General features: G+C 39.8%; 6 protein-coding genes and 1 long non-coding RNA gene across 11 annotated transcripts; 5 read left to right on the forward strand and 2 right to left on the reverse strand.

Annotated features, from left to right (window-relative positions):
- Window positions 1-8,259: 8,259 nt before the first annotated feature.
- LOC134621356 (rho guanine nucleotide exchange factor 7-like) lies at window positions 8,260-28,276 on the reverse strand. Of its 2 annotated transcripts, XM_063467815.1 has the most exons (22): window positions 27,820-28,276; window positions 26,053-26,136; window positions 22,622-22,706; window positions 22,367-22,491; window positions 21,973-22,177; window positions 20,178-20,269; window positions 18,932-19,026; window positions 18,306-18,401; window positions 17,392-17,514; window positions 17,149-17,287; window positions 16,913-16,972; window positions 16,488-16,634; window positions 16,106-16,192; window positions 15,889-15,967; window positions 14,534-14,664; window positions 14,197-14,418; window positions 13,935-14,028; window positions 13,264-13,353; window positions 12,694-12,852; window positions 11,369-11,465; window positions 11,021-11,075; window positions 8,260-10,391 (listed from the first exon to the last, which is right to left on the reverse strand). In XM_063467815.1, exons 1-22 carry the CDS (start codon window positions 27,982-27,984, stop codon window positions 10,269-10,271), a joined length of 2,553 nt encoding a protein of 850 aa, XP_063323885.1. In that variant the 5' UTR covers window positions 27,985-28,276; the 3' UTR covers window positions 8,260-10,268. The 2 variants fall into 2 exon arrangements, with proteins under 2 accessions (XP_063323885.1, XP_063323886.1); XM_063467816.1 differs by lacking the exon at window positions 12,694-12,852.
- A 7,946-nt stretch (window positions 28,277-36,222) lies between these two features.
- On the forward strand, window positions 36,223-55,945 carry LOC134621354 (protein-tyrosine kinase 2-beta-like). The gene is made up of 30 exons (XM_063467812.1): window positions 36,223-36,606; window positions 36,703-37,034; window positions 37,448-37,626; window positions 38,178-38,265; window positions 38,338-38,417; window positions 38,506-38,568; window positions 38,985-39,039; window positions 39,134-39,274; window positions 39,438-39,509; window positions 39,705-39,806; window positions 40,136-40,250; window positions 41,293-41,332; window positions 41,597-41,628; window positions 41,729-41,776; window positions 44,405-44,499; window positions 44,650-44,731; window positions 46,227-46,327; window positions 46,416-46,531; window positions 46,771-46,871; window positions 48,022-48,111; window positions 50,885-51,089; window positions 51,190-51,295; window positions 52,269-52,316; window positions 52,819-52,938; window positions 53,107-53,139; window positions 53,975-53,999; window positions 54,310-54,344; window positions 54,474-54,608; window positions 55,116-55,196; window positions 55,468-55,945. The coding sequence occupies exons 2-30, from the start codon at window positions 36,831-36,833 to the stop codon at window positions 55,714-55,716; spliced, it is 2,841 nt and encodes a 946-aa protein (XP_063323882.1). The 5' UTR covers window positions 36,223-36,606; window positions 36,703-36,830; the 3' UTR covers window positions 55,717-55,945.
- A 5,409-nt stretch (window positions 55,946-61,354) lies between these two features.
- Window positions 61,355-65,139, forward strand: LOC134621397 (inosine-uridine preferring nucleoside hydrolase-like). The gene is made up of 7 exons (XM_063467873.1): window positions 61,355-61,564; window positions 61,674-61,853; window positions 62,325-62,436; window positions 62,536-62,672; window positions 62,831-62,908; window positions 64,793-64,909; window positions 64,987-65,139. The coding sequence occupies exons 1-7, from the start codon at window positions 61,385-61,387 to the stop codon at window positions 65,137-65,139; spliced, it is 957 nt and encodes a 318-aa protein (XP_063323943.1). The 5' UTR covers window positions 61,355-61,384.
- Window positions 65,140-69,591: 4,452 nt separating this feature from the next.
- Window positions 69,592-72,574, forward strand: LOC134621374 (inosine-uridine preferring nucleoside hydrolase-like). The gene is made up of 8 exons (XM_063467844.1): window positions 69,592-69,659; window positions 69,936-70,126; window positions 70,236-70,415; window positions 70,955-71,066; window positions 71,163-71,299; window positions 71,483-71,560; window positions 72,109-72,225; window positions 72,303-72,574. Exons 2-8 carry the CDS (start codon window positions 69,947-69,949, stop codon window positions 72,453-72,455), a joined length of 957 nt encoding a protein of 318 aa, XP_063323914.1. The 5' UTR covers window positions 69,592-69,659; window positions 69,936-69,946; the 3' UTR covers window positions 72,456-72,574.
- A 4,942-nt stretch (window positions 72,575-77,516) lies between these two features.
- Window positions 77,517-83,958, forward strand: LOC134621361 (uncharacterized). Of its 2 annotated transcripts, XM_063467824.1 has the most exons (14): window positions 77,517-77,808; window positions 78,533-78,687; window positions 79,228-79,441; window positions 79,584-79,659; window positions 80,225-80,475; window positions 80,944-81,000; window positions 81,177-81,250; window positions 81,604-81,704; window positions 81,849-82,052; window positions 82,213-82,299; window positions 82,503-82,756; window positions 82,910-83,038; window positions 83,121-83,261; window positions 83,760-83,956. In XM_063467824.1, exons 2-14 carry the CDS (start codon window positions 78,680-78,682, stop codon window positions 83,802-83,804), a joined length of 1,641 nt encoding a protein of 546 aa, XP_063323894.1. In that variant the 5' UTR covers window positions 77,517-77,808; window positions 78,533-78,679; the 3' UTR covers window positions 83,805-83,956. The 2 variants fall into 2 exon arrangements, with proteins under 2 accessions (XP_063323894.1, XP_063323895.1); XM_063467825.1 differs by having other exon boundaries at window positions 77,517-78,687; window positions 81,852-82,052; window positions 83,760-83,958.
- Window positions 83,959-84,034: 76 nt separating this feature from the next.
- LOC135932316 (uncharacterized) lies at window positions 84,035-84,833 on the forward strand. The gene is made up of 2 exons (XR_010573414.1): window positions 84,035-84,165; window positions 84,237-84,833. It is a non-coding gene; the product is annotated as an uncharacterized LOC135932316 (long non-coding RNA).
- An 8,944-nt stretch (window positions 84,834-93,777) lies between these two features.
- On the reverse strand, window positions 93,778-120,896 carry LOC134621363 (voltage-dependent L-type calcium channel subunit beta-4-like). Of its 3 annotated transcripts, XM_063467829.1 has the most exons (14): window positions 120,703-120,896; window positions 119,128-119,211; window positions 109,509-109,679; window positions 109,230-109,352; window positions 109,003-109,130; window positions 105,101-105,177; window positions 104,601-104,620; window positions 102,788-102,868; window positions 101,710-101,768; window positions 101,376-101,485; window positions 101,118-101,269; window positions 100,103-100,198; window positions 99,610-99,795; window positions 93,778-98,544 (listed from the first exon to the last, which is right to left on the reverse strand). In XM_063467829.1, exons 1-14 carry the CDS (start codon window positions 120,763-120,765, stop codon window positions 98,281-98,283), a joined length of 1,614 nt encoding a protein of 537 aa, XP_063323899.1. In that variant the 5' UTR covers window positions 120,766-120,896; the 3' UTR covers window positions 93,778-98,280. The 3 variants fall into 3 exon arrangements, with proteins under 3 accessions (XP_063323899.1, XP_063323900.1, XP_063323901.1); XM_063467830.2 differs by lacking the exon at window positions 105,101-105,177 and having other exon boundaries at window positions 104,601-104,619; window positions 120,703-120,830; XM_063467831.1 differs by lacking the exons at window positions 119,128-119,211; window positions 120,703-120,896 and adding an exon at window positions 114,650-115,098.
- Window positions 120,897-121,896: the final 1,000 nt, after the last annotated feature.

Raw genomic sequence — 121,896 nt, forward strand, 5'->3', positions numbered from 1 at the left:
GCAACAATACAGTTTCAGTTTTTAAAATGTAATATTGTTTAAACTTAGATGCAAACAGCAAGCATGAACCTGGGTATTCCACTGAACTGCATCTTCCTCGTGAAGAACTACCACACAGAGATTGAGACGGAGAACGATGTGGATTCACTGATACTGAGTGTACTGAAAAAGATCATTGACTATGGAGAGGACTACCTGAACGACCAGAACGACCTGTAATCAATGTGTAAGGGGGATAGAAAATGAAAATTCTATACAAAAAAGTCACACAAAAAGTGAATTTCATCAGAAATTTTATCGTACTGATTTTTGTCTTGTTCTTATTTTCTTTAACTTTCTTTCTTTTGCAAATTAAATCCAAATAACCTTCACAGAAAATCAATACATCTACTTTTTGTTCTTTACTGTATAATCAAAATATTAACTGCAGGAAGAATGACAGATATATGCATGTAACCTGTTGTCTGCTGTGTAACTCAAATAAATCATTGTAAGACTGTCCTCTGTGAATCAGTGCATTAATACAGTGAATCCTAATTTTGCTGAGAAAAGATCAAAAGCTAAAAAGACACACATGCACAGATGGAGGGTGAATGGAGGTGTGCTGATTTTGGTGGTGGTGACTGTGATCTGTTGAGTTGATTTCTTGTTTTCTGAACTGTAATTACATCTGCATCTTCTGCATCTTAAGGACAAAGGTCAGTTTTTTGACGATGCCAATGTTCACATTTTGGACAGAGAAGACAGATGGTTCAAAAGAAGAGTGAAAGAAGCCATCTATGTCCACTGTGAACGACCATCTTTGAACAGAGGCGGTGGCTTACGACACCAACTGTCTGCCATTTATAATCCAGTTCTGAGATCCCTTCCCAGACACCTTAACGCTCACCATCCTGGGCCTTTTGACCTCAATAAATCACATGATAGGGTGGAGCTTGGTTTCACTTTGGGTTCACCTGAAACCTTGGCTGATTGTGACCCACACCCATTTTCACACCTTGGCTCATGTGATTAGGTAGAGGATCATTAGGGGGTCTATGGGCTTAATATCTGGGACCTTTACAAATGTTGACATATTACACGTGACTAACATAAACGCGACAGTTGTGTCACAAATAAACATCCAACTTTTCTAACAACATATAAAATACAAATTGCACATTGCCGCATTAACTTGAAGGGGTTAATGAAAACACATCTTGCAGTGCACACTCTTTAACCACAGCTGGAAAACTTCACTGCATGCGTCTACAAATCTCTACCACCAACTGAGAAAGGAAAGCATGCTGCCTTCTATCGAGTGTGGCATGTAACTGAAAATATCATCAACCCTAAACTACAGACTGGTTGTTTCGGGTTGACGGTTGGTTGGTTCCGCCCTGGAAACATTTTGTAGAACCTTTAAATGTATGTTTTAAACCCAACAATGTAGACATTAAATCAGATTTATTAAAAATAAAGTATTTTAACATATTTATTGCAACTTAAAACCATGAAATTACCTTAAATTGCATAACTGCTGCTGATGGCAGCCACAGAATGCAATGTAAACACTGTCTCCAGATGGAAACCAGAGGAGTGATGTTAGTGTGGTCTTTCTCCTCTGTCTTGTGGAGGACAAACTAATTTTAACTGGCACAAATAATTTGTGAGGCATCTTATTGTGACACCCGACTGTTCTCTCATTGTAGTTATACTAGCATTTTTAAATGGTTGTACCAAAAAAAAAGCCAGATGGAGTGGCTGCATTTTTAGTAAACAAGTAAGATATTTACCAACCTGTCTGTGCTGGATTATTTCCTGGATTATTTCTCTTTTGTTGCAGTATCTCTGATCATCTCTCCCGGCCACCTCCAGTTTTCCTTGTCGCTGTGTCCCCGCACTTGGATCTCATTTCCTGATATCTAGCTTTAGCGTAAATGCCATAGCATCTTGCCCTAGAACCATAGCTCTGTCTCATGGTCTGTGATAGTGTAAATAATCACAGCATCTTGTTCTTGTATGATAATCTATTTTCACAGAGTGACTACCATACTGTTTAGCCCTCGTCTCACTGTAATTAAATATTGCCCCCGTGTATACCCCCCGCCTTAGTGTTTCACCCTCAACTGTATATAGTCACTGTTCCACCTTCACCAAGCATTGTATTCACAATTGAAAACGATGTGCGGAAGTTCTAGTAATCCTTGACCTCCCGCTTTGCTATCAGGCTGGTGGTTAACAGACGTCTCCGAAAACATCGGAGCACGTTTAGAAATGTATGATATCTTGATAAACTGAGCAGATATTTGAAGTTTACACAGCTACATTCTCACCTGAAAATATCTTAAAAGTTTATTTTGTGACCCAGAAAGAGTAATATTTTAAAGTTTTTATTGCCGCGTTTGAGTTTTGGACGAAATGCATTCTGGGATATTTAGCTGTACCAAGTCCACACAAGTCACCACCGATGCATGCTCGATAAAACGGGTGAAGCGAGAACACATCCGGGAATTTTTCGCGTTCTCGGCTTGATGCGTACTTCGGATTGGAACAGTACTTGGTCTCCGACTGTATCACGAGTACACGAGAACGCGAGTACGCACAAGTACGCATATTGAGACAGGGCCCAAGAGTCAACTCTGCTACTGAGGATAAATTCATCTGAGTCACCAGCCTCAGAAATGAAAAGCTAACAGCACCTCAAATTTGAGCTCAGATAAATGCCACACAGAGTTTCAGTAGCTGACTGTTGCGACCCAAGATCATGTGGGTCATATGTGTGCTTGTGTGTGACTCCTTCCACCAGAAGATGGCTGAGGGTTTTTTTTCTCTCTTCTCTCTCTCAGGTGTGGACATGGATGTCTCTTAATGGAGACCAGTGCCAGCTGAGTGGTGTGAACCACAGAAGAGCTGGCATCTTCTGTGGATCGATTCTTCCGGTAGACGTACTGGTGTGGGTCACTGATGGTGGCTTTGATGTGGGCCATAATCAGCCTCTCAAAGCATTTTGTGACGATTGCGTGAGGGCTAATGATAGTCATTTAGACCTGTCACAGCAGAGCTCTTGGGGACTGGGATGATGGTGGCGGTCTTCATACAGGTGGGGAAAGCTGCCTGGATGAGGGAGGAGTTTAAAATGTCTGTCAGGACCTCAGAGAGCTGATCAGTGCAGTTCCTCAAAACCCGCCCGGGGATGTTATCTGGTCCAGCAGCGTTTCGGGGGTTAATCCTCTTGAGGGTCCTCTTCAATTCAGCTACTGTCACACTGAGGGTTAGGGTCCTCAAAGTGGGCGTAGAACTGGTTGAGAGCCTCAGGCAGAGAAGGGTCCCTGGGGCATTGTGTATCCCTGGTTTTGTAGTACGTATGTACTTGATACCCCTCCACATACGTGGTGGATCCTGGGAAGAAAAATTACCCCGAATCTTCCGTGCGTATGTGGCTTTGGCTCTCTTGACACCTGCAGTCAGTTCTCTTCTAGCTCCTGAATTTCTGTGCATCACCAGACCTGAAGGCGGCGTCCCTGGCTTTCAGCAGGGCACGGACATAGATGTAACATTGTGTAGATAGATTTAGGAAATAAGTGCTTAAATTTTTAAAACATGTTTAGTGGCATCTTGCGTCAGTACAGAATGTGACTTAATTGGGTGAGTAGGTGGGTTGGTTGTTTTGTTGCAGTCAAGACTTACTATAGCATTAGCTAATTAGCATTAGCATGTTACATATTGGCTAACTAATAGCAGAACCAATAACTCAGGGGAAAATAAAGAAAAACTAATAATCAGTTTAAAGGTGTAATTTTGCCCTGAGATTTATGTTAAAAAGTCAGATTTTTCCTCGTGTGGCTGGATGTACTGAGCGGTGCAATCTGTGATATTTTATGGAATAAATTAATCTCTCTTTTCATAAGCACACAGGTCACATTAGTGAGGCTGTGGCAATGTCTTTATGCTAAAAACATTATATGCTGTCCCATTCAATGCCTAGAATATATCCAGTATTCACTGTTTTAGTACTACTGCACTTCTGTTTGTTACAGGGACATAGTATGGCCTAAAGTCCCCCCAAACTTAACAAATATAAAAGGTTTAATTTGTCTCAAGTAGTTTCACATTTGAGAAAAACATCGAGGGAACAGTTTACCCTGCCCGGGATAGGGTTACCGGGGCCCCGCCCTGGAGCCAGGCCCGGGGAAGATGCCCGAGGGCGAGCGTCTGGTGGCCGGGCTTTAGTCCATGGGGCCCGGCCGGGCACAGCCCGAAAAGGGGACATGGGCCCATCCTCCCTTAGGCCCACCACCCGCAGGAGGTACCGTAGGGGTCAGGTGCATTGTGTGCCAGGCGGTGGCCAGGAGCGGAGGCCCTGGAGGACCGGCTACCAAGACTGGCAATTGGGACATGGAATGTCACCTCTCTGGTGGGGAAGGAGCCTGAGTTAGTGTGTGAGGTTGAGAGGTACCGGGTAGATATAGTCGGGCTCACCTCTATGCATGGCTTGGGCTCTGGAACCAGTCTCCTGGAGAGAGGCTGGACTCTGTCTCAGTCTGGAGTTGCCCCTGGTGAGAGGCGGCGGGCTGGGTATTCTAATATCCCCTCGGCTTGCTGCCGGTACGCTGGGGTTCTACCCGGTGGATGAGAGGGTTTGTTCCCTGCGCCTTAGGGTCGGGGAACGGGTCCTGACTGTCATCTGCGCTTATGCGCCGAGTGGCAGTTCAGAGTACCCAGCCCTCTTAGAGTCCCTGGGTGGGGTGCTGGAAGGTGCTCCACCTGGAGACTCTGTTGTCCTACTGGGAGACTTCAATGCTCACGTGGGTAACGACAGCGAGACCTAGAGGGGCGTGATTGGGAGGAACAGCCTCCCTGATCTGAACCCGAGCGGTGTTTTGTTATTGAACTTCTGTGCAAATCACAGTTTGGCCATAACGAACACCTTGTTCGAACATAAGAGTGTCCATAAGTGCACGTGGCACCAGGACGCTCTAGGCCACAGGTCGATGATCGATTTTGTAATCGTATCACCAGATCTGCGACCATATGTTCTGGACACTCTGGTAAAGAGAGGGGCTCAGCTGTCAACTGATCACCACCTGGTGGTGAGTTGGATCAGGTGGCGGGGGAGGACGCTGGACAGACCCGGTGCACCTAAACGTGTAGTGAGGGTGTGCTGGGAACGCCTAGCAGAGGTCCCAGTCCGCGAGATCTTCAAAGCACACCTCCGGCAGAGCTTCAACAGCATTCCGAGGGAGACTGGGGACATTGAGTCCAAATGGACCATGTTCAGCATCTCCATTGCCGAAGCTGCTGCATTGAGCTCTGGCTGCAAGGTGGTTGGTGCCTGTTGTGGTGGTAATCCCCGTACCAAATGGTGGACACCAGAGGTGAAGGGAGCCACCAGGCTGAAAAAGGAGTCCTATCGGGCTTGGTTAGCCTGTGGGACTTCGGAGGCAGCTGACAGGCACCGACAGGCCAAGCGGAATGCGGCTCGGGCAGTGGCTGAAGCAAAAACTCGGGTGTGGGAGGAGTTCGGAGAGCCCATGGAAAAAGACTTTTGGACTGCCTCAAAGAGATTCTGGCAAACCGTCAGGCGTCTCAGGAGGGGAAAGCGGTGCTCTACCTGCACTATGTATAGTGCTGGCGGAGTGCTGCTGAGTTCGACTGAGAAAATTGTCGGGCGGTGGAAGGAATACTTCAAGGACCTCCTTAATCCCACTGACACGTCTTCCGAGGAGGAAGCAGAGTCTGGGGATGAGGGGGATGACCCGCCAATTTCCGGGGGCGAGGTCACTGAGGCAGTTAAACAACTCCTTGGTGGCAGAGCCCCTGGTGTGGATGAGGTCCGCCCCGAGTTCCTGAAGGCTCTGGATGTTGTAGGGCTGTCCTGGTTCACACACCTCTACAATGTTGCGTGGAGATCAGGGGCAGTACCCCTGGACTGGCAGACCGGGGTGGTGGTCCCCATCTTTAAGAAGGGGGACTGGAGGGTGTGTTCCAACTACAGGAGGATCACACTCCTCAGCCTCCCTGGGAAAGTCTATGCCAGGGTGCTGGGAAGGAGAGTGCGTCTGCTAGTCGAACCTCAGATACAGGAGGAACATGCGGTTTTCGTCCTGGTCGCAGAACACTGGACCAGCTCTTTATCCTCTCAAGGATACTTGAGGGTGCATGGGAGTTTGCCCAACCAGTCTACATGTGTTTTGTGGACTTGGAGAAGGCATTCGACCGTGTCCCTCAGGGTGTCCTGTGGGAGGTGCTGTGGGAGTATGGGGTGTCTGGCCCATTGCCACGGGCCATTCGATCCCTGTACAACCGTTGCAAGAGCTTGGTTCGCATTGCCGGCAATAAGTCGGACTCGTACCGGTGGGTGATGGGCTCCGCCAGTGCTGCCCTTTGTCACCGATTCTGTTCATAATTTTTATCGACAGGATTTCTAGGCGCAGCCAAGTGGCAGAGGGCTTTCACATCGGTGGCCACAGAATCTCATCTCTGCTTTTTGCGGATGATGTGGTTCTGTTGGCTTCATCGGGCGATGGCCTCCAACTCGCACTGGAATGGTTCGCAGCCGAGTGTGAAGCAGCGGAAATGAGGATCAGCACCTCCAAATCTGAGGCCATGGTTCTCAGCCGAAAAAGGGTCGGGGATGAGTTCCTGCCCAAAGTGGAGGACTTCAAGTATCTCGGGGTCTTGTTCGCGAGTGATGGGAGAAGGGAGCCAGAGATCGACAGACGGATTGGTGCTGCGGCCTCAGTGATGCGGATGCTGCACCGGTCCGTCGTGGTGAAGAGGAAGCTGAGTGTAAAAGCGAAGCTCTCAATTTACCGGTCGATCTACGTCCCTACCCTCACCTATGGCCACGAGCTGTGCGTAGTGACTGAAAGAACGAGATCGCGGATACAAGCGGCGGAAATGAGCTTCCTCCGAAGGGTGGCTGGCCTCTCCCTTAGAGATAGGGTGAGAAGTTCAGCCATCCGGGAAGGGCTCAGAGTAGAGCCGCTGCTCCTCTACATCGAAAGTAGCCAGCTGAGGTGGTTCGGGCATCTGACAAGGATGCCTCCGGGGCGTCTCCTGGGTGAGGTGTTCCGGGCATGTCCCACCGGGAGGAGGCCCCGGGGCAGACCCAGGACACGCTGGAGAAATTATAACTTTTGGCTGGCCTGGGAACGCCTTGGTGTTGCCCAGATAAGCTGGAGGAGGTGGCTGGGGAGAGGGAGGTCTGGGCTTCTCTGCTTAGGCTGCTGCCCCCGCGACCCGGCCCCAGATAAAGCGGAAGAAGATGGATGGATGGATGGATGGAGTTTCACATTTATGTTCTAGGTTTTTGAAGATCTTATTATAAAATGATGCTATATTTATAATTTCATTTAAATCATCTTTCCTTTTTGATCATCTGTCCCTTACTGTAGTATAATTGTGTATAACTGTGTTAGGAGGATGTCACAGCATGCCCAGCATGGGGCTCCTAAAAAACATAAAACTGTTCAAGATGCATGATTAAACCAAAGAAACATTAATGTGGTGCTGGCCTTACACAGGAAGGCATTCATTAAAATGTGAACAGCAGAAAAACATCAGTGCACATGTAACCCGGTCAGATTACATATTGTTATAATTACACAAAATGTGTTCTTTATACCTGACTGTTAGGACCTTCAAGCCTGTAGTTATATTCATTATCAGTTAGAGCCCCTCCTCATTGTTCTTCTTCTTTGGTGTACCCCTTTGGCTTCTCCCCTTTTCTACAATTCCCCTGTGGGAGAGGTGGGTGTCATTTCTTTCCAACACTGTAAAACACACATATAATTCATATTTAGCCACCCTGATGTTTCTGATTGCGATTTTAGTTCAATTATTGTCATCATTATGCCTGTTTTTTGTTACATGCTATAAATGTGTAGTATGTGTGTGCCACATATGTGTTCTAGGGAATGTGAATGCTAGCATGAATAGATAATTCTTGCTAAATTGGAAGTTGTGGTGGATTGAGCTAACCATCTTCCCCACTGTTTGTATTTGGTCATAGGAGCTGGAGTGGGCAAGCTATTTACTTGGAGGTCTTTCTTTCTTTTACCTTTTATTGTCAGGTATGTCGGATTTTGTGTTGTTGTTTTTTTTAATCTTATGTCAAATATGTTGCGTGTAAATTCATACTTTATGTTTAATGTAAAAATAAATGCAGTCTGCCCTTTTCTACAATTCCCCTGTGGGAGAGGAGCTGGAGTGGGCAAGCTATTTACTTGGAGGTCTTTCTTTCTTTTACCTTTTATTGTCAGGATCAGACACAACGCAGAATCACACCGGTTACACACAACAGGCAAAGAAACACTTGAAGCATTAAATCAACGATATAACTTATTATGGGCAGAGATATTAACTGACTGGAGACTGAGATCCACGGTTGGTTCAATATTTTATTCACTCAGAGAAATGGGTGAAATAAATAGAGGGGGGGGGGGGGGGTAATCGTCTTCACTGCTATAACATCTGAACACACAATGCATTTACATCAATCACGTTCAGTTAAATACATTAGCTAGCGCCAGAAAATGGCATACTGTATTACATAGCTTACATTAATGTGGTTCTGGTTTCAGTAATATGTCATTTGTAAGTGAAGTTTTAAAGATAAAAGCTTTAACAAAAGATTTTTTCTCCCAATGGCACGAGAAAAGTGTAGCTTTTCTATACAAATCATCTTTAGCATGATCGATGAGGTCAAGTAGAAAATAACGAGTGTTACAAATCAAAGCCAGAGTAAAAACATAACATCAAATATATATATATAAAAAAAACATTGTACAATAAGTTGCGTACTAACATCATAAAAAAGATTTTTCCAGTGTTGTATTGCTTTTCCTTTGGTATTGATAAAGAAGGAGTGCAGATCCGTCACTCTGAGTGTTTCGTTTACCTCTGAAAAAATTAAGTTAGAACTGCATAAAAACGAGTGTGGGAGCTTTTCTGAACATTGTTTTAGTGTACCGGCGCTTATGTGGAATAAAATATAAACCTAATTGTTTTCTTAGTGTTCATATTATTATATGGTTTCTGTTAATATTTTGAATTACATTGGGGGTTTTTTACGGTTAGAGTTAGACTATTTCCTACACTCTGGACTGTTCACTGACATTTTTATTACTTTTATTTTACAGTGTACATATGATAAATAATGTGTTGCCACAAGTTAAGATGTGTTTTTAAAGGTAACTTATAGGTTTTATTATTTTGACAACCATAAGATTGATCAGGAGCAAAGTTTAGAAAATTGCGAATTTGCAAATGCTGTTTCTTTACTTCAATGCTATCATCTCAATTTTTGCTTTTATTTTATCATTACAAAAAAAATGAGTAACCCTGCATTACAATTTCAAATCAATTTTTTTGAGATATTGCTTTGGATGTGAAATTTGAAATGGATGTGAATCTGGAACTCCCTGATGGTCAACTTAATTCCTGAGAAACCTTTTGACATTAACTACTGTTGATCTTTTTCAGCAACTACGCATTTCTATGATTTCTTGTTTATTATTTGAGAAGTTTAAGCACAATCGTCTAAACCCAGAGGTGGATAAACTGACACAGTAGGTCCAAGCAAATATCAGTAAGGCTACGCACTTATATGGATCCATAAATAAGTCATTTTTGTATTAACACAACACTAAAAATGCAATCTAATCCTGTAAAACCTGTGAGGTCTCTTATAAGTGCTGGTAGACTTAGATTGCATTTAAAAAGTTTGTAGTTTTTTTAAGTTCAGAAATCAGTGAACCAAAGTGATTATATTAAAATCAGAAAATGAGAAATAAAATGTGGAGTGTGGGAATAAAATTCAAGTTTCAAGGAAGAGTTTCGTCCACACGGCTCAAATATTTGTGAAATATATACGCCCATGTAGAGCTAGTGTTCATGCCCAAGGCCAGTCAATAAAATACTTTCCTAGCAATTGTGAAATGTTGCACTAAAAAGGAATGAGAGAGAAGTACACAAGTACATGAAAAAAAAAAAGTCTTGATTCTCGTGTCAGTGTTTCAAAGATGGCTAATCAGCTCGCCTGCAGGCTAGTATGGCTTCACAGCTTTAAGGTCAGTTGGGACAGCTTTGCTAACAGCTGGCAGGTGTTTTACATTGGTCCACAGTTTGGCACACAGGTCACTGTGAAGGTCAAAGCTAGTGGAAATGGAGACATGCTGCAGCGGAATTAACTATAAGCAGCTTGTTGTCCACACACGTTCAATGATTTCCAAGTCATTAAAAAGTCAGGAACTAATCTCATCCTTCAGTGTCAGACACAAATCTCAGAGGTTTGTTTCGTCCCAGGTCGGGTCGTTCATGTTCTTCAGAACTCTCCTCACAATCCTCTCCAGCTCTTTCCTTGCCCGCTGTTCCTCCTCTAGCGTCCTCTTCATCCTCTTGTTGTCCTGGAGGAAGGGTGAAAGGATAAGGAGAAAAAAATCGATGAAAATAAGTCAAAAGAGAGACGATAGATATCAAATTCATCGCCAAAAATAAAGTGAACCTGCAAAGGCAGAAACGGGCAGAGAAAAGGTCAGTTCAAAGCCACCACAGTGATCTAGGTCATAAATAACATTGATGCACAGAAAAGGCTTCTTTCAGCTGCTCCGTTACACCAATATGGAACTTTTGTCTTGAAACCAAAGTAAAAAACCCATGACACTGCGCTGTGCTCCAAACTAAGTATATTTTTACTCATTCAGGACCTGATCTCCATTTAGAAACAGCCTCCATACCTACTTTGTAGCTACTACAAAAATACTCCAAAGTATTAATGATCTGCAGTAATACTGTCAGTAGAACCAAAACACTAATTTCCTTTATTTGTATCAGGATAAAGGATGTGCCAGTACAGCATGTGTCCTTAATTAAACATGTAGGCATGCATTCAAACACACTGACAGCAACTTCTTGGAGACCATCTGTGTTCTTGGACCTAATTTTGAACCTTTTATGTAAAACACGAGAAATAAACGGTTACAGTAAGAAGATCTTGGCAGCAAAGATCTTGTTTCTAAAAGAACTGGAGACAAACCTGTTTGAGTTCCTGGACTTCGTCTCTGAGGCTGTACACAGTGTCCACCAGACTCCTGCAGGCACAGAAAACAGTTCTTGTTTATTTAGCGTCACCAGCACTGACTGAATATGCACAGTTTCACATGTTTAAGTCTCTGCATGAGTGTTGATGTAGGATTTATATACTTTGAGACTCTGTTTAGTATCCTCCACTTTCATTAAGCATATTTATGCCTTCGATTTTTAAAACGTTTCTTTTTATTTATTGCCATAATAACTGCATGCCCACAGGGATGACAAAGGCAGTATCAGTTTTCTGTGTGTAAGTATTATAGCAAACATTAAAAAAAACATCTTTGTCTCTCACCTCTCCTCTACTACAGTCTGTCCATTGCTCCTTGTTTCCTCCACTATAATCTTCTCCTCTTCTGGGAACAACACCTGGACGTCCTTCCTACTGGAGCCTGATTCAACATCGACAACAGTCAGGTTATTATAAAAAATATAACCTGTGTGACAAATGCACAAACCTCTTATCATTTCAACTTGTAAACATACAGCTCAAAGAAGAATATCAGAGGCTTTAACAGGTGATGCCTTACAAACTACAAGCAAGCAAATGATATAATTTTTTTCAAAATTTAAAACAAATATCCTCATATGTGGCTCTCATTTTTCTTAGGAAACAAAATTCAGGTAAAAAAAAATAATCTGGTGATTCCTTGTTTTTACATTCATCGGGTCCTAATATGCCCAAATATCAAAGAGAAATTAAAAATGCATGCCATAGAAGAGTTCAGGTCTTGGGAGGTTAAACCTGCAGTGAAAGGCAATCTGTATGGTTGTCATGAAAGTATCACCAGTTATTATGTTACTGTACTTGTCCACATGCTTGTTTTGTTTGTATGCATTTCAAACAGCAATAAACACACTTTACTATCAGGTATATTAGCAGACTGCTGTATGCTAATGAGAATACACACTGGGTAATACACAGAGATAACTACTACGTACATATTATACAGCACAGACACACAGTACACAGGTATACGTACAGCAAGGGGAAGGTTTGAATCACTACACCAGTATATAAAATGCTTTGAAGAAATATTTGCCCCCTTCCTGATTTCTTAGTGTTGTCCATATTTGTCACATTTACATATTTCTGATTATCAAACAAATTGTAATATTAGACACAGATAATGAAAGTAAACACAAAAAATCTAAACTTAAATCTGATTGAGATACTTTGCCATGACCTTGAAGAGGCAGTACATGCTTGAAAACCCTCCAGTGTGGCTGAATTAACATAAATCTGCAAAGAACAGTGGGCCAAGATTCCTCCACACTGATGTAAAAGACTAATTTCCAGTTATCACAAATGCTGGATTGTAGTCCTTGCTACCAAGAGGGGAAACAACCAGTTTTTACAGGGCAATTAGTTTTGGACACAGGGTCAAGAAGGGTTTGGATAAAAAAAATTTTACCATTTAAAAACTGCATTTTGTAGCTACTCGGATTATCTTTGTCTAAAATGTGTTTTATGATATGAAACATGTAAGTGTGACAAATATGCAGAAACTTGGAAATTGGGAAGTGGGCAAATACTTTTCCACAACACTGTACATATCGATCACTATGTAAACCAGCTGCTTCAGCATCATGTCGGGGTTTGCAACATCGATATCTTACGAGAAAATGAGGCAGTCCTGTAACTATGGGCAGTCCAGATACTGTCATAATCCGAGTCCTCTGATTGGTCAGAACATGGAGGGTTGCCAGGCAAGCCAGCCACTGTGAGGCTGTTGTCAGCGAGTACGTGGTTGTGCATGAGGTCAGTTCCTTGCCAGGCTTTACAGAACCAGCAATGGACGGCATTTGAAAAACCAAATTGAATGTTTGGGGGATGAAGGAAGGAATATAAACCAAAGTGAAAGTGTAACCAATAATTTATATCCAAAACCAGAAAACCAGGTTGTATGGGATAAAAAATATAAACATAGTTATGACAAAATTAACAAAATACATGGATGATGTTAATAAAACCCAATAGCACAATGTGTATGTTAACAGTTAATACAATAATTGGAGCATGAGGAAAACAGAGGAAGTGAGGTAAGACATAAAAGGAGAAGAGAGAAAAAACTGTTAGAGCCAAAAGCAGAAAACAAACAATGGTTTCCAATAAGACATACAGCAACTATGTAGTTCTATGCATGATGCGTTTACAAATGTTGCGCTGATGGATGTGTGCGTACTCACTGGAGTTAAGAGTCTGTCGTGTCTTGGCACTGGTACAATAAGCCTCAATGACTTTGAGTATCTGAGCATCCTCCTCTAGAGCTGCTGTACCTGAGAGACAAGACCAGGGGCTGATGAGACTGCACCTACACGCCCTCTGGTGGACATTTCTTCACTGTACAGCTTTCTAAAAGATTCAATAAACGCTGACTCCAACTTCAACCACATATCAAAGTTAAAGTGATCACCAAAGAAAATCTACACAGTTTGGATTTCAGCAGATGTGAGGACTATGCATTGTTATTATTAAAAACTGGGTTTCTGCTAATGAAATGAATATACTGGTTTACTGTCTTAGAGAGAACTCCTTCCATTCATAAAATCTGATAGAAATGTACTTAATGGGCTGTCACAATGGACGAGTTACTTTCTTGAGTCTAAGACACTTCAAAAACTATTCCAGTTTTATTCAGTGTTACACTGCTGTCCAGCTGGAAGTTTAGCAAAATGCACCTTTTTCATGAGTTGTGACTCTGACAGATTAAAGTTTATAGTACTTCAACATTATCTAATAGAAGCAACTGAAGAAATTTAGATTCCCTACTAATATTATTATTAGTTATGTTGCTATGAAGTAATAGAAGTCCCCATGGCAACATTTTATAGTTGAAAGTTCAAGTTTCTGTTCTTACTTTTTCTGACAGTGAAGTCCTCTTCTGATGGTTTCCTCTCTGGCTTCCTCTTTGGGAGGAGCTTCTTCACATTCTTAGGACTCTTACTCATGTCCTTCAAAAAAAGATAAAAAATAAAATTCAGATTTCACTTTTTCAGTCAAGTCTTGGATTATATCACGCAATACAACAGAAGTGAATGAATTTAGAAAAATATTTGCAAAAAAAGGACATACACACCAAAAACAATATATATTCTGTAATAAACCATAAAATCGGGCACCTCCTTGTAGCAGAGAGAAGCAGAGGGCCGGAGTGGAGGAGCAGGGCGAAGGCAGCTTAAGCTCCAGGGTTTGGGGGTACTCGGTGGCTCCAGGGGTCCCCACATAGGGCTGCTGATTCCCATCCCATGCAAGGAGACATGGGGAAGGGTGTGGTAAGTGTTCACACTGCTTCCTCCACGAGACTCCGAGTTTCTAGAGGGAGTGACAGGGTGAGAGGGCAGCTGGGAGGAGGTGGGTGAAGTGGAAAAAGAGGAGGAACCAGAGGAGAGGAAATTAGAGTGAAGTGACGTGGATGAGCTGTAATTCATTTATTTTGTAGAAAATGTGCCGACTTACTGTGTGACAGACAGACAGAGTCTTGTGTGTGGATGCAGCTGGAGCGTGGGTGTGTTTAGTGAGAAGGTCCAGCCATTCCTGCAGATCGTGCTGACTGTTACATGCTACCTGGATGCGCTCACCCTGGCTGCCTGCACAATGACCCACACAAAGTGAAAGATGTTAATATTGCAGACAAGCACACACATCATACAAATACAAAAGAAACCTGACCTTCCTCTCCCCAGTCAGTCATTCTTATATTTTCCAAATTATGCTGAATGTGCTACTACTTGTGTTTTGTATGACAGCCCTTACTTTTTATCCATAAGCAAAACTGACTATTTTTTACTATATACAGATCAGTTCAAGTCAAGGCTTTGTGCAGGCCAGTCCGTAACATTCACTTTGGGCTTCTGGCGGGAGGCACGTTGGATGACAAAGCGAAGAACCAGACCCAGTTTTGCTTTCTTGAGGGTTTCTTTCAGAATCTTCACAAATCCGTCGTTCTTCATGATTCCTTCCATATTGACGAGATTCTCAGAAGCAGATGCACTGACGCATTCTCACAGTATAATACTCCCACCACTGTTTGGCCTTTGGGTTATACACCTCTTCCTGCTTTCTCCAAACATAAGCAACGTCTCTGCCCTAGAGCCCTAGTTTTGTCTCATCTGACCAAAGGACGCAGTTCCAGTGTGAACGACTGTGTGACGACTTCTCCAGGTCATCTTTAGCATACTTCAGTCTAGCTTGAAGCTGTCTTTTCTGCAGAAGTGGGTTTTTTTCTTGGACTGCAAACCTGCAGCCAACTCCTGTGCAGGATTCTAACAATTACAATACCAGACTTGGCTAAGTCATTCACAGGTGTCCTGATAGTTGTTCTGGATAGCTCTCTCAGTAGTTTTATTTCCATAGTCTTTTGAATAATATTGCTTCACAAAAAAGCAGAAGTGTAGTTAAAACATAATAAAAAAAATTCCAAATTTTCTGAATTTTTAAAAATATTTTGTGAAAATAGTTTGTATACATGTTATATTTTTATATATGTCCTCAAAAAAGCAAATTATACTTGAGGAGTAAACTGCAACAGTAATCACTTTATGCTTTTCGCATGTCCTGCAAGGAGTGTATCTTCTGGGTTGTTATTATTAATGAATTTATGTAAAAACAATCCCTGAATCTCAAGAGTTTTGGTGAAAATGCCCGGACTCCCAGTGTTCCCGCCTAATGTAAATGTGAGATCATCAGGAGCAAACTGTCTGTGAAACCCCATATTTGAAACAGGCCATGAGTGTAAAGATGCTGAAATCAAGTGAGATTCTATAAAAGAGCTAAGCAGAAATGTCTTGTAGTAAATGAAGAAAGGGGCTGACCAGATATTTCAAAAGCATTCTTCAAGTTTTCTCCATCCTCTATCCTGGAAATAAGCATTCCTGATAATGGTATCCGCCCCTGCAGACACAAGCAGAAACAGTGTTCATCAGTGCACCAGATAAGCTAGTAATGTTTGACACCTCAAAGAAATACATGCATGTTAGTGACAGGAACATTACTGTGGAAATTACAGAGATCAAATCAAGTGTGCCATACCTGATAGATGAATCCACTCATTCTCAGGCTGGCAGAGACCATGAGCAGAGTGTGATGGAAGAGAAGGAGGTAGCATTCATTTGACTCCTGAAAAATAGGATGTTTTATTGGATTATTGCAGGGTTTTACCTTGCACTATAAAAGTGCCAAGTGCTGTATAAATAAAAATGAATTGAACTGGGAACTGAACGGTGTTCATTGTGGGAGTGAATATAAATTTCTGGTACATTCACACGGCACAGTTTGTGTAAACGCTAAGTTTAACAAGTATGCTCAGGTTTTTCTGGCTGATCAGAAGCTGGCCTGTGAGTATGCCTTTCATTTCAGAAAGACAACAACAGGTTCTGTGTGTTGTTAAGCTCTTGCAGGTCGTGATAAGTACCTGACAGTTCTGTGAGCGAACTGCGGCCTGGGACATGTGAAGGACAGGGCCAAGAGTTCGGATATCATCTCCCTCCCAGTTTCTGATCGGCTCTGTTAAAATCTGCAACACCAGTTCCTTCTTCTTCCTGATTTCCTTACACTGAGCCTGAGGACACAGAAACACAGAATAGGCATTCAAAAGCTCAGTGACATCATTTCTGATTGATACAGTGAAACAGTGGTTAAATGTACAAAAAACAGGTCATAAAATTGCACTCAAACTCAAAAAATGTAACATAAGACGCCATAAGTCGCCTCTTATGGGTTACTTTCTGCAGGTTAAGTAGTTTGATACACTTTGTACCCCTCATTTCTGGACTACATTAGCATGCACATTACGTTTGACTAGCTTAATGTTTAAGGACTGATGAGCATGTGTCTTACAGAGAGGTTTTTAAAGGCTGTCATAGAAGCCTGTAGATCAGCTCTGTCAGGGTGTTGGTCCTAAAAGACACAGACAAGATTCAAGATTCAAGCAGATGAAAACAAATAAGCTTTTTCCCTCTTGTCAACATTCTCTGCCCCAGTTATCATCATTCGATAAAATGATTCAATTAAATTTTGCAGGACTGGAGTATACTAGCAGAGATGCAGAAAGACAAGGAGCGATTCAAGCTTACTTCCATATGTCTGTCCAGTTCTTTCAGCAGGGTTGGGTATCTATCCAGTCTGATGAAGGGTTTACTTAGGCTAGTGGTCAGTGCCAAGATCCCAGGGGGGGGTGCTCCTTTTGACTCCATGTACTCTTTCAGCTCCTCACTGTGATACATATACACAGACAAAATATACAAAATACAGCACATGAGCTTACTCTTTCGGGATAGAAAGTTTTTTTTCTGTGGATTAAAATGATCAGACGGTACCTGTGTTGTGTCAGTACATTGACAGCAGAAGGGTGATTAGAGCAGTAGGTCAAATAGATTTTCTTCATCTGGGGGATCAAGCCCAGGAAGAACCCTCCAATCCTCTGCTGGCTCTCAGGAAGTCTACACACACAAATGACATGACAGTGCCAGTCTGGATAAAAGCAGAATCCTAGTATATTTGTTGCACATAAAGATAAAAGTTTCATTCTGTGGTAATTATGGGTGTTAGCCAGCCTTCAGCCTCATGATTAACATAAAACAGAAGTGAAAACTGATGGGAACACAACATTTCAAGACCAAACTTTAAAACTATAATGTCTTCTGTTAAAGAGATCATTTAGTGACACACAACCAATCGTCAGCTCTACAAATGAAACACAGGCTCAGCTGCTGTTGTTCATCAGGTTTAAGATTTTTATTACCAAAAAAAAAATCATCATCATCATCGTGTACTTGTCCAAACTGGAAAAACAGGTTGTATGACTTCATATGACCAACAGATGTCGCTGTTGTTACAACAATCGCCAACATGAAGCTCCATTTAGGACAGCTGCTGGTCTGAGTAATCTTAGTGCAACAGGATGTAAACATGGGAAGTTCATCTGAGTATTGTGCATGTTTTAGAAAGGCTATAGAGAAGTTATATGATAGCCAAAGTTCAGAAAAACATATACTACATACACAGATTTAATTCCAGCACAAAAGTGAAATTAACAACCTGTAAATACAGCAGTCAAACTTTATTCAGTAAAGCAAGCAAGGTTCAGAGAAGAAAGAAATGTCTGTCACTAACAAACTGACCAGTCAGTCCAAACTCCATCCAGTCTATCTCCAGTCTATCACAGGTCATCAGTCAAAACTCAAAAATATTACATGCACAGTAAAGACTAAGAAAATAAATATATACTGACTTGGTGTGCTCTTCCAAAGACTGAACCAGCATTTGCTGAAAGGTTGAAATGTCTTCCAGGTTTGCCTGAATGTGACCGATGTCAACACTGCTGAGTCTGCAGAAGAGAAGAGAGGAGAGAGCAGAGCATTAACTCTGATGGTGTGTCAGAAAATATCTAACACACAAGTGTGACACACCACACTGTATATCTGGAAACTTACTACAGATGTAGTAAGTTTCCAGATATACAGATAACCTGTCAGATCGATCCAACTATTTCATGAATTATATACAGCCAAGTACTGTTAAAACCTGCATTGTAATTTCAAACATTTATACCCTATAAGGATAATACAGAAAAAGTATATTAAGGAAAATGTATTCAAGGTAAAGGCACTGTACTTTAAAGTACATGTCTGATGTGGATCTACCTGAAATATATAATAACAGTATGCCTGGCTCCAGAATGTACAGGGACAGCAAATAATATATTCTGTCATATGTCTGTGTAAATATTAGATATATGTGTATACATATTCAATTTAGATTTACGACAGTGTAATAGATATGCCTGTCTGCGTTTCCTCCCCCTCTAAAATCTGACTCTGTTGAATAAAACAACGAAAGGTGTAAAAATAACTCTACCTGTCTGTGGGATGAAGTGGGCGAAGGTATGAACCCAAGAGACTCTGCAACTCCCTTGAATATTCAGTCTCTGCTTCCAGGATGTTCTGTAGGACCTGATAAAGCCATCACACACACACACACACACACACAAAATTTTCCATTATTTATGTTAAGTGATACTATTAAAATATAAAAGGAAAGAGTGAAAAAGTCCCAGGCCATTCAGTTTCCTATCACTGTAAACTTCTATCTTCAGGTTTTGGATAATTGTACAGCATTAAATGAGTTTATATTGGAGGCGCATTGGTCACAAACTAACAGAGAAAGTCATTGAAGCCTTCGGGAACTGTAGTGCTGTCCTGGCTCGATTAGCTTTCCAAGGGTCTGACTCCGCAGGCTAACTGGCTAATCTCGCCATGACATCAGAAACCTCACAGTAATGAGGTTAATGAATTGCACGGTGACAGATAAGACAGCGCTGTGTATCCCCTCAGGCCAGGAGCCAGTATATGTTTACCAGCATTTTAAGCAACTGTAAATTATATTTTTGTATATATTATTTTATATATTATATTTTTTTATTTAAAAATGATCTATAAGAGGAGATGGAGACGATGCCAGTGTGCAACCAATCATGAAAAAGCACACAAACAGATGAAAAGCATGCATCTTCTACTTTAAAAGCTTCTGTTCTAAGGCTTTGGGGGATTCTTTTATGAGAAAAAACACAATAACTTTTATCTATGTCTTCATGTTTTTGAATTTCTTTTTTAGGAACAGCTTTGACTTCAGGCACGTCTGTGTGTGTGTGTGTGTGTGTGTGTGTGTGTGTGTGTGTGTGTGTGTGTGTGTGTGTGTGTGACACACTCAGGTAAACCACCCAATGATGGATGGTCTTGTGAGGTTTTGCAGCTTGTTGCATTATTGAAACACTCACAAACACTCACGCAAGCATCAGCAGTAGCCAACCCTGAGGCAAGGCTGCCCCAGAAAGCAGTGGAATGGAAGAAATAACCTACATTACATCTGCGCCACTCACACACACACGCACACACATGCACGTACACACAAGGATGACACACGTAGGGGTGCTATGCAAGCTCCACAATTACATGCTACACAATCATTAAATAGATGTGTGGAAAAGAACAGATTGCAACAGTCCACAAAAGCCCACACACTTAAGAAATCCATCCATTGGCACAATGTAGGTGAGCAAACACACACACACACACATAGAATTTCTTAAGATTGTGATACTTACCACATTGTAATAGGTCTTGTTGATGATAGTGGTATCAAAGCCTTTGGGCGGACTTTTGAGCGTCCCGGACTTTGGCTTATCTAACGTTTTGTCTAAAAAAAAACAACAAAAGAAAATAAAATTGAGAAAGAGGGTCACTGGCTTTAAAATACAGATAAAAACAAAATACAAGCTACATACAAATTTTGTCAAATAAAAATAAAAGTGATGTGCTCATATAACAACACATTCTTAAGTCACTGTGTGTTTTATTTTACCAACTTAACTCCCTACAGTTTTCTTTCTAAGAAGAAGTTCAACGACCGAAAAGTAACAGTTCTGATCGCTCACACAGCAACTAAAGTAATAAATCTTCCTTTCACTGTGGCGCACTGATACTGAACGTCTCATCTAGAAAAAAAAGATCAACAGTGGCTGCACAAGAGCACCCAGAAAAATTATCTCCCTCAGAAAATGTCACATAGAAACAAATTTTTTGGGATGAAAGCTCTAACATTCTCCAACTGCAGGACAATGTTGTGGCTGATCCAGTATGTAGGTCAACCAGTGACTGAATGCTATAACTCATTGACTCGACAATGTCATGTCATTTCACTGTCCCGGCCACTGTTATTACAGCCCTGGGTGGCCCATAACAGAAACCTTCTCATATCCTTCTCTTCACTATTTGTAGACACTGCAAAGTAAGGCAAGACGCGCGACAACACCACAAAAGTATGTTCCAGATAATAGTCGCCTTAATGCACTTTTTAAACTCACCCGACAGACAACAGAAACTAAAGAGCAACCTAAGGAAGCTATGAAAGACACTTTTCCTAGATCTTGGTTCATTGCTCTCAAAAAGAATGCTTTATGTCATCGCTGTTGACTCTACAAACAGCCACAGCAATCACAAGTATAAGCCTGCTATCTCACACATCAAACAACTCCCACTGGACATTTGGATTTACTGCCATTCCTCAGAGTGCCGTTATCACGGTTGATGTTTTCTGCTGTGAGGTTAAAGTCAGGAAGTTTCTTTTTATACAGCAGCTCTGGAACTTCCTTTCTTTGTGTTATTGCAAAGCTTTCTTCCTTCTGTCCTGCCTTTCCTCCCCCAAAAGCAACAAAACTAACCAACAAATTTAACCTAAGATGTCAAAATTCAAAGAAACACCATGTTAGTATTAAAATAAAGGCAGAAAAAGCTCATATATGTTGATTATTGTTGAATTCCAGGGTGAAGAAACCTAACTATGCAACTATGTTAAAGAACGGCGAGGAAAGAGGGGAATTTCTGAACAAAACAAACCCAAAAAGAAATATGACATATGAAATAAATCTCAATTACAGTACGTGCCAAGGATATCTTGTCCAGTCCTTGAGAAATCATTCAACTAAAAGAGGTCAGGAAGTTATAATCAGTAAGAACAGACATGCAGGAAGTCTGCTTGTGTGTATCTGGGTGTGTGTCTGTGCTGTTGCTTTGGGGAAAAAACCCTCACTTTAAATTGATATTGGCAAAGTGTTTTTTTTCCATTCCAATGTTTATTTTACTGCATTTTAAAACTTGAAACTGTCATATAATATTAATGGCTCATATCGTGCATGATGGAAGCAAAATGTTCAAAATATTTTATAAGCAAGCTGCTCTAAATCTGCTGACAGGCTTGAAGATGGGAATATGTCAAGTCAGAGATCTTAACACGAGGCCTATGTGCAGAAAGGTATCAAACTGTCCTCTGTGACCAAAGCAATAAGGAGTTATTTCTCCTCAGTGGTGCACAACATCTGAAGCAGTAATAGTTTAACCCACCATTTCCTTTCAGCTCCCGTACATAGTTACTGGGGAACCACCCAGTCTTGTCCTTCAGCGTGCCTTCCCACCAGCCCCCCTCCTCCTGCCTGGTCACAATAATGAGGTCACCCTTGGAGAAAGACAGTTCATCCTCATTGGTCTGCTGGAAGGGGAAGCGTGCCCTGACCAACAGCTGGCCACACCCACTGCCCTCTGACATGTCCTGCGAACGAGAGGAGCGGAAAACAACGTGAAACTAGAAAGCTGTTATTTATTAGTCGTGTTCAGGCAGGCACCATCTTCAGGGGACTTTAGAGGATTAAACTGCGTTTTCACAACACAATAATATTTCTAACCCTGTTGCTGTTTGTCTGCTGTTATTACCATTCTTATCTTTGACATGGTTACTCACCAGGCTGCGGTACTGAGGCTGCAGCAGTTTCAAGGAGCGACTCTGAGTGTTCAGAGAGTCAAAGGACTTGATCCTTGAGGTTGAGGAGTGTGCCACACATACGGTGTCCCCAGAAACACTCAAATCTGCAAATGCATGATGCAATTGAATACATCTTAAATTCATGTTGTGAGCCAAACAGGAACATGCTCCAAAAAAGTCCAAATGTTTGCAGAGATAGAGCAAATACTGCTCTCACACACACAGCGATCTTACCTTCAGTAGCTTTGTTGAGGGCAACCAAGGAGTTTAGCACCTTAGAGAAGTTCAGTCCCTGCAGCAGGTCATTGACCTCGAAAGGCTTCAAGGAGAGAAAACCAAATAAAGAATATGAAGGGAATTTTAGAACAGCAAGAAATGATAGAGAGGTTTGACGTAAAGGGGGAAAAATGTACACACATTCATAATAAATTCATAGAGCATGACATCAAGAATCACACAAACTGCCTTCCTGAAATAGCTGTGCATGTATCTCACATAGAAATGTGGAAGCAAATAAAAGGGGTTTGAAAAACAAAGGGCAACAAAAAACAAGACTACATAAGAAAATATCTTCTTCCTATTTGGTTCACTTGAATAATTGTAAATGTACAAAATGAAGAAGTATGTCCGCCTAAAAAATTAAGAAACACAAGTAGTTAGTGGGGGGCTTACATCCCTACTCCAACTACAGTCTGGACCAGGATTACTTAAAGTCTGAGCACCCCCCCATTAATCTCCACATTACACACACATGCACACACAGACACACAAAACCATAATCAACATACTTGTGAGGCTCCTAATCTTGTGTACACCACACACACTGAATGACTTCTAAATTCCCAAGCCGTGAAGGTGGGGCGATACTGAAGCATAAAAGTCAGCTTTGGAAAATAGAGCTATTTAAAAAGAAAGAACATCTGTAATCCTCATTCTCTGTTTCTGCGCAGACTGAGTCGCTTTGATCTAATAAATATAACCACACTGTCCTTTTATGTCGCCTTTCTCGGAAAGTGCTCTGGTTTGATTTATGCATACAAGCTTGACTGGTAGTCAAGAGCAGCGTGGACCCAAAAGTTAATGCACACGTTCACCTCTCCTACTGGCACTGGCCCAAGATACAAAATGAGACTTAGCGACAGTGCTACAGCTGCATGTGAGCACATTTTAGCCGTTTAATGCAGGCCCCTGATCAATCTGACATCTGACACAAAAAAAGCACTTTAACTAATGAAGGAAAATGCATTTGACACTGATGTCCTACGTGTTACATTTGGCAGTTATCGACAAATGTTCTTACTTCTGTCAAGCATGCAATATGCTTGTCTTACACTTTGCCCTGTAGATTTTCTCGCCTGCAGCTGTAGACGAGCACCTACTGTCACAACTCACTTACAACAAACACCTGTCATAGGTCAAACAGCTTACCTGATTATAGCCAGCACTTGATCTACTGTTGCAGCGAAGGCACTCAAAATGCACAGGATCACTGTCCCACCCTGGTCAGGTTTAATTAACAGCAGACGCCAATCTATGATCACGACTGTTTTTTGGGGGTTTTTATTAATTGTGCAGCTCTTCTTAATCACGTTCAGTGTTCGTCCACGCACAAGCCGGCACTTATTGCCCGCTCTCTAATCCTCTTGTGCTGGACACACACAGTCTGGCTCACCCTCTTCTTGTCCCGAGGACTGTCTGAGAGAATTACAATGCTGATGTCACTCAGACTGCTAGTAATGGAGACCTTGGCTTCCAGCAACATGGCTGGCATGCCTCTAATCAAGCTGATTGGAAAACCCACTGGCTCGGGCTGCCTAGCGTGCAGCATTACATCAGCCCACTCTTTTACTCTCGTTCATTTCATCTTTTCATGCTCCTTCCATTCCTCTTCTAAAAGCCCACAGTTGTTTTCCAAGTCCTGAGTGAAACCACGCTACACGTCTAGAACCTTGACTCTTGTGTTGCGTAATCTACTCTTCTCAATTATGACCCCATGGCTTTTTCCACGGCTAAGATCAATAGTGTGTACGTGGGTGTGTGTGTGTCACATCATACACTATTTACTAGCTTTCTCTTCACACTCACTGTGAGCCAGGATATAACCTGGCTCCTGGGCCTGCCGTTGTGCAAACACAGACACAAGCACACACCCTAATATGCGATTCTGAACACTGAGAGCGGTATGGATATTTTTAGCACAGCATTTTATAACAAATTCAATATCCAGCTTCATACTTAACCCTTTCTGTGCCAAACAACTGCTTATTCATTCCCAAATATTAAGGGCAGTAGTTGAAACAGCATTCAGATCAGCAGAAAAGTCTGCTCCACCTCCAACAACACACACCCTTTGACTTAAAGCACGCCCCAAATGAGAACTATGGTAATGATCAAGTCACACATTAACTATCTGTGTTTTATCTCTTATTCCAAATGGGATGACCCACAACTCAATGGTATCGACTAGCAACGCACCAATATAACCGACAGACATTGATGTCATTCTCTGTCATTATAAAGGATATTAACCTGTGGTGATGGCCTGTGTTTAGCTGTTGTGTCCCATGTGGAAGCAAAGAATAAACAAGGGATAAGAAAAATGACAAATAAATTAAAAAAAACATAAAAATGGATCACTCCTAGCATCAGCTATTGTTATTTTAGACCCTAGTATGGGCCCAGAATTTCACATTTGGTGCATCCTTAGTCTGGACTATAGTCATCCTGAAAACAAACATACCCAATTATTGATCTGTTGTGCAGTCTGAATACTGCTGCCAAGTCAGAAATGAAAAGAGAGCGTCCACGCTTATCTCTGCTTCTTGTTTCCATAACTACAAATGGTCTACAGGCAGCAACAGCCATACAAGCCTGTGGGCTCGAAACATCTTTGAGACAGACTGAAAATCAACTCATTTTGGCCTACTTTTACTGGCTCTGCTCCTCACAGTCAACACCACAGCTGGTGGTTTTCAGCATGGGTAAAGGAGTGTATCATATGAGGATACGCCCACCTTGTCTAAATAAAAGCAAAACTGTGCAACTTTCATATAAAGCACCACGCATGTAGGCGTTTGCTAAAGACTTTATCAATGACTAACTAGAAAAAACTATAACTTTCGAGTTTATTTTTATGAAAAATCATTCCCAAGTTTGCCTGGACCACATGAACATCACATAAACAGCACACCTGATGATATAAAGCCTCATATTTACAGATTATTATACAGTAATAATGCTTAAAAGTGTGCCAAAGGTATTCAGGTTTACAGCCTGAATACCCCAAAATGGCTCATATAGGTATGTACAAAGCTTTAGTAAGCATTAATAAAGCTGAAAAGGGCTTCCATTAGGATCTATTTCTTATGAGGTCACCTTCTTCCAGTGTTTTTCAGTGTTTATAAATATGTAATTAACGAATTGAATTAAAACAAGTGGACACAATTGTGTCGTTGTGCTTTAATGCTTCCTCGAGGAGAAATAGCCACAGCTATTCACTCATTAACGACACACTTTCAGCTCGTGAGTACTGTCTCGTGCCATTAGCAGCTACTATAACAAATGCATTTTTTAAGTAAAAAAAAAAAAGGGAGTCCATTCAAACAATTAAACTGCACCCGAGGCTTCCCGCTGTTAATGAGCACATTACGGATGCATTAACTCACCTCCACACCGAAAGCCCCGCAGCCTTTAACAAACTCGGTTATGTTCCTCTGACACTCGCTGTCGCCCCTCGGCTCCTGGAAAAACTGCACACGAAGAAAAAAACACAACAACACCAAATTAGCCCAAATTGTCAACTCATAATAGACACAGAAGAGTTCCTGAAGGTGTCTGAGGTTTCGTCCGCTTGAAAACAATCTTATTCCAGCCGTTTGCTGCCTATGCACTTGCTGCTGCTTTCCAGGATCAAGCCAGCTCAGGTAATCAGTCAAACTTCCGGGTTTAATTTTCAGAGTAAAAGCATTGTTTTCATACCTTTAAATGCTTGCTTTCGTTAAACAATAATAAAAAGTAGCCAACAAATACACAGAGCTTGTACTATAATGTAATTTTTCAGCTAGTTCATCGGGTTTTAATGTTATCATCATACACTACTTATAACAAAATGTGCTTAACAGAAATTAAAAAAAACAACATATATCGTCTAACTTAAAATAAGCGCATAGTCTTCACCGAAGACAACTAGCTATGAGCTATCCTCCTAAATAAGAAAAAAATTAATTCTAACGAGCAACAAGCCGTAGATAATGACATGGTTCGTGCCTTTATTTTGATAGGAAGACTCCCTCCCTGTGCGCAGGTTACTTTGAAACAGGTTTAAGATCTCCCAGGGAAGTTGGATAAGTAGGATATGACGTTGACTGGTTCATGGTCCACTGTGTGTGTGTGTGTGTGTGTGTGTGTGTGTGTGTGTGTATGTGTGTACGGGTTCGTACTATCCTGGTGGGGACCAAAATCTGACTTTTACTATCCTGGTGGGGACTTTCTGCACCGTGGGGACCAAAATCCAGGTCCCCTCGGGGTTGAAAGCAATTTTCACACTCAAAATGCGGTTTTACTGTCAGGGTTACAATTAGGTTATGGTTAGGTTTAGGGTAAGGGTTAGGGTTAGGCATTCATTTTTAATGGTTAGGGTTAGGGTAAGGGGCTAGGGAAAGCATTATGTCAATGGGATGTCCCCACGAGGATAGCAAACCAGACATGTGTGTGTGTGTGTGTGTGTGTGTGTGTGTGTGTAATGAGCTGATAAGCCTGTACATTAAAGCAGTAAGCTTCCTAAACTCTAGAACTGGCTCTGATGACCTGTGAAGCAAAACACATGTAGTGTCATAGTTGAATAATGACGATCTAAGTAGCGTGCATTAAGTAGAATTAGCAGTTAGAAGTATTTCTGCTGGTATTAGGTGCGTTTCAGTAAAATATTATATTTTCAATGCAGAAGTGGGGTCACATTTACATATAACTTCACAAACTGCCTCCTGCTTTTTTTTTCCCCCATAGACATGAATATTTTTTTTAAATTGTGAAATGAAAGTAACACTTTAGGGGGGGTGAAAGAAGCCTGTACTGCAGTGGTGAGTATCAAATTCTCGTATTTTCAAGTAGCAAGAACTGATTTTAGATTTTCCTTACAATCAACTCAAAATAAAAATGTAAGAGAAAAAAATCTTATATTCGCGATTAATTCTGCAAAGTGATTGGGCTGGGTTTTTTTGTTTTTTAAGATTGTTATTTTTAAACCCTACACATCCAGGGATATTTAATTCCGCAGGATGAAGCTTAATTGGTCTCATTTAATATTTATCATGAAGATCTAGAAGCAAACACTTTTAACACAGTTTTCCTTTCTTTTGCTTCCCCATATTATATCGATTTCACTGGGTTATTATTAGTCAGTTATACCTCTTTCTCCCCTTGCATCTACTTACTTTGTCCACCGTCCCGGGTCTGAGTCGCTCCAGCAGCCTGCACAGCACCGCTCCATCCTGCAGGGACGCCTGGAGGAAAGCCTCTGGATCCGAGATGCTTTTCTTGGGAGACTCCAGGACTCCGAGCGTTATGAGCCACGTTACCGTCTGTTCGGCTGAATTCATGTTTGACTTTCAGATGTCATAAAAAACAACAAAAGCAGCGGCGGGGGTAGCAGCAGCACTCTCCCCTGTTAGTGTCTGCGCTAACCTACTTGTGGTTTGTCCAAAATCAGACGGCGGCGTCAGCCCCGCCTTGTTTTGAACACTACAATCAGCGCGCACTGGCTGGCTCCTCTGCGCTGTTTTTTCCTGCTATGGAAAAAATAAGGTGGAAGTAAGAAATACCGCTTTTCCTTCCTCTAACAGCCCCTCATTGTCTGCGCTCTGGCTCTCCCTCAGCGGATGTTGGCATCACCTTTGCTCATACACAACTGTAGCAGCGGCATTATTGTCAAACCAGATGCTCCAAGAAGCAACTTCCTTTAATGGTTTACAAATTAAAACTCTAACGCAACAACAACAAAATGAATCTGATACAAAGTAACTACAGGGCCAGTATTGCTTATACCGATACTGATTCTATATAGATGAATATATAAAAGCAGCTTATTTAGGGGAGCTCAGTGTTTCATAACTTATTAGAGGAATCAATTCTGGAGGGAGAGCTGGACTCTTTGCACTTAGGGTCAGTATCTGTTGTTTAAAAATTCTATAGGTAATAAAAAAAATACAATTGACAGTCAACACAAAAGAATTCAGATATTTTTTTAGAATGCATGTTTGATTTATACTTTTTTATTTACAAAATTTAATTTACTGTCGATATTTGGCAACAAGACACAGGCTGAGCTGGCTGACATAAGATAAGATAAGATAAGATAAGATAACCTTTATTAGTCCCACACGTGGGAAATTTGTTTTGTCACAGCAGGAAGTGGACAGTGCAAAAGTTATGAAGCAAAAATTAGAATAAAATAAAATAAGAATAAATACAGTATACAACTGTACAGAATAGAATAAAATAAAATACTATATACAGTAGAATAAAATAGAATAAAATATGCAATAAGATAAAAATAGAATACAAGTGCTATATACAACTCAGTAAAAATACAACGATGCCAGAAAAGATTATTGCACATTAGTGTTATTGCACATGTGTGAATGTGTGTGTTGATCAGTTGGAGTCTTTGTTGTGCAGTCTGACAGCAGTGGGGAGGAAAGACCTGCGAAATCTCTCCGTCCCACACCGTGGGTGCCGCAGTCTCCCGCTGAAGGAGCTGCTCAGTGCTGTCACATAATAGTGCGCATGTGGTATTGCTAAAGCAGCATTTCTGTATAGTACCACTGAAAATTCAGCTTTAGAGGATACAGTAAAGTGTCAAGTCTGTTGTTTAATTAGAGAAAGCACTAAGACAGAATGAGGCCATGGTCCTCAGCTGGAAAAGGGTGGAGTGCCCACTCAGGGCACGAGACCCTGCCCCAAGTGGAGGAGTTTAAGTATCTCGGGGTCTTGTTCACGAGTGATGAGAGAAGGGAGCGGGAGATCGACAGACGGATTGGTGCAGCAGCTGCAGTGATGCGGACGCTGTACCAGTCTGTTGTGGTGAAGAGAGAGCTCTCAATTTACCGGTCGAGCTACGCCCCTACCCTCACCTATGGTCACGAGCTGTGCGTAGTGACCGAAAGAACGAGATCGCGAATACAAGCGGCCGAAATGAACTTCCTCCGAAGGGTGGCTGGCCTCTCCCTTAGAGATAGGGTGAGAAGTTTGGCCATTCCTCCACATCGAAAGGAGCCAGTTGAGGTGGTTCGGGCATCTGACAAGGATGCCCCCTGGGCGCCTCCTGGGCGAGGTGTTCCGGGCATGTCCCACCAGGAGGAGGCCCCGGGGCAGACCCAGGACACACTGGAGGGATTATATCTCTCGGCTGGCCTGGGAACGCCTTGGTGTTCCCCCAGACAAGCTGGAGGAGGTAGCTGGGGAGAGGGAGGTCTGGGCTTCTCTGCTTAGGCTGCTGCCCCCGCGACCTGGCACCGGATAAGCGGAAGAAAATGGATGGATGGACTAAGACAGAATACATAAAGGAGGTTTTGGGTGTAAATTTACTTTATATTTTCTTTATATTTACACCCAAAAAGATGTCATAAATGCTGTCATGTGGAATGGCATAAATGACTGCATTTATGTCACTCCACATAAATGACATCATTTATGTTGTCATTTTTTAGTAAACAAATCAAAAAGTGGAAATAAATTAATTTTAATCACTGATGTTAAGGGCCAAGCTGTCTTAATTTACCTGCTAGACAGTAAATTTTCAATTATTTTTTTTTCTTGGTGTACCCTTTATTTTGAAGGTAAACTCTCCTGACTTCCGTTTTAACCTTTACCCTCCTCCAGTGTTTTGACAGCTGCACGTCACAGGACCGTCCCATTGATGACTAACAGGCTAATTAAAGCACACAGAGCAGATTCCCCTCGTTGTGGACAGATACGTGCAGATGTGGTGATTTATCCACGCGGTAACGTACTCATAAAATTTTGTGTCTTCATTGTATGGCCTTAAATGACTAACTGACTTTCACAGCGACAATTTTGTAAGAGGCTTTACTGTCATCAGTTAGCAGTTAAGGAAATGCACTTAATGCTCATCAGTCAGTAATGAACCATAACTCGACTGGGAAAACCCTTTCATATTAACTGCGCTAAACTGGACTCTGTCGCCTCCTGCCGGACAGCATGGTTCATGGGTTATTTCTGATTCCTAACTGCTGTCTGTTTATAAATAAATAATAGAATCTAAATTCCTGCAATAACAGCAGCTACACGGTGGCTTTAAAACACAATGGCATAGGAAAATGTAATTATATTGTCACATAGCTATCAGACTCTTTGCAGGAATTATGCATGAATTAATGAGTATCTTGTAAAACTCAAACAGAAAGCTGTCAAACCTTTGACACCTAATCGTGCTAAACTGTTTGCATTTGTATTTAAAGTTTAAAGGTTTAACAATAGCTTCATTTTCAACCTCAGTGCCTCCTCATTACAAATGACCCCATGTTGCAAACCAGGAAGGACCGCTGTGTGCAAATCCTATTCTTTTTTTTTTTTTTTCTTTTTTTTTTTATTCTACTTTATTCTATTCTCCTATTCTACTTTAAGCCCAGAGAGGCAATTAGATAAGATAGATTATATATAAAATTAGATATACAGAAGAAAATTGATTGATAGCATAATTAAGTAACAAGTGTTCACTTATATTTGCTCTTTAGATTCATTATGAACACAATACAAATTACTACAGGAAAAATCCATATAGAAATGTTGCATATGCATAGCAACTCCATGAAATTTTCAGGAGACTCACCTCCAAACAGCACTAATAAACACCTAACTCCTAAACTTTTGGTAAATATGATCCCAAACATAATGTTAGACAAAGTGAAAGCTGCTTTCAACCTGGGTCACACATACACATTACAAACGCCAAACGTACACGGCTCATAACAATTAAAGGAACATTTGCACAAGGTACGCAGTAGTTTGTATGACCCCCACGTGCTTGTATGCATCCCTGCTAACATCAGAGCCTGCTCTTAATGAGGTGACTGATGGTTTCCTGGACGATTGGACGGAAACATAATGTCCCAGAGGTGTTCTATTGGATTTAGTTAAGTCCCTACATGGATATGCCCCCCCCCCCCCAAGACCATCACTGACATACCACCAAACTGGTCATGCTGAATGATGTTACAGACAGCGTAACGTTCTCCACAGCTTCTTCAGATCCTTTCACGTCTGTCACATGTGCTCAGGGTGAATCTGCTCTCGTCTGTGAAAATCACAGGGCACCAGTGGTGGTCCTTCCAGTTCTGGTATTCGATGGCAAGTCCCAGTCAGGCTCCACAGTGCTGGGCTGGGAGCACAAAGCCCACTAGAGAACGTCAGGCCCTCAGGCCACACTCATGAAGTCTGATTGTTTGGTCAGAGACATTCACACCAACGTCCTGCTGGAGGTCATTTTGTAGCTCTGGCAGTGCTCGTCCTGTTCCTCCTTGCACATAGGAGCAGATACCGGTCCTGCTGATGGGTTCATGACCTTGTACGGCCCTGGTTAGCTCTCCCACAGTAACTGTCTCCTGGAAACTCCTCTATTTTCATGAGACTATTCTTGGAGACATAGCAAACCTTGTGGCAATGGTACATATTGATGTGCCATCCTAGAGGAGTTGGACTACCTGTGCAACCTCTGTTGGGACCAGGTAAATGGTAAATGACTGGTTCTTACAGCGCTTTTCTCTTTTAACTGAGCACTCAAAAGGCTTTATATAACATGCTTCACTCACCCATTCATACAAGCACTTTTTTTTATGCTTAAGTGTTCAGAGAGGAACTTGAGGTTAGTATCTTGGCCAAGGATATTTGACATGCAGGCTGGAACAGCCAGGGCTAAAACCTGTAGATGACCTGCTCTACCACATCGCCTCATGCTACCAGTAGTGGCACTGGCCTTAGTCAGATAAAAAAAACTAGTGAAAAAACAGTCAGAAAAGATGTGGAGGGAAAAAATATCAGTAAAACCATTCTTGTTTTGAGGGTTGTCTCATTGTTGCCCTTCTAGTGCACCTCTTGTTAGTTTCATTAACACCAAAGCCAGATTAATATCCCACAAGTTTATCTGACTTGATGCTGTACTTTCAGTTTTTTTGAGCAGTGTGCATCTCTGCGTTTTCATCTGCAAAAACAGCATCTTGTAGTTTAATGATCGATAACTAATTGTTTCTAATAAAGTGTAAAATGTTCACTGACTGCACCTCTAGAAAAGTGTGACACAAATGCACTGATGTTAGACTTCAAAGCCAACCGGGCTGGGTCATGTTGGGTGTGAAAAAGAAAATCGATAGATCATGCTAAACAGGATGTCACACTAAGAATTTGTAAATTCCAAAAGCTTTAAGTCGCTTCAATGTGTGAAGTCTTTCTGCCGCTGCCAGTAGCTGATGATATTTACAACTCGCATGTCTTCGATTCATTTGAATTTTATTTTGTTGCTGCACAAGCCTTCATTTCATCTGTAATTATGAGTTTCACCCAGGGTCTGAGCAGAATGACACTAGCTACCATCCTCCATAAAGTAAACCCCAGAGCTCAGTGACCAGCCAGGCCAGAGCTGATAGTCAGCATGCTGACTTACTGCTTCTGAGTCTGCAGAGGAGAGAACACCGGCACAGATGCTGAGCATGACACACCCAGTCTGAAAAAAAGTAACAGAATCTTCCATCCCCCTATTTTTATACACTTTGATGTGAGTGTTATAAATTAAGTTCAAATAAATAATTTAAACATTTAGATTATGTAAATTACTCCATATTGTGAGACTATTCAGTGCATGATGTTCTTAAAGCTGCTGGCCTACAGTCAAATTCCACTTGGCATATTACTTTGGCTTGGCTGCTGTACAGATAGAAGGTATTTCTACTGATTAAGTAATTAACAGACTAAAGAAGAAAAATCAAAATAAACAAGTAGGGAAACAAATGCAAGTTGAATAGTTGGAATAACATAAAAATCACCTGATAAAGGTTAACCTGGTACAACATGGCGAGCTTCATCACCAACAAAACGCCAAGTGATATCTTTTGGAAGATGTTGTCTACATCCACAGATCCATCTCTCCAATCGGTTGGGTGTGATTTCCAGGTTGTTGTGCAGTTCACTGTGGAGATGATTTCACATTAAAAAACTGTAGAACTAGCACCGCCTACTCTGCCTTTAAGCTGATTGGCTGTCTCTGGCAAACAGAAGGCTTAAACAGCAGGTGGGTGGGGCTTCTGTGCTTGAGATGACCATATTGAGTGTATCTGCTATCTAAGATATCACTCAGAATCAAGAGCAAATACAAATGTCAGCAGTGCTTAGTCTGTTGCAGTCTGGGCCTACTTAAGACACTGCTTGGCGTTATAGTAATTTCACCATGCCAAATTTCTTAAGTGTTCCCAAGGTATCACTCAAACTTATCACTTTATTATTTATTACCTCATATATGCTCTGTCCAACTCTGCTTGGATAAGCAGCTGCTTGTTGTGTTTGTAACACTGCCAAAAGGGAAGTTGGTAAATAAACTATGCAAAGTCAACACTCATAACACGTTATCTTTTTTCAGCTGCTGTAAATGCAGATACCAATAGATAGGCAAATAGTTAATGTCAACCAGTCAACATCTTTAAATTGGCCAGGCTCTGCTCAAAACATCAATGGGTGTGTTTTCCAGTGGAAGCCACTGCAACTTGCTCAGAGGAGATGAGGAGGGCAGGAAGTCAAAGTAAAGGACTAAAAGGTTCCTGAGGTGATTAAAGGACAGAGCAAAACTGCTTTGAGATGCAAAATCACAACATCACACACAAGGAATACTCACATACTGAACCTATTAATTGAAATGTGTGTAATATGAGCATCCAGTATATAAATGACAGAGAGTGTGTATAGAAGTGTTCGCTTAAAAATATGTTTAAGAAAACAGGATGAAAAGAACTTCTTATGCAAAATTATTCATTTTATAATCACATAGATCACATTACTTTACCGATCTTTGATAATATGAAATAATCAACAATAGATTTACAATATTTTTCTTCAAAATATAGTGGAGAAGAAGTAGAAAGTAGTATAACATAGAAATACTTCAAGAAGTATTATAAGACAATGTCAGACAAATGTACATTTTCTTGTGTACTTTGTGTACTTTGTGTTGGCGTCTGCTAGAAAATGCAAAAAGGTTACACTCGTACTTGCATGTACATATTCCATATGCATATGTGATCCAACCCACACACATCCATATACTCATTTAGAGAACCACCTAATTCTTTCTCAAAGTCAACAGAGGTAAAACAAAACCACTGAGGTAGAACCCGAAACCAGGAGGCTAAAGAATTTTCCATCATGGCCACCACAGGGTACGCCTTGCCTCTAAACACATTTGCAAACTGTCCAGTTGCAGCTTTAAATAAATGCCCTATTTAGGACAAACATTTTTGTTATGTAAAACAAGAGAACACCATAGATAAGCTGAACCTCTTATAACAGGATGAGATATACAAAATTGTCAGATGTACTTTTGGTCAATTAAGGTGGACAGCTCTCGGTCTATTCCACAATAAGTTAGAAGTTCAATAAAAACCTATGCTAAAATGCTAATCTACAGCAGGTTCAGATATGCTGACACTAAACATGCAGTTAAAGCTTAATCACTGCACACAGAAATGATGACCTTTTAAGACACCATCGTGGTTATCCTAGTTTTTTTGGTCCCTAAAGTCAAGCTGGTGATTAAAGCAGTTTAAAGGGATCTATTCTGTTTATTCTAACTCTGATTCTATTACAGTAGCTTTGAATGATTCATAGTTAAAAAAGAAAATCCTTATTTATCTTACACTGGCCCTTTTTGTAGCCCCATAGTACAGCTGGGGCTGTGAGCACTTCTACATACAGGGCTGTGCAAAAGTCTTGAGCTATATTTCATTTCTTTATATTTTGCAGAAAAATCAAAACTTGGTGCCGCTATTTATTAAAATATGTGAAAACATATATGGAAGTACAATGTATAAGGCAAAAAGACTGTTTGTACAACCACTTTTATTCTTCAGCATAGCCTAATCTGACATTTCTTTAAGTAGTCTTCAGGATTAGTTATCCAGGCTTCTTGAAGGACATTCCAAGCTCATCTTTGGATGTTGGCTGCTTATCTTCTGTTCTCTATCAAGATAATCCCACATTGCTTCAATGTTGAGTCACAGACTCTGAGGAGGCCAATCCACGACTGATAGTGTTCCACTCTGTGCTTTGCTGTGTGCTTCTTTGTCAGGTCTTTGTCTGACTTTTTCCTGTTTCTTAAGGACACGACTTTCAGATACTGTTGATCTGCTAAATAGAGTATTTATGCCTGCCATTTCTTCTTTTGTCCTCCACTTGTCCAGTTTCCTCACATTTTTCAAGGATACACTGCACACCATGCTAAGATATGTTGGGATCATCTTTTTTGTATCTTTGTATCTTTTCATATACTCAACCAAAGAAATGGGAGGAAGTTATGTGTTTTTGTGACAGGCTGTCACCAGAAAAGTTCCTAAAAAAACAACTGAAAGTGGTTCTTTTGGTGATTTATCCCTTGAGATAGATGCTTTTTCTATTTTTAGCTTGCTTAACAAGGGGGGGGGGGGGGGGGGGGGGAATTGGTAGCCATATCTACATATGTGTCTAGATTTAAAATTCATGCTTTACTTGAAGTTGTTCCTTTTACATATCGCCTGTTTAGTAATGAGGCCACACTTTCCAATTTCACCTGCGCGGTACTTTTGCTGACTTTTTGAAGAGGAAGCAAATGTCCCGTGGGCTATGCCACTTTTGCACAGCAGTGACTTGCGGTTGTGGACTGTGCCATTGTATGTAAGATGGGGGGTGACACAGCGGTTTCATCAGTCCTGTCAGTTTTTCTGTAGCTGCTCTTCAACTTCCTCATTTGCTCGTCAGTGCTGTTTCCTCTTTCGCGTACTGATATGATTCTTGTTCAGCGGACAACTTCTTATAGGTCTTCTCTTTTAATCTCCTGAAGAACACAAACAACACAAAACTTTGCTTTACAAAGTAATAGGTGTGCGCTCTGTCGCCGGGTTTGAATAGTCTTCGTTTTTCAAAGACCGCATGAACATTGAGCCGTACGTGAAGCTTGTGCAAGACTGGTGAGTACAGAGGCATCGCAGCAGAATTTAAGCCATTTACTGACACATAAAAGCTCTTTAAGTCTAACAACACGGTGATCTCTTACATGTCCCCAGCTTCAATGCGCCCCTACCTGTTTTCTGTGTGAGGGAGAAAGAAGCAGCAGACTGAAAACTTGGACAGTCATGGATGTCTAAGTGCAGTAGCTGTTTGTGTGTCTGTGTGTGTGTCGAGTGAGTGCGTGATGTCGGGAGACACCAGCACCCTGTCCTGGAGGAGCATGTCTCTGACCAGCCAGTCAGATTCCTCGGACCTGTCTCCAACAGCGGGTGTCCACAGGGATGCCTTCTCCCACGTGAAGATCATCAAAGTGTGTTTCCTCAGCAACAGCCCCAACCTGGGCAAGAACTTCAAACTCATCCGCTGTGAGGAGGGCTGGACTGTCAAGGTAAACCCTTTTTTTACTCTTACTTCATACTTTCATCTACTCTAAAACTATAAAGCTTTACTCTGCTGTGCTTATCAGATAGACTGAAATGCTTTAATAATGTTCTGCCGCCCTGCTTTCAGCTACTCTTCTCTAACTTTTCCTGACTTTATTGGCATCACTGCACTCAGATGTATTCTTCATACCTTCTTCTAGGACACCAAAACAAGGAAGTCTGTTTTGGATTTCTGATAACAGGATGCACACACTGATAAACAAGCCTTTCGCTGGCATTTAGCCTTCACTTGAGTTCTCTAAACCTTCGTCAGAATGGAATTTATTCGCATGGCGCAGCACGCGTTGTAAAGTTGATTCCAAACTTGTACTGGAAAGCTAAAATTCAATGTACTTCTCTGTAATTATTTCAATCCCAGAATCTGATCAGCACGGTGCTGTCCAGCGGCTGCGTTGGTCCAGAGATAAAACACACCCAATGCTACGGCCTCCTTCTCAAACACCTCAAATCCTCAGAGATACACTGGCTGCACCCTGATCTCACTGTGGCTGAGCTCACCCACCGCTATGAGCAGCAGCACCTAGAAGCTGAGTGGAGGTTGGTAAACCTGTCACATCGCTGAATATTTTGTTTTGACTGGTTTTGACTGGACAGTACACTCAAAAACACAAAAAAGGATTCTTCGGCAAACATGAAGCGATATTTTTGAGGAAAATGCAGCTGAAATGTATCAAATCAAAGCTTTATTTATTCATATGATTAATCATTAAAGAAATGTGCTTGGTATGTACAATCTTAAAATACACTAAAGATACTTTTTTTTAGAATTTTTTTTGGACAGCTTAGAGAGACAGGAAAGTGGGGAGAGAGAGAGGGGAAGATGAGTGGCAAAAGTCCGCAGCTCAGACTTGAAGGCAGGCCTCTCCAGCCATACGGCATTTGGTCGCCTGTGCACACACTGAGCTAAGCATCCCACACTGAAAATATTCAAATAAAGTGTACTCTATCTATCTAAATCTAACAAAAGTATCGATACTAAGCCAGGAATCTGATATCTCACAAATAACTAGCTGACATTATTGCTATTTGTGATATCTCAAAAATAATATAAAGTTTATGACCATGAAGTGTGATCTTTATTTGTTCAGATATGACTTGAGGATCAGATACATCCCATCAGACTTTATGGAAAAATTCCAAGATGACAGAACCACCATGCTCTACTTTTACCAGCAGGTCAGTAAAATTGTCAGTGTTTTTGCACCTTCGTCTTTGCGGTTTAATTTAGGTTTACACGTTTACCCTCAGGTACGAAGTGATTATATGCAGCAGTATGCCTCAAAAGTAAGCGATGGAATGGCTCTACAGCTTGGCTGTCTGGAAATCAGGTAACATCTCATGGACAAAAGAAAAACTGGGCAATAATTGTGCATACTTTCATGGAAAACTGATGAATGGTACTGTTACTACTTACAGGAGGTTCTGCAAAGACATGAATCCAAACGGATTGGAGAAAAAGTCAAACTTTGAATTTCTGGAGTAAGTTTAGCATGCATAACCTTCCTACTTCTCATGCTACTGCCTGTTTACCTTTTACCTCAGGCCTTTCATGCCTTTGTGGTACAAGCGTTTGTACCACTTTATTGTTTTTGTTAGTTTTTTTTTTTTTTTTTTCAAAAATAGGCCTGCGCCACCTATTTAACCAGCATTTCTCAGAAATAGAAAGCCATACTATTTCTGAGAACTGATATGTGGATATGTGGTGAAAGGTGGATGAAAAGGAAGAGTAAAAATGACCAGATGCAGTCTCCGGTTAACACAAAAAGCTACATAAAGTGCATATTTCTAAAAGTGAAAGTTTCACATTACATATTGTTCTAAACTAGAGAGATGCGGGGTTGCATCAAGTTTTTGTTTCATTATAGCTGTCTGACTTCCCTTTATTCCTCCATTAGGAAGGAGATAGGACTTGACCTCTTCTTTCCCAAAGAGCTCATTAACAGCATGAAGGTATGGAGCCAGAACATTTCAATACAATTTCTGCCTAAAGTTACAGGATGAAATAAAATGTGCCTGATTGTCGCCGTCTGCATCTGTGTATCAGCCCAAGCAGCTGCGTCGCATGATCCAGCAGACGTTTCAGGGCTACTCGACTCTGAATCAGGACCAGTGCATGGCGAAGTTCTTCACCACTCTGTCTCAGTGCTGGTGCTTCACGCAGGAAAGCTTCGCCTGCCAACTAGTGGTGAGTATTTGATGTGTTCACTGGTTGTCACGTATCCTGACACTGAATAACACAAGTGATTATTGAATTCTAACATGCTTGCTTTGTTTGAAGATAAAACGCAATGCAGTGCTTTATATATTTATGTTTTTCATTTCTTTGCTTGTGCTTTGTGTCTCTGTAGCAAGGCTGGAGCTTAACAATAGACTTAGTTATTGACCCTGATGGGATTAGTCAGCACACTGAGAACTCAACGGTGAGTTTGAACTTTCTCTTACTTATATTAATTTTTGTTTGATCTCTTAAAACAAATCTGTCATGGTGTGTGTGTGTAGGTGTATATATATCTATATCTCTCTCTATATATATATCTATATATAGATATATATATATGTGTGTGTGTGTGTGTGTGTATACATATATATTGTCTAAATCTTTTAAATCTTTTCAGCCCATCTGTTTGGCCAAGTTCTCTCAGGTCCGCAGCATCTCCTGTACTGCAGAGAGTGATGGGCGAGCTCTGCTCAATGCGCACATTGAGGGAGCCAAACAGGTAGCACTGAACTTCCTGATTTGTTTAACTGCCTTATTTTGTTTCATTTCTACCTTTTTCATCAGTTCCCTGGAGGTGTTAAATCGTCAAAGACTTCCAGGGAAGTAATGAAAAAGAACTGATGAAATTTTGAAGTACAGTAGGTATCATTGTCCCCATCACCGGGGGAGAGTGATAGGGTTTATGATCTGGATTTTTATTTTATTTTAATCACACTGCTTTTACAAACAGTAGTTGTGTTGTAGAAGTTGCATTGACTTTATCTTAATGCACCCAGTGTTTTTTAGTTCTTAGTGCAGATTAAATATTATGTATCTTCCACCCTCCAGCCGCTGTCAGTGAACACTTGCTCCCTGGCAGTAGCAGAAAACATGGCTGACCTGATTGATGGCTACTGCCGACTGGAAGGCGCTGAACGTTCACTTATTGTCAGCCCCAACAAAGGTAAAAGTAATGTCCATCCATGCAAAAAGTAAGGGTCTTGAGATTAAAAAACAAGCGTGTCCTGGCCAGAAAAAGAGCTGTATAATGGAGTTGCATAAACTGGTATCACATGCATACTGGAGATTTTACGATATATTCATGCAGAGTGTGATTTTGAGAAACTTTATGGTGTCATTGTGACATTGTAGAGCGTGATATTGAAAAATAAAATGTGAGTTTTACAGCTCCACGCCCTCTCATATAACATATTATGTCTTGAAAGGTCAACTTTGACCTTGGGCACTAACAATGAAGGTCAAGGTCAAACACTTACCCAACCTACATACTCATCCCCCCCAAGGCCTAATATATTGTTGTAAAGTTTGAAGACAATCTATAAGAAGCTGTGTGTAACATAAACTTCTGAATGAGTTTCACATTTGGTGTGACTTTGCCCCGATTTTGACCAAAATTAAATCAGCTCAAGCTGTTTATGCTATCTACCATCACACAAAATTTGAACATGATATCTTGAAAACTGTGAATGCTAGATTTCTAACAAACAGACAGACAAACAAACCAGCAGAACCAGTTACATAGTCCAACTGTAAACCAATTGCAGGGTGAAGATAACTGCATCCAAGTCATTTAAATCACCTAAAATAAATTAAGAAAGACTATTTCCTTAAGTTTTAGTTGATTCTGCAGCTCATTCCAGGGGGAAGGAATGCCTATCATATATTGATAGGTCGGGTATAGTTTGGACAGAGTGCCAGTCTATTGCACTCTTTTTTTTTCTTTTTTCTTTTTTTTTTACGTGATAACATGTGACATTTCCATGTAACCCACTCATCCTGCTTTTATCCTGGCACTTACTTTTGGCCTCTTGGCTCTCACTTTCCAGGAATTTCATTTTACATTTGACATTGAAAAATAAAATTAATCCATGTTTTTCCCACTTATTGCAGTAAGGTTTAGTATAACAGCGCATGAAACTGTGGAAAGAACCTTTAATTGTCTAATACTACCACCTATGCCTTAACCAGATATCTGACTCTTACAGGGAGAGATACGCGAATGAAACTTCCTGACATCCCAAAATGGTGAGCGTGATGAGTCATATTGGAAAGTTGTGGGTTTTTTTTAAATGTTATTAAAGGTGACACATTGTTTTTCCTCGGTGGGGATAATTTAGTAGAAGCATAACGTATGTGGGTGTAGTTTATTTTAAGATCTTCCTCCTCTGTGTTCATTTTTTCATATGTCTACCGCTCACAGCTGATATGTGACAGATGTTTGCTGAAACGTTCGCTTGTATACAAAATGTTACAGAAACAAAGAAACATTTTTCTCTCTTTTTCTTCCAGTGGTGGTTCCAGTGCTCCCAGTAAAGGTTTCAGTAAGTACTGATCCAGCCTCTAGAATTTTACTTTTAACTTTAAAAGCAATGTATGTATGTATACTAATAATGTGTTTTTCTTTTATTCGTTTAACTTTAGATTCTGATATTTATTCTGAAATCCCTGAAGACGGAGCTGACATTAGTGGTGAGTAGTATTTTACTTTAAATCAAAATTGATCCTCACACAGATTGTATTGCTACTAATGAGCCAAAACCATCTGTCAGGTAAGATGTTTGTGTTATTGTGATGGTCAGTTGTGGGGATTTTGTTGTATAATCCCCTTCCAGCTGCTCTCTTCCTTATTGAGAAAGAATGAAAATGTTAAAACATTGTTACAAAACAGCAAACTAAGAAAAGCTGGAGTATTCAAAGTGAGTAAGTGGAAAGTTAAAAATGTACACTTAAAAACTTCCCCGGGTTTAACCAAAATTATACAGTACTGTGCAAAAGTCTTGAGCCGCCCTCATTTGTGTATATTTTGCTTCCAAAAAGACTGAATCTAGTCTTGTTTTTTTTTAATGTCACCTTGAGCTTCCTGAAAGTCTTTCAATGTTTTTACTTGGACATTGACTGCTTTTTCACTCATTTCCAGTCCAGTTCTATAACTTGACAATTTTAAGAGTGTTTGGGGTTTTTTTTTTTTTTTTGCTTCTTTGTTGTTAAGGTACTTCACACTTATGAATCATACAAACATAAAAAGGCACCTAACTCAAGGGATGAGCCAGTGTTCTGTTTTCACATAATAACTTGGCAAAGAACCAATTTATTTAGTTGAATCTATAAAAAAAATGATTTAGATAACACAGTTTGGCAGACATACAAATAATATTTTTGCACCAGTGAGGTGATCCCCAAAGAGCTGTAAGCTGAAAGTTTGGGATATCGCAACATTGTGTGCAGTGTGTCCTTAAAAAATCTGAGGAAACTGGGGTTGATCGATGTTTTCGCTGAAGCCTCATCAGAAATAGTCTTGGTTCAATGGCCAGCTGGTGTCAACAAATTTTGATCCACTATGAAATACTATCTGAAAAGCAACTGGTCGACAACTGCTTCATTTTTCAGCATGTCAGTGATCTCAAACACACTGCCAATGCAGTTAAAGAACACCGGGGTAGAAACCCAACATTATCAGTCACATATTGGCCTCCCCAGACCTCGGACCTCAACATTATTGAAGCAGTGTGGGATCATGTTGACAGAGAACAGAACAAAAGGCAGAAACATCCAAAGAAAAGCTTTGAATGTCCTTCAACAAGCCTGGAGAACTATTCCTGAAGACTACTTAAAGACATGACAAGAAAGCTGCCTTTAGACTATGATGAAGAATAAAGGTGGTCATACCAAATATTGACTTTGTTGGAATTGTACAAACTCTGTTTTTGACCTATACAGTATTTTTATATAGGTGCGCAGATGTTTCAATAAATAGCTGCACCTATTTTCCTGGTGGTATATTTTTGGCCAGACTTTTGCATAGTACTGTATATTTATTTTGGTTTACACCTACACAGGAAGTTTATTAGATGACAGCTGCAGTGAGGAGTTTACACCTTCTGAGGTACTTGTAGTGGCGTGTATGCGGTACCTTTGGTGCAGGCTCTCTGTGGCTGGTGTCAAATACGTTCGAGTTGTAACGTGGTCTGTTTCACCTCTCATCCATGTCCAGTTCCACCTCCATCCTCCGGATGTCACTATTAAACACAGATATCAAGGATTCATATATTTATAGAAGTGCATTGATCGATAAATATTTTAGGGCATTTAGATCTTATATACTTGTTTTCTTGGTGCACTACTAAAAACAAAGGTAGCTTTTCCTTTTTTTCTTTTACACTTGCTTGCTATGTTCCTTTAAATATCCAGGAGATGTGGGTAAGTAACAAAAAGTGTTGGGTTGGAGAAAATTTAGCAATAAAACTAAGGTTATTATTATTAATATTTACATCAAATTATATGCATGAGCTGTTATCACCATCAAAAGAAATAAACACCTAGAAACTGGACACCATACAAATAGAAAATACAAATACAAAAGCCGAATATCAAATAAATTCAAGAATTTAAATCAACAGAGAAGAATACAGGGCAATCCAATTTTGAAATCTGTGTTTTGTGAGCTAAACGAACTTCCCAGGACCCGTGTAATGGTTCCACTTCATTGGCTAAATTGGGCAACCTAAGGCTGTCATTGGAAGAAGCCAACAAAGAGAAACAATGCTAATAACAATACTAACAGTAGCAGACCTTGGTAAACCCCTCCTTACACTCCTGCCTTCCTCCCTCAGTGTATAAGTACAGTGATGGAGGTGGGGATTGTCACTTACTGGAGAACATGATGCATACGACGAACTAGTAGGTGATAACAGGTGATAACAGGAAGGTGGGAAGAGTAAGGAGTTAGTTCTTTCCAGTAGGTTACGCTGATGATGTGACAGTTCAACACATATCTGCACCCAAAAAAAAAGATAAATAAATACATAAAAATGTGTGAACGTGAGCCTATAAAGGAGTATCACTTTGAATGACTCGGAAAATGAACATACTGCTGCAAAGTGTGACACAGAGGATGTAAATGTGTCCCAGTAACATGTAAGGGAAGGAAGTACAAATAGTGGCAAACCACACATCCTGATGTGTGTAGGCTTTTCTTTTTGTTTTTTTGTTTTGTTGTCTTGTCTTGTTTGAAATGAACAGCTTTACATTTATAGCATATCACCTACCTTTTAAAAGAGGGAAACGTGGAGTTTTCTCAACCTGTGTCTTTGTGTGCAGAAAGGCACAAGATCTCCAGGGAGGATTTCGTTGTGGGACGGATCCTGGGCGAGGGGTTCTTTGGAGAGGTTCACGATGGAGTTTATAAAAGCCCAGTGAGTCCATCTGCTGTGTTGACTAACTAGCCTCATGCTAAGGCTCAGACATGCTTGATAAGAACATCCCACAAATATCCATCAAACTCAAAGCTGAAAATATGAAAAATGTTTGCAAATGTAAACCAATGTGCGTGTGTGTGTTTGCAGACAGGGGAGAGGATCCGAGTGGCCATCAAAACATGTAAGGACTGTTCGGCTGATGTAAAGGAGAAGTTTCTCAGTGAAGCCGGTGAGTGCATTGCAGCTGCAGTGATTATTTCCTTTTCTTTTCACTATACATGTCAGCCAGCGTGTGCAGGGGTTTGTGACGCAACTGCAGCACGCAGGAATTTATAACAAAAAAAGCACTTGAGGGGCAAGTGGGGTCTTATATGGGTGGGTTTTTATATACTTGAAAATGAAAGCGTTGGCTAATTTTTGCTTAAAGAAGTAGCGAGTAAAGTGTGACAAGCCAAGAGTGAAATGTATTAGTTTAGATCATTTGAAGGTTTTTGCACCAGCAACGAGGCTGATGTAGTGAACTTCCTGTTGTCTGCTTGTGGTTTCATGTAATAACTCTGATGGCTAGATGTGGGAGTCTGAAAGCTTGAGACGTGCTTGAGACGTGGTTGAGACAGACGTGCTTGAGACAGAAAACAAGCTTTGCAGTTTTCTGTTCTGAGAATGACAAAACATTCCTGAGGTCCGGATCTTTGCTGATGGTTAAACTGTTTAAATCAAGTGTTACATTTTGAAATTTCATGGTCACAGGAAGAAATATCCAACATTTTTGTTACGCTTTTCCCCCAGAAATGCCCTTCTTCTTCTTCCATGATCACCAGCAACACTCTTCTTATTTTCTTTGTTTAATCCAGCATTCACATTTGCATTTCTATGTAGCGCTCATTTTGGTCTCAACCTTGTGCTGTGGCACTCGTGACGCTTCACTAGCTGCAAATTCACCAGCTAGCCGCACGCTTCTTTGCTGGGCATGCAGTGGGTGTTAAAACAAAATGAGCAACAGAAACTCTTCTGGAATCAGGTTTTTAGAGTTAAGCAAACATGCACTTTTGGGTGAAAACTGTATGACAGTAAAATATATAATAACATTCGATTAAAGAGATATGGGGTCTTTTAGGGGATGCCACATGATGGCTCTGGTTTTCAAATCTCCTCTGTAAAGTAAAGTTAAACATGTTTTATTTTTCGGCCTATCAAACATGAGCACTTCCCCTTGCTCATCTGATAGCAGGGGCTTAGAAAAGAAAGGGGAGAACTATCGATTTTGCTTCTGAAGAAAATAATTATAATCTTCCTCATAAAGTATGACCAAGACTTGCACGAAAAGCAGAAGTCAAATGTATTTTTAGATAAAGGGCTTAGGTTAGGCACAGTGGTGTGATGGTTAGCACCATTGCCTCATAGTGGGAAGGTCCTGGGTTTAAATCCACCACCTGCTTGGGGCCTTTCTGTGAGGAGTTTGCATGCTCCCTGTGTTCTCTCTGAAGCCATGCAGTCAGTAGGTTTAAGTTAATCTGTGTAGTTGTCTGTCTCCTTGTGACAGTCTGCCTAGGCTGGAGTAATGCTAAAAAAATGTTGTAAGCAGGACTTTGGGGCTAGTATGGCTTTTGTTTTCTGTAAACAAAAAGCCGTAATATAACCAAGAACCATTGCTGCATGTAATCTCTGTCTGTCTCTCCAGAGAAAATAGTACATTAGTAGAGTCTGAATTCTCTCTGTTAAAGACTTGATGAAAAATCTGGATCACCCCCACATCGTGCGTCTGATTGGAGTCATTGAGGCCGATCCTGTCTGGATTGTCATGGAGCTCTATGAACACGGAGAGGTATGTTTTTGTGTTTTTATTCTAATGGTAAACCTAAAGTGTCGCAACCTAAACCGTGACTTGCAACTGTGCCTTGTTTCGCTCACAGTTGGGGAACTACCTCATAGAGAACCAGTACAGTCTGAGCACAGCGACGCTTGTCCTCTACTGTCTACAGATATGCAAAGCTTTGGCTTACCTAGAAGGTCTCAACATGGTGCACAGGTAGCACATTTTCCACAAGTAGTGTGCTTTCATTAACTGCAGTATATTTTAAGACAGTAGCTCAGCAGGACTGAATAAAAAACATTTTTATTTTGCAGAAACTTTAAAGCCTCTCTGCATGTTGTGCAGATATTAAGTGAAAATGGTTTGCATGCTGATTTCTTTTGTGTGATGTTTCTTTATTCTTCGCGTCATCCTGTGGTTTCTATTTTCTCTGTCTATCTGTCTGCGGGCCATAGAGACATAGCGGTGAGAAACATCTTGGTGGCGTCTCCAGAATGCGTCAAACTTGGTGACTTCGGCCTCTCTCGCTACGTAGATGAACAAGAGTATTATAAAGGTGCACGCATCGACAAGTTTTGAATGTTTGTAGAAGTCAAAATTAGGGATGGGTATCGTTTAGGTTTTATCCGATACCAGTACCAAACCGGTACTTTTGAAACGGTGCTGGTGCTTAAACGGTGCTCAAACCGGTGCTTAAAGAATGGAGAACACAAAATTGGTCCAAAAACCTCTCATGTTCAGCTGTTTTTTTGTAAAAAGATAACAATGTTATCCTTTTCTGCAGCTGTAGGGCATATATGGTATCACTCTTGGCTGGAAGCAGTGCTTAAACAATGGAAACAACACAAACTTTGTCCAAAAACCTCTCATGTTTAACTGTTTTCCACTTTTTCTTTGGTCATTTTAGCCTTTTTGGCCAGGGTGAAGTTAGTATCTGTCATTAAACAAGAAGACCGCTGCATGTAACTACGACGGTGTTTGCTAGTTCACCTTACATGCATTAATGTAATAATGTGGTTAGCCTACTCAACGTGAATTACACACGAACAACATTAAGCTACTCACGCAGAGAAGAACGGCTGCTGCTGCCATCATCATCCGTCATCATTTCTGCTAAACTGGCAGTGCTAGGGGCCAGGACTCTACTCTTTGAGTTTTTGGGGGATGTTGCTAACTCCAGGTCCGATAACAGGAAACCCACCCGCAGTAGATGTGCACGGTGTGAGGTCTCGCAGCAATCTATCAAATACGGCGCATTTCTCGGCTTTTAAAAAAACGCTGTGTCGCCAGGTGTTTCATCAGATTCAAGGTGTTACCTCCTTTGCACAGTATCAGCTTAAAGCACTTGTTGCAGGCTGCTGAGTTTGTATCTTTTACTGTGAAGTACAGTCAGACTTTTGACCGCTTCGCCTTGGGCATTTTTAATCTGTAGCTCTGCTCTAAAAGAACGTACGTACCTGAGCCCGCCTACTATCCTCGGAAACGTAAAATGATTGGCTAGAATCTAAAGTGTATCACATCTCAGGGGAAAAAAAGCACCGAAATAAAGCACCGAAATGTGCGCTGCTTTTCGGTCTGGTTACTACCGTTTATGTCAGAACGATACCGGTACTCATCCCTAGTCAAAATAAATGTCATGTTTTTGCTTTGCCCGTTTAACCACACCCATTTAACTTAGTGAATCTCAATTTCTCCTCTGTGTGCAGCCTCAGTGAGTCGTTTACCAATCAAATGGATGGCGCCAGAATCCATCAACTTTAGACGTTTCACCACAGCCAGTGACGTCTGGATGTTCGGTGAGAAAAAACAACAACAAAAAAATTCATTCTCTCAGTTACACATGCAGATCTTTACTCCGTCTGAACACAACACAGGCTTTTATTAAACCAGGAACAGAAACAAGTAGTGCTTAAAGTTAGTTTCACCACGGTACAGCTTGAGGTTTTCACTCAGTTGATTTGTAATTCCTCAGGCTGTAGACTGATGTGAACCATGTTATTTAGTCCTTCCATCTGACATTTTTTGTTGGACTATATGGACAAAACACAGGCATCAAGCTGCTCAGACACTGAAACCAATGCCATGAAGCTCATGGCACACAGTTTTTGGGCTGATGTTAATGGTTGAGGAGTCCACTTCAATTCGTTTTTTTTAAATTTAGAGCCAAATCACAACAACAGCCGTTTCACAGCAGCTGTTGTTTTGGCATCTTGAGGCATGTGAGGCTCTGCAGCTAGCGCGTCAGCGAAACGTTGGGAGTTTTTAAAGATAACCCACCTCAGCACTCAGCGACCCATCTGTGCAACATAATGTGGTCTGCCGCTTCATGCCTGAGTTACTGTGGTTCCCAAACGCTTTCTCTTTGCAGTAATACCTCTTACAGCTGATCGTGAAATATCGAGGGGGGAAGAAATTTCATAAACTGAGTTCATAAAGATGCAGACTGATTTCTGTAAAAGCAGACTGTGCCTGATTTTACACACCTTTGTTGGGCTACTATCAATTTTAGTGATCAAGTGTTCTACAGATTATTCCATTAATTAATCAAGTAATAGCCAACAAATACTTATGTCTTATTAACTACTAAAAGCAAGTATTCAAAAGAGAAAGAGGCAGGTCTTTAAAAACAGCTCATTGGTTTCCAACCTAAAATAAGTCATAAATTAAATGGGTTTAAGTCGTCTGAGAAGGCTTTCTTAGTATGTGTGTCTGTGTGTGTGTGCATATGAGCAAGTATGAAAATGAGTGATTGAGTATGTTTGTCTGTAAGCCTTTGAAAAAGCATGTGGCAGCTACAATGAAGAAAAGTGAGCATATCAACTTTCTCAGAAGTGAGCACTTTGATGCAACGCTTCCTGCTGCCGAAAACAAGCGTGCTGGTGTTTGCAGCTGTCAGTAGTTATTGTTAATAATATTTAAGTGACCCACATAAAAACCCAAGTCAGAGGTTCAGACTTTCCTGGCACATGTACACATTTTTTTTTTTAAATGTAAATATTAAAATATTATCAATACAATACAAAATGTATTTATGTTTTATATTAATCATTTGTAAATCAGTGAAACAAGTGAACCAGCCATCATCATTTTACATCGTGGGCTACAAAAAGCCCACAAGTGGGCCATACCAGACCACTGAAACTACGTTATGAATCATAAAATTACCCAAAAAAGAAATGCTCCTTGTTAAAAAAACTGTAATTCCTGTAGTAGATGGTGTCAAAACAGGAATGTGTTTTTCATCGTTTATCTACCCATTAATTAAATAGATATAGATTGAGGTGCTTTATATTGGAACATAAAGACCGTACAATAATAAAAATCAATCAATAAGAAGAAAAGCTGTTAAACCTAAATAAAGGTAAAAATCTATGCACTCCTTCACATTTTCCAAAGCTGTCCAATGTCCCAAATTCTGGCCCCGGACCGTATGTTTTACACCCTTGCTGTAAACTAATGTTACTAAAGCCTAGAATTGAATATAATTTAGTATGCATGCTGCATATTACTAGTAACAAGCGGTGCAGTTTTGGACCTTTCCTGAGCTTGCCGGTAACAGCTACAGCTCCGGTAACAGTGTGTGTAGACAGACTCCTCTTTATTCTATTCTATTCACTGCTGCTGTTGTTTCTCATGAGTCTTTTTGTTGAGATAAGTAGGGACTGCTTGACCTTAATGGTTTAAGACATTTTATTCACACTCGTGCTCCTAAATACATTTGTACTGGTTTTAGTCACAAATTTAGGTGAAAGGCTCACAACTGTGCAGTGGTCAGTGGCAGCTGAGTGCTGCATAGTTGTGGTTTAACAAAACATCGCAGTAAAGAGTTTACATAGTGGTTTTTTTAGTAAGGCAAGGCAAGTTTATTTATATAGCACAATTCAACAACAAGGTGATTCAAAGTGCTTAATCGAGTCTTTCAGTGAATAATTGCAGCCCCACACCTATGGGACTGAAGACATGCTCAGTACTTTTGTTCATGTGTCAAACATACGCGGGCACCAGATTCGGTTGGGCAAAGACTCCAATCTGGGCCAATGGACAGCTTGAAAAATGTGAAAGAATACATAAATTTTCACATGTATTTTCATAAGTTTTACAGCTTTTCCGATTAATAAAGACCCCTCCCTGCCACTGAAATGTATACTACACCAAAGTAATTAAGTAGCAGATAAATGATGACAATAACGCTCCTGTTTTTAAAATATCTACTATAGAAATTAAATTGTTTTTCCCATTTTTTACTGTGAGGTCACAGGAAAAAGCATGATATAAAATTATTCATTTTTCTGAAAAATCACCTTGTTTGATTTGAAACAAAATCAAAAGTGTCTAAACATCATCAGTGTGTCTCTCGAAAATCTGATGTTCAAGCTTAAATCAAGTTTCATATCTGAAATAATAGTTTAGTTGGAAATTTGTAGAGACAAATTTGAGACAAATCTGCTGATGTATTTATAAACTGCATTTGCGTGATGAAAGTGTAAGTGCCAGTCTCAGTGTGAATAGATAAACATAGATTATTTTTAATATAGCTAATCATGTGTGTGTGTGTATGTGTTCAACCAGCTGTTTGTGTGTGGGAGATCTTCTCAATGGCCCAGCAGCCGTTCTTCTGGTTGGAGAACGGGCAGGTGATCACCCAGCTGGAGGCGGGCGTTCGACTCCACAAACCGCAGCTCTGCCCGCCCACCATCTACTCACTGCTTACCCGCTGCTGGGCCTATGAGCCCAGTGGTCGTCCCAGCTTTGGCCAGCTTGCCTGCTCCCTCAGGTGCACACTCACCTAACTGAACACATGACCCCCAGTACCTGCAGAAGGACTGATCCCACTATTCAAAGTTATATAAACTGATGATGCCTGTGTTTAATAGTGACATCCACAGGATGGAGGTGGAGCTGGAGAAAGGTGAGAGGCGAAACAAACCACGGTCCAACTCGATAGCATTTGATCCCAACCACACGGAGCCTCCACCAAAGGTACCACACATGCACCAATATGAGAATCTCAGAGGGTCTAAACTCCTCGCTGCACCTGTCTTTAAATAAACTTCCCACCTAGGTGTAAACCAGCATAGACAGATTAGGCTGAATTACTGCACACAGAAATGATGACATTGATTATGTCAGATGTAATCTTAAGACATCAACAGAGTTATTATAAAGTTTCTGGTTCCTTACAGTCAAGTTAGTTGATTAAATGACTTAAAAAGGACTTTTTCTGTTATTTTATCTCAGTGTTTTTCACTCTTTGTCTGTTATAGTAGTTTGACTTAGTCATAGTTCAAAAAATCTATGGAATGAAATGGAAACAAATAATGTGTTTTTTGAAAAACCGTTAGACACAAATTGCCTGAACATACAATTTAAAATTGCTTCTTTGCTAAGTTGTCTGTTATGTGTTTACACATTACACTGGTGCCTTTTTTATGCTTAAATTATTTATAGGTCATTGTTAAGTGGCTTAGTGAAAAAGCAGCCAAAGACCTTCAGAAAGCCCGTGGCACAGATAAAGACCAAGAACTCAAAGAAATGAGGGGTGGCTCAAGACTTGCACAGCACTGCACACACATATATTTTTGTTGCGTTACAACGCATCTTGAAAGTGAAATACACCAGAGTTTCTGCTTATTAAATGTGTCAAACTTTTCACTTTGGTCTCATAAATGAAGCTGCAACTGCAGATGCTACATGCTAGTTCCTCCATATTCAGGTTCCTAGAAAGCTGGAGATAGTGTGGAAGTGAATGGGGAAAATCCAGTCTTTCATTAACTCACACAGATCACTTTCTTTTTCACAAGCAATTTTCAACCATTTATCTTTGGTTGCCTTTTTTATACGCTTATTGTGATTTTTAAAATGTCTTTTTTCATGTGCATGCAGTTTAAAGTTATGTGCAGAATGAATTATGTAAATGTTTTAACCTACATATTGTCCTCTTTCTTTCTCTTAGCCTTCCAGATCAGCAGGCAGCACCCTTCCCAAAGGCTCACACATACAGGTATCTAAACACACTTACACACACAGATATACAATAGTGTACACATACATGTATATTAGTGTCTAAATTCAGATTCAGATGCGCGCGTCCACTTACCCAGGAAACACATATTCAGTGAATGTTAATACAGTTTTGAAATTTGAAATTTTACCTTCACAAAACTGCTTCTTATCAGCAATTGCATTATTGATCTTTTCGTATTGCTTAACAGAATGAGAGGGAAATCTCTTAGAGTCACGTTCGTCAGTGGAAGCTCTTCTGCTTTTTGGCTAAAGGCGTTAAAATTGGATGACTGGAGGATATAGTGGAGGAAACAGAACACGTGACAAAATCATTGAAGGGGAAAAACTGTTTTGCATAAGCAACTGAGAAAAAGTTACAAAAAACACATGAGGTTTTAAATAACTATCTGCGCTGTATATAACTATCTGCACCAGTATAATAAAATTAGTAACATGTCAAGGACGTGTGTGTGTCTGTGTGTGTGTTTGTGCATGTGTAGGTACCTCCAAAGGATAGCAGCCCAGCATGGGAGAAAGAGAGAGTGGAAGAAACTTTGGAAAGACAAAGAAGAGAAATGATGATGGACAAAAAGTGGCTGGAGCAGGAAGAGAAACAACTGGTGAGAGATCACACACAGACATACACACACACAGTGCAGCCAGGTTTGAACCATAGCAGTTTAGCAGTGTAACAAAATGAAGTGATACATGTCTGATACTATTTCATGGGACTATAATTGATTACACATAAAGCACTAAAGCTTATTTTTAAATGTGTTTTCCTGTAGGGTCCTGTTGTGGGACGAGATACACAGATCAAGGTACTTTCTTCTTCTTTTCCTCTTGTGCAAATCATGCTTTGATCAGCGCAAGGCAGAAACCCAGTTGAAAATACAGCTGCTCGGCCATGCAAACCCATGCCGTGAAGCTCCTGATGCACAGTTTTTGTGCTGATGTTAATACCAGAGGAGATTTGGAGGTCTGCAGTGTTTGAGTCATTACAGTACTAGCAATAGCTATGCAACCACCTCAGCAGTGAGTAACCCCACTGTGCAACTTTAAGTGACTTCCCACTTCCTGGCGGAGTTACCATGATTCCTAAATGCTTCAGATTTTCTGCAATACTGCCAACAGTTGATCGTGAAATATCTAGGTGAGAAGAAACTTCATGAACTTACTTCCAAGGTGCGAGGAGAAGGACAGAGATCTGGTGACAGATCTTCCTTAATGCTTCAGCAACACATGAAGCATTAAGGAACAACTTTATTGGTTGACCAGCGCGTTTCAGCTTCTGGCTTTCATCGTGGTCACAAGTCGAAACGCGTTGGTCTTTTGTCCATATAGTGTAAAACTATAAATGTTAAATTGATCTTCCATCTACAGTTCGATCTGACAAAAATTCAGTGGTGACTTGTTTTCATCAACAGAGTTTAAACTTTTAAGACACAAACATTGTTGTGCTTTAAATAACTCGTGTGGTTAGCTTAATGAGGAAGTTGATTTACTCAAAAATGTGGTAATGGTGTGGGGTGGGGTTTGGGAGGGTGATTGGTTTAAACATATTAGTTTCCAAAGATTATTTAAACGCTGCTGGCTAACCGTACTCTGTTAAGTTGATAAAGAGCACCTGTGTCACTGTTTCTCTGTTATTTGCAGCTTCCTGACAACAGCTCAAAAAACGGTGAGTCCACTTTAAATTTTTAAGTGTCTTCAGCGTACATACACTTTTCTCTCTTTTAACTGCAGTGTAACGTACAAAATTAATTAATTAATTAACTAATTAGTAAGTTTCAAATTTACTCCAACATGTAGATTTGTGTTGTACAAATTCATAACAAAGGCAGGAATGTAGATAAAAAAAACATTTATAATCCTTTTTTTTTTTAAACCGTTAAACATCAGCTGTTCATGGAGTGTGCAAAATCCTGTGCTGTTGGCATTACTAGTCTGATACATGGCTTTGTTTTATTAGATTCTCTTCTGTGTTTCAGGTCCTCCACAGAAACCTCCAATGCCAGCTGCACAGGTAAAAGCACACAATAAATGATATTTTTCATCAAAAATAGTTAAGAAAGGGTTGAAAAGGTTTAAATGTGGACATTTTAAAGCTTAAATGAAGCTACATGTCAGTAAGAGCTTTCTTGTACTGCTGCAGCCTCGTCCCACAGCTGAGCTGGACCGATCAGGTGATCAGGTTTACACCAGCGTCATGGCGATGGTGAAACAGGTGGTCCAACTGAAGAATGATGTCAACACACTGCCGGCCTCTGAGTATCCCAATGCTGTCAAGGTAGGTCTATGGTAGTATCTATGACACACTGAGGATCACCTTTTTTCTACTGACAGCAGAGGGCGCCGTTGGTTTAGCTCAAGCAGACATAAAGCTTTCTATCAGGTGAAGGAGAGTTTATACAACTAAACACGAGTTCCAGCATTTAAGACATGGGACATTTGTGCTGTTATTAAAATTAACAACAGGTGCACTAGAGGGGCAACAATGACACAACCCCCAAACTCATCATGTCCATGATTAGTGCTGTAACTGTATCATACACGGACCTTTTTTCAGAAGTAGTTTGAGCCACTGACAGTAGAGGGCGCTGTTGTTTTAGCTCATGCACACAGAAAGCTCACTATTGCGTAATGGAGAGTTTATACAACTAAACATGAATTCCAGCTTTTAAAACAAGGAAGACTGTTTGTATTTGAGTAATTGATCATTTTATCCTTCCTCATCCTTATTTCCACATGTCTCTCACTCCATTCATCTTCGCTTTTCTCCATCATCCACCTGCAGGCAGTGGGTATCTCTCTCCGTACCCTGATTCAAAGTGTTGATGAGATCCTGCCCTCTCTGCACTCCTCTGTCACCACAGAGGTAGGTTTCAAATATTGTCTGCCTTATGTTTTGTGACAGTGTATGCATATCAGCCAGCAGACCAGACGCAGAGTGATTTTCTTTGAGGATTCACATAAACAGAAGTTATGTTGTGAAACAACGTTAAATGCTCAGTGCTTAAAGGCTTTTTGGCTTCTATGTGTGTCGATATAGAGATTATTACCATTTGACACTTTATGCCATTTATAAGCATACTAGATCATCTTACCTCCTGTTGTCCTGTATGATCTGATCTTCTTTCCGCTCCTAGATTGAGGGCACGAAGAAACTGCTGAACAAGGATTTGGCAGAGCTGATCAATAAGATGCGACTGGCCCAGCAGAACTCCATAACATCACTAAAGGAGGAGTGCCAGAAGCAGATGTTAGCTGCTGCTCACACTCTTGCTCTTGACTCCAAAAACCTCCTGGATGCTGTGGACCAGGCTCGAGTCAGGGCCAACCTGGCCAAGCCTAAATGTGACTCAGAAGATGAAGAAGATTCTGGGGAAGACACATAGGTTCCCTGCTGATCAAATGAACTTGAAGTTTGGCTTTAGTTATGAAAGGATCAGTTCCTTTCTTGAGGACATGTGGAGGCTATTATGGTGCAGCTCTGTCCCGGGGGGATAGGAGTGTATCAGCTAATGAAAGATGTCATACTGTATTTGTATATGCGCTTAAACAACTGAACTGAAACGCTGAATGTATTAATAATATTTGTAGTGTTTATTCTATATTTTTACTATTAAAAATTATGACCTTTCTGTGTTGCAGTGGTCATTTTATGATATAAATTAATGATACACGATACACCTGTGGTATTAATGTAAAAATTCTATGTTGCTTTGTTCTCAAGTTATTGCATTCACACCTGTGACCTTGATCTTTAGGCCAGTTCACTTCAGTTTGAAGTCATTCAAAAAATTTTGGTAGATGGTATCAATTTGAAAAACCTACATCGCCTCGTTCTCGAGTTATCCCAGTCACAAACTTGCTTGTCCACGCTGGCTGCCCGCCCAGCAGTTTGACAACAATACGTCTGAAAGGTAAAAAACTACACTGAAATGATGTACTAAAGTTTGTTCATGTGCTCATGTGGTTACCACAGCAAGCCATCAGCACACCCTTGAATATTGTGCTTTTAACATCAGTCCTTTTAATTGGCTGTGGGGTAAACTCTCTAGCAGGTAATTTGCATAGCTGTTATTGTGCAATGACAGCCTTAGGCAGCCTTGGGTGGGGTGTACAGACTTGAACTGCATTCGTTCACAGTCATTCACAGTAAAGAAAAAAAAAGATTATATTGTTGCTTCTAAGGAAAGTGGCCAACTAGAAATACTGTTTTTGACAAAACAGTTTAAAACTTTTTATTTTTCCTGTTTGTAATGTGAATAAATTGTTAAAATGTTAATATGTGTTGTTTCTTCAGATTTTAATCGTGAAATCCAACAAATGACACGAAACAGGCGTCGATAGCAGAACAAGCTGTTTGGCATTGGCAGGGAAGATTTTATGAGTGGGCCGTTTAGGGACGTTGTTACTGAAACGCTCTCACACACTCTACTGAAATTTTATATTTCACACACATTACAAAACACTTTCACACACACACACACACACTAATGGAAACTGAGAAGATTTCAGTTGAACAGGAAATTGAGAAAAACAAACAGTACATTTCAATACCACGAAAACCACACTGATGTCTACTCAAGAGCTTGTTAGCAGAATAAGAGAACAATTTTTTGGCCTTGGTAGTGACCATCCGAATACTGTTGTAGGATAGCAACAAGTCTAGACCTCCTGGCCATGCTAAGTTGCACCATGCTAGCTGCACCTACAATCTGGAAAGAAGACTGTGTGACGGTACATCAACTACAATGAAATTTCATCTGATACTCTGAATTTTTCACATGCATTCTTTGAGATGAGAGGCAATGAAGAGGATGTCGTAAAAATGTTTTACTTGTGCCTAGGGTTGCCAACCTTCCCTTGAAAAACGGAATTGTTCCGTATTTAGAAACAAAAGTATTGAGCTGAAATTATTTCACACACGAAAAAAAAGAGCTAAGAAATTCCCCACACTGGGAAGGGTGAAGACAATCGGGTCGCCAAGCCCTGGCCATGAGGCGTCCCTTATTTATTTTTCAGGGAGTTGGCAACCCTACTTGTGCCCTGCAATGTATTGAGTCTTTCAAAACAAAAATTCAGACAATTTCAGACAAGAGGGAGTGCTAGATGATTATACACAAACTCTATTGGGATTTCTTGTTTCTGGTGTCTGATGTCCAGGTGCCAAAGTGTGACTATCCAGCACATCCACACTTATACTTACAGCAGGTTGATGCTCCATGGCTGTCACATTTTAAAGAGTTCTGATGGTCTCTTTTAAGACTAATATATTTCACTTGCAGGCTGTTGAGCAGACATTAATGCAGTGTTATCCTTATTTTGAAATGTGTTCTCATTGGTCACTGCCCTGTTCACCCAAAACACCTTCCTGTTCAGTTTAAACGGCTTCCTTTTCACCTGAAACAGCTTGGTTTTCAGTAGTGAGAACCTTTCAGAGTTTTTATTAGGTGTAACGCACATATTCAACTCTACCCAACCCCAAAATACATTTCCTAGACAAACTTGGTACCACTACAGGGGAAATTGGGGCTTTTCAATGGTATAAGATTTAATGCCAAGAAGCATCATTACAACCTAGAGATAATAGACAAATTTCCTTACTTTTTTGTAAGCTGACACGCACTCATCCAAATCTTTTAATAAATAGTGCTGAAATTTTGGACTTGTCAAGTTTTGTTAACTTGACAAGTCCAAGGCCTATTAACTTTTCTTAACTTGCCTTAGTTATCCTGACTCTTGCTAGCATAAAAAAGGATTTATTACACAAAATTCACTGGACTGAACAATTATCAGAGTCCCAGATATGTAGATTTCCACACGTTTGACCAATTTGCCAAGGTCTGGAGGAAGTCCCAAACCATCACCCTCAGGAAATTGGTTAGGTCTGCCCAGGAACCACTAAGGCTCAAACCTACCATGAATTGGAAATTGCTGGAACACTAGCGTCACGTCCACAGTGATGCATGTTTTGCAAAACCATTGACTGAGAGGGTGCCAATAAAGAAAGAAGCTCCTGCTCCAAATCAACACCTTTGAGCTGAGCTGAAATTTCCAGCTTACCAGATGGACAAGCCAAATACCTTCTGGAGAAAAGCTTTATGATCAGACCAGTCAAAGATTGAGCTGTTTTGCCACATTTACAAGAGGTATGTTTTGGGGTAGTAAAGGTGAGGCTTTCAAACATAAGAACACTGTACCAGATGTCAGGCATGGTGGTGGTAGCATCATGCTTTGTGGGAGTTTTGCTCCCAGTGGTACTGTTACATTTGCAAGTGGACAGAATAATGAAGAAGGAGAACTACTACCAAATTCTTGAAGGCAGAATTATGCCAGAAACTTGTAGATGGCTACCAAAAGATTCTGGTTAGATGCTTTTGGAAGCTTTTGCTTAGGGACAATCAAATATTAGTGGTGGGGTTTTCTGTATATATTTGATTTATTTATATAAAGACATGGCTGTACAATCATTAAACCCTGGAAAAAGAACAGTTCAAAGAAATCATTAAAAGCTTAAAATTACACTGATGGCCATGATGAGTGTATATAAACCTCTGAGCAGAATTAACAATGTCTTTACACGGGTTTTTGAAAAAGAAGGTTTTCACAGGAATCTGAGCAGTCCTGTGAAAAACTAAGCTTATCCCACAGTAACTGAGAGGCTAAGAAGCAGCCAAGTGTTGCCATAATTATCTTGTTGGTGGAAAGGCTGCCAGGAAAAGAAAATGTCAGGTTTGTAAAGTTTCATCTGAACAAGTTACAACTCTTCTGGAACAATATCCTTTAAACAGAAGAGACCAAAGTGGAGATGTCTGACCGTAATGCACAACAAAATGTTTTACAGAAACCAGTCAAGCCAAATTACCCCAAACACCTCATACCAACTGTCAAGTACAGTGGTGGAGGGGTGATGATTTGGACTTTGCTTTGCAGCCGCAAGACCTTGGTGTTTTTCAGTCACCAAGTTAAACATGAACTCTTCTGTATACCGGTATTCTAGACTCTGAGGAGATCTGTCCAACAGCTGAAGTTTGGCTGAAAGCTGGGTTATTCAACAGTGATCCCATGCATTGCAGCAAATCTACAACAGAATGGCTGAAAACAGAGAACAGTCAAGGTTTTTACAGTGTTCCAGTGAAGGTACAGACCTCAACACAAATGCCTGCAAACATAAATGAAATAAAGCAATGCTGTACATAGAAGTGGACCAAAATTCCTCTGCAATAATGTGAGAGACAGATAAAGTCAAACAGAGTGACGTGAAAACTTTCATGAATGTCTATTGTCATTTCCAAGGGAAATAAGGCTTTGATACCAACTTCTGCAAGCCAGTAGAAACTGAGGTTATCATCACGCAGTCAAAAAGTTTAACACATGTTTGCATGATCAACACATCTCACAACACATTTCTGACTTAATAGTTTCATTAAACTAGTTAAGCAGACTACAATAACAGCAGGGTATATTGCAAACACAGCACAGAGGTGATATATGCTACATGATTAAGTCAGTTGTTAAGAATGCAGAGTTTTGACATACCCTTTAATCATAAGATAATGGATCTTTTCACAACCGATGTTTCAGCCCTGCAGCAGATTCGTCTTTAACACAAGTTTCTACAAAGGTAATATCACAGGCTTGCCAAGCAGACACATAAAATCTGATTTCGTTTCACTTTTCTTTCTCGTGAGAGGAAAGAAGTTTGTTTTTTAAGCAAGTGAAGCCTCAAAGAGGCTTTGTGAAGTCACAAATACCCTTAAACTCTATAGCGGAGAGGTTATAAAGGAATTTCGGAGTTAGCCAAGAGCTTATCCAGCTTATCCTCTTTATAAAATTCAACCGTCTTCACGTGTAAACTGTATACTGCAGACTTTATAAAAGAAATGTCTTATTTAAATTAACCATGTTGCAAGCACGTCTGCAGAAACGTGAATTACATTAGATGCAAATTGTTTAGTCACAAATCATATGAGAAAATGAACGCATGCACTAAAGGTGTTTCTTTCAAAATAAAAGTCTTCTTAGTCTTCTTACAGAGGATAAAGATATCCATTATGTGACGGCACTGGATACAGGTTACACATTAAAAATCTGCGCACTGGCTGGATGCAGGTTTCTCTAGAGTAGCTGTTTTAAGATGGCTATAAAATTCCTTGTTTTCAATACATTTCTACCGCATTTGGGTTTAATGAAAATTCTTCAAGAATTTAATTATGTAATTAATTATTTCTATTGTCCACTTTCTAGACCAAGAGTTTATCTTAAGATAGAGAAACTGAATGGTTTGCTTTTTAAAGTGTATTTGTTTTAACTGAAAAGCCTTCAGTAGCCCCTTTAATTCTAGACACCTGTAGCAGAACAATATTGTTTTAACAATGTCAGACAATTCTTGTTATTACACAGTTTGAACCCCTGTCCCCTCTATATTATTATTAAATGTCGTTTTTTCCATAAAGAGCATGCAGTTATTTCATTTTACAAAAGAAAACAAAAAGGGGGACAAACCAAAGTTTGGGGTAGATTTATAACACCTAGAGAAAATCCCCTGAGGTGGAGTTAGCCATGTGTTTATGCAACACCTCCCTATATAATTCTGGCCAATGTTCAGTTTACGCATTCAGCTGCGGATGTTTATATCAGTAAGCTGTAAACAGAATCCATTCACCAGGTGAGTATTTTACATTTAAGTAATTTTACTTTAGAATGAACCTTAGAATACCATAAGAATTTAATTCTGAACACTAATTACTGCATTTAAACATTGGAAACCATCCTAAAGGTGATGCTGTAAAAAGTATCTAAATATCAAAAGAAAAAATGCTATGTTTTATTTGTTTTTATTTTTGTAGTTTTCTGTCTCTCTGTGTGATAGATAGACTGGTGGTCTGTGCAGAGTGTACCCTGTTTCCCTCCCTCCTGCAGCTCAGATACGCTCCAGTTAGAAAAGCTGTTAAAAAAATGGAGAGATAGATGGTTCCAGATCATGTTAGAGGAATGAAGTGTGCATTATTAGAAACAATCTCTCTTCAGGTTTTTAATTCTGTGGTTGAACACAGGATGAAGAAGAAGCTCATCATTGATGTGGACACTGGGGTGGATGACGCTATGGCCATCATGGTGGCCCTCGCCAACCCTGATGTGGAGATTTTGGGGATCACCTGCTGCCATGGAAACACACCCCTGGAGAACGTCCTCAAGAACACACTGCGTGTCCTGAAAGTCTGCAACAGGCTGGATGTAAGTTTTTAGCAGAGTGTGGGAGAGCCTTGTACATGGATATGGTGACAGATCTGACTGCATGGCTGCATGCTGGATGACCTGCTATTAAATGCAACCTACAATACAGATTCCAGTGTATCGTGGCTGCTCAAAGCCTCTGCTGGCCCGCAAACAGCATGCAGGGGATTACCACGGGAAAGACGGGCTGGGGGATGTCCCGGATCCAGATGCTCCAGGCTTGGATCTGCTACAGAAGAAGAACGCTGTGCAAGCCATGATCAAGCTTGTGAAAGACAATGCTGGAGAGGTGAGTGCTCTGTTAAACATGTTGCTAATGTACTGTAAATAAAATTTAAGAGCATCATTTTTCTGTGTATGCATGTATTCTATGCATACCAGAATTATTATAGTTTTTGGATTCTCTTTATTTATTTTAATTTTTGTTTTTAATTCAGTTTAGTTCGGCTTAGTTTCTAGAGCGGATTTGCTCATTTCAGTTCAGTTGTTATTAAGTTTTATGTATCTAAAACACAACTCAATGACAACATTGTTTCACTACATGTGCCTTGAATTTGGGATTCTCTTGAAATGGTTTATTTATTTAAAAAAAAAGGTAAACATAAAGGTTTACTCTATGTAAATGATCTATTGAATTTCACTAAAAAAGTAGATTTCTAGATAAAACCCTTTATTTGTAGGGGTTTTGTTCATGCCACAGCTATGTTATAAATAACAAGAGCACTCCAGTCATCAACACAAATCAGTCTTTTGCCTTCAGGTGATCCTCGTAGCCACTGCCCCCCTCACTAACCTGGCTGTCGCAGTGCAGTTGGACCCTTCCTTGCCAAAAAAGCTGAAGGCGCTCTACATCATGGGGGGAAACATTGAATGTAGGCTTTTATTTACCCTGATGTACTTATTCTGTGATTTATGATTTTTTTTTCTATATTAATAATAACAAGAACTGCATTAATAATGTCTGTGTGCAGCCAGAGGTAACACCACAGTGTGTGGAGAGTTTAACTTTGTAGCCGACCCAGAGGCGGCTTACATCGTGTTGGACCGCTACACCTGCCCAACCTACATGGCTACTTGGGAGTTCACCTGCAGGAACAGCCTTCCATGGGTGAGGAAACAGACAAGCTGTACAGCAAGCTGTACGGCTTTACACTAACTGAAATTATATTTAAAATAATATTTGAATATTTGTAATAATGCTGTTTTTGGCTTGACTGACAATTTCACAGTGATTTAAATTTGCACCCTCAATTTTTCCTCCTGTAGTCTTTCTGTGACACCTGGCTTGCCGAATCTACTCAGAAATCAGACTTCATGAAAAAGATTTCAAGTCTTTCAAGGACGGTAAGAGTGTGCAAATGATATTATTACAATAATTAGAATCCCCAGAAAGTGTGACAAATTTATATCTTAATACATTTTTGCAAGAAAATATGTTACAAGAAGCACTGGATCCCCAGGTGCTGCAAATGATGCTGACTTACTAGTCTAAACTCTTCCCAGAGGAACTTCTGTTAAACAATTTTGAAGTTTTTTCACCTTTATTAGATAGGCCATGGGAAAAATGAGACAGAACAGCAGAAAGAGAGTGGGGGAAGACAGGCCAGGAGAGCCTCGGATCAAACTAAACCCCAGACTGGTATCGTGTCATGTGTTCACCAAACTGGCACTCCTCCCAGATGAACTTGTCTAAGCAGGATCTTAGTGCTGTGACACAATAGTGCCAGGCATCAACACACTGTGCTGCCAAAAGTATGTTATGACACTTACATACATGTCGTTACACATCCTTGTTCTTTAATTTATAATTTGCTGAAAGGGGGGAGAAGCATAATACATAAGAAACAAAAACTGTCGCACTGATAAAATGATTGAATGATTGCAGTTTTTCTCACAGGAAGTGGTGTAATTCTTACATCAGAAAGGTCACTCTCCTGATTCAGGTTGTGGGGGCAGAAGCCTGAACAGAAGCATAGATTTTCCTCAACCCCTGCTTCTTATGCTTCTTAAACAGGGAACGACCACCCCAGTCTTCCAAACCAAACCAATGACCCAGATCTCAATGCAACACTGTAGTGAAGTGTCACAGCATTCAGAAAATCAGGACACCCCAGGTCCACTGACATCAAGCAGTCACCTCACCCCAAATGATAGGCGAGTCATCCTGCGTCCATAAGATTGGGGAGTTACAGTATATTTCCGTTTTTAAGAAGGATAGTTCGTCAGCTTAATTGCTTTGGACATTTTCGGTTTACTCATTTTATCTACCAGGCGATATGGCTAAGCTAAGCTAAGTTTTAGTTTTAATTGGTGATTTTTATCATGTTTATTTGCCTTCTTTTACTTTATTTAACATCGTAAGTGATTGGACACAAGAACTGAGTAATGGGAAAGATTGATTGATTTTCTTTATTACCTATATGGCTATAAGCGAAGGCCATCAGCCGAGTAGTAAGGTCTACAAGACAAGTATGTGGCTGTAACATGTTATGTAGCTTACTAATGAGATTATTGGTGTTTACAATTGATTGTAATTTGTGTTTGGTTTTGTTCATTCTATCCATTCACAGCCAAACCCACCTATGCAATTGTTCCACTAAATCTGACACTTAAAGAACTGGGAGATCATCACCTGGCCTTGCTATTTGCTTCGAGGGTCATACTGGCATTTACCCAGTGCATACTCTACGATCACCACCATAGGAAACCAAACTACCATTGTATACAGTGTGAGAAGAGCACAATTTACCCCACTTGAGTTGTCTGATGGTTAGCTTTGAAGCTGACCAAAATTCTCATTCAATGGTATCTTCCATGTACAGCCTTCCACCCATTGAGGTCACACTGCTCCCATATAAGCGGTTAAATCCCCCAGGAGAACAATTAAGTCCCTAGATGTAACACTCTTCAACCCACCCAGTGACTCCAAGAAATCTGGGTTACTCTACTGGCTTGTGGCACATAGCCAGATTGACGTGCCAGGACGTCCACTTCCAAATTCTAAACTGACATTTAAATGGTGTTAATAAGCTAACAAGACCAAAGGTTTTGCATTATACTCCCCAAAGTCACTCAACTATACAAGGGTAACCACAGTGTGAAAAGAGGAGTCTACATGTGTTGGTTGAAGCCCTCTAGTGGCAACTTTTTTTGTTTAGACCTTGATCCTCCACTGGCTTACAGATAATCACAAAATGTCTAAATACCTCTGATGTACTGATTTGACAGAAAGCCCAATCAGCTGACTATCAGAAGGAGATTACTGCAGGAACTGGTTTCAATTCCTGTGACGTCTATGCCTTAGCTGTTGCCATCGATGATACATTGATAACTGAGTGCGAAGAGGTAAGCAACTCCTGATTTTCATCAGGTTAAGTAAAAATTCAAGTATTGTTTAACAATTTCTTGTGTTTCTCCTTCAGGTTGCGGTGGCAGTGGAGTTGGAGGGGACCTACACCCGAGGCATGATGGTGGTGGACTACATCCAGAACCTGAAGAAAGACCATAAGGCCATCATCATGAAGAAAGTTGACTTGGAAAAGTTAAAGCAAATGTTGACCAATGCACTCAAATAGAATGATTCTGTGCATGCTGAATGCGTGAGTTTGGTTCATAACAAGAAATAAAAACTGTTTTTTTGGGAATGATTGTTTTGTGTTCCAGAGTGACAAGCCATCCGCAGGCCTCCATAAAGATATTTTCTCTTTTTCAAACCATTTTCTGTAAAGCCTAGAGATGCCTGTATAGGAAAATCCCAGTAGATCAGCAGTTTCCAAAATACTCATACCATCTGGCATCAAAAGTTGTGCTATACTCATATTCAGTCACCTTTCTTCTTCATTCTACACCCTGAACAGGTCACCAATATGTTGCAGAGCTGACACAAAGACAGATAACCATTCACGTTCACATAAATACCTATGGTTAATTTAGAGTTTACAGTTAACATTAGTGGTGCAACGGATCACGGTTCATCCGAAATCCTAACCGATCCCACTCCACGGTTCGGTACGCACGTGATCCGAAGATTCGAAAAAGAAAAAAAAAAGTATGTGTATGGTGCGTGTGGTGGGTCTGTCAAGCGGCAGTTATGGCCAGCGCTAGCGGTCCAAGTGGCGGAGCAGAGGAGTTTGCGGCATTTAAGCACCCCTTTGCTGCCCAGTCCGACTGGGCTAAAGCTATTACAAAAGCTATTGGAGTGTTTAGCTGCAGACGGGAGGTCGTATTCCGTTGTGCAAAACAAGGGGTTTAAACTATGATGAACGTGCTTGAGCCACGCTATGACATCCACTTCAGTGTGACAAGATCGTTCCAAGCATGTATGAGCAGGAAAAGTTTAAAGTTATGGCTGAACTGTCCCAGGCATCTTCTGTTGCCCTAACTACAAATGGGTGGACCTCCAGGGCAACGGAAAGCCACGTGACCGTGACCACTCGTTATATCACAGCGGAGTGGTAGATACAAAGCCCTGTGCTGCCCTATAGATTACATTAGATTAGATGAAACTTTATTCATCCCTGGGGTGGGTTCCTCCGGGAAATTCAGTTTCCAGTAGCACAGCACCGACAGAAGTTGCAGAATGTGAGCAGAAATATACCATATATACACATATAAAAATACAGAGTATACAAAAGGGATAAATAGAATAAATAGTAATAAGAATACAAGGGACAAGGGACAAGGCACATTTCAAGTATTGTGAGTCTATTACACCGTTATTAACAAAAACTATTGCACAGTGAAAAGGCACTACAGCTTACTTGTTCCCCCCTCCTTTGTCCCCGTTTCCCCTCCCTCTCCCCTCCAGCGAGGAGTTAAACAGTTTAATGGTGTGTGGGTCTGCTGGTCCTTGACTTTGGGAGAAGCAACCTCTCACTGAACAGACTCCTCTGGTTGTTTATGGCCGTGTGCAGAGGATGCAGAGGATGCCCAGCATGGTCCATAATGTCCATATTGCACCTTAATTAGTTTTTATATAAGTGCGCGGAATGAGTCTTCAGTTGAATGTTTTTTAATAGGCAAAAAATACTTAAATAAGTAAATGATGAGTCGAATTTTTGTCTTTTTTTTCTATTTTTGCTGATCCGAAAATTGATCCGATCCATGACTTAAAACCGTGATCCGATCCAAACCGTGAGATTTTTGATCCGTTGCACCACTAGTTAACATAACCCCATCCCCACACAGACAGAGTGAATGTAAACTCCATACAGAAAAGCGCCAGAGCGTATTTTAAACCAGGACCTTCTTGGTCCAGGAGGGATGTATAGCATTCCAGTAAGGTGTCCCGGGGTATACTCCAAGCTATTGTGAACTTGCGCTGCACGCAGACCCTAGTCCACCAAACCCTGGTTCTGCATTGTTGGAGGCAGAGTGGGTGGATGTAAGGTGTGTGCATGGGGACATACACAAATATCCCATAGTGCTGCTTCAAATTAAATATAAGGCCAATTAGCTCGCACCTGACACATCCCTTAATTCTGGGGACAGATTGGCCTGTTAGGGCAGTGTGTGGGTATGCATTCATGAGCTTTTGTGGCGTGTAGCTTTTGCACTGCGCTCAGTGTTGACACAAGGTCATCAGGCGTGTCGGGCCTTCTCATGAGGCCCCACCACCTCCAGCAATTCAGTCCATGAGAAATTTCCAACTAGAATCTTGTGATGAAACTCTACACTCAGCCTTTGATCAGTGCTAAAAACTGATATTCATGTGGTGCGCCCTGACACAGCGCTGTATTTATTAGAGATCATGTGTCAAGTGAGTTATGACACTTGCATGGAAAAAGAGTACACCAAGTTGCTGGTGCCTAAAAGCTGCTGGGAATTGATTTTCCAGATGGCTCACTATAACCCCACGGTGAATAATGGCCCAATTTTTGTGGCCGAGCATGTGGGCTTATGTGCTCCACTGGTGTCAGCTGGTGAACCAGCCAGCCATTCCAAAAGCATTTTTATGCCTATTGCTGTTAATGGAGGTCCCGTTAGAGTGCACTGACATGGACCTTATCGGGCCATTTTATCAGAGTGCACGAGGATATCACTTTGTATTTGTTCTAGTCGATTATGTGGCATATTATGCAGATATCCAGAGGCAGTGCTGCTGCGCACCATTTCTCCAAAGAGTGTGGCACAGGCACTTTTCAGGTCATCTCCCACGTCGGCATCCTGAAAGATATACTGACTGACCGGGGAACTTTTTTCATGTCTCACACACTGAAAGAGCTATACAAATTACTGGGTATTAATCTGTTCGGACCAGCATCTACCACCTTGAGATGGATGGATTGGTGGAGCGGCTGAATAAGACTTTAAAGTCCAGTTCTCCACTCATGAGGATGAACGCAATTGGGATCTCTGGTTAGACCCTCTGTTGTTTGCAGTGTAGGAGGTGCCCCATGTCTCCACGGAATTTTCTCACTTTGAGTTGTTGTTCGGCAGGAAGCCGCGAGGCTTGTTGGACTTGAATAAAGAAAACTGGGAGGAAGGTCTGAGCCCAGCTAATAATTAGATTCAATACGTTCTGGGCCTGAGAGCAAAGCTGCACATGTTGGGGCGGTAATCACGAGAGAATTTGCTCCAGGCCCAAGAATGTCAGCAGCACAACAGAGGCACTATTCATAGGCAATTTTCACCGGAAGATGCTTGTATTGCTCCCTTTTTTTCAGTGCAAAGTTACTTGCAAAGTGGCAAGGACCCTTCATGGTCACAGGGCGAGTGGGGGACGTAGACTATGAAGTGGTACGGTCGGACAGGGGAGGAGCCACCCAAATATATCACCTTAACCTTCTTAAAGCGTGGAAAGAGGCTAAAACCAATTCTTTGGTGAGTCTGGTTAAGGAGAGAGATGAGTGGGGGCTAGAGGCGCCAAATTCCACCATTCCCACCTTCCTCCCCACCTGGGCGGAGCATGTGCAGCGGGTTTCCGCGGTCCTGGATTACCTTTGGCCAATGAAATCTGATGTGTTTCTTTTATTTCTTTTAATCGCTCTATATCTAAATATCGACCTCTTTAGTATTATAAGAAACTTCATATATAAAGTTTTTTATATAAGGGCTTGGATATAATTTCACCATATATAAACATACTTGATCACCTTTTCACTTTTCATAATTTGTTCAGTTTGCTTCACATGATCTGATCTTCTTTCCTCTCCATCTTAGATTGAGGGCACAAAGAGACCACTAATCAGGGATTTAGCAGAGCTGATCAATAAGATGCGACTGGCCCAGCAGAACTCTATAATATCACTAAAAGAGGAGTGCGAGAAGCAGATGTTAGCTGCTGCTAACATTGTTGCTCTTAACTCCATAGACCTCCTGAATGCTGTGGATTAGGCTTGGGTCAGAGCTAGCGTCACCAAGCCCAAATCTGTCTCACAAGATGTAAAATATTTTGGTCAAACTGTGCAATCCTCAGAGACACTGTGAATCCCCAGGAGCTACATCTCAGATTCTACAGGCCTCAGTTAGTATGCTGAATGTTAAACTTCATGACAGTGTAATTAGAAAACAACCAAACAATTATGTCTTTTCTAGAAGGATTACGAGGAAAAACAACTTTTCTCTAAAAAGAGCATGGCAGCATAGCTTATGTTTCTTCTGGAACAATGTGCTTTGCACAGATGAAACCAGATTGGAGACGTTTGGCCATTATGCACAGAGTCAAATAAAAAACAATCCAAACATATCTGCACAAATAACTCATGTCAACAGTCAAGAATGGTGGTAGAGCTTCGCTTATTTTGCAGCCACAGGACCTGAATATCTTGCAGTCAGTGAATTAAACATTATTCTAGAGTCAAGACACAAGTTTCTACAAAGTGAGTGTAATTGGCTTCCCAAATACTTGGCAAGCACAGATACATAAATTATGATCTTCAAGTTTTTTCTTCCTTCGCATGAGAGGGGGAATTACAATTTAAGCACTCTACACCGCAGAGGTTATGAAGGAATTCCCACCTCCCACTGGGCGGAGTTAGCCAAGAGCTAATGCAGCCTCTCTCTTAGTAATTCTATCCAGTCTTCAGATCACAGCATTCAGCTGCAGTGGCTCATATCAGTAAGCTGTAAACATCTGTCAGAATCCATTCACCAGGTGAGCATTATACATTTTATTGTTACTTCAGGTCATCTTAGAATCTCACTATAGTGTGAAACTTAGAGTAACATTAGAATGCAATTCTGAACACTGAATAGTTCATACATTATAACACTGAAAACTAGCCTAAAGGCAAAGCTGTAAAGTGTATTCTCGTGCCTTGGCCGTAAAACTCGTTGAAGGAGCCTTTCATTCGTATTTCATGTTCATGTTTTGGAATGACTATAAACATAAGGTTATTCTATAAGTAAAAGCTTATGACAATGTGAAAAGAAAAACACAGGATGAAGAAGAAGCTCATCATTGATGTGGACACTGGGGTGGATGATGCTATGGCCATCATGGTGGCCCTCGCCAACCCTGATGTGGAGATTTTGGGGATCACCTGCTGTCATGGCAACACACCCCTGGAGAATGTCCTCAAGAACACACTGCGTGTCCTGAAAGTCTGCAACAGGCTGGATGTAAGTTTTTAGCAGAGTGTGGGAGAGCCTTGTACATGGATATGGTGACAGATCTGACTGCATGGCTGCATGCTGGATGACCTGCTATTAAATGCAACCTACAATACAGATTCCAGTGTATCGTGGCTGCTCAAAGCCTCTGCTGGCCCGCAAACAGCATGCGGGTGATTACCACGGAAAAGACGGGCTGGGGGATGTCCCGGATCCAGATGCTCCAGGCTTGGATCTGCTGCATAAGAAGAAAGCTGTGCAAGCCATGATCAAGCTTGTGAAAGACAATGCTGGAGAGGTGAGTGCTCTGTTAAACATGTTGCTAATGTACTGTAAATAAAATTTAAGAGCCTAATTTCTCTGTGAGATGCATAGACTAACAGGGGTCAGGTTAGATGGCTTTGTCAAACCTGTCTGGGGAAGTGGAATGGCTTTGTTATCTAAATGCATCTATCATTCTCATATTCTGTAAATGTTTTGTGGTTTGGTTCAGTGACAACATTGTGTCAATAGGGGTGCCTTGAAGTTTCGATTTTCTTAAAACGGTGTAATGGTGATGTGGAGTTAAAATTAATTGAACTCTAACACATGAAATCACATCACCTGACCAATAGTAAGCTGTCTTCATTGATGGTACATTTGCTTCCTCTTTACATATGCACACAAAAAATTCTATATAAAACTTTCATCTTAGTAAAGCGTAAATTTCTCCGACTGAAAAATTGTCTCAACACATTTTTATTTAAAAAAAAAGATGCATATGTTATAATGTTATAATTATGTCATAAATAACAAGAGCACTCCAGTTATCAATACAACTCTGTCTTCTGCCTTCAGGTGATCCTCGTAGCTACTGCCCCCCTCACTAACCTGGCTGTCGCAGTGCAGTTGGACCCTTCCTTGCCAAAAAAGCTTAAGGCACTCTACATCATGGGGGGAAACACTGAATGTAGGCTTTTATTTACTCTGTTGTATCTTTTCAGTGATTTATGTTTTTATGTATCTATTTTAATAATAACAAAAACTGTAAAATGTTTGTGTGCAGCCAGAGGTAACACCACAGTGTGTGGAGAGTTTAACTTTGTAGCCGACCCAGAGGCAGCTTACATTGTGTTGGACCGCTACACCTGCCCAACCTACATCTCTACCTGGGAGTTCACCTGCAGGAACAGCCTGTCATGGGTGAGGAGAGAAACAAACTGAACAGAACTAAGTTCTGTTACAATCAACAATTATACAGTTTTAAAGGTTTGACACTGACAGAAATGACATTTAAAATAATATTTGAATGGATGCAGTGACAGTATTTCTGACTGAGAATTACACAGAGACTTACGTTTGCACACTCCCTTTTCCCTCTTTTAGTCTTTCTGTGACACCTGGCTTGCTCAATGTACTCAGAAAGCCGAATTCATGAAAAAGATTTCCAATCTTTCAAGGATGGTAAGTTTGTTCAGAGTGTATTATTACAATAATGCATTTTTGTTCACAATGAAACCTAAGAGTAAGCATGATAAAAAATTATGTCATAAATAATAACTTTTTTGAAAGTAGAAATGTAGGCTGTGCCCTTTATCCTAGTCACAATGTCACCTGCTCAACCCACTGAGCTAAAATTGCACCTTTCCTACAGGAACTTGTCTAAGCAGGACCTTTTTGCAGTGACATCCTTGTTCTAAGATTTGTGGAAAGTGAAAATAAGCACAGTAAATAAGTATACAAGAAACAAAATCTGTTGCACTGATTTAACTAGTAAACAGATTTTTTTATTTGTGATTTTGTCATATATATTCTTTAAACTTTGCTAATAAGGCAACAACCCTAAAGAATTTGCATTATATTCCGCAAAAAATCTAATAATCATTCCTGCAGTGTGAACAGAGTGTACATATGAGGCGTCTACAAGTGTTAATTAAGGCCCTCTAGTGGTAACTTTTTTTTCTTTAAAGATCACAAAATGTCAAATTACCTCTGACGTTCTGATTTGACAGAAAGCCCAATCAGCTGACTATCAGAAGGAGATTACTGCAGGAACTGGTTTCAATTCCTGTGACGTCTATGCCTTAGCTGCTGCCATCGACGATACATTGATAACTGAGAGCGAAGAGGTAAGCAACTCCTGATTTTCATCAGGTTAAGTAAAATTTCAAGTATTGTTTAACAATTTCTTGTGTTTCTCCTTCAGGTTGCGGTGGCAGTGGAGTTGGAGGGGACCTACACCCGAGGCATGATGGTGGTGGACTACATCCAGAAGCTGAAGAAAGACCATAAGGCCATCATCATAAAGAAAGTTGACTTGGAGAAGCTAAAGCAAATGTTGACCAATGCACTCAAATAGAATGATTCTACAGGGTGGGCCATTTATATGGATACACCGTAATAAAATGGGAATGGTTGGTGATATTAAAGTCCTGTTTGTGGCACATTAGTATATGTGAGGGGGCAAACTCCTCAAGATGGGTGGTGACCATGGTGGCCATTTAGAAGTCGGCCATCTTGGATACAACTTTTGTTTTTTCAATAGGAAGAGGGCCATGTGACACATCAAACTTATTGGTAATGTCACAAGAAAAACAATGGTGTGCTTGGTTTCAATGTAACTTTATTCTTTCATGAGTAATTTACAAGTTTCTGACCACTTATAAAATGTGTTCAATGTGCTGCCCATTGTGTTGGATTGTCAATGCAACCCTCTTCTCCCACTCTTCACACACTGATAGCAACAACGCAGGAGAAATGCCAGCACAGGCATCCAGTATCCGTAGTTTCAGGTGCTGCACATCTCATATCTTCACACTATAGACAATTGCCTTCAGATGACCCCAAAGATAAAAGTCTAAGAGGGCCAGATTGGGAGACCTTGGGGGCCATTCAACTGGCCCACGACGACCAATCCACTTTCCAGGAAACTGTTCATCTAGGAATGCTCGGACCTGGCACCCATAATGTGGTGGTGCACCATCTTGCTGGAAAAACTCAGGGAACGTGCCAGCTTCAGTGCATAAAGAGGGAAACACATCATCATGTAGCAATTTCAAATATCCAGTGGCCTTGAGGTTTCCATTGATGAAGAATGGACCCACTATCGTTGTACCCCATATACCACACCATAACTTCACCATTCACATAAAAGTTTGCCTCATCACTGAACAAAATCTTCTGCGTGAACTGAGGGTCCTGTTCCAATTTTTGTTTTCTTGTGTCCACATTTTGGCAAATCCAACACTGAACCAGTTTCACGAAACTTAGCAAGCAGTTTGCTAACTGTAGCATGGGAGATGGGTGGTCTCGTAGGGTGTCTTGCATTGAAGTCTGCTGCAATGACCCGGTTACTGCGTCCACCAGATATCAACACAATTTTGATCTGCTCCTCACGTGTTAACCTCTTCGACATGTCAATGGCTGTGAACAAAGAGAAACTTGTAAATAACTCATGAAAGAATAAAGCTACATTGAAACCAAGCACACCATTGTTTTTCTTGTGACATTACCAATAAGTTTGATGTGTCACATGGCCCTCTTACTATTGAAAAAACAAAAGTTGTATCCAAGATGGCCGACTTCTAAATGGCCACCATGGTCACCACCCATCTTGAGGAGTTTGCCCCCTCACATATACTAATGTGCCACAAACAGGACTTTAATATCATCAACCATTCCCATTTTATTACGATGTATCCATATAAATGGCCCACCTGTATGTTGAAGGCCTGAGTTTGGCCCATCACAGTAAATAAAAACAGATTTCTTTGCTGTTCCTGTGTGACAAACTGTCCACTGTTCCAGCTTGGTGTTAAAGAAGTTGACTTGATTTCAGCGTTACTCCAACACCGAGACAGCCCTTGTTATACTGCCAGGTAGGGATGGGTACCGGTGTCCGGTATAAACGGTAGTAACCAGACCGAAAAGCAGCGCACATTTCGGTGCTTTGTTTCGGTGCTTTTTTTTTTTTTCCTGAGCCAATTCTAGCCAATCATTTTACGTTTCCGAGGATAGTAGGCGGGTCCAGGTACGTACGTTCTTTTAGAGCAGAGCTACAGATTAAAAATGCCCAAGGCGAAGCGGTCAAAAGTCTGGCTGTACTTCGCAGCAAAAAATGCAAACTCAGCAGCCTGCAACAAGTGCTTTAAGCTGATACTGTGATACTGTCAAAGGAGGTAACACCTCAAATCCGATGAAACACCTGGCGACGCATAGCGTTTTTTTAAAGCCGAGAAATGCGCCGTGTTTGATAGCTTGCTGCGAGACCTCATACCGAGCACATCTACTGCGGGTGTGGTGCCTGTTATCGGACCTGGAGTTAGCAACATCCCCCAAAAACTCGAAGAGTAGAGTCCTGGCCCCTAGCCCTGCCAGTGTAGCAGAAATGATGACGGATGATGATGGCAGCAGCAGCTGTTCTTCTCTGCGTGAGTAGCTTAATGTTGTTCGTGTGTAATTTACGTTGAGTAGGCTAACCACGTTATTAAATTAATGCATGTAAGGTGAACTAGCAAACACCGTCGTAGTTACATGCGGCTGTCTTCTTGTTTGATGGCAGATACTCCCTTCACCCTGGCCAAAAAGGCTAAAATGACCAAAGAAAAAGTGGAAAACAGTTAAACATGAGAGGTTTTTGGACAAAGTTTGTGTTTTTTTTCCCATTGTTTAAGCACTGCTTCCAGCCAAGAGTGATACCATATATGCCCTATAGCTGCAGAAAAGGCTAACATTGTTATCTTTTTACAAAAAAACAGCTAAGCATGAGAGGTTTTTGGACCAATTTTGTGTTTTTTCCATTGTTTAAGCACTGCTTCCAGCCAAGAGTGATACCATATATGCCCTATAGCTGCAGAAAAGGCTAACATTGTTATCTTTTTACAAAAAACAGCTCAACATGAGAGGTTTTTGGACCAATTTTGTGTTCTCCATTCTTTAAGCACCGGTTTGAGCACCGTTTAAGCACCGGCACCGTTTCAAAAGTACCGGTTTGGCACCGGTATCGGATAAAACCTAAACGATACCCATCCCTACTGCCAGGTAATACTAGTAATACAGTAATGGCATAAGTTAAGTCTGTGACCCAACTATGTGTTAATACCTGATGGCCATGAACTGGGGCTACCACAGCATTGCTAACTTCTTATGGGCATCTGGGAGTTTCTAATATTTGATCTTGTAATGCAAAATTCACCAGCTACTAAGACTACTTTTCTCCAGAATCTTCAACATTCAAATAAAAACTCATAATTATGATTATAACATCTTATTCATATTTTTCTATCTTTTCTTGAGGTTTTATTTTCTACTCACATTGATTCTCAACACTTATTCCTTTGGCATAGCTACTTATTTAAAATTTTACTGCTTATGAATACTTATGCATATCGCTGTAGCTTAGCTGGCTGAGCAAGCTAACTATATGCTGGGGGCTACCACATGAATCCACCTCATTCTCTACCTAAATTCTTAAAAGACACTCTTTGTGAGTAATTGTCAGCTAGTTTCTGTAGTTTGTACTACTGCACTTTATAAGCACTTTTGTACCTTTACAGTACCACACTCGAATTCAGTGAGCTCTTTGGAACGACACATTCTTTCACAAATGTTTGCACAGGCAGACTGCATGGCTAGATGCTTGTTCTTATACAGCTATGGAAAATAGTGGCCCATGGTGGCGGTGGGGTTATGGACAATGAACATGAGTGCATTTTATTGTTGGCATTTTGAATGCAAAGAGATACCGTGTTGAGATCCTTAGGACCATTGTTGTGCCATTTATCCATGACCATAACCTCATGTTACAGCATGATAATGCATGGCCCCATATTGCAAGAATCTGCACGCAATTCCTTGGAAGCTGAAAACATCCCATACTTGCATGGCCAGCATACTCACCAGCAGTGTTGGGGAGTAACGGAATACATGTACCGCCGTTACGTATTTAGAATACAAAATATGAGTAACTGTATTCCGTTACAGTTACCGTTTAAAAAGGTGGTATTCAGAATACAGTTACTTTGTTGAAATAAATGGATTACACGGCGGTACTTTCCTGTTTCATATTGTCGCGGGTCAGGACTGTTTGGGTTTGTTTGACAGCTGTTCTGTTGTTCCAGGCGGCAGCGTTGCGGTTGCCATGGTTACAGGGTGACGCTCTCTCACAGTGTGTTTCCTGGGTGAGAGAGCGCTTTTTTGTTGTTGTTGTTGTGCTAAGCTAAAAGGCAGAATGCTACAGGCATGGCCCTAAAGAATGTAGCCTCATGGGCAGTGTAGTCCGTGCTGCAGCGAGAATGGACTACCATACACGTTATGTGTCTGTGAGCGAGGGAGGGAGAGAAAGGAAAAGTCCGAGCTGTCACGGAGCAAAAACGGGAGCTGGAAGCATGTAAATATAATAATAACCACTGCAGCCAAGAAGAGTGCCTGACGAGCCCATTTGTAAGTAAGCTATTAAGACTCAACTGTACACTGTGTTCGTGTTTTCCTCCGGAAACAATAAGTTCCGTTGGAGCAGCCTTTCAACGCCTCTCTCTGTCTCTCGCTAGCAAAGTTGACCCAGACAACAAAGTAAAGCTAGTTTTCAGCTACCAGCCCGACACGGAACCCACCATAATAGCCAGAGGTCCCTTTACTACGGTTCGGAGCCGCGGACCTTCAGTAACAGTAATAAATCACAGCAATAGTACATTCACGTAGTTGTAAACAGCATGATAATATATTAAGTAATCCAAAGTATTCAGAATACGTTACTGTCATTTAGTAACGTAACGGAATACGTTACAGAATACATTTTGGGGCATGTATTCGGTATTCTGTAATGGAATACATTTTAAAAGTAACCTTCCCAACACTGCTCACCAGACATGTCACCCATTGAGCATGTTTGGGACGCTCGGCTTGGAGTATATGACAGCGTGTTCCAGTTCCTGCCAATATTCAGCAACTTTGCACAAGTATTAAAGAGGAGTGGACCTACGTTCCATAGCCCACAATCAACAACCTGATCAACTCTATGCCCATTGCACACCATTTGCCTCACAACGTGCAACACACTGTGTGAGGCAAATGGTAGCCACACCAGATACTGACTGGTTTTGCGACATCTGCAGCATTGTGCTGTGTGATCAAACTGCATATTTCAGAGTGGCCTTTTATTGTGGGCAGTCTAAGCCACACCTGTATGGGGCGCCGTATGGACTCAAAATGTGGTCATAAATATTTTGTACTTGTAAATCGGTTTTGTACTTGTAAAAAAGATTTGTATGCGTAAAAAAAATTTGTGTGTGCGTAAAAAAGATTTGTATCTGTAAAAAAGATTTGTGTGTGCGTAAAAAAGATTTGTATCTGTAAAAAAGATTTGTGTGTGCGTAAAAAAGATTTGTATCTGTAAAAAAGATTTGTGTGTGTGTAAAAAAGATTTGTATCTGTAAAAAAGATTTGTGCGTGTGTAAAACAGATTTGTGCGTGTGTAAAAAAGATTTGTGTGTGGACTTAGCCAAAAAACCCCTGCAAGTTACAAGTACGAATTTTGACCCTATTTTTCTTCCTTTAAGCTGATTGGTCAATGTCATGTCAATCACAAATTAAACAATCCAATCAGAGAACAGATGGGCTTGGCTGTCGGGGGGGGATGCTTTACGGACCTTCAGGTCCTGGAAGGGTAACACAGTTTGAAGATGGAGGACAGCGGTGGCGCTTCTGCAGCGCAGGTAAGCTTTAATTTATGGTTTACTGGAACAAGCTAATTGTCCAGACATATATTTTTGAATATCATGTTCGGTTACTACACTGTAATTTTTCACGGTGCCAAAAGCTAGCTTAAAAAGGGCTCTCAACATTAGCCCTAGTGTTGCATGTGTTCAAATAGTCTCCTGTGTGGCACGGTCTGTCTGCTTAAACATCAGCAGCATCGTGGAGAATTATGTGTTTGGATTTAAGTTTAATCCCGGTGAGATGTCGTTTTGGTAATATTTGGAACTGAAATGCTCTGACTTGACCTTAGCACTGGTCCCAGGTCACCCCCGAGTTTGTGTTAGAGTAATACTACAGTAATTACAGTATACAACAACTTTCAACAGCTACTGAAAGTTAGGGGACCTAGCTTCACTTTCAGTAGCTGCTAACGCGTTAACGAGCAAACCGTGCTAACGTGTTACGCTGCACTAACTTGCTAACGTAAAATCGGTTAACGTCATTTTAAGGAGATATATGTGCGTGTATAAAGTATTTGATTTCAATTTTCTTTTACTACTGTAACTATGGCTTAACAAGCTTCCTTAGTGTTCTTTTAAACTCTCACTCATGACTATTAGTTATACTGTTAACTATTTTAATATCAGGTTAATAAGGGAATAGGGATATATCGGGAAACCATATGGTATTGTTTAAATGAAGATGCAGATGTTCAATAACATATAAATATATTTTCAACAGGAGCCAAAGACTGCAATAGAGAAGGCTATACTGAATCTTGTGGGAATTCTGTCAACTTCCCAGTCTGATATTAGTAGTGGAACTGCAACCACATCTGTTACAGCGACAGTGCCTTAGCAAACCCCAAGAGTGAGCACCCAAATAGAAATGCAAAGGTAAAAAGAAAAAGAAATTTGCCAGTAATGCTACTCCATTCATTGGGGGAGTATTATGGAACAATAATCTAAGATATTCAGTAAAGTAGAAGCCCAGATAATTAGGTTTGTATTTCAGTTGTTCATATTTTTAATATTCTTTTCCCTGTATTCTGGAGAAGACACAACATCTGTACTGACAAGGATATAATGAATACTGGATTCAAGCAACCCTTTGGTTTTGAGTTACTCTTTGGTTTTTGTTTAAAAATATATTTCATAGGCTTTAACCTGGCATGCACAAAAGTAAAATGCTGCATCCATGATTTGTCTCTATTGTGTGTTCAGCTTTTACTCTTACTCTCTTTTATGTAATTCATCTTTTTATTTAAACAACCTGTTCTGCAAATTACCTATGCACTTGGATCCTCCTTAAACATCATTATGACATTTCACCTTAACAGTAATGCAGTACTTTTCCAATCAGATGAGTAGTCTTGCTTTAATTTGGAAGAAATTGGCAAAGTGTTTAATGCCTCAAATGTATAATCTTATTTACAGGTCATTTCCAGCAATGTTTCAAAGAAGGCAATCCAAAGGAAAGAGGCCTTTCCCAGCTCCTAGTAATGTCATACATGCAGTTCGCAACATTCAGTTGCAATTCTGTCTTTTGCCTGATTCCACGACAAAAACCCCAAAGAATGAAATACGGCTTCTTCAAGCTGGACTTGGAAGGCGAACTCTCAGCATAGCTGACAATGCTGATCATGAAGAAGTACTTTTCTCAATTTTAGATGCCTTTATCTTGTCAAAAAAAATCTAATTTTAAACTTCAAAATTAAAATTGAAAAATGTTACAATTTGACTTGACAAACTAATCATGAGGAAATGTTTGATTTCTTTTAACCCTAATTTAGATTACTGTAGCTCTGCATGAAGAGTATCCGAAGATGAAGGCCCTAACTGGTGGATGGCTCTTGTATAAAGCAGGAGGTAAGTCATTTTAACTCCCCGACTTTGTGTCTGAGTTAATAGAAGACATTTACTTAGAGCAAAAAGCATCTGGATAAGTTTTAGAAGAAGCTTTTCTGTCTAATTAAAACATTTCTAACACTTCTTCCGAGAATAACTTATGGAACACTGATATGGCTTTTATTATTTAGTTTTCAGATTTGTTGGCATGGTCTTGTTTTTTTAGATTAACTCACTTTTTTTGGCGCATTGTGATTGAAAAGCAATAAAGGCATAAGATGCACATCAATACACTTCCATTGTTTACAGGTATAACATCAACAGTACAGCACCATTTAATAAAAAACTTGAATATTCTGAATATAGTTATGAATGAAATATTGTTTTAGTCTAGTGATTCATTTAACATTTTAAGCATTGTTTAAAAATGAAAAGTATAGGTTGATACAAGGTAGTTTTTAAAGACATTGCTATACAACAGTAGTGTTCCATAATGTTATGGATTTATTTGTACTTTATGATCTCAACTTTTAGAACATTGCTGTATTGCGAATGCATTTTACTTGGTTTTTGTTCCATATTCTAGGTGGTAGCGGACAGAGAAATCTCTCTCTAGTATCTCAGGGAACACAAGGCTACACAGCCAAGACGCTCAAGATGGCCACCAACAATGGAAAAAATACACTTTATATTGTCCCTCTCCAAGAAAAAATTGATACTACACCTCTTCCACATGATGCTGCAGAATTCAGCAAAATGCCGAAGTCTCAGTGCAAGACCTGTGGTGTGACTATGCCTCTTCAGCTACTTGTTTGTCACGTAGAAAACTGTGTACAAGTAAGCCAAATTCAACAGTAAAAAAAACATTGCTACCACCTTTGCTAAAAACTAAAACTTTTTAAGTTGTATTCCTTTTTACTACTTTCAAAATGGAAGGACAGAATATTATGCTTTACCCAAGACTACTTTGGGTGAATTTCCAGAGTCAATGTATGTGCTGAAATCAGTCGTAAGTTTTGCTCTAAATGTCTGTGAAGTTTCTCAGTCATCCCAGTCATTGTAGTGTAAAGAGTTTGGAAAGAAAACATCTGGACTTCTATAAGTTTCCTTGAAGATGTGCCACCTCTCATCTGAGAAGCTTCTTCGTTTCTTTAGAGCAATTGATGGAGAGTCCAAAACTTTATGCCCTATTGGAGTGTCCCCATGAGGGGCGTTGATCCCCTAGTTTGCTCTAAATGACAAATCGTGAGCAGCATGTACCTACCTACCATAAATGTGTAATGTAACATTATATTCCTTTACCAGGAAGCTGCGTGTGAAAGCATGACTGACCAGGCACATCAGAATGAAGTCCAATTGGAGGTGAGTTCCCAGATATATTCAACATTGTAATATGGACAATACAAAATTCCAAGCAGATCTTTGTTCAACTATTTCATTATTTGCTAATTACCTGTGGCATTCTGTGCTAGATTTGGACTGTTCATCTTTGCGAGGACTAAAATAAATACACTTTTTAATTGCAATATCCTCTTCAGCCTTCTTGTCCTGTTTGTGGAAATCGTTATCCTCCAGATGACTTGGTCTTGCATGCCAGTACATGTGGTGATCGGTAAGTTCATTTTAGTTGGACAACACTAAACAAATGCTATGTGTAGCACATTTATAGTTGCTCTTGCTTCTGCCTTTGCATCATGTCATAGCAGGGGCTCATCCTTACCTAACCTGTTCATCTTCTATGATCATGTTGACCACATGGATGAGCTTTTATCAGTGTTCATCCTGGCATTTTGACAATATACTTTTGCTTCTTTAGAGTGCATTGTTTAGGTCACCTTGTCTTTTATTGACAGTATTCCTGCGTCTATCTATCTAGATAGATAGATAGATAGATAGATAGATGGATCAGTGTATATATGTTTAAACACTGATCTTTTTCTTTCTTTTGCACCACTTTGGGTAAAGTGAAGTGGATGACCTGCATCACACAGCACATGAATTCAGAGACACACTTCTCAATTTTGCTGCTGAGATGAACACTGACATCCCAGCCAACAATAAGGAAGGTACTTTTCATACCAAATGTCAGAGTATATTTAAAATTCCAAATTGACGTGCTTACCAGAAAGTGTGCTGGGCCTTAATTTTTTGGCTTACTGGGTTTACAGTACAAAATGTTATTTTTGCATACAATGTACTTTATCTTTTAGTAGAACAGTGGAAAAAGGCCAGTGATCCCCAAGATGCTGCAGTTTTGTTTAAGAGGCATCTCTTAAAGGAAAAGGAGGAGAACCCCACAATCACAGCTATCATTGACATTCGACAAGATCAAACATCCCAGAGCCGAGAGATCATTGCTTTCTACAAAAGACCACAGATTGATTGGGCAGGACCTTTTCGTTGTTCTTTACAAGGTAATGCTTATGGTGAAGCATACATTCAGTTAGTTTCTTTAAAGGCTGTTTAACATTCCAACTTGGTAAATGAGGATTTTCCATTAAAGGGTGCTGTAAAGCAGTTTGTAACTTTACTTGTGTTGTTGTTGTTTTTTTCTTTTTCCCAATTTTAAAATAGGTGACACAGCTGTTGGCACTGGGGTCCAGAGACATTTTTTCAGCATGGCAATGCTAAAGTTGCAACATGGCTTCAACATCCATAGCGGTATGTTTCTATATCCTTTTCTTAATTAATGTGAGATGAGTTTTTAAAATAATCCATTGAAAATTTTACTCCAAAAATTAAAAAAAAAGAAAAAAGATACCATTGAAGTATTTGCATCATGTTTGACAACTTCATTAATCAAGTACTTACGTCAATAGATAAAGCTATAGCTTTTTTATTTTGCTTGTACTGTTCTTCTCCAGGTGCAGCCAACATGACCCTTCTCTTTGAGGGACAAGAGAACCATCTAGTGCCTTCTACTTCTCAGATTTTGGCAGACAGTGACTTATTTGTGGTAGCAGGCAGAATGATTGGGCATTCATTTTTGAACGATGGGCCACGATTGCATGGCCTCAGCAAGGCTATTATTCACATGTTGGTCCATGCTGATAGAGACACTGTCACTGTCCAGCTCGATGATGTGCCAGATCTAGATATTCGTTCTACAATTTGCATGGTGAATACTAATTTACTTCAAGCCTTAGTGAAATCATAATTTAAATTAACTCATTTTTATATAACTGTAAATACCCCCCCCCCTCAAGAAAATGCAGATTTTTTAGGCAATATATTTGCAACATACTAAAATGGAATTTTTCTCCTCTATAAGCTTGATGGTAATAAACACCTCACTGAGCAGCAGAAGGATGACATTAACAATTTGGCCATTTCCTGGGACTTGCCACCCGTCAGTGCAGAAAACCGCAGATGGCTGTTCCAACAGCTTCTCCATCATGCAGTAAGATTGCCCTTTAAAAATTGTTTTTAGATTGTCATCACCTAAGCAAATATCATGTGGTTATTTTTAATTATTGTTTTAGGTGATAGGCCGAACTAAAAGGCAGACAAAACACATCAGAAAAGGTCTGAAGGACACCGGATTGTTGACTATGCTTCAACAAAGACCTGACACAGCCTCAGTGGTCTTTCCCCAGCATGAAGACAGCATTCTTACTGCACAGGTATTTCAATGCATTTCTAAGATGCCGACTACAGTGACAAGGCTAGTTGGCATGACAGTTAATGCTGCTTTTAGGGGAGGCTGTAGCTCAGGAGGTAGAGCAGGTCATCTACTGATCAGCAGTTTGTTAAGATCCCTGGCTCCCTGCTCTGTATGAATTTTTGGTAGGAAGTACTGAAAATAAGAATGTGATTGTGAGAATGATAATTGTTGTAGAAAAAACTTTGAAGGGTCTGGGAGAGTAGAAAAGTAAGAATCAGTCCTTCTACCATTATACTTTAAGTGAGACAAAATGATTGATTGATAATACTTTATTCATCCTGAGGGAAATTCTTTTAAAGGCTGCCAGATAATCCAGTGCCATCATGAGCACCCCATAGAATACACCATATATAAATGCCAAGTGTCGGAAAAAAGTCCCTTCACAAATGTAACATGTAAAAAAACTGTTTTGTAAGGCAGTTGCATTCCTAAGTGTGTCTCTGAAATCTCGTTTTAGGCTGTTCTTAGCCACATTGTTTGGCCAGGAGATGGTAAATGGTAAATGGACTGATTCTTATATAGCGCTTTTCTACTCTCCCGGAGTACTCAAAGCGCTGCATACAACATGCCTCATTCACCCATTCATGCAAGCACTTCTAAACACAAGTGCAAACTATAACTACATTCACACTCCGATGAATGCATCGGAGGGCAATTTGGGGTTAGTAACTTGCCCAAGGACACTTGACATGCAGACTGGGGAAGCCTAGGATCGAACCACCAACCTTCCGATCAGTAGCTGATCTGCTCTACCACCTGAGCCACAGCCACCGAGGGCGATGATGAAGACGATGATGATCCACCTTACCCACTAAGCATCCAAATGCAAACAGTGGGATTTCTGAAGACCTACATTGAAACAGGCAAGTGTAATTGCATTGTGATTCAAAATTTGAATCTAATTTGATTTCTAATGCATTGATTAACTTTACAGCCACTCCATTCCAGCTCAGCCAGCTGATGAGGTTTTGGGTTGGATGGGAAATTCCGACTGGTACCATGAAGGTTGAAGTGGTCAAAGCAGACTACCTCATATCCTCTACATGTTTTGGAACGTTGCGTGTGCCTGGGCACTTCCACGAGTACAATGTCTTTTCCAAACATGTTGATGATTGCATTGCAACTTGTGCCACAGGTTTCGGCCTTATTTAAAAGCAATTTGTAGACACTGGATGTCGAATAAACTTTACCATGCTTGAAAAATGTTTTACATAGCCAAAAGTTTCACTGTTACTTAGGCTTATTGATTTTTTGGGAATATTGTCATGCGAGTTTAAATATAAAAATTAAAGTTACAGTTCCCACCATTAATTTTTATATTTGAAGTTAAGGAACTAATGACTGTGTTATTTAGGGTTGTTTTGTTAACTTAAAGTCATTGTCATGCATCCGATTCACATCATCTCTTTGTTTGAAGCAGTTTCATGGATTACAAGAAGTGAAAAAAAGTAGATTAATACTAAAGCTGTATTAAATGTTACACACAGTCCAATGCTGTTGAATATAATGTTAATAAAAATCTGCCACACTGTCAGCTGTGGTCAAGCTATTTAATTACCGCATGCAGGACAGCTAACACACATCAAAACATTACAGTTCTACAGTCATGAGAGTTTTTGTCACTTTCAAGCTGTTATCAATAAAGTCAAGTTTTGAGCTATGAAAATTGGATGATAATTTTCCGAATTATTTTTGAGGTTGTTTGAAATCATTTTGTAAATCAAAGGAAATGTGCTTGAACACCCCAAATTAAAATCTAGAAGTTGTCAAGGACATGGATTTGGAGCAGCAGTTATTGGACTTAAATACAAGTTACATTCTAGAATGGTTGCCACTCCATCAAAGTTAAGAAAAAGAATTCTTGTCAGACTGTAAATAAAAGTAGATTAATTGAATATTGCCTTTACAATTAAATAAAAATAGAAATCAGCAAGAATAGGCATGATGGCACCTAAACAAAATTTTATTGAAGCTATTATTAAACAAAGGACTTACATGAGAACAGAAAGCATTTATCATGTTACCTTTGCATTAACTGACAGATTATCAGGAAAATATAACTGTAAACTCATCAAACACAAAATGCATTAAGATTAAAAACTGAAAATAAATATTGATGCAGACTTTTAGTAACTGTCCTTGGATACAAAAACTGATAATTCAACATAATGTAAACATCTGTTAGGGCATCTTATTTTCAACCATCACTCTAGATAAAGCTATAAATCCTGCCTGTTCTCAAGAATGCCTTCCACATACTGGACAAGGGAACTGTAAATGTCAGCCCCATAGGACATCGAGGGTTCCATGGGATTGAAAAGGTGTCTCACTCTTTCCAAATCCTCACTGTCAAGTGGAGACACAAGTTCTGGAAGGTGAATACCAGTTTGGTCCAAGTCTGCAATGTCCACATCTGGATACTCTGCCTGAAATTAGACGCCATCAATTCAGGAAGTCTTTAAAATACATGCTTTATTAATTTTGTCAATGATATACATATATTTTTTTTTTCAAAAAAGCGATTTGAAAAATTTAAAGATGTGTAATCATACCACAATACTTTCAGGAGGATTGACTGGATTCTGAGTCTTTCCAATCTCCCATAGTTGGTTTGGGGTGTAGTTCCGCTCTGTCCTAAGAGAGTGATTGTTCCAGCCTTCAATAAACGTCTCCAAATCTGCTTGGATTCGTGGCAAAAACACATACTGTGCACAAAAAAGGTCAGTACAGTTTGTTGGATCCAAGAGTCTGTCTTCCTCAAGTCCGTGAAGAAGATCGTAGTAGATGTTGGTGACAACATTCCAAACATCGCGCCACAGGCGTTCTATCCTTTAAAACAAAAAAAACATTTAAAAAAAAAAATCACTATACAGTGACATTCATCCTCATAAAATGAAATAATTTCCAAGCATTCTGTGCAAACAAAATGTTATGGGAATACTACACCTGGCAATCAAAAATATGTTTTTGTTGTAAATTAGGAATACCTTTGGTTATGCACGCTTTTGCCAGACATAAAGCTTCCTCTACCACAGCCCCGAACTTCAAACATGTATCGAGCAATGTCAACATTCTCAACTCCTTGGTCTCCCCTCACTCTAGAAATATGAAAAACAAAGGACGCAGAAATGACAGAGTATCACATTTTAGCAATATTTTAAAGTTAAACATTTAAAGAAAAATGTGAATGTTTTACATTCAACTGTATAATATTTTTAGGTCTCTTTGAGCTCTTATGCAGAGCTATATTTGTAAATATTTTCCCCAAAAGTACAATGCACAACTAGTAATGTTAACTTGCAAAGTCAGTGAAATGGTTGTTCTGTCACAGTCTGGCTGAGCAGCTGACTGTGTGAAGTATGAATAGTGGACCCAAGTGCAGACAAAAATGGAATGTGGAACAAAACTTGAATGTTAACAGAAAGCAAGCCGTTTCTTAAGCCTGGTAAAAACTATACAAAACAAAAGGCAGAGATGAAGCTAAACTGGGCAGACTAAAGATAAACATAAAAACCAAAACATGAAACTCGCCGTGGATACAAAGATACCTGAAACATGGAGCGTAGAAGCAGAGACACATGGAAACATGGCACAAACGACAACAGACAACATGACAAAGAATGAACAGAAACACACAGACTAAATACACACGAGTGTGATTAGAGAAAATGAAAACACATGGGAAACAGCTGACACTGATTTGACATATTTGTCCATATTTATCTGATCTTCTACATTTGTACTACATTTGTACTCGCCCCCTCATACACTTCGCTCTTCTTCAGTTTCCCTTCTGTCTGTTCCACATGCTCGCCTAACTACAATGGGACTCAGAGCCTTTAGTTGTTCTGCCCCAAGACTTTGGATGTGCCTCCACCAGATCTCCGGACCATAAACTCTTTCACCACTTTTAAGTCACGTCTCAAAACCCATCTATTCAGAATTGCATACACCTGATTCTGTATTAGTCCATTTTAACTTGCTCAGCTTTTTATACTGTCATGCTTGCTTTTTTCTTCTTTAACTTATGTCTAAATTTTATTTGCAATGTTTCAATATATTGTATTGTTGCTATTGTAAGGTAAACTTAAGGTGTTATAAAACGTATTATTATTATTGTAGTATTTCTCTGCAAATAGAATACAAATGATAGGAAAATTCAATCATTTCCAGACAGTAAGCATGTGTGTCAGGCACGAACGTGTATTCAAAATTGAAGTGAGACTGATTTAAGCCTCTATGCTCTAATGTGAACAGCTAGTTTTTGCATTATACCTCGATGGAAATCCATGCTTCTGTACAGCCTCAAGGAAGAACGTCAGTGCTGTAGAAGCCTTGTTGTTGTTAGCTGCTTTCAAGTACAAGATCTGAAAATAAAGAGACATTATGGAAGTACTAGTACTAGCATCACATTTTCTGCTATTTTAGTGAAGAATGCAAACCTTCCTTGAGAAGCCATCAACACCACCAAACATCACAAGTCCATATCTGTAAAGAGACAAAGACACAGCCCCTAAGACTTCAGACACTGAGTATAACGGGCGACCGTGGCTCAGGGGGTTGGGAAGGGCACCTGTAACCGGAAGGTCGCCGGTTCGATCCCCGGCCTCTCTGTCCTGGTTGTTGTGTCCTTGGGCAAGACACTTTACCCTACCGCCTACTGGTGTTGGCCAGAGGGGCCGATGGCGCGATATGGCAGCCTCGCTTCTGTCAGTCTGCCCCAGGGCAGCTGTGGCTACAACCGTAGCTTGCCTCCACCAGTGTGTGAATGTGAGCGTGAATGAATAATGTCATTGTAAAGCGCTTTGGGTGCCTTGAAAAGCGCTATATAAATCTAATGCATTATAATTAATTAATTGTATTTTTCACCAATAATCAAATATGAAACATTACAAGTTAGGACTTGTCAAATTTGAAAGTGGATCACACATTTCTAAAAGCATGCAAAGGCTGGTGAACTTCTCTTAATCTGTTAGAATTTAGAGAATAAATATATATATATGTATATGTATATATATTTATTTATAACTGCTAACTTGGCGGTAAAGTAATGGCGTAATGTAAAATACAGTGTTTGCATATGCATGAATGAGTTAAATAGTAATGTGCCCAAATGTGCCCTATGACTATTGAGTTATGTTAAACTTACCTAATTAACTTATGGTTGGTGTCAATGTGGAGCAGTGACAGAGGACCAGGAACACTGTATGTCCTTCTAACAACACATCCAAGATTTGCCATCCTTTCAAGGATTCCAGCACTGTCAACACGACGCATGGAATCCCATACTCTGTTCCACTGCACCCTGTGGCCCAGTGCCCTGAGGCGTCCTTTAACCATTCTGTAGCCTAAAACGACATTCCATAGTGAAAGAATTACAACAGCACATTGGAAGGCACTTATAGTACAGTAAATCAAACTACTAACTAATCATGACATTCAGCTAGTGTTATTCATGTAAATATGAAATGTTGCTAGCAAGAAAAATAAAATAGAATCTTATTACAAGCATTATTTTTCACATGAATAACTAACCAAGATTTTTCGATTCCTGTTTTATGGCTGCAATTAAGTTGTCAAGTTCATCATCTGATAGTGAGCTGTAGGTTGCCGTTATTGAGAGGCCCCACTCTTCCATTCTTCGTCGGACTGTTTTCTGCGATATGCCCAAAAGCTTGGAGATACAAGGAACGGAGAGGTCCATCTTTATTAGATCTTTGAGGTGGTCTTTGGAAACATAGAGCTTTGCCCTCCCCCGTTCACCAGCTGAGCTGTCAACAACAATGGCAGACCTTCTTGTATCCATATCGGAATGGATGAGGCAGATGAGGTGGTGAAGAGCTTCAACTACCTAAAAGATGGTTGCATTAAAATATTTAGTTGGATGAAGTCCTAGAATTCAGTTTTACCATCTTAGTAACATTATTCTTATCCCCAATCTTTATATTGAAACACAGAACAAAATTTCATCTTGGATTTAACAAAGCAATGGATGACAGGTGTATTTGTATAGCATAATTACTACACTTTAAAATTAACATTATAAGATACATAAGAATGGCATATATTGAAACGATTTTTAAAGGTAACCAAAACTAAATCAAATAAACCTACCAGTGATGGAACATTAATATGAGCAGAAAGAGAACAGACTAGAGTTGATGCGTTCACGCAGAGGAACTCAATATGATCAAGATCCAAGGGCTGTTGTTGGTAGGACTGCACCAGCCTATTTTGAAGGTTTTGGAAAACATGTCTTCCTAAAGCCACCTGAAAGAAGAAAAAAATTATGGAATTACTGATATCATATGAAGTGCATTGAAGGAACAATGAAATGTTTTATTGCGTAAAACTCAATAAAACAAAATAATATTCTCATGAAAATCTTTTTATTTTTATTAACTTTGTAATACAGTAAAGAAACTGAATTGCATTAAAAATTATTTTTAAATATGTTCTATCCTGTGCCACCTTGCTGTATTCAAAAAATTCAAACAACATTACTTTAATAATGAAAAAAAAATGAACCCACCAAAGAGTCACAGGGACATCCCAGGTTCTCTGTTCTGGAGGGAGATAGACCAAGGTCCACTTGATTTACAGTCACCTGTTAAGTAAAACAATCAGACAATTTTCAAAGATTTACACGTTTCTCTATGGATGTATCATACACTCTCCTATTTAAGAAGGGTTCTCTCTGAAGTACCCCGTGGACGTTCCCATGATGACACAGATGACCCACAAATTTAGTATAGCACACTTCAAAACACAACCCGATGCAGAAAGACTTTAAAAGTCCCTAAACACATTTGACATCTGTTAGGGTTGAAAATTTATTTACAAGTTTACAAAATTATTAAGTAAGGCTGTTTCATTATTTTTTTAAGATTTACACAATGCAAATGTGCTCATAAGCATGTTGGCACTCCATGTTTGAAGGTTGAGAGCGTCATTCAGCGCTGTATTTGAAATGTTGCAGGTACACATAGAATGCAGAGGGGGTTTTTGCAGCATGCTTACAAACACACGATAATGGTTAGATTAGTCTCTGGGTTATGGAGTCTGAACAAGATGCCGTGAACTGGGCCTTAGAATCAGCATCTGTTTTTATTGTCACAGTATATAAGCTGTAAAGCGTTTCAGCATTATCCTTTTTGGGAAGTTGGTTCACACAAAAGGCTGGCACTATAAACTTGTAATTTCAACTGCTGAAGCAAATTCAATCTTTTTAAATCTTTTTCTCCTGAATTCCTTCTTAAATTTTTGAACACGACACATTCAGCAAAGCAAATATCAATAGACATTAGCTTACTGACACCAGACAGACACTGCACTACAGTTACCACAGAAGCATTCTTGGTCAATCTGGTACTGTATGACAGAGTACTTCTTAATGTCACTGCCTATAAGCTGTCATAAATGAAACGCTCACTGAAGCTAGGTCCCCTAACTTTCAGTAGCTGTTGAAAGTTGTTGTATACTGTAATTACTGTAGTATTACTCTAACACAAACTCGGGGGTGACCTGGGACCAGTGCTAAGGTCAAGTCAGAGCATTTCAGTTCCAAATATTACCAAAACGACATCTCACCGGGATTAAACTTAAATCCAAACACATAATTCTCCACGATGCTGCTGATGTTTAAGCAGACAGACCGTGCCACACAGGAGACTATTTGAACACATGCAACACTAGGGCTAATGTTGAGAGCCCTTTTTAAGCTAGCTTTTGGCACCGTGAAAAATTACAGTGTAGTAACCGAACATGATATTCAAAAATATATGTCTGGACAATTAGCTTGTTCCAGTAAACCATAAATTAAAGCTTACCTGCGCTGCAGAAGCGCCACCGCTGTCCTCCATCTTCAAACTGTGTTACCCTTCCAGGACCTGAAGGTCCGTAAAGCATCCCCCCCCCGACAGCCAAGCCCATCTGTTCTCTGATTGGATTGTTTAATTTGTGATTGACATGACATTGACCAATCAGCTTAAAGGAAGAAAAATAGGGTCAAAATTCGTACTTGTAACTTGCAGGGGTTTTTTGGCTAAGTCCACACACAAATCTTTTTTACACACGCACAAATCTGTTTTACACACGCACAAATCTTTTTTACAGATACAAATCTTTTTTACGCACACACAAATCTTTTTTACAGATACAAATCTTTTTTACGCACACACAAATCTTTTTTACAGATACAAATCTTTTTTACGCACACACAAATTTTTTTTACGCATACAAATCTTTTTTACAAGTACAAAACCGATTTACAAGTACAAAATATTTATGACCACATTTTGAGCCCATAGCGCCGTTTGTAAAGTGAAACATGCTGAAATTAACGGCAGCATTTTTCCACATTTAGCTCAAAACTTTGCAAAAACATGTTTGTTTGTTTTTCGATTCATTTTTTACAACATGGGGTAAAATATTTGTTACTTTTCATATTTAAAACACAATTTTAAATGTTAAATCTAAATGTTAAACGTTAAATCTAAATGTTAAATCTAAATGCTAAATCTAAATATTATATTTAAATGTAAATGTAAATGTTAAATATAAATATTATATTTAAATCTAAACGTTAAATGTTAAATCTAAATATTATATTTAAATCTAAATGTAAATGTTAAATCTAAATATTATATTTAAATCTAAATGTAAATGTTAAATCTAAATATTATATTTAAATCTAAATGTTAAATGTTAAATCTAAATGTTACAGGAAACTAAATATTTAGCTAACATGCAAATTAATTGTACGGATCAACGGAAATACCAAAATGAAAGCTTTACGAAAACCTCTGGTGCAAAAGTGTGTTGGTAGTGGTCAGATTGTGTCTGCTCTCCCCTGATGGTCACTTCTCACTGCCATGAGTGGCTTCACTTGCCTACCAGCACATCCAGCGATTTAGCTGGACTTGTGCTGCAGCGATTGTGAGACTGCAGCTGCTGAGAGTCCACTACTGCTGACCCTTTGGATGGCCAACAAAACAAATCTTCCGATGTTTTCAGCTAAATCGCTGAACGGGCTGGTAGGCAAGAAGTGAAGCCGCTCATGGCGGTGAGAAGTGACCATCAGGGGAGAGCAGACACAATCTGACTACTACCAGCACACTTTTGTACTAGAGGTTTTCGTAAAGCTTTTATTTTGGTATTTACGTTGATCCGTACAATTAATTTGCATGTTAGCTAAATATTTAGTTTCCTGTAACATTTAGATTTAACATTTAACATTTAGAATTAACATTTAGATTTAACATTTAAAATTGTGTTTTAAATATGAAAAGTTACAAATATTTTACTAAATATTGTAAAAAATGACTCAAAAAAACATGTTTTTGTAAGGTTTTGAGCTCAATGTGGAAAAATGCTGCCGTTAATTTCAGCATGTTTCACTTTACAAACGGCACCCCATACCATACACCTGTGCCATATTCATGCTGTCTAATCAGCACCTTGACAAGCCACAGCTGTGAGGTGACATGGATTATCATGGCAAACAAGAAGTTCTCACTAACACAGATTAAGACAGATTTGTGAACAATATTTGATAGTAATGGGTCCTTTGTGTATGTAGAAAATGTTTCAGATCTTTAAGTTCAGCTCATGAAAAATGGGAGCAAAAACAAAGGTGTTGCATTTATATTTTTGTTCAGTGTAGTATAACTACACATCATGGTGTGAGATTAATTTTCCGTAGAGGCTGAATAAACTCAGTAAGCCAAACTCAACACTACTCTATATTAATTTTCTCTCTTTGTAAAATACCAGAGGCAAGATTAGATGTTATAATTAGGTGATGAAAATGTGAAACAGACATAGCGGGAAAATATTAGCATTGTAACTATTTACTTAACATTTGCGAAAACTATGTTTTGTAAAATTTCAATACCTGTAAGGTTGGGTTTTTTTTTAAGTGCTATTACCTTTTCGCATGTAGTTTAATTCATCTGCAGTTTTTCAGTTCTTTTTTCATGAGAGATTACCTAGTCAATCCAGCTCAGGTAAATGGACTGGTTTTTTTTCTACTGTACTTGAGCACTCGTAGCAATTTATACAACATGGCTCATTCACCTATTCACACAGTGGAAAAAGTGGAAAAATGTTGACTGGTCCTGATGTTTGCAGTGATATTCAGATGGTAGGGTCAGAATTAGGTGTAAACGACATGAAAGTGTGGATCAACTGCGAATATGGACTAAAATGTATCATACCGTTGTTGGTATAATGGTGTGAAACAATTTCAACACTTTGGGCTCCTTGATACCAACTGAGCTTCATTTGAATGCTGCAACCTACCTGGGTACTGTTGCTGACCACATCCATCCCTTCAGGACTACAGTGTACTCATTTTCTGATTGCTACTTCTAGCAGGATGACAAATAATGTTTGGGTTTTTTTTTTTTTTTTTATCTTTTGTGTGAAACATTGCTTAAAGAATTTAAAACACACGACTTTAGAACGACTCTTTTATTTTGAAAAAGAAATATTTTTAAGTCACTTGAAGCTCTGGCTGAAACACAGTCACCTCCAGTTCCATGTATTTTTCTTGAACTCCTTTTTATAAATTAGAGTGGTTTATTATGCATGCAATACCGCATTAGCCGCTTAGATTTTCTTCTTCCACAGAAAAAAAACAGAGAGAAACACAAAAATCCGCTAAAAGTCCAGATGAAGCTGCTTGGAAAAGGGTGTTTGGAGAAGCCACAGCATGAAGCGATGTACACAGTTTGCGGTTGCATAGTACAGTACATGAAGTTCCTCATTTTAAAACAGCATGCCGTCTTGTATTGCACATTACTGAAACTTTGTATACTGGACCTTGCTGTTGTCCCACACGGGTTGACTTCGTCTTATTTCAGCACATGTATACAGCAAATCGCATCTCAAAGACATTATGTACATTTATCTCTTATAAAAATAATTGACAGCAAATATTCATGTATTATTTTTCTACTGGAATAAATGTTTATTCTTTTACTTTCTCGCTCTTTTTTGTGTTTTATATTATACCAAAGAAAATCTCTACACGTCCTGTGTTTTGTGGTCACCTGGAGATTTAGTCAGAGAAAAAAAAAATCAATCAAAGATTAATTTTGTTTGTAGAGAAACTTTTGCTGACACAGAGTCAGAAGGAACAAAGAAAAGCAGGTCTGGAGATCTGTGAGTGAAAGTGGCATTATTTCATTCTTACATTTCTCTTCATAAAGAGAGCAATGGTGGGACGCTGGTCAGGAAATCCCTTCTGATTGTCTCATGCAGCCCAGCTCAGCATTGGTTGGTTTGATTTTGAATGGTAAATGTCTCGCTGTTCAATCAACCAATGGATTTTATGCTATGGGGCACAATGAGACAGATAAGCTGCTTGTAAACAGTAGTTTTATGCACTCTTTTCCCATTTGGATAACATGGAAATAACCAGGAAACAAAGGCAAACAAATAATCTGTGCCTTTATCCCAGATTCACATTGTAGGAACAGCTGCTCAATAACCACTGTAGTTTTTGCTTACTCATTTGTGCTATTCAATTTGTTTCATAAATTATTCATTTCTGCACTTTTATCCAGATCTATGCAAAGTGATCCACTGCACCTTCTTTTACATTTAAATCCATTTATAAGAGCTGCTTAAAATCAGGGAAAGTCAAATTATGTCACGTCAGCCTCCTTTTCTAAAAAAAAAAAAAAAAACCAAATGATCTAATCAGGCCTCCCAACACCTCAAAACTGTTTCAGGCTGTAGAACTGTTGGGGACTGTTAAATATCTCTTGTATGGGTCATGGTTCATGTCTAGATTTTGAATATTCAAATAAAGAATAAAGATGCTACAGTTTGAAGAAGTTCCTCCTGACCGGCTGAAGTGCATATCGTCAACATTTAGTAAAGCTAATGTCCTGTGTTGGACAACTCTGCACCTCACAAGCAACCAAAGATTTTCAGTGCTAATTTTCTTTTACAGCTTCAACACAGACTTTATTAGGCCTGCTCATGCTGCCACCTAGTGGCTGCAGCATGCTTATCATTATTTGTGCTGTAGCTACATCACCATCTGATGTAATTTATAAGAACACCATACCAGAATCAAATTTGCAAAATCTTGTGAACAAATTGTACTTATTCGTAATTGAACATGTTTAACTAAAAAAAAAAGAAAAAAAAAGTAATACAATAAAAATCAGCCTAAAAACAGCTCCCACTTCCTATTAAACGTTTATGAGAACACCCTGTATAGATCTCGGACAAAACAATAATAGTAATTTGCTATTTTTAAGGCACCAATCTAATTTGGTGCTGCAGCAGTCAGTACTGTACATCGTTTTTGTCATAAGGGAAATAACATTTAGATTAGATGTATTTGTTTAACATGCCAATGAAAACTCTTTTGACACACATTCTAATTCTTACTGTACATATGGTAATTTTCCTAAAAATCACATTTCTCCAGGTGTGCCAAGCTCAGATTTTGCCATGATTGGGACCAAACTAAGCTTATTAAAAAAATTAATAGATTTTTAAAGCAAACTAGTTAAAAGTAACTGCACTGTGTTATTACAGTAGATTGTTATTACTCAGTTTTTCAGTGTTATTAATTGATTGATTGATTTTCTTGGGGGAATAAATACTTTATATTTAATGCTTTAATTCATTTCTCAGTAAACATGGTTTAAATTTAGTATTTAATTACATGGCACGTTTGGTCCTCCATACAATGAAAGAAAACATTTGAATCCTTGTGATGTAGCCGTGTCACTTACTTCCTGCACGTATCATATCACATACAGGAAGTTGTGAGGTACACTGCAAAAACAGGCATTTAGGTTGTTCTTTGTGTTTTTGGTCCTGGAGAAATATGGAAGCCAAAAAACTGTCAAATTTACAATAGTTTTTATCGAAAGAGCACAAATTTCCAAGATAATAAAGAATGTTCCAGCAGTTTTTCTTGTCAACATGACGACTTACTCATCTTATTATCTTCTGATAACACGCAACGTGATTCCTTACTTTATCTTCATGACTTTCTCTTATTTGCTTAAACTATAATAGGACACTTGAATGTTACCTAATATACCTTTGAAAGTACTTTCTTTTAATAGAAAACCTTAAAGTTGGTCCAATGGTACCATTTATTATCTGGAAATAGTAAGATGATTAAGTCAGAATCACAAGATAATACTATCTCTTAAAAGAATGGGATATGTACAGCAAATTCTGTTAACAAAACTTAAGATCATCATGAGCAAACACAGCAGCTCTCATGCTCCATACAAAGCACCATGTGGGCAAACTGCCCTTTTTTGTGAGGGCTCAGCCTGTGTCGGTTGTTTCAGTGCACTTTCTAATATATAACATATTTCTGGTCTAACAGAAACTTATCAGTGAGATGGCTTCACTTTTATACCATGCAGTCCACTTTAACATTTTCTAAATTATCAAAATATTTGCTTGTGTCATTTCAGTGTACTGAATGAGCGATTAACCTCAAGGATCCAGAGATATCAGTCGTCTGCAGTTTGGGACATTTTCTTTTCTTTTTTTTCTATTTTTGGAGAAACGTGCCTCATACTTGTACAAACACCAACTTGATTACAGTGGGCTTTTTTTTTTTTTTACCTTTGGAGGGAACATGCTCTGCAGTCAGGAAAACATGCCAGCTACACAGGGAACGAACATGGTGCAACCAATCCTGCCGTGTAACATTTATAACATTTCAACCCCTTAAAGCCAACAAAAGGAACTTTGACAGAGATTAACCAGTGACTTGACTTAATGCTAACCGACATCCGTATGAGTGTTTTACCTCTACGTAACTGTGATTTTACTGCTAACAAATGCAAAATAACCTGTAGCTTCAGCAGCAGATGGAACTTCACATCAAACAAGCAAACAAACAGAAGAAAAACAGGACGCTGGCAGGGGCGAAAATGTCAAGACAGAACATCCCAGCCAGCTAAAGAGGCTCCTCCTGCATTGGTTTTAATGCCAGTCCATATTTCAACAGTATCAACTGCATCTCAAGTAGAATTTTGCTATTGTAATCCACTACAATATCACACAGTCTCGGCTATTGCCTTGTCTAACTCTCTAAGTGCTAGCTGTTTAGAACAGCAGCAGTATTGCCTTCCTCTACAGTGTAACAGAGGTCTGATCCCAGCACCATCAGAGTCTGTTCTGCTTATGACGGTCAGGGTCTTCACCCAAATAAAATCCTGAAGCTATGCTACACAAAAGCTGGCCTTGCTCAAAGTGACTTTCAAATAGCAAAATAGTTTGGGAATGTGAAGCACCAGTTTTCAAAACTAGCAGCCAGATATCATCTGCATAACCAACCCACAAACCCACCACCGAGCGCCTATCCACAACGAGGTGAAAATTGGACCTCCATATCTACACCTCATCATGGGAGAATCCAGGGTAAAATATCAGTGAAGTGGATGCGGAGGTTGATCAACTACAAGCATGCAATAAGCTAAATGAAGAGAGGATTTATACATGGCCCAGGATAGGGGGCAGCAGCCTTTCAGCAGTTTGTGTGCAGAGGGCTTCCATCTGACCTGGTGTGACGCTTCAGGCACTCAGAAGCCCATACAGTACATCATCACCATCTGACTACTATCCATAATTAGACTGTTGACACCGGCAACAAGCACTGTGTTGCACATCTGCTGAGCATTATGTTAGTAAAATCCCAAAAAGGTCCCAGAAACTTAAAGAAATTTTATAAGTTTTGTTAATGTTGGCCTGAACCTCCTCACTACTCACACTGTTGACTGATGGGGGTTTGCCCTGACAGCTCAATTAAAAAGAAAATACCTGAATGTGATTCTTTTTTACTTTGAAAGAGGAAAAATAGCCAAGTAGATCAAAAAGAAAGGGAGGGAAAAAAGGTACAATTTGGGACCATCTTGGCTCTATTGCAGCGTTTATTTTGGGTGGAATTTTGGGCCGTGTGGGCCACTGTGGCGAGAGGAGTGTTTTCAGAGCCGGTGCCGGGAGTCATGGCTATAGCTGCCCGGTGAACTGCGATTGCGATGTGGCTTGTATGCATCCTGATAGGGATCCTGGTAGTCCTGGTAGGCGTCCTGCTGCTCTCGGCTATGCTGGGAGCCAGAGGACATGCGGTTGCGTCCCTTATGTGCCCGCTCGTTGTGGTAGTTTTCATCTGATGTCATCAGGTTGCGACGTTCATTTGGGGTTGAGTGGTCTCCTGTGTGGTTGCTCTGTCGCATTCTTTGGCTCTGCTAATCACACGAACATACCAAGGACAGAGATAAGGCTCAGGAGGAAAGGAAGAGACCTAATGACACACTATCCACACAAATGCACACGTGTTTGCTTTCAATTTCCAATGGGGAGTTATCAGTGGGTGTAGATTTCACTGCCTGCAGCAAATAGGATTATGACTTGCTTAGCATGGACATCGTGAAAATCTGTTCAAAAAGAGGAGGAGCCAGAGATAGAATTTAGGTCGAATCAAACATGCACTGTCGGATTTGCGCGGTTAGGCAAACAGACGACAGTAATAACATGCAAACACATGGCAAAGCAAAAAAGTTTGACCAAATGTATTAATGTAACAACACACTTGTGTAGGTTTAACTTTCTCTGATGTGTGGGACTGTGCTGAGTTGCAGATGACGCAGGGAGAAGAAGAAAGATCACAGCGACAATGACAGTAAGTATAATGTAAAAATACTTAGACAAGTTTTGCATTTTGATAAACATGCTCATCCTTGTCCCTTACTGTCCACACTGAGTCAACATACATGGATTAAATGTGTACACGACTTTTGCATTGACGCAGAGTCTTCTGTATGTTTTTTTTTTGAGCGTGACAGAAATTTAGGCTCTGGCACCACTGAAAATATTTAACATTTCATGGTTCTTCACTGAAGACACACTAAGAACAGCTCACTCCATATCTGCAAGGTTATCAGAGGGAAGCATCAATGGTTTCTTTGTTGACACATTAAATCAGGGATCTTTCTCTTTAAGCTGATAATAAAACAACTGGATTATGCAGGATGCTACAGTGCCAACACTCTGGTGTAGATTTAATGGACAAACTGTTATTTCCCAGAGAACAAAATGCCACAACTCCAACTGTTGTGACTAGAAACAACAATTTATTTCAAAAAACAAATGCTGCAAATTCGGAAGGTATAACTCTTTTTAAATAACATGAATGAAGAGGAGAATGAGTAAAAATGATTTGCAATAGGCTGGGTTTACTCTTTTTACTTTTAATATCTGAACCACACCCATCAAGGTCAAAGAAAATAATTTTGGTACAGGTGGATGTGTACCTGCAGTCCAGAGATGCTGGTGGGGTAGGGCGTGAGTGTGGTGGGGCCCAGGTTGCGTCCCAGCAGGGGGTTCAGGGGCGTCGCCATCGAGGTGTGGGTCGCTTTCCAGTATGCCTCGAGATACTCGGCGAGATGCTCACAGGCGTCCTCCAGCTGGTTTTCATCCAGGATGATGTCAAACATTTCCTGTTAGCAGCAGAGGACACGTGGAATAGATTATGTCCACTCTGACACTGTATGTGAGGCTCAGCTATAAATGTACATTAGCACAAGGACTAATGATAATAAACATCATATCAACGGCTTCAATAAATACAAATGCTTCCAGTTTTTGTTCTCCAAGACATAAAAATCTCCCTGACTCTCGTTTGACCTTAAGATGCATTTGTTTGGGAGTGCACAAGTTTATGGGCAACTTTTTAAATACAGAAACTGTAAAAGTACGAGAACAACGAGCCACACAAGCCAGCGCAGGAGGAGAAAGTTGACTTACCGGTGGACACTGGGCTAGTTTGTCTGCTGCCACGAGCTGGACGTTCAGGTGTTTGCTCTGGGACTTCCCTCTGGACTTGACTAGCCTCTGCAGAACCTGGATGAAAGAGCGGAAACGCACACAAAGAAACCAAAAGTATCTCAGTTTTGGGTGAACTGTCTGCTCATATCATCTGCACCTTCTTCTGAGAATTTGGGATTTTTAATAATGTTTACATCTACAAATAAATATTATACCCAATGGGGTTAAACTGTGTCAAATTTAGCCTGAAAATATTTATTTATGATCACCATTAAGCCAGAAATTTTATGACCAAAATGTGATGAAAACAAGTAACAATTATTGGTTGAAATAAACTAACTGTCCAAACATGCTGGAGGACTCATGACCTCAGTAATGCAGTGATGCTATACGCCTAATATTGCTGCTTCTTCCTGGTTTGTCTGTACACTGGTCAGTTTTACTGGTCAACAGTAGAAAAGCATGCTAGGAAGATGTCATGTAAACACGTGCAAACAGTAAACAGCAGATTCTCAGTCTGATTAAACTTAATCCTAAAGACAGACAGTTGATCAAAGTGGTTACTGTTGTAGTCCCAGTGCTGAGGGAGGAGGTGAAGAAGACATACTCTCCCATGCAAAAGTGCCAAAGTGCAGATTTATATCCCCCCAACACACACACACGTGTGTTCATCAGAGGCTTTAAAAGTACAGGACTTCGTGCTAGTTTTGAGGTAACACTGTGCTTGTGATGAGCTGTAACACCCATGGATAAACAACATGAGCCTAACAGAGAGACCATTACCTTTGTTCTCGGTGTTTGTCTCCAACTGAATGACTCTGTTGGACAGTCACTGTGAAGATCATATATGCTTAATTTCCTGTTTTGTCCAGCCTTGACTTGATAACCTTGTAACCCATGGCCTGATTGATAATAAACCCATCAGAGAGAGTAAAAATGTTTCTTAGTGCGACAAAAATCTTCCTCTTTGAAGGTCTGCCTATGATCCGAGTACCTTTGGCGAGGAGACTTTAACATGGACGATGATGGGGGCCAGGGAGGTCTTGAGAAGCTGGGCAGGGTGGTTGATGGTGTCGGCATCCAGAACCACCAGCTGCAGGGAGCGGGCCAACTCGAAGATCCTTTCAATTTCACTTTGCACCTCAGCTAAGGGGACAAAGACAGACATTAGACATTTGCATGATTCTCACTACTTACAATTAAACTTCACAGTTTCAGACTATAGCTCAGTCAACATATACGTGAAACTCACCTAAACTGGAGCGAGTGTTGGATCTTTCTATGATGGCCCTCTTACTGGGGTTGTTAAGAACAGACCTTTTGGCCAGCGATATATCTGCTGTGACTCGTGTGATAGTTATCCTGTAATAAAAAAGACATAATTTTTTTAACCAGGGCACTGACTCGATTTTGAAGACTGCACAGAGAAGAAAAAGGACCAATAAGAATTACTCTCCATATTTTTTTTCTTCTTGGAAGTAACTTTATATTTTACTTACCATTTATTGGGAGTGAATAAAGACTATGTTAGAATTAAAATAGTTCTATAGTTCTTCCTAAGAAGTGTGCATTTAATTTGTCTTTACCTGCCATCAAATCTGTGCTTGAGGAAGTCAAATAGTGCTTTCTGCATCATGTCTGTTACCTGCGAAGCAAAAATGAAAAATTGGTCAGGGACTTAATCTCGGAATATGGCTTTGTGTGCTTTGTGATCCTCAGTATGAATAAGCCACCATCCATCAGGCAAATCCAGGACAACAAGACAGATGGCACTTTACTGCTGCTAAAAAAACATAATGATGTCGGATGCCCCATCTGAGCAAGCAATATGGAAATGACATCATCAGCTTAGATAGTTACCATGTGACCAAATGCAGCATAAATCAAGGAAATGTACTGCTGTTTATGTATAAAGTTTTTTCTTTTCATTTACCTATGATATTTGTTGTTATAATTGGTATTTTAAAACAGGAAACATGGTAAAAGGCATGCACCCTGCACCACTGTAATAACTAACCATAATTTGTCTGTACAAATATACTTTAGAGCACCAAGACGTTTACATTTTAAAAATTTTACATAACAGTGAAAGCATTTTTAATTGTTTAACATAAAAAACATTGTTGAATAACAACCTTTCCACAAGTCAGCATTAAGACACTCCTAGCTTTTAGGTTTTACTTTGAAAGGTTTTGACTGGCTCTCACAGCTCACAGTTGAGAACAGTCTAGACTTCCCAGCACTAAACAGGCATGACGGACACAGCTAGCTACAAGCTGGTGATCATTGAGGAGTATTCGCAGTCCCATACCTGGCACTGCAGATGTACCTCAAAGCAGTTCTAGTATTCTGCTTTTCTACAAGCCACAATTATCAGCAGTATTGGAAGCAACAAGCAAAAATCTGCCAATTACTCAACATATTCTTATCTGACCTCTTCGTCTCCTCGCTAGTCTGGCTGCAATCTGGATGTTACGTGGGCGATGACACGTTCATAATTAACAGTGCCAACAGAAGGCTATTTTGGGGGACTCAGTGAAAAATGTACAGGAGTCATCTCATTTCTTGTCCTATTTGTAATTAAATTCAGATTATTCATGTTTTTTTTTTTTTTAATGTGAGAACGTCCGATTGTTCATTCGGCTGTAGAGGCAGGCAGCTTACCTCGTAGCCCTTGAGTGAGGGTCCCACCAGAACTACAGGCCTCATGGAGGGAACCACATCATACGGGGGGATGTGCTCCGTCTGTTAACACAAAGAAGCAGCGGTACACTCAGGCTGACAAAAATAAAACCACAAGAGACAACAGACTGACGAAAAAGCAAAGCAGACAGCTGCGATAAACCTTTTTCATAGCAGACGCCGTGGCTCCGCCACAGCAGGAGAAGCACAGGTGTGATAATGATGGCTGCATTAAGGGCAGGACCTGCTTTTGCTGATGCTGGTTCACTATCATGAGTTACTGCAACACTAAATAAAGCTAAGCCGTCATTATTATACCTATGCTTTCATTACAGTGACGAGGCGAAACGTCTGCCTAGAAACGGGTTTCTGGACTGCAGAGTCAGCTCAACACACAACCACACGTTGTAAATGGGAAGCTGGTTTACTGCCATGTCAGGGCATGTAGCAAATGGTAAGTTAATTTGTCACAATTTAAGAAAAAAAGAACAAAATAAGAATATTACGAATACTTTTAGATTGTCCCAACTTTACTCAACTTTACAAAAAAATCTAACACATTACCTCAAAAAAACGTTAATTTAACATGTTAGCTTACAAAATGTGGTTAATGCACCGGTGTTTATCATTTGCTACATAAACGACCACTGTACACAGATTTTGCCCAAACACTCACAAAACTACAGTTGAACCCAATTTCACAATAAAGGTACCACCACGACACAGTACAACTCAAAACAGCAAACACTTGGTATCATTTAGTTATGTAAGCCAACACGTTTCATGTGTAGATCGTTCACACAGTTAAAAGCCACATTTTATTAAACAAAAACTGTGCATTACAAGGTAATAACAATATCAGATTGCGGTATATTTTGTGGTGAATAAAAACATTGAAGTTTAGGACAAAGTAAATATTAATAATACTTTTGGTGACATGGCATAGTCTTTTAACGTCACTGCTTAACTTTCTCTGGAATCAAACCAAGGTCTTTCAACTGCACAACTTAAAATTATGTAAATGGATGAGACTGATTCACATTAAGCATTCAGGGGTGGTTGAATTTCCAAATAGCATGTGCAGTTGCCTACAAAATTCAGATATTAATTCAATTTATAATGATCTATTACACTGTCTCTCTCTAAGTATATAAGCTGACAGTAAACAATGTTCATAATGAGAAATGCTTCAGGTAAGTGTTTTGGGATCCCAACTTTTATATAATTTACAAGATTAGATTAGATTCAATTAGATTAGATTACTTGGTTTTGAACTCCTTGGCCTTTGGTTTGATTGGGTTTTTTGGCACTCAGTCAACATATTTCTGCAAAAATGGCCTGATGCATAAATTCTCATGCTTGTTATATATGTACTGATCTATGTCATATTCCCTTACAAACTGAAGAGTGTGAATATAATAAACTTAGACATAAGATGTTAATGTTTCTTTTTTTTGGGGGGGGGGGGTGTTAGTATAGCCAGGTCAACCATTTTCCCCATTTTTCTCTCCTTTATGCAACAGTAAGACTAGGTAACCACATGTGGCTTCATATTTAACCCACACAGCAGAGACAGTTTTTTTTATTGTAAAGTACCTATCATAATGTATTATGTTGCGCAGTGATGGCACTTTGGCGTCACAGGAATCATTATAACTTGTGGTTGGATATTTCAGTAGATCTGAAGTATTGTACGCTATGTTACTGTAACTTCCTCTAAATGCTACCCGTTCCTGTCACAACAACAAGAATTGAGTGAATAGTATATGAGTGTGTTTTACCGTCACCAACTTACCACTTTCTGTTTCTGCTTTCCTGTAGGAGGAAAGAGAAGACAGCGACAGTGATGTCAGTAGCTGCTGCCACAGGAGGAGTCACCAGAATATTTCAGAAACACTCCAACATGCTTCACATATACAACTTTCCATTATAAGCCATAACAAATGAAACCTATCAAGGATAACTATAATATGAAAAATAGAAAAAAAAAAAAGCAGTTCTATTGTCCTAAGGTTATATTCACAAAGTCACATGAGTGCAGTTCAGAGGGGGGGTCATAGTCTGGTCGTTGGGTTCACACTGTGGTAAGCCCCAGTCTCAGAGCGCCTGCAGTCCTCAACTGGAGGAAGAGGAGGATCATGGGAAAATGTACCAACAACTCTGAACTTATGCTCTACGCAGAGACATGGGAAGGTTTTAGAGTCTTATTTTCTCTATGTTGTTGTGGCCGAGAAGCTTGGCTCTAAGCTGGCAGCTGGCTATTAAAAGCCCTCTCCCCCTGTCCGATGTTCTCACCTGCTGAGGATATGAGTGGTCGGATAGAGGCAGAAACCTCATCCTCCACACTGGAAGAAGAGTTCCCTCCAGACTTACTGGAAAAGACAATGGGAAAAAGAAAGACAGAAAAAAAAACACAGTATTAATTCAGAAAAGGACTGAAACCTAAAAAAAATTAAAAAAAATCTATAGTATGCTAAGACTGAAATAAAAACTAAAACTAATAATAATGAACATTTAATTAATTTAATATTGGTCAGCTAAACCACCTTAAACATCGGAACACCGTAACACAAGTCTCTGTAGTTTCCCGTATTTTAAATTTTTCTAATAGTTTCTACTGTAAGTATTTTCATTTTCTCTTTGTGTTCCTTCCTGTGTCTTCCTGATTGTCTGTTTGGCTTTACTCTTTGTGTTTAGCATAGTTGATTCCAGTTTTATTTTGGAATTTATGTGACTGCGTTTATACTTCCTGCTTTTGTTCTTTTCCCGCCCTTATTACTCTCTGATTGAGTTCATCTCTTGTTGTCCTTCTCCCTGGTGTGCATTTAGTTCGCATATCTTTTTACCTACTTCTCCTGAGTCTCCTCTCGTGTCTGCTTGTTGCCCAAGTTTGGTTTTCTTGTTGTCTTTTTTGGGCTTTGTTGGAATTTCCCCCTTCTGTCATCACTTAGGTCCACTGCTGAATTTTTCCCCATAAAACTTCACATCTTCCTCAAATATTTACATCATCTTAAGTATGGCAAAACTAATCACAAGATTAACAATTATTAATTCAAGAATTTTTTCAAGTTACTTTCTTTTTTTTTCTTTTTTTTTAAATATACAGTGAATCATTTAAACAGAAACTGAGTGAAAGTTGCATCTTCTTGTAGAACTAAAAGAATTTTCATGAAACTTGGGAATTCACCTTAGGTTGGCTTTTTGTTACAGATGTCCATTTTTAAAAGAGTATGAGGCTCATTGTTATTCAGCTATTATACACTCAGCAGACACTTTATTAGGCACACCTTTTCAAACACTCTTTACCACAAATGTCTAATCAGCCAATTATATGGCAGCATATGGATATATTTAGACATGGTCAAGACAACCTGCTGAAGTTAAAAGCGAGGATTAGACTAGGCAAGAAAGGTGATTTAAGTTATTTTAAATGTGACTGTTCACGTTCAAAGGGCCAGTAAGCACCTTCTTTCTTGGTGAAAATGCCAGAGGTCAGGGGAGAATGGCTAGACTGCTCAGAAATGATAAGGAACAACAGTAACTCAAACAACCACTCATTACAACCAAGGTCTGCAGAAGAGCATCTCTGAATGAACATGGCAAAATTTGAAACAGGAGGACTACAGCACCCAAACCATACCAGACACTACTCCTGTCAGGTAAGAATAGGAAACTACAATTCATCAAAATTGGACAATAGACGGTTTGAAAAATGTTGCCTGCTCTGATGATTTCTGGTTTGGCATTTGGTTAGAACTTGGCGTTGTGGTTGTGTAATGGATTGGGGGATATTTTCCTGGCACAATGTGTTTCCTTTTGTACCAAGTGATCATTATGTAAATACCACAGCCTGCCTAAGTATTGCTACTGACCATGTCCACCCCTTTATGACGACAGTATACCCATCTTCTGATGGCTGCTTCCAGCAGGATAAGACATCATGTCACAAAGCTCAAACTGGCTTCTTTAACATAACAATGAGTTCATTGTACTCAAATGCCCTCCACAGTCACCAGATCCCAATCCCCTTGGAGAGGTGATGGAACTCCCATCACGGATGTGCAGCTGACAAATCTGCAGCGACTGTGTGATGTTGTCATGTCAATATAGAACAAAATCTATGAGGAATGTTTCCAGCAGTTATCCTAAGCCAAGAATAATTGAGGCAGTTCTGAAGGCAAAAGGAGCCCGTCCTGGGCTCCACCTAACAAGGTGTACCTAATAAAGTGCACTCAAAACTTAGAGGTGTTACATGGTTAATACGTGGCAAGCCTAGTGTATGTGTGCTCTGTTAATGCATGAGTCCCCCTTGTTAGTTAATCGTTAAATCAAAAACATCTGTATTTTATCAGATTTTCAGTTTTTTGCTTGCTGTGCATTATCTGACAGTTTAGGAAAACAACATGGACAAAAAAAAAAATCACTGTCTGATTCGTATAAACAATATATGCTATTTGTTACAAGAAGAAAAGACCTGTAATTTACTGGTATATATATATATGTGGATTTACTTTGAGCATTTTTTTTTATTTTATTACATAGCAAGTTCTTGTGGAATTCTATAATGTAACATAAAATAAGTATAAATAATATAAAAGTAGACCTATGATTTTAACTAATATGTAAAGCAGTAAAAAATGGCTTCAAATTACAAGTGATTTTACTCAACAATAATAATAAATCCGTGAAGTAAACGACATAAACAAAACAAATACTACAAAAATATATGAATAAAAATGTATCTCTTTTCAAGATGCTTTACTGTCCAGGATCTCTGTAAGTCAAAAAATCTCTAACATAGTGGTCCTATTTTTCAGTTACACAGAGTAGTCCTGTTTAACGGGGGTTCGAATGTCTCTCCCTGTCTGTGAGGTTCGATGACAAAAAGCCACAGAAGCCACGCTGTTAAGTGAAGCTTCAGCATTCCAGTCGAGTAGGATTAGTATTAAACTCAGCAGCAAGGCTCGGGGAACTGCCTGTGAGTTATTGTACAAACTCTGGATGACAGAACATTCAAGACACATTATACACACACAAGGAAACTCGAAGGCTGATAGGTGTGCTAATTACAGCTATTGAAACCGCTGGACTGGTACAGTCGACACAAGTGGAGAGGACGGAGTAAATGGGCATGGGTCACGAAAGAGTCAAAGGAAACTTTAAAGAGTAAATCAATTTTTTTTTTTTTTTAAAAATCACAGTGAGACACCAACACAGTCAAACAGATGGCAAGGCTTTTATGGAGAAGTTACATGCTTTTATATAGGATGAAATTATTTTAACTTCTGTACTGGTTAAAAAGCAGTCTCAGGGGCTGTGTCAAGAGTATTGCATCAAAATATTCAAAGGTGTGAAGCTGATAAAGGAATCAATTCAGGTTGTTAATATAAACCGGCATTTTGGATCGCAATCAATCACCATTTCCATCGCTAAGACAAGTCAAAATTCCCACGGCACCCCTTCCCTTTCTACACCCCCAACTAATTACAGTATTTTCTTGAGCAATTTGATTATCTCATTAGCTGAACAAAAGTTATGTTGATAAAATTGAAAACGTGTCCACAGTAGTTCCATATAAAAGCTGAATTGCTTAAATGTCTTGTTGTGTCCCATTAACACAATCCTAAACACAAAGACAGCAAGTTCACTGTCAAGCAAAGAAAAACAACGAAACCTCACACAGGAAAAGTTAATTAAATTATTACCAAAATGTACTGTACTGTAAAACTCTCAGTTTAATTTGTCTTTTTTGTTTGTTTGTTTGTTTGGGCAATTCTGTTTATAACCATGATTTGTCCAAAGATGATCTAAAATTACTGACGACATCCATTTCCATGCTACCTCATTCTGATTCCTAGCAATATATGCATTTAAATAAAATGTCATCTAGTTAGATTCATGAGATTTTAAATACTTTGCTTTAAAAAAATGTGGCAAGTAGAACACGTAGAAGTAGTGCGCTCAGTGGAAGCTACAAAATCTACCAAATTCTGGTTTATCTGAATAATGTTTGCTTCTTACGATCAAAAATGCTACAATTTTGGTGCAAAGTTGACTTTAAATGATCTTTGTCTTATTGTTACTCAACACATTAGATGCCAGGTTTTTGTGCTTACGTTAACGTTTGTGTGATCAAGTAAGGTTTGATTTACGTGAGAAAAACAATGAGACGACGACTGTGGTTTTGTGCTACTTACCCTTGGACTCGTCCTCTCTTTTGCTCCTGCTGGAGTCGAATGTTTTCCAGCTTCAGAGGGCTGGGAATGAAACCGATCTCGCAACCCTCTTTCACTAACCGACCGATCCACCAGTCATTGTTGAACTTCTGAAGATGCAAACATGAAAAGGAATCAGATCAAACTGAATTTTGTACCATCACATATATGCCGTAGTTATGATGTTTTAATACAAAGTACTCATTAACCTCTTTTATGTGCAGGAAGTCCTTGGCGTCAAAGGAGATGGCTGTGGCTGGCACTGGAACATCTTCATCCAGTGCGCCACAATAGCTGACATTGGTCCTTACAGCAAATGCCACAGGTTTACTCTGAAGGACGGAAACACAACCTCAGTGAGGATCAGAAAAGTATATTTAAAATGATTAAAAACTTCTTACTCTAACGGACTTGAGGACTTTTTATTGATCTGGGAAAAAATCCATAATAAAGATAAACTAGCGTGAACATTGTCACAGCCTCTCTACCTTTGCTCTTTCCAGTTGAACGGCAGCCTGCTGTTCCCTCTCCTGACGGCTCTGTCCCGGTCCTTGACTCTGGCTTGGGCTCTGGCTCTGGACCTGAGCCTGCACCTCCCGCTCCTCCTCGAGAGAGACATCTGAGTCTGATGGTCTGCTAGTGTATGAATCAGCTGATCCCTACGAATAGAAATCACAGAGATTACTGAAACTATACAGACTGGATACATCTTTTGATAAGTGCACCAATCAGGCATAACATTATGGCCACTGACAGGTCACCTGTTAGTGGGATATATCAGGGAGCAAGTGAACATTTTGTTCTCAAAGTTGATGAGTTTGAGTCAGAAAAAATGTTCAAGCATGAGGATATGAGCAAGTTTGACAAGGGACAAATTGTGATGGCTAGACAACTGAGTCAGAGCATCTTCAAAACTCCAGCTTTTGTGGGGTGTTCCCAGTCTGCAGTGGTCAGTATCTATCAAAAATGGACCAAGGAAGGAACAGTGGTGGCCAAGAGTCACTGATGATTGGGTACAGAGGGCTGGCCCATGTGATCAGACAGACAAGTTGCTGTAAATCAAACTGCAAAAAAATTTAATGCTGGTTCTGACAGAAAGGTGTCAGAATACACAGTGCATCACAGTTTGTTGCATATGGAGCTGCATAGCTGCAGACCAGTCAGGATGCCCATGCTGACTCCTGTCCACTGCTGAAAGTGCCAACAATGGGCATGCCTGTATCAGACCTGGACCATGGAGCACTGGAAGAAGGTAGACTGGTCTAGTGAGTCACATTTTCTTTTACATCATGTGGAGGACCAAGTCGCTTACCTGGGGAATATCTGGCACCAGGATGCACTATGGGAAGAAGGAACCAACTTACAGAACTTAAAGGATCTGTTGCTAACATCTTGGTGTCAGATACCACAGCACACCTGTTTTGGTGGCAAAAAGGAGACTAACACAATATTAGGCAGGCGGTCATAAAGTTATGCCTGATGGGTGTATGTTCGGAGTGTGTTGTCTTTAAGGACGGCAAAATTATTCTAGAGCAAGAGTTGCTGCCCAATAAGAACAGGAAATAGTCACAGTGCTTTAAATTTGTTATCAAGTTATGGCTAATCCAAACTAATATTAGCACTCTGTTCCTGATAGGGTTATTAAAGAAAATGAAAACTACACTCAAGGCCTCTAAAATAAAAAATAAAAAATCTCTGCATAGCGAAACACTATCAATATCAAGGACTTTAAAGAAAAAGTTAGAACAGTGTGGACAGATGCACCCAAATGACCTGAATTTTCTCTCTGAAAAGACAAAAAAAAAGCACAAAGGCTCTGAGGTTCATTCAGTCACATGGTGATAGAGGACACGTTTCAAAACAAGGATGTGCTTTAGCTTTATCTGAAAGCATCTGAGCTGCTAAGCACCATAAAGATAAATTGTTTATGGGATCACTTGCTGAAGTTTTGGAGTTCGATGCGCATCAGCTTACAATCACAGTGCCAAATACTGAGTGGTGGCTTGGCACAGTGAATGCAGAACAGGTAAAATCAACGAGATATATATATTTATGAAAAAAAGAGTAGGCTGCCAGGAGCATCTCAGACAAAGTGGATTTCTATTCTTGTGCTGTCAGCAGTTTGCATGACTACATACATTTAATTGATGAAGATGATTCTCTGTTCTCAGAGAGTGAGAGCTGTCTTCTAGTTATTTTTTACTCATCTGAAACAATCATCCCATACAATCATGAAACTGTATTAGTCAAACTACAGTCTACATAGCTACAGAAAATACTTCAAACATAACCACAGACATTTATGCACATGGCAACATTTTGGGTTTTCTGGTAGAACACCTTTCCCTACAGAAAAAATAAACCTACTATGGACTATTAAAACCAAAGAATATCAAAATAAGAAAATGAAATATAAACTAATGAGTAAAAATGAAAAAAAAAAACACTAAACAGAGTGACCACTGGGGAAAAAAATTTGCATTAGTTTCCTTTTGCTTTTAAATTAATGTGCAGGTCTTGTTGTAAAGTTCTCAATGAAAACGTCATGTGACCACAAAAAAAAGCTTTCTAAAAACTGTTTTTAAAAAATTGTTAGTTATTTTTAACAAACATGACTGTCTATTCTGCTCGCTTACTTGGTGCAGTTAAAACAGTAATATCTTGTTTGCTTTTATAAGACGAACATATGCAAGTATCTGACCATGACTTGTTTTACAGACCAAGCACACTGTGTAAACTGAAGACCTCTAATCAGGAGGGTTGGGTCAAAACTACCCAGTAACCACAGCACTAAAGGTGGGAATCCCCAAGCACCCCACGGTACGATGTTACTCCAATACCAGCTCCAAATTATGTCCTTAAAGTTAAACTATGTTAATACCTGTTTTGTCCAATAAGATAAAGTTATCTCACTTCAGATTTTCTTTTGTTGTTTTGGGCCAATAAAATGCCAAATGCCAAACATAACAACACTGTGACGAAAACCTCGCTTAATAAGACAGACAGTCTGCAATTGATTGGGATCAAGCTGGCGATTACATGTAATCGGTTTCTGATAATGCAGTGTAATTCACTGTCATAAACCATTTTTTTTTATTACATATTTGTTGCTCTCTACATATACAGAAATTTACATTTAAGATATACAACCAGCTGGTAACCAGCAGTAAAGTTCTCTTCTACCCTCCTTCTACTATATGTAAAGCAAAATTTAATACAATCAGACAGCCATCTATTATTATTTTAGATGTAAAGCAGTTGCTGTCATGTTTTTACTCGTGTGACTGAGCCGTTGGCTTGCTCCAAATTAGAAGGTAGCTTTGTTAAGCTAAATGTGTCCACTGTTGGATGGTGGTTTTTTTCGGTTGAGCCAATCTAATTTCAGTTTGCTTGGCTAATGTTATCTCAGGACAATGGTGGATGAGAGATCTCTAGTTAATGGTATTGTCAGTACATTTTAATGTATTTATTAAAATATCAATATGTGGTGTCTGTGCAACTACTGCAATACTATACTGTCCTGACTTTTTTCCCCTATACACCTACAGAGCAGATCTGAGTTAGAGAAGAAGAATCAGCGCGAGGCCACGCGACGTGACTCATGAGATGTGTTGAAGAACAAATGCATGGTAATGGTGGCAGTGCGGAGCTGAAAGCAGGTGTTGTAACAAAACTCGATGCAGACTCTATGCTCTCAGCAGCATTTGTAGTGCAAAATGCAAAGCTGGTCAGGGCAATGCATCTAACCTGTCGGAAACACCTGGTTAAACACAAAATAATAATATATCTAAAAGCTGATAAGTGGAGAATATTTGATAGGTTAAAAGCCAAATTCGCCAAAGGACCTGCAGCTAATGTTAGCATGTCAATCGCCAGCGCATAAGAAGTCGTCATCTTCTTCAAGCACTTAATTAGGTAGTTTGCTGACAGAGAAAAGGAGCTTTTGTCACTTTGTTGGATGATATTTGAACATTTTTATACCGGCTATGCTGAAATTTCTTATTAGCATACAAATTTTGGCACCTGCTTGCGTATCCCTTACATCTGATACAGGATATCAGTGGTCCATTTTCTTGCAACCTGTCAGGATTTTTTCTTTCACTTAGAGCCTCAAAAACATGCTAGGCTTGCAGCAGTTCATCCAGCCACCCAGTAGGAATTCCTTCAGTGCAACATTTTTTGCTCAAACACGACTGGATCAAGTGCTTCCTTCTGCTGTTTTAATCTAAACAATCAGCCACTAATGATGATTCAATTAAGGAAGACCATTACTCCCAAGAAGATCAATCAATTTAGTCATCACAGCTAAGCACTTTCTGTTTTGGTTTTTTTGCTGTTTTTTTACAAGCCAGCAGTGGCAAGGCCTGACTTCAGCACGCTGCTCATTTGAAATGTAAGCATCCCATCCCAGACTAACTGGGTGTTTTTGTAGGATTTCCAAGAACAAAAAGATTACAGAGGAACAAACACATCACTATGTTCCTGCTGGCTGTTTTTCAGCTGTATCAAACACATAGTCCATCTGTACAGTTTATTCGCCCTCAGCCTGTGAGAGTTGTTACGTGGTGTTATCTGTGGCTCTAAAGGGAGTTTTGTCAGGTCTGGGGGAAAATAACCCTGCTGATGTTATAATGATATAATTTGGGTTATCTCAGTTTCAACTTGGAGGCGAAGTGCTAATTTAGAACAGGAGGTCTGAGCTTCAGTTTCAGGGTATCAAGTCAGAAAGAAAGGAGCAAATAATGACAGAGTTGCATTATAAGGATGCAGTTCATTGGGCACGATGTCTAAATGTTAGATTAAAAGTCATAACACATTAGTCTCTGCAGTTTTTAATCTTGACCATGTGTCTCATAATCTGGTTTTCACAAGTCCAACAATTTTATATAAAAACGTCTCCCCCCCCCCCGATTTGATTTTTGCATCACCGCTCAACTCAATCTCATGTATCTGTGCGGAAGATTTGAGGGTGCACTGTAGCACTTGAGCTATTATCCAATGGAGTAGCTTCAGCATGTGACTCATCAGCATCAGAATCCACTTCATGACATCACGATGCATGTTTCGCCAAGCCTCGTCAGAGCCCTTACAGCACACAGTGGCACGATCAGATTTTTTTTTAAAAAAACAAAACAAAACAAAAAAGAAAACACTCAGCTCGACAATTTTTGAGAAAGTCAAATGTGGGAATGAGGATCTATCAGAGTGGAGAAACGAGTGATTAGCATCTTTGAATCTGGGCTTGGTTCACCTCATGAGTGTGATGAGCACTAAATGGCTCCTTCTGGATCCAATGGTTTACTGACGTCCAATCTTACAGCCTTATAGGCAGATTGTCATCACATACACAACTACACATGCAGATAAAGCAAAACACACACACACACACACACACACACACAACAGTGTGAATGTCACACATCAGAAGCCATCTGCCTAACACCCACCCACCCAACCCCCTCCCAGTCAAGCATAACCCACGATCACGCTACACTGTACCGCTGGCTTACCCATCGAAGGCCTCATATGTGTGTATATATGCGTGTGTGTGCAGTGAGCTACTTCCATCAAAAAACACACAGCGTGAGAGCACAAAAGCAGACTCACACACACCCATCCAAACACTCACCGCCTCCGAGTCTTCAAATCCATGCAGGTACAAATTGTCATACATGGAGGTTTGATATTCCAGTGAGCGCCTCTAGAAGAACGAGGGGGTAAAAAACAAAAAGAGTGTAGGCGGACGAGGAAGGAGGGGGCCCCAGATAAAAAAAAAAAAAGGATGGATGTGGGGGGTGACAACAATCCCTTCTCTCCACAGCAGAGAAGAATGATTTTAAAAAAAATCTCCCCTCCCGTTGGATCACGCCTGGTCCTCCGGAGGCCCGTCGCTTGATGGATGCAGCTTCTCCCCGATCCCAGAGTGCTGCTGGCTGGCTCACGTTATAGGATGGAGAGGCTCTCCCTGGAGGTAGCCCAATCCTGGCATTTCATTTCATCAGGCTTCCTTGCACACACACACACATATACAACAGCGAGAGCAGCAGAGGCAGCAGCGGCGGCAGCAGCAGAGCAGTGGATCCTTCCTCAATATCCAAGCCTGATGACAGAGCCAATGTGCAAGAAGCTGATTGGCTGACTGGCTGTCCACTCATCTTGGATGAGCGCTCTCCTTGATTTTTTTTTTTTTTTTTTTTGTTAGCGCGGGGAGGTATCAGGGATCGGGGGAGGGGGATGGGGGATCAGCACCCTCCATTTCCTTGCTACCTCTCTTTCTCACTCTGCTTATTTATTCTCCAGAGAAAGACAAAAAAACATATTAAATGTAGCTAAAATAACAGGAGCATTATTAGAAACATAGATTTAAATTCATGGAAGTTCATTTTCTTTTGAGAATTAATGTGGTTGTGACACATCTACACCACTAATACCACTAAAATAAAATAAAAGTCAGGTACTGCATGGTTTGGATTGAACCTGAGCCAATCTTTTGTTAACAAATACTTAAAATAATTACTTAAGACATAGCACTTTCTATTTTTTAGGGTATCACAGTCCAAACACACCTTATCTCCTTATCTCTTTAAATGTTAATGTAACTTTTATATTTATAAATCATTTCCTGGCATTAAGGCCTAAATGTGGTTTCAAAGTCCTCTCCACACAGTTAGCAGTTAATGCTTAAATAATATGTTATTACTAAAAAGGAACCATTTTCATGGCAGCTCAATACAAACGCTTTTCATTTGAAATGATGCAAAAACACAGCTGTTACTGATGAGACTGGCAGAGAATCGGTTCTATTTATGTACACAGGCGTAATTAATGTGATCAGTAAAGCCTGTGCTAAGCCAAAAATAGCTGCTGCTGAAAAGGTCTGCTCCAACTAAACTGAAACAACTAATACTTAAAAATGAATATTTCGTGGGTGAATATTTGCTGATAATCTCTTTTGTCTATGATACCAGATTATTTAGCTACTGAAAACTAAAAACAATGGGTGGACACTAGGGCTGCTACGATTAGTCGACTAGTCACGATTATGTCGACTATTAAATTGTCGACGACTAATTTAATAGTCGACGCGTCGTTTGAAGCTTTGTAAGATCCCAAAATAATCAGTGACTAGCCGACTATCAAAATAATCGTTTGTGGCAGCCCTAGTGGACACATGCTTTAGAAAACTCTTGGAAATTCTTTAAGTTAACCAATCAATTAAGAAAATACTTGAGCCGGACCAATATAATTGGCAGATATTAGCTATTTGACAATTGACTGGTATCATCATTTTTAAATAAAAAATGAAACCACAAATGAAAATATTAAAAATGGGAAGAAAGACGGGAGAAACACCCTTCAACCATGTTATGAGGGTTGATATTGCATAGGTTGTCTACCAGAGGGCACTCTGCAGCTTCCCGATTTGGTACCACATGTTTGTATGTTCTGAGCAGTCGGGTAGAGCGTAAATGAGTCAAGAAATCACTACACAAAAATTAGGGAAATCTTGTCTAAAAGTAAAAAAAATATCAGCTTATTCGTTGGATGGTCAAATCCAATTGTGGTGAGAAGGTGTTGTTTACCTTTTTTAAAATAAAATCACATGAACAGTTCCAAATTCAAAGAAATTCTGTTTTAAGTCACAAAACAGAGAAAAAAGCAAATTCAATTGGCTAATCATTTCAGCTTCACATTTTGTTTAAACAAATTGAAAAATATACTATAACTTGTCAGCACAATAATCTAATAATAATCAGTTTCACACTTTTTTTGGCTCATGCCTTACAATGGTTTGCTTCTGCGCCTACCTAAAGGCTCAAATTAAATTAATGTTTAGCTCACTTGAGCCAAGACGACAAAAGATGGCCTTTGGTCAACGAGAAAAGTACATTTAGCTCTTAGCATTTAGCCCCTAGATTTAGCTCTTTGAACACAGACTAACAAATATAAATTGTTTATAATTTTCAGCAATGGCTGAAATGTTAATGATAACTAAAAGAAATAGCTGTGTACTTTAGTACTGATCATTTTTACCATAATCAAGCGCATTTAACATACCCTGTACCCAGATGCTGCTCTAAACTTAACATAAAATTCATTTTTCCAATATTAATATACCAGTGAACCAACAAAATGTGCACTGGGGTTTGAATGCACTACATTACTGGCAACTAGAAGCTTGACGAGTGTATTTTAAGCAGACCGCCTTACTCACAACCATATGACTCATATACATTAAATAAACTTTCGTCAACATAAAAAAAATAGTACAGAATAACTATTTCTAACACTAGAAATGGCACATTTATAAAAGAAAAAAAAATTACACCGCTGAGTATAGCATGCTGGGTAACACCATGAATAACAGTCTGCTGAGAGCTGAGATGGGCTCTGTGCCACATTCAAGAACAGTAAAGACAGATGGAGGATGAAGAAAAGAGAGCAGAGATGCTCCAAAAATAACTTTTGATAAAAACAGACGAGCTGTGTCTGCTTTATGCACTTTTTTCCATTTTAAATATTGAAACTGGTTTGTTCGGTGAAGAAGAGGCAACATCTTACTCAAGACTAACACGTATTTTTCCTCAATGCAGAATAATTTCTGCCCCAAATTTTGGAAATATAAGTCTAAATGTAAGTCCACTTTTAAAAGCCAACTTAGCTATGGGAACATTAATTAAACATTAACACTAATGAGCCATATGCTGAGTAAAAACAGTGGGAGCAAAAACTACCATTACATTTAACCTAAAAGCAGAACAGCCAGCCTGCTGAGGCCCGACTCCACAGCCCTGTGCCAACAACACAATATTTGCTAATAGAGACTAAGAATGCTACACTATTTGGTTTTTTTGGTTGTTATATTTGATCTATTTTTTATGTATAAATGACAGAGGAATGGGCCATTGTAATCCTATATAAATCCCTGCTTATGCAAAAAATAGATTAATAATAACAATAATAATAATAATTTCGCTCTGTTGTCTATAAAGCCAATAATTTTAAAGATATCATTAGACAAAATTTTCAACATACCAACCAACACTACACAATAATAAAACAGTAAAATCTACTGTCCCTTATGTTTCCAGTAAAGCACCAGAAGTGATTGATTGTTTTAAGGAATAACTAAATGACACCATATTCAGATATGTTGTAAATGTTCATATTTTGCATTTTATGCAGCATTAGACACTGCCTGATGTAGGGTTTATGCCACAGCTGCCCTAAATTAACACTATTGGTAATTAGCAACATCATTTTTTTATGTCTCTGTAATGGTTGATCCAAGCTCTTGAATAGAAATTAGAAATTTGATGCTAAAATCTGATTATTATTGTTATTTATAAATTTTCAAATGTACCGTACTGCTTAACAAAAAAAAACAGAACAAAATAGTAAAGCACATTGATATTTTTTGATTAAGATGTAAAATTATAGTTATTTATTTGCAATTCATTTTAGTGCTTGATTGTTATGCTTTATTAATTTCTGTATTCTCAGAGTAGTCCAGAGTGCCAGCTCGGATTTGGGTATGAAAATGTGAATTCAATTTGGTATTTGCCTAATAAATAATGATATAATTGTTAGTTTTGAACACATTTTTTTACTTTTAAAATACTGGTGTTGTCTTGTTTTAATATCAGGTGGCCTAATAATATTGTTAAGTACTTTATATTGAAGGAAAAGAGGTTGTATAACTGCATCTAAATATGTTATTGGTGCACTGCCACCTTCTACTACCTGCACTTTACCACCCCCTGCAGTCAAAAGCAGTGTATGTCGTAAATGTGTGATCATCAATCAGAAACTCAGCAGAGTAAAAATCATGAATAGCTGTTTTTTTGAGGTATGAAGATCCTGTTCAGTAAAAAAACACCATGTATGATGTAGCCCATTTACAACACAGGGTAAGCAAATATCTTAACAAGGATCTCATTTAGGAAAAAATTTGATACATGGAGCAATTAATGCTATGCTAAACTATATGTGGTTTTTTTTTGTTGTTGTTTCTATCCAATTTCCATTATTTGGTATAAATGCACAGAAATATCCACGTCAAACCACAATTTTACAACCATTCAGAGCATCTGTTCCCTGCAGTACCTGTCTGAGGATGAAGCTGGTGGAGGTGGTGCTGCCGTCAGACCTCTTGAGGCGACTCCTCCTGGAATAAGTCCCTCGGTTCACCTGACGGAAAAAAAATGAACTCTTAACCAGCAGCTACAGTGTCAACTCTTACGTTTTCTTGTGCACATCCATTATATTTGGATCGCTTGCTGAAATGCCACATGAGACTAATACATGATGCAAAGTGACATTCGGGCACATGTGCTTCACACAGCAGCTGATGCTCTTTCCAAGATTAGATAAGGTCAACCTTACAAGCCATCTGACATGCAACACAAGCTAACTTCTATTATATGTTTCTGCATTATACGCTGCACTTGCCAACTTACTTTTCTCCTTACCTCACTCGTGACTTTCTTTCTTGCTCTCCTCCAAAAAATCCAAATATACCAGCAGAGTTCATCTCCAGGGAGGTAAATTAATTATCTGCCAGTGATTTGCCCCATTTCTGTTCAAATCTCCAGAGTTAATGACAATGTCACCATTAAAAAGTCAGAGCCTACTTCCCTGAATTTATAAAACAGGGCCATTAATCTGGGTCACCATCCCTCTTCTGCCTCTCACTTTCAAGCTAAGAGCCCAAAGCCAAGAACTGACCCGCTATTATTACACACAGTAAAGATCGATCAAACTGGAGAAAAATTAATTATCAGCTATCTAGCAGGGGGCTGATAGCAGGGGACTGATGCACTTCCTTCCCTTTATATCTACTACTAAAATAGATGCACTGTTAGAAAGCTTGGGCCAGTCTTATGTTCTTTATAGATGCAAGGCAAGTAAGGCATTTCTGTGAGCTGAAATTGCAAAAAACTGTATGAAAAGCGTGACTTTTAAACATCAAGTGGAATCCACCTTAAACTGAAGCCACTGAAATGCTGACACACTGATATGACTATGTCTTTTCTATCTGTTCTGTAATGCTTTGATTCATAAATAAACAAGGAAGAAAGTCATTAAGTAGAAAAGCATGGGCAAGGAAGAAAGCATGTGTAAAGGCTCAAAATAATTAAGTTGAGGTGAATCAGTAAGTCAATAAAACCATTTTGAAAGCAAGATTTCCAAATAATGTCGGTTATTAAGTATAACTAAAGTCCACTCAAAAAATAAAACTTTTACGTAAGTAAAACATCACTGATCTGTTATTCCCCGAGACACCGTTCATTTATTGTTCTTAATATCTAAACTATACTGTCACCTAGAGAGTATAAAGGTGGGAAGATGTGCATTGCAAAACACAAAGCTAAAATAAAAATAAAGAGTTGTGTCAATAGTCTCATCGATATTTAAATACTAAAACGGTACAGTTAGGTATTTTAAAGCCTGCATTCATAATGTATTACAGCGGTGGGTTTGTTTTCCTTTTTAAAACAAAGCTACCTAACGCTTGTAGTGGACTGAGCTACTGAATTATTCTGGTTACATTTTTATTTTAATTAAATTTAAAAGACTTTTTCTTCACTTTTAAATTAAAATGTAGCCTCCTGACCAGCCCAGTTCTCCCCGTCATTTGGTCGCAACAGTAACTAGCAGCCTTGAAGACACCTGACCTACCTGAAAGATGGGCGCTTGGATGCCCTCGCCAATCTTGTTCCGTATGTAGATGTGCCGGGACATTTCGGCCAGGACATCGGTCCAGAGGGCTGGCTGCTCCGGTCCAGCCCAGCGGAGGGGCGGCGGGTTCCGGGCTGCGTGCTCCAGTTTCACGCCACACAGGAGAACATGAGCGCTCGTCACGAGACAGGTGTTCCCGCTGCTTGTTCCTGCCGCGCGCGCTGGGAGCTAAATCAGACACACTGCAGCCGCTCGAGCCACTCAAAACCAGATGCGCCCTGATGATGGACGGAACTATTTTAGAAGCAGAGGAGGGGGTGGTGGGGGGTGTTACCATTTAAAACGCCTCAGGTGACTATTTTAAACATAACAGGGAGCTAATTTAAGCTCAAAGCCCTAACAGCCCCTGACACATTTATTCTGCAGTTTATTAAAAAAAAAAAAAACACTGCTGTTGCTGAAATGTGATAATGAAGAACACATATAACATCCTTCACTATTTTGTCTTGCAGATGGTCTATTTTTTATCTTGTTTTCACGTGTATTCATGTGTGTTCAAAAGAGTAAACCAAATTTAAAACAATTAAAAAACCACTGAGAGTAAATGTGCTTCATATACACTGCTAATTTACTAGACGCTACACCTCTACAAAAACAGAAAGATTTCTTCTTCTCAGGGTTGATGAAGCTATTGTTATGTCTAATTTAGGTGCACCCCTGTCTTAAAATTAATAACCCCAATAATAATTCTACATATAACAGTGTCTTTCTTTTCTGTTGTCCATCATGATTACCTTTAGCTTTGGATCTAGCTCACTAGCTCTTGGCTGTTTCAGCTTCTGCAGTTCTCATTATACTAAACGGTTGCCAAGAGATTATTTTTATTTCCCTCCAGTGATGACTTCCTTTGTTGTCTCATCAGCTCTTCCAACAAGCGTTTGGCTTATTAAAATCATTTTTATGTAACAAGAAAACAGGTAAGTTTCCATTTCTTTGTTTCATTTCTGCATCACCAAACTGATACCTGCCTGTACTGTAAGCAGGCATCAGTGATATGTGTCATGTATGCTTATAGGGGGCGATTTACCCTCCCCAAATATAGACTCGCAGACAGTACACCTATGCAGAAACGTGGACTGGCCTTCAGGAAGAATCTGAACAAATAAACCAGCTTAGCTGGGGGTTTTATTGAGT

Source organism: Pelmatolapia mariae, linkage group LG23 (assembly GCF_036321145.2).
Source record: "Pelmatolapia mariae isolate MD_Pm_ZW linkage group LG23, Pm_UMD_F_2, whole genome shotgun sequence".
In the NCBI taxonomy this organism is placed as follows: Eukaryota; Metazoa; Chordata; class Actinopteri; order Cichliformes; family Cichlidae; genus Pelmatolapia; species Pelmatolapia mariae.

Coding starts and splice junctions, on each gene's coding strand:
- LOC134621356 (XM_063467815.1), bottom strand. CDS start 27,984: ATGAATTCAGCCGAACAGACGGTAACGTGGCTCATAACGCTCGGAGTC. Junction 19,027..20,177: donor ACAAGACCTATTACAATGTG/GTAAGTATCACA, acceptor TGGCTTTATCAG/GTCCTACAGAACATCCTGGA. Junction 18,402..18,931: donor CCACTTCATCCCACAGACAG/GTAGAGTTATTT, acceptor TCTCTTCTGCAG/ACTCAGCAGTGTTGACATCG.
- LOC134621354 (XM_063467812.1), top strand. CDS start 36,831: ATGTCGGGAGACACCAGCACCCTGTCCTGGAGGAGCATGTCTCTGACC. Junction 37,035..37,447: donor AGGAGGGCTGGACTGTCAAG/GTAAACCCTTTT, acceptor TTTCAATCCCAG/AATCTGATCAGCACGGTGCT. Junction 54,345..54,473: donor CTCCAATGCCAGCTGCACAG/GTAAAAGCACAC, acceptor GTACTGCTGCAG/CCTCGTCCCACAGCTGAGCT.
- LOC134621397 (XM_063467873.1), top strand. CDS start 61,385: ATGAAGAAGAAGCTCATCATTGATGTGGACACTGGGGTGGATGACGCT. Junction 61,565..61,673: donor AAGTCTGCAACAGGCTGGAT/GTAAGTTTTTAG, acceptor CCTACAATACAG/ATTCCAGTGTATCGTGGCTG. Junction 62,437..62,535: donor CATGGGGGGAAACATTGAAT/GTAGGCTTTTAT, acceptor GTCTGTGTGCAG/CCAGAGGTAACACCACAGTG.
- LOC134621374 (XM_063467844.1), top strand. CDS start 69,947: ATGAAGAAGAAGCTCATCATTGATGTGGACACTGGGGTGGATGATGCT. Junction 70,416..70,954: donor TGAAAGACAATGCTGGAGAG/GTGAGTGCTCTG, acceptor TTCTGCCTTCAG/GTGATCCTCGTAGCTACTGC. Junction 71,561..72,108: donor TTTCCAATCTTTCAAGGATG/GTAAGTTTGTTC, acceptor CTGATTTGACAG/AAAGCCCAATCAGCTGACTA.
- LOC134621361 (XM_063467824.1), top strand. Junction 81,705..81,848: donor CCCAGCCAACAATAAGGAAG/GTACTTTTCATA, acceptor TTTATCTTTTAG/TAGAACAGTGGAAAAAGGCC. Junction 82,300..82,502: donor TGGCTTCAACATCCATAGCG/GTATGTTTCTAT, acceptor GTTCTTCTCCAG/GTGCAGCCAACATGACCCTT.
- LOC134621363 (XM_063467829.1), bottom strand. CDS start 120,765: ATGTCCCGGCACATCTACATACGGAACAAGATTGGCGAGGGCATCCAA. Junction 109,131..109,229: donor ACTTCCTGCACATAAAAGAG/GTTAATGAGTAC, acceptor TTGCATCTTCAG/AAGTTCAACAATGACTGGTG. Junction 98,545..99,609: donor CCAGCATCTCTGGACTGCAG/GTACACATCCAC, acceptor TCGTGTGATTAG/CAGAGCCAAAGAATGCGACA.